Source organism: Pezoporus flaviventris, unplaced genomic scaffold (assembly GCF_033815535.1).
Source record: "Pezoporus flaviventris isolate CSIRO_AGI_PZ_B2104156 unplaced genomic scaffold, CSIRO_AGI_Pfla_v1 ptg000025l, whole genome shotgun sequence".
Lineage (NCBI taxonomy): Eukaryota > Metazoa > Chordata > Aves > Psittaciformes > Psittacidae > Pezoporus > Pezoporus flaviventris.
In genome coordinates this window covers 26,830,816-26,974,994 of record NW_026892573.1, presented here as the reverse complement: position 1 = coordinate 26,974,994, position 144,179 = coordinate 26,830,816, and the positions used below count along the sequence as shown (strand labels likewise).

Here is a 144,179-nt window from a genome sequence, read left to right as displayed (position 1 = left end):
ATGCGTTATCTGTGTGCTTTCACCTCAGAAACATCTAGGCAATGCAGAAAGGTAAGAAACTACTGATTCACTTCAGCCCCTGCTGATACAGAAGATAGCACATGTCTGCACCATCAATATGAGTATTCTTCAGCACAGAGAGACTCTAGCATCACTAATCAGCTGCTAGCATCACTCCTTGAAGGAGAGCGTTAAGGCTGAAGAAACAATGTGTTTGCATTAAGATTTTTAGAGTTGTGAGATGCTTATTTCAAGCTTTCATATTCACCTTCTCATTCTAAATCACCAAGCACACCATCAAATCAAGAAGAAAATCAGAACAGCAAAATAAACATGAATTCATGACTGCAGCAATATTTTATGTATAAGTAACCCAAATTCAGCAGAAGATAGAGAATCCTAAAGTATTGTCTTCTGCTCTACAACCTTCCTTGAAATAAGAAATCTACATAAGAGAAAGAGTTTCAGGACAATACAGGAGATGGCAATTTGCCCCAAAATAAAACAAAGAAATCATGAATACTTACTTAGGAACAAGGAGTGATTAAATGAAATCCCTTTCTTTACAAAACAGGTAGTCCAGTTATGAGGAAATATGTCTAGATTATTCTTGACTGATGAGCCAATAAAGAAATTAAAGGAAGGACACGAGAGCACTGAGTTTTTAAAGACAAAGGTCAGAACAGCTTGTGAACAAGCATGAGTTCCTAGAATCATTAAATCCACTGGAAAACAAAGAAGAAAAATCAATAATAATAATAGAGTCCAATGAACATAAAGTCTAGTATTAGAAAAAAAGTAGGGAAGTGTTATAAGAAACTGAAAAACATGAGGAAAATTACCTACCTACAGTCACTAGCAGCTTCTAGAGGATGAGAACTACCTTGTTCAAAAAAAAAACAAGCAGTAGAATGCTATCACCTAAATCACAGATGAGTGGCCTACCTTTAGCAAAGAACTTGGTAATATCAAAAAGAAAAGGTAAAGAGAAATGCAGCACAAATTGAACAAATGCACTTCTGGGCAGGAACTGAGAATATAAAAGTGAACTCAGACGGAAGAGAACAAAACAACAGAATCACAGAATAGTTTGGGTCAGAAGAGACCCTTAAAGTTAATTTTGCCCAACCACTCTGCAATAAGCAGGCATATCAACTAGAGGAGGTTGCTCACGGCCTGTCCAACCTGACCCTGAATGTTTCCAGGGGTGGATATTTAACACCTCTCTGGGCAACCTGTTCCTGCACTACCCTCATTGTGCAAAATTTCTTCCTTAGTTCTAATCTGAATCTACTTTCTTTCATTTTTTCTTAATCCATTTCTTCTTGTCCTATCACTACAGGTCCTTCTATAAAGTCTCTCTCCAGCTTTCTTTTAAGCTGCTTTAGGCACTGGGAGCTGTTCTAAGGTCTCCCTGAGCCTCCTCTTCTCCAGGCTGAAAAAGCCCAACTCTCAGCCTGTCTCCAGAGCAGAGCTGCTCCAGCCTGCTGAGCATCTTCATGGCCTCACTGCAACAGCTCCATCTTTCCTGTACTGAAGACTCCAAAGCTGCACTCAGGGTCTCATGAGAGCAGAGGGGGCAGAATCACCTCTGTTGACCTGCTGACCACTGCTGGCCACAACCTCACAAGGATATATAACTCAGCAGACCAAATTTCTTCAAGGTAATTGAAGTATGCAGGAACCAGCATTCAAACCAGCTACAAAACAAAGTTTTTCCACAGCTGATCTCACACAAGACAGAAAAGGGCTACCACTGTTAGTAAAATATCCTCGACAGTGCAGTTCCAAAAATCGATAGCACTCGTATCCACCTTCCCACAGTTAAGCTACTCAACCATTCTCTGCTACAAAGTGAGGTGCATGGGGTGAAATGCAGCAAAAATAGAAACACTGCCCAATTTCGCCAGTCTCACCTTTAGATGAGGACTGAACAGTGTTTAACACTGACACATCTCTATGCTTCCTGTGAAGCTGCTTTCTGGAGAGGACAGCAGAGATGCCACACACCACATCCCTGTTTAAGAGCTGGGTGACTGGTCTGGACTGAGTGACAGCTCTGGTCCTGGCTGAGGGATGGCCTGATTGACAAAATGCTTCCTCACAGAATGTGAAACAGCCTGGAAACAGAATACAGGAGTCAGTCATGCTGTCACTAACAAGGAAGATCCCATCTATGACCCTAACCACACCAAGACAACTGGAGGTGATGGAAAAAAGTACCTAAATGGGGATACACATTATGTCCAATGGACAAAAAAAAAATACTACAGAAATAGTTCTTAACTTTAACCAAGTTCTTTGTCTAAAAAACACCAAGAGAGAGCTCAGGGATTTTTCTATCACATTCATTATGGGGTTTTTGTCTGTTATTTCTAAGAATTAAAGCCTGTTCTTTCCTCTAGGTCAACACTGGCAAATAAAATATGTATCCAGATACTTCAGCTCTTTCTAAAGCTATTAACAACAGGCATTCAACACCACAAACATCTAAATTCCTCTCTCTCTCGTATCTTTTAAAAAGAGCTTGTGATCTAATTGATATCAGTTCTAGGAAGTAGAGAAGAAAACTTTGTGTTTTCATTGTGGTCTTTGTGAATTCATTCGCAGTAAGTGCATCATGTTGCCATGAAGATGTTTGTAAGGGCTTTTAGAGCAAGACAGGAAAGTGCATTTTAAATTGATTGCTTAAAAAGAATATCTTTAACCCTGCCCTAAGAGTGCCTTAACTGAGGCAGAAGGCCTGGATCTCATGTATGGTTCTATATGTGATTCATCAATGTCAAGCAGTGTTCTACAGTCACTGCACAGCTGAAAGGATTAACTACATAGAAGTCTCTCATATTTGGTGTTTGAATGGAAGAACGATCATCAACCAGAGTCGCCCTAACCACTCCATGGCAGACTGGGCTAACGGAAAGACAGCATCAATAAAAAGCACTTGAACAGCCACACAGTGAGGAATAGGCCTAGGCGGAACATTTCTTTTGCTGTTAACCCAGATGACCAACAAGGAGGTGCCTGTGTCAACACTGATCAGCTGCTGGACAAGTGCAGCTCATTCACACTAGAGTTATACCAAGCAGAGAGGATAATATGGCTCATATTTGCAAGCAATATTCACAGCCCCCAAATGGGAACTGGTTCAGATTCACTCTCACAGATGAAGTTCCCACTGCAGTTGATGGAAACTTTATCAGTGTAATCGTAACAATGTAATCAATTATAAATTTAGATTTCTAATCCAAGATTTCATTGGATTATTTTGGTGGTGCTTAGTTGAGAGGCTGTGGTACCCCAAGTACTTCTATGTATTTGAACAGGCCTTATTAAAAGAAACAAGAAGGGTGTCACAGTAAGCCCCATAACAGACTACTAAAATCCTATTTCAGCATCAAGGAGTGGAGTGTCCCTTCATAAAAGTACCTCATGTTCCAATAAACTGCAAAATTAGTTGGCAAATCAAATTAGAATGAGTCCTTAGATGAACAAGTAAGAACTGAATTTCATTGTGTTCCCTTCAAATCTCTGAATCTGGGTCTCCAGACCTCTGGGAAAAGTCTTTACATCACGATAAACAAGAGAGGAGGCATGAAAGAGACAAATTTGGCTCTGGATGAGACACATATCTATGATGAAAAATTTAATCCAGCCTCCTGTATGTGTAAGCAGAATTCATTTTACAGTTCTTGCTGTCCCCACAGAAAGGGCAATGTAGGGTCATATTTTATTTCATTTTTAGATTGCTGCAATAAGGATGTTTTAGTTGTGGCCATTCTCAGCAGAAACAGCTTTTTGTTGAGGCCATAATCATAGAATCATAGATTAGTCAGGGTTGGAAAGGACCTTAAGATCATCTAGTTCCAACCCCTGCCATGGGGTTGCCACTTAAATGTGTTCTGTTATTCCTCACAGTAGCCTTTCATTTCCACACCCATTAGAGCCAGAGAGTTCACAGTTCTGGAGTCCTGCGCCTCCTTCTGCTCTCCCCATTGATTTGCAGGACCAAGAAGGCATTGCACTGCCCAGGTCCAAGGCACCAGCCCCATGAGTGGTAGCAAGATAGCTCCCTTCTTCAGTGATACAAGGGAGGTAATACCCTAAGGAGCTAAGAAGAAATGAACTGCTTAACAAAATTCCCATGTGAGAAGACACCAAGTGGAAACCAGGAGTGACCTGGGGATCTTCACTCCATCCTCCATTCTGCACCACAGAGTTTGGAATCTAAGGCACCTCAGATTGCCAGCAGTGGGAACCACTTGTGTACATGCCAGTCAATCCAGCATGGATTTAACGGTATTCCCTTTAGCAACACTGTGTAGGACAAGGCAGTCTCATAACACTCGAGCAAAGTACTGCACTGCAGATAAATTTTGTCCCAGCCTGACATCCTGCTTACTATCTGATCTTCCAAAACCATAACTTCCTGAATTCCTGAACTATGAAATTTCACAATCAAGAGATTAACAACTTGTGACTGTATTTCCAGTAATAATAAAATTAATGAAAGCAAAACTGTCCATTTCTGGTTTGGGGGAGTTTCTATGGGGTTTGTTTGTTTTTTTCTATACAATCATACAGGGAAAAAAAACTTCAGTTAGACAGAAAACAGCCGATGAAATTTCTGGATTATCTGGAAGTAGGGAATCTAAACAGCATCAAATATATCATGAAGATGACTGAGCAATATACTTTTCCATGGTCCTTGTTTAGCTGTTAGCAGTTGTACAGAACATCTGGTGCTGGGAATTCATCAGCTATTCTTCATCAACATGCTTTCTAACAGACTGGTCTAGGGGTGACTGTGAATGCTGATTGGTTTTCCCCAGATTCCAGGGAAATCACAACATGTAAGTGAAATATAAAGAAGGAAGAGAAATAAGACAGGGATCTAAACAACAATAAAAAAAAAACAAACAATAAAAGGATTGCTGGAGGAAGGAAGAGCCAGGTAAAATCATAAATCAATTTGACATATTTTAATATCAGTAACCCTAACAGATATGAAAATGTGCAAACTCACTCTATTAGCTGCTTTTAGCAAATGAAATCTCCATAAAGAGCAGTATAGAAGCATTCACATTGTAGCAACCTCGGGTATGCATGTAATTTTATCTCTGCAAAACTTTCATTGCTGCAGTCTGTTCTGGCAGCTTTGCAATCAGTGTCTCTCCAAAAAGCCCAACACCATTTGCACCTCTGCAAAATATGGGTAAAAAGCAAGTGACAAATCTCATACTGGGTATGCTCGTATCCTTGAGAAATTAATTTCTTTCTATTCTACTTAAGCCTTAGAGGAGGCATCAGAGTTACCACGCTTGTGCCTACACACACTTTTGACTGGAAGAGCAGCATTACAGATTCTACAACTATTTGGCAACACTCTGCAAAATCCTAAGGATTTGGTACAAGGGGCTCCGCTCACAAGGCTCTTCGCACACGACTGATGACTGAAGAGTTCATTTCTAATCAATAATAATTTCTAGGAATTCAGTGGCCTGGTTCAATGTTCTTTCTCATAGGAATTTGCACTTTTAAGTTGAGAGTAATTTCTTTGTTTAATAATTTCTATTCCTTCATCAAGACTTCCCTCCAACTCAATAGCACTTGCACTGCCTAATATGAAAAGGCTTTTGAAAAAGCCCAGAAATGAAAGAGTAGGCACAGACCTCAAACCTGAAAATGCTCTGTAACATCAGGTCAGCTGCTGCAGTGATTTGCTCAGTCTACGCAGCAGTGTAGGAATAACAACAAAATTGCCAAAAAGAAAAACAAGCTTCAGAATGTCCAAATGTTTCTTAATAGGAGAGCTGCGAAATACTGATACTGTTAGCTTATGGAGAGCTGTGGTGCATGCAGCCTTAAATCTCTTTGTTAGCAAGAGCATCTCTCTTCTTTCTCCTGACCCTGGACCCAGTTTTCTTTTTTTGGATTCTAGTTCAAGTTATCAGCTTTCAACTCCACACACTGACAATCTACAAATATACCAGCTTTTCCACAAAAGCTTTATACTGTTCTAGGATAAACATTTTGGGGAAACATGACATGTGGGTTAACCCTTCCACTTGTAGCTGTGAAGTACTGGCTTTAGTGGTTTGTGCTGTGGTGAGTCAAAGGGCATTCTACTGACTTCTGAAGGGTTTGCAGTAAAATTGTGCAAACACAGCACATCAGCTAGAGTCAGACTTAGCCCTTTAGAGCTATCAGTGTTAGTAGATCTGGAAGAGGCCATTAGCCCACCGCAGAGCCCTGCTACAAAGGCTCAGATCAGACCGAGGTACAGCCCCAAATTAATCCCCATGTTACCTGCTGTAAGAACAATTGTTGTCCAACATCTTTGACACCTTCTTATGCTTCTGGACGCTCAATTTTAACATTGTGTGACAGACATCAGGATGACCTGCTACATCCTCCAGGGTATCATCTATTTTACAGTCAAGAAGCATTTAAAATTACTTCATTCTGTGCAGAGTCTGGTGCTCCTGTCCTTTTTCTTAACCAGAACTGTGGACTAAAACCTCATTGAAATCTTCACGGTGTTTTCTTAAGTGAACTAGAATTCCTCATTCCTACCAACAAAATCATGAGTTTATTTAATGAGTTGGCAAATCCAGTATTAATTTTATGTTGGACCAGAAGTGTTGACACAGATCCTTGTGTCAAAATTATAAATTCCAAGTAGAAATTCTGATGGCTTTGCTGTCCCTGATTTAATCATACGGCTTATGTATAGAAACAAATTGCCAGCAGACCTTTAGAACTTTAGCCTCATCCTCCCCGCTTGCTATTTTCCTCTCTACCAGTGTTCAACAGATGTATAGATTTTTCCAAAATCTATATTCTATAAACAGATTTTTTTCCTATCTGGTATTGCTCAAACATTCAACCAGAGATCTGTGACTTCTCACTGTTTCATCACTTCAACATCTTGATCTCTTTTTTCTTTTACTGCACAAAACACACAGAATGTAGAGGTTCTAATAATGTCTTTCCCCTGAAGTAGAATATTTCCTGAAATCCAACTGCCTACAACCCATTACAACAACCTGTGCCAGATTTAAGAGGTAGCTTCAGCAGACCTCTTTTGTCAGTACTTACCATAGGACTGACTCTCAAGTCATTATCCATGCTAAAATACAGATCAGTTTTTCCATGACCCAAACTTGGATTTCAGAGTAGGCCTATACCATTTTTCAATGACTACATATTCCTGGATTATGAACTTGATTTAGAGCAGTTCTGCTCTCAACACCCCTCTGCCCATATTTATTGTAGAATGCTTTTCCCAAGAGTTTCTCTTGGGGTTTGTTAGTTCCTTTTAGCATTTCAGAAACTAAATACTATTATTCCACTGCAGATCTAATGAATTCCGGCCAAATCTGTCCATTTAACCACATAGTTTTTCCAGGAAAGAGATTTTTCTTGGACATGTGTGATACGCTCTGCTAACCAGTTCTGCATTTATAACAATCCTTCTTTTATATATATATATATATTATATGTATATATACAATATGTATATATTTAAAACTACCAGCACTTAATGTTGGTGGTGTTAAAACACTTTAACTTCTTCCCTTAATTTTTACATTATGGACAATTTCCCTTATGCTTGAAGAGTTCAATAACGGTATGAACCAGGATAGAATCTTCTTTTCCCTTGACATGGAGCTGTACTTATGTCCACTTTTTACCTTCTATCACTCTCATTTTTGGAACCATAGCAAATTCCCTGCTGAGTATCACAGATTCAAGGAATCATAGAACGGTTGAGGTTGGAAAGGGACCTGTGGAGCTTATCAGGTCCAATATACCTGCTCAAGTAAGGTCACCTAGACCTGGTTGCCCAGGACTACATGCAAACAGATTCTCCAAGGATGGAGACCTCATAAAGTTTTCCAGCAGAACCATATACAGATAAACTCAAAATAGGTGTTGTGTTTCCTGCAAAGTATTAAATGTGAGGGAATCAAGGAATTTAAGCGAAACAATGATAAAACTGATATATCACCAATCACCCCACCTGGGATATCTTCCTATTAGAACAGCTGCTTCCATCAAGTGCACCAAAGCACAGTGATCAGCTGATTGATGCTAACAGTCTGCTCAAAAGGAATGACAGCTACTTCATACTTTGCTTCATACCTTCTAAACCACAGAATTTTCAGCTTCACAAGGGTATGGTGCAGCAGAACCTGACTCCAGATATATTGAATTCATAATGCAATTGATATATCATCTGAGAATGCCTGACAACCTTCTCTGAGGCATCAGATTTTGATGAAGTTCAATGACAGTTGGTTTGACTGATTAAGCACCTATGCCTGCATTTCAATTTTCCATATGCATAAATCTGGGAGCATTCCATTCTGTCAGACTAAAGGCTATCATCTACCATCCGTATCTTTTCCAGGACACCTCTTTACAAGACTGGTATGTACAGTCACTTATTTTCCACATGGCAATCCAGACAGAATGTGGTTAAACTGGACAAAGTTTAGGGAACAGGGCTAGAAAAAGACAACCAGCATTAAAAAGAAGGCAAAAAAAAAAAGAGCTGTTTTATTTAGAGAGGGAAAGTTATGTGTTGACTTTTCACATAAAAGCCATAAAAAGATAAAAGGAATAAACTCCTGTCTATGCCTACCATGAGTAAAACCAATATTAGTGTTTTAAATTACAGCAATAAAGATTTTGTTCAACATTGGAAAAGAAAAGCTTCCTGGTAATACGGACAATGAAAACCAGGAATAAGTTGTCAATCAAAGTTGGCGGAACCTCCACCACAGAAAATTTTAAGGATTTGTTGGATTGGCACCTTTCAAAAATGAAATCCATTTCATGTACACATACTTCATGTACACCTTCATCTATACTGTTGGTTCTTCAGTTGCACTCCTTTCTAACCCTATTTTCTATGATAAACTTTGTTTTAACTCAGGTTCAGGGAGGTTTTTCAGGCTGGCCTGTCTACTTGAGAAGACACTTAGACATCTGTCCATGACTTTCGATGTACTTCCAATTTAGCATTTTCAGACAACACAAAGAAGCATTTCAGTTGAAGATTCATTGTTTGATGTTTAAGTCATGGATTTTTCTATGGCTCTGAAATGCAATTGCAGCCTCTCCAATATATGCCATTTTTTCTCTCTAGACATTTCCATTGATTGGGTAAAAAAAAAAAAGATAGCTATGGAGATGCAGCTAATGACTATTTTGCTACACAGATAACAAATCTAGGAGGGGCTGTGTGATAAGTGGATTTTAGCACTCTTTATTACTGTCAGGCCACAGAATTTTGATTATGCCCATTTTATTTCTTATCTTGCTTGACAGATTTTTTTTGCTGCACAAGATTCAAATATATCTCTACTGAAAGCCTTATAAGAGACAATACTGATAGAAAATTAAATAACTGTTTATGGACTTTTCTGATATGAAAATCCCAAGCTGCCAAGATTCATATGAATCAGTTCTGGGAAAAGAGCAAGGCTGCAACAGTATTCTATTTTTCTAGTCCACTTGATGACTTACTTCATTAACAAAACAATTTGCTCTAGACCCTTGAATAATGATAGTAAAGTACAATCATCCAATGTTGTGGTTCAGCCCCAGTCACCACCTGTGCACAATGCAGTCACTTGCTCACTCCCCCCGCAGTGGGATGGGGGAGAGAATCAGAGGAGTAAAAGTGAGAAAACTCATCGGCTGAGATAGACAGTTTGATAGGTAAAGCAAAAGCCGCATGCTCAAGAAAAGCAAAGCAAAGCAAGGAATTCATTTACCACTTCCCATCTGCAGATGGGTATTCAGCCATCTCCAGGAAAGCAGGGCTCCATCACGCTTAATGGTTACTTGGGAAGACAAATACCACCACTCCAAATGTCCCCTCCTTCCTTCTTCTTCCCCAGCTTTACATGTTGGGCATGATGCCATATGGTATGGAATATCCCTGGGGTCAGCTGTCCTGGCTGTGTCACCTCCCAGCTCCTTATGCACTCCCAGCCTACTTGCTGGTAGGGTAGGGTGAGGAGCAGAAAAGGCCTTGACTGTGTGTAAGCAGTGCTCAGCAATAGCTAAAACTTTTCAGCACAAATCCAAAACATAGCCCAAATTAACTCTGTCCCAGCTCTATCAACATAAGTTGAACTCTATTTTCACTGAAGGGTAGAAAAATGCTCCCTTATAGAAGGGAAGTATTCTGCAATACCCTACATAGCTTATTAAAATGTTTCATCCTGCATACAATTTAAAAATTGTCCTAATGCTTAGCTTCTCTTTTCATCACTGGAATTCATCTGCAATTCTCTGCTCCTTATGGTATGGTGGAAGTACAGTGGAAGTTAACTTATTTAAGCGCCATTTTCCTCCCAACTCTGGGAAAATCTGCGAAACTTAATCTGAAGCCATTGAAGATCTAAGAAAAGTGTGTTAGTACAATTTTTTAACACTGAACAGTGAGCTTGGAACAACTGCTTAAGCATCTTCTATAAAAAAAACAAGATACCCACCTGAAAGTACAGAACATGAAATGCAAGTCATTTAAGACTTACTATAGATTCTGCTTCCACAAAATTCACCAGTTAGTCATAGACTGATTTTCCAGGGCAAGCAGCTCTACAGCTGTTTCCTGAATGATCAATATATTACTGTTTATGCAGTGAGTGATGAAGCTCGCCTGCCTGACAGAGCGTTATCGGCTCACCTGGAAACACATCTTCACTGCTCTCTAATGTGGAGAAGCGCCATGAACAGCAGACATCTGTGACACAAATGCAATACACATTGGTATTGCCATTATCACATCATCCCTAGTGGGTCATGTATGTCACTGGCACAGGTGACTGGAAAAAAATACTTCAGATTATGCTCTTTTCTAGTAATGCACTATTTGCTTTTCCTGGCACATTTCCCTGACTTTTGTTAGTGTAGTAATGAAATACAATTGAAGGACTGAGCCCATCTCCCTGCTTAGTCATTCCCTGTCCCCTCATAGGCATCTTTTGTCATCTCCCTTTAAAAGCCTCCAGAGAAGGAGATTATGCCCTCACTGTGGGTAGTCTCTTCCTATTTTTCATTAATGAATGAATTAACTAGACCGCCTAAGAACAACTATAGCAGGTCAATTCAAGGGTCCTTGTAGCCCAGAATTTTATCTCCAACAGCTATAAACAGATGAGTGCAATAACAGGACAAACACATAGTAGTGCTGCTTCTTCAGACTACACTCACTGGCTGCAATGAATTCTGGCTTAGGAAATCACTGAGCCAGAGTTGCTCAATGTTTTTTTCATAATACACAACCTAAAACTCACCTGCAAAGGGCAGATTTATGTGGAAGAAGGAAAATCTATACTGAAGAATTGTAGAGTCTCAGAGTTAATTCAGGATTCAGTGTTGCAATTTATATTGTAGTGAGTATCACTTGAAATGCTTCAAAGGGGTTCAATTAAGTTTCAGATTTTATATCACATTTCGCCTATATCCAACACTATCACTTGCTGACACAGCTCTTAATAGACTTAAGCAGGCTGAACTGGGCTCAGAAAATCATTCAAGTCCTGACTTTTGGAAATTGCTGCCTACAGTAAACCAAAGGACAATTCCAAGATTTTAAAATAGGATCGATCAGGCATTGGAACAGGCTTCCCAGGAAAGTGGTGGAATCACCACCCCTGGAAGTGCTCAAAAACCATGTAGATAAGACCCTCAGTGACATGGTTTAGTAGTGGCCTTGGCAGTCCTGGGTAATGGCTGGACCTTATGATCTTGAAGGTCTTTTTCAACCTGATTCATTCTATGATTTCTTTCCCTCCTCTGCTTCAAAAAGTTTCTGTTCCTTGGGTTTGTTTGTTTTTTTTTTTTCCCTAAATGATTATCTAAATCCAGTGACTTTGTTACAGGAACGTTTTCATTTTCAAGTAGGAAAAAGATTTTGTAAAACAAAGAAAATTGGAAAATTATGATAATTACAATTTCAACAAAGAAACTCTTTCAAAAATTGTAACTGTGCTTTGTCTAATCTTTTGAAAGAAAAGCATTTTAAAATCCATTTTTTCCCTCTTCCTGTCCTGCTTTCTTTCATATTTTGCTTTCTGCTTCAAACAACATACAAAGGATAAAGAAGCCAGCAGTGTTCGCCACATGTAAGATGACAAGGATTGTTAATGAAAGAAATACAGACAAACACAAGTATTAAAGATAAGAAAAAACATGTTGCTCTTATTAAAATTATTGCTCATGTGCCTTTTAAGAATCATTATTAATTAACACAGATCTCACATCCTCATTTTGCTGATGCACTTCATCACACTTGTGATCTTTATTTTGATTTGTATGATTAATCTCTGCCTCTTGTAAAGATTAACCACTTTAGATGGCTATATTCTGCAGCAAACATGAAGTTGGGAATATCTCAGATTAGGTGACACAGAAGACTAATACCTTCTCTAGCTTCAATATAGAGATTCCTCACAAGCCAAGAACAATTCTCAGATTTTCAAGCATCTCTGCAGCATACCCTTAAAGTATTAAAATGGTATCACAGAGTTTTGCTTGTTAGTTAGTGGACAGACAGCTGAAGCATCTAAGGAGATAGTAACATGAAATAGTGTCTGTTTAGTACAACTGGCCTGTTTTTAATGTACTTGGCATATTACCTTGACATGAAAAATGTTAGATGCAATGGAGATAGTGCAGATATTCATTAATTTTCAGATGGGGTCTTATGATGTCTGAAATATTTAAGTAGCAACATACTTCAGATAGGCAACTGCATAAATTACTAGTTCACTTAGACTTACAAAAGACAAATTGAAAGAAGCCCTCGAGTTCCCCTTTTTGTAAAACACCATAGTGAGTGAAACACTAGCACAGATTTGGAATGCTTTGGGCTGAAAGCTGGCAACGAAGCCAAGTTATGAGGTGTTTTCAGCAGTTATTTTAATCTTCTTTGGATGATTTCTGTTTCTTCTTCTCCTAGCATGGCTCCCCTTGCAGGGATTCCATTAAAAAATTGGAATTTTAGATTTGAGGAAAAAAATTATAAAAGGGAAAATAATGAGGAATTTTTAATTTTTATTGCTTAAAAATTTCCTGGCAAATACTTGAAGAACAAATACTGGAATGTAACTTAACTCCTTAAGACCCCTTTGTTAAGATGCAGGTGTGTTGTGCTGAAGAACTAACTTGGGAATTTTCTCTACAGAAGTAGAACATACATACAATACACCAATATCATCATGTATATATTACTTCTAAAATGTAACAAGGCCTTTGAATTACACGGGAACCTACATCAAATTAAAAACCTGGCTGAAAAGTCTCCACTGAAATCAGTGGTCTTAAAAGTGTAAAGAAACAAATACAATGTTTAACTGGAGCTATATAGAACAGCTTTTAGAATACAAACCTGCTTAGCTTTCCCATCCTGGTATACCCAGAGGCTTCGTTAGCTGTAAGATGGCATATCCGGGGGGGGGGGGGGGATCTTGCATTTTTAGGGCTGCAGAGAGGAAATAAAGGGCACATGCCTCTGCACTCTGCAAAGCTTCAGTAATGGTATTTTGATTAGAGGAAAGTTTCTTTCTAAGGAAGCTATTAACTACAGGAGTTTAAAAATGCTATTTTAAGATACAGGAGTAAAGCAGTTGCACTTCAGTGAGCATTAGCAAGTTATTTTTGGCTGCTTTTAAAGGGGTGCAGAGGGGTTAACTGGCTTCCTGAAAAAATGCAGAAGGATATGCTGACATACCTAAGTATTATTTTGAGAACCAGATATGGAAATACACATGCAGACACACAGTTTGTGGAAGTACTGTCAGCTAAACCAACAAGCATTGCAACTTCTACATTGACAAGGTGTCTAAAATCATGTAAAAACATTCAATCTTTAGAGGAGGAAAAGACAGCCTGATGACTGTGGCTTGCTTGTTTTATGTACATTGAAGGGAGAACTGGGATTCTCCTCCAAAGAAAGCTTGGGAGAGCGTTAAAGGTTGCTTCTGACCAACTCAAAGAGCAATATGAAGACAAAATCAGCTACTCCATGTGCTTTTACAAGTTTGCCATTTTGCAGCAAATACCTGGGGTGAGGACTTCTGAGCTCTGGTGACTATCAGCTTTGTCAGTCAGACTGGATGCTTTGGCATGGTCCTGTTTTCAGTCATGGATCATGTCAGACCTAGATCCATCATGTGAAAAGGGCCCAGCACAAAACAGCCCTAATAGCAGTTGTGCAAGTCCTGCTGAGTGGAGAGTGAAAGTGCAGCACATCCGGTAACTTTATGCACATGCAAGATTTCTGCACCAAGCTCTAAAAGCCCCAAAAGCTTTACTGAGAGTTTTGGCCCCTCCATCAGTTTTTCATTTCAGAAGGAGATTCAGCCAGATCCATATGCACTAAGGATACGACGCCTGCTCCTTTTGCCACATTGAGAGGGAAAAGGGCAATGTCATAGTATCATAAAATCACATAATGTTTGGGTTGGAAGGTACCTTCAAAGCTCATCTAATCCAACCCCCCTGCAATAAGCAAGGACATCTTCACCTGGATCAGGCTGCCAAGAACCACTTCCAACCTGGCTTTGAATGACTCCAGTGATGGAACATCCACCACCTCTCTGGGCAAGCTGTGCTAGTATCTTACCACCTTCACTGTAAAAAATTTCTTCCTCATGTCCAGCCTGAATCTTCCCTCTTTTAGTTTAAAACCTTGTCAGTGATGGATTATCTTTCCTGTAAGAACAGACAGACCATGACAGCATCCTTGGCACTGCAATAACAGAAAGAGCACAGAGCGTATCACACTGATACTGAAGTCCAAAAAGCATCTTTTTCTCAGGTTTATCTAAGTTTATCACTGATTCTGCTCTCTGCACTTCTATAAGCTCATTGCTTTCACAGTGGCACTGTTTTTGTATCCACTCTGTCTGATGCCATCAATCAAATGTGCACCAGAGGGGTCTTCTCATTTTTAAGTCTTTCCCTTACACACATTTTAAGTCCAGGAAGGGACAGCCAGGCCTCAGTATTCCTGTTTCAAATTATACAGCTTATTTCAAATAAGCTGCCAGTAAAGTCCTGGACATGCCCTTCAGCGACAGACATTGCTGCAGAAAGGACTGTGCCCATTCCAAAGTATGAGTGAAAACAGACCCCAGACACTTAGTCTCTCATGAACAAAATCACTGAGATTGTCTCCTGGCACTGTTGAGTCCATGTGCATAGCTGAATGCTAGAGATGCATGAGGACAGATGACGGCACTTGATTAGGTTACAGGAATGTAACTCAACCATCTAATACCAAAGCAGGCTTAAAAAATTGGAAAGCTAAAATAATGCATTTAGACTTTTTTTTTTGAGAGAAAAATGTTACAGAATGAAGGTGCTGGCTGAAATGCTCAAAGACTCAGTGAGTCAAACCTTAATTTCTATTTAGTTTTTGTAGAAATTTTGCTGAATAGTGAACAGACACTACTTTAAAGAGGTATGGAATGGCAGATGTTTAGTGTGACACACAAGGCAAAAAACCCAGAATAACAGAAGAAAACAGAAATACAAACAGGTAAATCAAGACTCTGACCCTCTTAGAGAAGCTGACTGATAGTTTACACCCCTCTTTCAGAAGGAAAAAGCTCTTTTCATTATGCATTGCAATACTTACACTTTACTGTACCTAAATTCTTACCAGCCAGTGTGCCCCACTGCGCAGAGAAGAAAAAACACTAATTAAAACCCAAACTCAGTCCAGTAAGAACTTCACTCCTGCTACCCTTTCTAAAAGGAGGGCAGTACCACATCTCTGCAAAGTTCACAAAGGACGGATATCACTACTACTATTCATTTCCGACAGCTACTGTGATGACAACTACAAATGTTCAGCAAGAAAAGGATGTTGGCAGCATGATATATTTGAAAACCTTTTTGAGATTGACCTGGCTTTCAGTTGGTGACAGCTTTAATCATAAATGGAGACTTTGTGACAGGGTCTTCAAACTTAAACTACTCATGAGACACACACATTAATCCTGGTGAGTAAAGGCCATTAGTCCTGCTCTTCAAGAAACCTATCAAATCTTATCAAAATCTTAGCTAAGAACCAACAAACAACTTAGTGAACCCTGATAATGGGAAGGATAACCACACCCGGGCTATGATTTACAGAAAAACATGTAAATTACTTAATGTAGAGGTCTAATCCCACAAAAAATCCCAGCTTCTTAGTTTGTCAAGAACAAACTGATTTCACTCCAATTATCCAATTCCACATCTGAAGTAGTATCGCTGTTACAAATGAATTGCTCATTTGTTCCTCAGTAATTTCACTTTTTGGCTCCCATCCTAACACAGAACTGCAGTTTGCAGGCTAAAAACATTGTGTATGGGAGTATCATTCTAAATGAGACAAAGTATGTCATCATTATTAAAAAGACACCTAAGAAAATGTATGCAGGCGATGTATATAGCAACATTTAAGACCTGAATTTACACTGTAGCATCAGACCATGCCATCTAAAGTTTTCTTCATACTGTCTGTGGGGTTTGGCAGCTATCCTAAATTAAGTCCTAAACAAAGAGGTGTAGCTTTACTTCCAATACAGTTTGAGATTTGTCACTTTAATAAAAGCAGGACTCAAGACTATGAACACTATTCAATACAAGACAGACATCTAACCATATAACTGACTCTTCTCAAATAAATGCTACATGATTTAGAAAGTAAGCATCATCCACCTTCACGCCCTTACTTGAAAATAATTGCAGTTCAAAGGGGTTTTATCCAAATATTACTATGCTGAAAATCATAATGAAAAGTGTTTTGAAAACATGGCATCAGAATACCCATCCAACAGAAATTTTCTATGGAAGAGACATCAAGCAGCAGTTTTGAGGACAGGTTTATCATTTCATAGTTGCCTATTAAACGTAAAGGACCAGATCCACATAAGAATGCTAGAAAAAGAAAAGTAAAAAAGGTTTTAATGCAACAGTGCTACAATTCTATTAGACATTACCAAGGTAATGTGTGAAGAAAGATGAAATTCAAGAACGCTACTGCTGCCCTAATTGTTCAATGGATAGGATACACAACTGTAAATTCCTCTAAGGAGACAAAACCAGAAGCCTCACAAACATCAGGCATTAGTCTTACTTTCAACTAAAAGGAGTTCAGGCTCTATGGGGACAAGGACAGCACATGAATACACACAGAATTTAAAGTCAAATATTGGGGGGGGGGGGGGGGGGAGCTGAATCATTTGAAAAATGATAAAACTATTGAAAGCTCTTACATATAGGGCACAATTTTTGGGCAGGAAGGGAGTTAGTTCTCATCCTCCTTCTGTGAAATTTTATGACAATGACTTTTAGAGGAGCACAAAGCAAGAGGAAGGCAATTGCCACAGCCAAGGCAGATTTTCTGACCTAAAATAGAATAGGATCTCATTTATAAAACAGAGTGATGTTTGAGTACCTGTCAACAATCTGCAGAGACAACCAAGTCACACTGACGTATGTTGCTGAATGATGGGTAGAAAGAGAAAAGGGGGAGCTTTGCTGCCTGAGTGAGGCAGTGGTGGAGATGGGATAGGGTGGACTGTGTAGTAGAAGGTGGACTGTGTAGCTGAAGGAAAGGATGCCATGCCACAGCGTAGTAGCCAGTATTCTGGTTTGCTGCTCCTTCACCTTCTGCTGAACTGTCTTATATTTCATACACAGAGGAGTCTATGGGTCATACTACCCTAGGGTATGTTATAAAACAAACACACACATTAGTGAGAAAACAGGTACAGGCAACAGAACAACATTCCTTGACTTAATGTGATTACAGTGCTCATCTCTAACCTTTCATGTCCTCCAGCCCATCGGCCTGGACCACTGCAATGCTTTCTTTATGGTATCACACACAGAAAACACTGCAGACCTTTAACAAAAATACCCTTCAAATCATTTTTGGGTGAAATTCAAGGCAGCAAATCTGATTAGCCAATCTCTTTTTCATGTAGGCTGTTGAACAGACCCTTTCAGTTATACCCATCTCATTGTCTGGCTCCTCCCTTTTTTCCAATGCATAATTCAGATATTCAATGAGATACAATTGCTAAGCTACCACTATGATTGCAGAAGCAGTCTTTTGTCTTGATCACTTCCTCCCTTTGTTCCACTGTCCTCTACTCAGTTGTAAGAGTACAAATGAGTGAAAAACCAAGACCCATTTCACTGTAGCATTTTTCATTTGAGGACTGCTTTATACTTTAATGTGAATTAAAAATTGCATTAAAATGTGTTTTATTCTATAGAATAAAATATAAATAAAGCATAAATAAAATATAAATAAGATTATCTCCCCAAATAACACAGGACATCATTTTCCAGTTGACACAGAAAGTCAAAGCCAGAGTAAAACCAGCATCTCAGATGCAGACTCACACAACTCAGAGACTGAATTTCCAAAAGTAGCTTCTCATGCCTGTCTTCAAAATCAAATGAACAACAGCAACAAAAAGATAAGGTCATTTGCTTTCTCTCAAATTGAATGCTTGCGATAACTAGCCATTTTTTAAAGTCTCAACACAGGTTTCTAATGCAGTTGTTAGGTAACACTCTCTCCCCTAAACATGCATTCCACTTGTGGCATATGAGAAGCAAGAAAAGGAAATTGGAAAGGATACTGATGGAGATGTAAAGGCAGAGGCATTTTCATGTGATCTCAGGAGTAGTACCAACATTGCTCACTGGAATATAAACAGATATCTTCTGTAATAATAATAAAAGTTCAAGATGTTTCTATTCTAAAAAACCCAAATATGCAAGATGGAATTTCCTCATGTACAACATCTGGTAAAAATAACCACTGAGCTCTTCTGTTGCCATGTAGCACAGAACACATCAAAAAGGTCCAAGAGTACGGTACTTACACGACCAGCTCCTTGAAGCAGTAGGATCAAGGCAAGGACCAACAGCCAAACTGAACTTTGCCAACGTTCCTCCTGTTAAAAGGACTGGCTGGCAAAGTGCCACATCATCCCCTTCAGCGATGACTCCACAAAACGATGAAGTATCCCAACAGCCCAGCAAAACAGCAGATAAAGAAGCTTTCAGGAGTACTTTATCTAACACAAAAAAATGTCTTCCACCCTCAACCAAAGCACTTAGCAACCTTTTGGATCTTTCATAATGTAAATATTCCATAGACAGTAGGATTGCGAATGCATTTTTAAAGAATAATATAACTCTGAGTTTGCAGCAAAGAGGACTCTGGCAAGTAATTTACAATTCCTGCACTGCCCTATAGTCTGCCCCCCCCTTCCTTAAGTAATAGCATTATAACATGTTCATTCTTTCTTGGAATCTGTCTACTGAAACTGAAGAAGTCTGTAATATAGCAGCTACTAGAGATCGGTAAATTATACAATATGTAGTCTAGAAGGGCAGGTTTTTTATTGCTCTAGTGCAATACTAAGTTGAATGAAAACAAGTTTTTTATTATGAATCATGATATTGTTTCACAGGAGTGAGGGTCAGTTTGAAATTGCCTTTTTTTTCTTTCTTTTTTATCTTTATTAAAGACATCAGGAAGTCTCAAAAGCTCTAATAAAAATGAACACTAACTTAGCTATTCAAGACTGGCCACCTGATCTTCAAGAGTGGAAAGAGAAAAGCTCAGGGTATCCACACTGGACTCAAAACATCCAGGAATTATAAGGATTCAACATCTTTTATTTCAGTGATGCACTGGCAGTTAGTATTCAAAGCAAAAGCTCTAATAGGCATGTTCTTTCACATTACCTCAACCAAAGGCAAATGATGACCTTGCCTTAGGATGTGAGTAACATTCTCTTTTTCTAAAATGAAAACAAAAATAGTATTGCCAGCTTTTCTTTCCAGACGAGAATGAACAGTAACTGCTGAAAACCTTCCTGGTCTACACATGCAAAATAAAGTAGGTCAGGAAGCAGTCAATGGTAAAGCCTTTCAGAAAAGCTACCAGCAAATGAAATATGTGGGAAGAAAAGAAGCGGGCCTGTGATTTCTCATCTGTGCAGCATTCTAAATGTGTAGGCTGCTGTTTAAGGTAGAACTGAGACAAGCGGCTACATGCCATGTCCCTTTTGAAGACCAGTCCTCAGATCCTCAGCTGAAAAACAACTTTGGGTTAAAACTTAAACAGGGAAAGTTTAGATTGGATATAAGGAATAATTTCTTAACTGTGAGGGTAGTGAGGCACTGGAATGGATTGCCCGAGGAAGTTGTGAATGCTCCATCCCTGGCAGTGTTCAAGGGCGGGTTGGACAGAGCCTTGGGTGACATGGTTTAGTGCAAGTTGTCCCTGCCCATGGCAGGGGGGCTGGAACTAGATGATCTTAAGGTCCTTTCCAACCCTAACTATTCTATGATACTTAAATAAGAAAACAGAAAAAGCTCTTCACAGAACCACGACTGCAGCCTGCTACATACCTCTTGCACTCCCCTCAGTCAGTGAGTAAGAGAGAGGGCATAAGTGCAAGGGACCCACACAAGTGGCTCTCATTTCATGCTCCCTCCTAGGCACAATAAGGTTCATACATCATCATAGGATCCTGTTAAAGAGCACACTGTCCTCCTATGAGACACTGCAGACCCTGTACTTTAATACAATTTTCCATTTGACTCCATTTCCATCAGTCTGGAGTAACTTCAAAGTGGCACTAGAGCTTGCTGAGGCAGGAGCTTCCTGATGGCCAGGGTGTCATCCTGAACAATGATGAGATTTGCCTGTAGGAAATTAGTTCTGCAGCAAGGAGAAAACCCTCCCTTTGTTCATCCCTATCACATGGTGACTGAGGAAAAAAGAAAATTATGCTACTTGGCTTGTTGCTTCCTCAGCCTACACAAGTGCAAGATTCCCCAGTCATTATCACATCCTGAATCCCCACCAATGCAAGAAGTTTCTATTTTATTTTTTTTTCCATAGAGGAAAAACACATTCCTCCTACCCTGCACCACTGTACATTACCAAGCAGTTTTGGGGAAGTTCTAGCACCATTTCTTGTCATTCATTCAGCCAGGCAACATTTTATTTTGGATTTAAACGTCTTTTGAAGGTTTTTTTTTTTTCTTTTTTCCCTGTTTTCTTCTTCTTTTAAGGATAAAAGATATTTAAAGAACCAAATAAAAATCCCATAGTCCTTTTAGATCAGTACTCTCAAGGCTGGCCAAAGTCCAATTATATTTAGAGAGCGATTTGCTACCCTTCTCATCCAGGAAATCCACAGGAACTACGCTAATATCATGAGATTTCCTCTGGAAATAAACAAACGTCATTTAGTCACCAGGCCTCATTTTGTTCAGTGCACATCTCTGTTATGTGTAGCTCCTCCCAGGCTGCCTAATCAAATTATCTATTGGAGCAGCAAGGGTATAAAGATGCTGAGGTTTTGTACGGTTCCCAAACCCTGCCAGATCAGAGAAACTCACAGCACACACAGGCAAAATAAGAACCAAATACAACAACCAAATACTCTTCTAAGGTCTCATCCCACGACAAATTTACAAAGGGTCCAGTCCAGCAGAACTCCATCTCTGCAAAATGCTGACAACCATCTCTGACTGAAGAATTTAAACATCTACTATAAAGGTGCATATGTTAAACTTCAACTTTCATGCTACTGATGGCATCAGAGTGGAAGAATGGAGGTATTTTTTTAACATTAGCATACAAGAGTGAAAGGCTGGGCTGAAACAGACAGCAACCCAGCAGGCTTCCCATAGGAGGTACACCCCAAGTAAACTGTAGTACTGGTACATCTGCCACTCAGTAGGTGTGACGGGGCATGAAAGAAGGCATAAGAAGGAAGGAAAGAATGAGATGGGGTGAAGAACGTTGAACAGAGTCTTGCATTGAGTGTATGTCTGTGTAGTTGGTAGGCTGCATGACACCAGATGCTGTAAAACTAGGACCATTGTTTTCCCTAGCTTAGGCCAATATAACTCGATTGAACGTGTCATTGTCTCTTTTCACAAGCTGAGAACCTGACCTGACCTTACCTAACCAGACCAGAAAAAGAACTGTGAGAAAAATGTAACTCTCAAAGAATTAATTCAGAGATTTAAATGTATTGCATAGGCATATTTTTGCACACACACAAATTCAGTGGGCCTGATTCCTCACTTTCCCAAATTGTAAATGTTGTATCTGCATTTATATAAAACAAGTATAAAATCAAAATCGGAAGAACCAAACCAGTGATGTTCATTTTACGGTTGTATTTCTTTCTTGATGACTTCCTTGAAAGCGAAGTGGCTCTGTCAGACCACGGTTTCTGGTCACAGAAGTTACATAAATAGGAAGAATGTGCTCGTGTTGGTGGGCAGTCTGTGGTTGCCATCTGGTGGCACAATGTGAATAGTACAGGAGAGCAAAAAAGCTCCCACCTCTCGATCATGCTTTCTTAACAGTATTTTTAAAGAACGTTCATGTATTATGCTACTTTTTTTATTCCAGGGTTCATAACATGTAGAAGATATTCCAAGATTCATTACTTATGCAAGTTATCAGAAATTTAGTTCTCCTCTTTCATCTTCCAGAAATCATCAATTCTTGTGTTCTCCTTCTCTCTCTCAGGTAACTTAACCTCTGCAGATCAGCCCCAGAAAACCTTCGAAGTAGCTGTGTGCAGAAGAGCAGGAGAATATCCTGCGGTCCTCATCCTCTGCCTAATAGCACACCAACCCTACACGACATTGCCACAACCCTACAGATATTGCCACCCCCACCACTCCTGTACCAGAACATCACTAGATCCTGTAGAATCTAGACAATAGTTAGACAATAACAGATGTTGTTGATTGGTTTTGATGTCCAGGAAGCTGATACTGAGGAGGCTAAGAGCAACAGAAGAAAACCTGAAGTACAGATAGTGAGGAACGCTAGGTGACCAAGGTGTGATGCTAGTCAGAATGCAATTCTATAGAATTTATGTAGCATAGATTGTTCACTCTCACCTTCCTATCAAAACCCTGCATAATATACAATAATATACAATAAAATACCAGTATACAAGCTTTCCATTAATTCTCTCTAGCTTCCCTATGCCTATGCTGTCTTTCAAGTACCTTTGGCTTGTTCCAACAGAAGAACAAGTCGCTATTGGCAACATTTCTTTTTTAAGCCCCCCTCTGCAGGGCTGTCTAAAGGATTCACCCTGTGGGTTCAGAATATAGAACACACTTTCTCCAAGGACTCAATGAAATGCTGTAGTAAGTCAGACTGCCTTTATTTAAGCTCTTCAGATGAAGAAGAAATGATTACACATTCCATCTGAGGCTGTCAGTCCTCCTGTAACACAAATTAATAATAGAGTATTTGAAATGTCACATATGTTCTACAGAAAACGAATGTAATTTTATTCAGATGATCGCATTTACAGGTTTGGATGCAGAATACAGCAAACTTTTGCAGCTTCTACTTAGCATCCAAGAAAGATCCAGTACATTCTCATCAACTTGTTTGGTTTAGTAGTCTTTTAGCAACAAAACCTAAAGCCTGCATCAATTTCACTGACCATCAGCAGCTGTTCAAGGGCAAGAACCTGCAAGTTAAATGATGCAACACTAAATACTTTAACGGAGCTAAAGTCTCTGTCACCAGTAGGATTCAGGCAAGACATAGCTGATCCCCATACAAACCTACTGCCATACATCCTTTCCCTTCAGTCTTCCACTATGGAAGTGCAAAAAACATGTTTGATTTACAGTTCTCACATAGTGATTGAAGCAGGTGTGAGGAGACCTTTTCATATGATATTTAGCAACGAAAATAGACCAAGACATGAACGGGACCTGCCCTCTCATGCCTGCTGTTCACGTAAGAGCAACACAAAAGCAGAGATGGCAGGACTCCTCAGAGTGACTAATTGCATTGAAGGTTGAGCGGTAGATGTAATTTTAACTGAACCACAGAGGTGTTGGAGTCATTAAGGTATATCTTAACATGAGAAGGAAAAACATTTACAACTGAAGTAATTAATCTTGTGACTGAGGGAAGAAGCGGACTTCACAGCTCCAATTTCACTCACCCTGCAATCTGCCAAACTCATTTCAATCAATTTAGTTTAGTGCTTTTCCAAGCTTCACTAGAAAGATGCATTTTGAACATAAAAACGCTCAGCAGAGGAGAGCTTTCCTTATACTGCTAGGTACGACAGCCAATGTGACTGAATTCTTTAAGGGAATTTCTTTCTTCAAACACTGTCAAATTCACTGCCTGAAAATGAGGAAACAGATGTTAGCACTTCCTTTTCACCTGAGTTTCAGAGAACTAATGACCTCTCTAGAGGGCAGGGCAGGAGAAAGCATTTTCCCCCTTACACTGCAGGACTTTCACAAGAGTTATTTTAAAGAGTTATTTCTTGCCTTGCCTTTCTTCAGCTTCTGTCTTCAATCTGAAATCTGTCCTTTGATCGTATTTTTTTCTACAGCTGCATAGCCTTTTATTGCTCTCTCAATTGCTTTTTTTATCAGGAGGTTGAGTGTACTTCAACTTGTCCTTCACATGGTGATCACACAAAGTTCAGGAGCCTGATTTACTTGTTTATCATTCCAATTTCACACCAGTGCAGTTTCTTTGTAAAGAGACTAAAGAGTAAGACTGCTGTGATTCAGGCCAACACTACAGATTTGTATGCAATACTGAAAGTCAACAAAATATTTAAGTGGCTGTTTGGGGGACAGATCATTTGAACCACAAGAATATTTTTCAAGAAAAGACAATGCTTGAAATATGCAGAGAAATGGGAAAAAAATCCTCACTGCTTTTTACTCATAGCAGAAATGCTGATACAGCAAATGGAACTCTGCATGGTAGCTTTTTTTCCTACATATACAAAGTGCATAACTTGATCTTTGTCAAAATAATTTACCTTTGCAGTAACAGCAGTTGCAAAGACCAAGAACTAGTTAGCTTGTCATCTGAAAGTCAAGTGTAGACTTAAGGAATACTCAAGGCTTTGGATTCAGGGAAGTTATTGTACTTTGCGGTCAGGACACAGGGCTGAGAAATCGGAGACCTTCCTGTCTACTGCAGTGACCTCAGATAAGTCAGAGAGACTCTGTACTCCAGATTCAGTGAGGATTAAAGTAAGTACTTTGCATAAAGCGCTTCAAACTACCCAGGAGAAACAGTGCTGTCTAAGGCCAAGTATTCTAATTTCTCTGTATAATAAAAGAAATAAAAAGAAATAAGAGCATGAAATCTCCAACCACGGAATTATCCTGAGTAGGACAAAAATTGAAACAGATATTGCAAACTTCTGGAGAAAACATTTATTTCTGACATCTGACCACAAAGAAAAAAAAAAAAAAGAAAAAAAAATCCCACTGAGAATTATTAGCCTCTCATTTCTGAGAAAATGAAATTCACAACAGGAAACTATTAAAAAAATAAGCTTCATACTTTGCATTATGATACAATCACACAACAAACACACATGTCCGTAACACTGGTGCCTATTTTTAACTTGTTTTTAAGATTTAAAGCCAGTATGTCATGTTCACTAACACAATGAAAATGGTTCCCTGCTTCTGACTACAAATACTAAATCTCTTCCAGCTGCAATAAAAGATCTTAAAGAATAAACAGCTAGAGGCAGACGAAATTGCCAAAAAGCATACAACAGTGATAACCACAGCAACAGCACTATTCTGTAAAATACAAAGAATGCATATTGGCTAACTGTGACTCACCATCAGTAAAGAGGGGTATTTAACAGACAATACAATTTAAGTCTGTGTAGGTAAGCACAGAAAAAAGTCCTTCTCATCCTTTGCTCCTGTAGCATGAAAAATCTGGGATATCAGTAGGCTTAAGAGCACTCCAAGCCAGCTATGAGGAAAGCAAAAATGGTCAGGATGCTCATCTTATGACAGCTGCAACATGACTAAATTGCAGTTTATTGAGGCAGAAAGGCACATATTTTGACATAAGCTGTGCCCTAACACCACAGAAGATTTCCATGTGTGCATCATTAATTCTTCTCCATTCTCCTTGATTTCCACACTGTCATCCCAGTCTTTGCTAGAACCATCACCAGAAGAATCTGTGCTTCCTATATGTGAAAGATCAATGACTTGGGTAGGCAAAAGCTGAAAAGAGCCACAGAAGAAGTTGTCTTTCTGTAAAAATTTGTACTCCATCCATAGGAAGATTCAAGGCAGCTCAGCCATGGTGGAGTTATTTTTGCAGTAATACATGACTTTAATGTTCTCATGGTGACAGTAACACAGGGCAGCTTGAGTTGATTTAACATTCTGCTGCCACAAAAGAGGCAAATACTCCCTGGGTCACCTTTTGCCATGTCTGCAGCTTGTCTGACTCCTCCGTGGACCAATTCAAATCCAGCAGCAAAGTGTAGTTGAGTGAAGCAAATATTCTTCTGTGCCATACTGATGAGGCCTAACGAATCAGTACATGAGCAGTCCAGTGAGCACCACATCTGGGAGAAGTGACTTGTGAAGCCAAGAGCAGGAGTAAAAGCAAAATCTCCCTCATTCAGTATGACAAGCTACTAAAACAGCACAGGCACCTCCACTTCTCTATATCCTTCTACATCTTGCAGCACTGGGGCTGTGCATTACAATTGTAACTCAGAATTAGCTCAGGTCTTTCCATGTATAGCACGTATCCTCAGAGACCTTTACACTAACTCACAGTACCTTCCTCTTCCTTCTTTCATAATGTAAAAGTTCTGAAAAGTGATTTTTTATAAGAACAAATAGGGATAGGACAAGGGGAAATCTTCAAAGATCATAGATTTAGATTAGATATAAAATAAGTTCTTTACTGTGAGGGTGGTGCAGTGGCACAGGTTGCCCAGAGAAGCTGTGGCTGCTTCTCTGGGAAGAGAAGCATCCACTTCCCATCCCTGGCAGTGCTCAAGGTCAGGTTGGACAGGGCTTGGTGCAATCTTCTCTAGTGGAAGGTGTCCCTGCCTGTGGCAGGGGGTTGGAACTGGATGACCTTTAAGGTCCCTTCCAACCCAAACCATTCTATGATCCTATGAATGTACTACCCCAAAATGCTGTACTATTTGAATAACCAGTCTCCTTTCTGTAAACAGAAGGATATTTACAAGACCGTATATTATTACAGTAATGAATACGAGTAGGTTCCTCAATGCCATTCAAGTATAGACCCTACCTAAACTAGTCACATGAAATTGGTTTCATCTGGACCTAAGGAAAACTGTATCTTGATGAATGATATGAAAGCAGATAATCCCAACCAAGACATTGCCTGAGATTTGCATCTCAAAAAAACAGTGAGTTTGTTTCTTCAGGTGGATGAATTGGGAAATAAAATAATCATACATTCCTCACAGCTCAGAGACAAGAAAAATAACTTACAAGACTTTGATTAGTAGATTTTCCACTAAAGCACAGAGAGAGAAGAAACATTCACTTTTCCTACTTTTGATTTAATGAACATTTTTTGGCTTAGTGAACTAGCTTTGCCTGCAAAGTGACCTATACAATTCTGTATAGGAACAAGCGTAACATTTTATGCATTTAGCATAACTGCAATTTGTTCTTGAATAAAGCTTTCCTATGCCCTTTGGCTACTGCTGTGTATTTAAAGGTCATAATGTCCTGTCCAAGCTGCAGGCACACTGGAAGACTATATATAAAATGTCTCAAGGCAGTAATTCAGAGCTTCTAAGTGGTGTGGGCAGGTCAATTAGTTTCAGAGTACTGAACAGCACCAAACTTTTGACAACATTCCCATCTGTTCCTTTCTGTTTTATTTTACTTGAATAAGTAGGCCATAAACCTCTGGGATTGATCACATCCCTCTGGAATATTAATTGACAGATATGCTTTTGCTCAGCACCAAGTCCCATGGTGCTGCATTAACTTAATTTCCAAGTGCTTCAAACAGAAATTAGCTGATCCAGGAGCTCTTCCAAGTTCCTATGCCCAAAGGTGCCCTGGCCATATTAATCTTTTCAGAAATGGCAGAAGACATGCCCATTCTTCAGCCCACTTAACCTAAACACCACATTGATTTCAACTTCCATTGAGGAGCAGTGGTGAAGCAGCAAACACAGGCACATTATGCCCCTTTAGGGATAGTACAGGGAAGGAAAGTAGACTGCTGGATAAGGGTACAACCTTCTACTGTGCTCATTTCCAAACTTAGGTTCCCTATATATTACAGGGAAGAGCTGGGCATTTCAGAATGGTATTAACAGCATGCAGCATGCTGATGGCAACTTGTCAGGCACCTGGGTTTGACTTGACAACGTGGCAGACTACCCCACTCAGAGTATTATTAAATAGGATAGTATAAGGCAGGAGACAGGACTAATATCACAAATATTGGCCTTTTCTATAATATATGTCTGGTCATTTGAAGATTTTTTTGTCTCATCAGATTCTGAAGCACACTACTGCTGTGTTATCGGTGCATTGCTCTTTGCACCCAGCACTTCTGCTTTCCACCTAGTGGTCTTGTACTAAGTTTTCCTAGTGCAGTGGGCTCAGAAGTCAAAGTCTAGTATCTGGAATTATATTAGACTTAGGTTTTGTCTGCATCAGCAGGAGCAGTACTGTTGAGAACAGGCTGTCCATGCTAAATGTGGAATGAGCACAACACAACTACAGACTTTACATCTTAAACATCCCTTAAACATCTCCCTAGCCAGCACCTGAGCAAGGGTTCTGAGGATAAGAACCTGTGCAGAACTCAGGAGGTGACCTCGGCATTCAAAGTTCTTCTGCTTATGGCCCTAAAGGTACATCCTCCATCTAAATGAGATGCCTGAACTGAATGGAGATGTTCTTCCCAAAACCATACAGTGGAGATTTTAGAATGTGAAAAAAGGACTCCATCGAAGACAAGTGTGTACAAAGGCACAGGACTGTCCTCAAACTGCCAGTTTGAGTCCAAAGACCTGCACTCTTTGGGGCTGTACCTCCATAAAATGCATATAAGCACAGACATGTGTGGCAGTCAACCCGCCTCCACTGGGGTATGTATTTCTCTTGTAAGTTTTTATAGCCTTTAAGAGTGCTGGGTATTAGTCTGAAACATTACATTAAATAAATCGCTTAAAATAATGGCTTTTACCTTTGTTTCCCCCTTGCGTTTGCCTGGCTGGTGCTGCCCACCATGGCATGTGCACGGTCCAAGACGGCATGGCACAGCCGCGGCAAACCAGTGTTGAAATCATCGCTTTAACTCCTCAACGCGCTTTGCAGCAAGTTAACAGCAACACGGGGTGGCAGGGCACCCAACACAAGCAGGCAGCGAGGGGCAAGGAACCAGCCCGTGCGTGTGAGGCTGATGAACTGAGGCGGGATCGCTGAAGGGCCGCTACCAACAGCGGCCGCCCCCGGGGAGGGCCGGGCCAGGCCGCGCCGTGGCGGGACTTCGGCCGGCGGGGCGGGTACTACCGGGAGCGGCGCGTCCGGAGCGGGCCGGCAGCGATGTGGACGTCGCTCGGCACCGACACGGAGCAGGCCGGCCCCAGGGCAGCCGGCGGCCGCTGCAGGGTTGTCGTGCTGGGCGCAGCGGCGGGGCTCTTCCTCATCGGGTTCCTCATCGGTACAGTGCAGACGAACCCTCCTCCGGACCGGGGTCTCTCCCGGCCATGGAAGGAGGTGGCGCGGAGCCGGGCCGAGGAAGGGCCGGGTCGGGGGAAGGAGCGGGCGGGTTGCAGCCCCCCGGGGCTTTGTGCCTGGGGTGCCCGAGGTGAGGCCGTGCTCGGCCGCCGACACCTCCCTTCCCGGCCTTCACACCAGCAATCACCGACCCCTTGTGGGGCTTCCAGCTCCTCCGCAGAAGGGGTCTGTGCCTGTTTGTCAGGTAGGAGAAGAGGCGTTATGTGGTGAAGAGGAGATCGAAGACAGGACCCTCGACCCTCCTGCTTGAAACCGCACCAGCCCAAACCAGAAAGGCCCTATATGGGGCTGGAGAAGTGGGTGAAATAACCTTCATGTCCCACCTCCTCGTCTGCCCAGCAGGCAGATCTATGGGCTGCTGCTACAAGAGATTTTCCCTCCCTGCCTCCTTTTTGGGTCACAGATGGATGAGGTTCAGTCTGGGGGAGGAAGGAAAACAAAAGAGTCACTTGTATTTTGAAATGCCCTTTGGTATGTACTTGGGGTTCATGCCATCAGCAGTGACTGAATTCCATTCTCTTGTGGAAAGAGCCTTTGCTGTGCCAGGGACCAGTGCATCAGGGGTGCCAGGTGGTTACGCTCTCTGCTCCCCACTAGTTCTCATTCACAGTCACAGCTGCTGCTGCATTTGTACTGAACGTATACAGTCTCAAAGATAAAAACAGATGCCAGAAACACTTTCTAGGTAGGTGTTCCTCATGTCACTTACTCTGGTAATGCCTGCACAGGAAGGGAAGGATTCCAGAATGAGAGCCACACAGACCAGGGAGTGAGAAGGGAGTTACAAGACATCTCTTCCTTACAAAGGGTCTCTGTGTTTCTGTGCATTTTTGTAAAACCTTATTACTGCGGTGAATGATACAGCTGACATGACCGACAGCATTATGTTCTGGTGCTAAAAGAAGATAGGTAAGTCTCCTTAGCATCTACCATAAAATAACTGATGAATAAATACAATCTAATATTTCCCTCAATATCTACCTAGGTGAGTAAGTTCTCTTACTGTGTGGGAGACTAGCACTGCCATGGGCTGTGCAGCAGGCATTAGGTTGTGTGAGCTAAGGTAAAGCCAGTTGTAAAATGCACGGTGAAAATCTTTTGGTGGTACCAAAGAGAAATGGTGTGTGTCATGGGAATATTGCTCTGATGGTTTTACTGTTGTATTTTGGTGTGTTGTACAGGCTGGTTTGCAAAACCTGCAGAAAAGAAGACCCCTGTGAGTCCTCATGAGCACATGAAGGCGGCATTTATGGCTGAAATGAAAGCTGAAAACATCAAGCAGTTTCTTTAGTAAGCAATGTGTAGACTAATCAGTGTGAAAAAGAAAACAAAGTAATTCAACCAGGAGCCAGTCCAATGCTGCCACCAGGCAGAGGATACTGTGCATGTTCTCAGCTGTAGGTTTTATGTTATGTGTCCCAGTGAGCTGTGATTGACAGTCGATCTTAGCTTCTCTCACACACAGTGTTTTTGTTGGAAACACTTGAGGAGTTGTCAGTAATCTTAGTACTTACAGTAATTAAAAATAGGCCAAGCTCTTTCTCAGCATTTGGTGAATGACTGTACATGCAGAGGTTCAGCCTCCAAAAATGTTTATCTTAACATTTGGTTTTGTGTGAAAATCACTCACTTCAAATTAAGCTGTAATTTGGGAGGGATTAAACGGAAAATAGTGGACTACACCAGTGTAAAAGAAAAGAAAATCTTACTGTTTGAACCTTTAGTTCTTCCTACAGCTTAGGCCTTAATACCTTTTTGATACTCTCCCTTCACGCTTTGTCATGCTGTGACCAAATTTATGTGTTGCCTGTCACCATTCTGACCTTGTACTCGATTTGTACTCACTTTCATGAAGAAAGATATGTTTCCAAGTTCTCTGCTTCTGCACAGTGAATAGCTAGAACAGACACAGTAGATAGCAGGTAGACATCTGATAGTACAATAGACTGGTCATAATAAATGTAACAGTCTAAAGCTTTAGAGTCTTTTTTAAGACCATGGTTTTCTCAGTATGTTTTTAATTTAATCTGCCCTATTTTAAGTATATTCTGTTTCTTTTATTGAATCCTAGAAGCAAACCTGTTAACATTTGTTCCTGAAAAGTCGAACAATTGAAGGTGACAGCATAGATAATGACTCAATTTCTGTAACTTAGAAGCTTGAACTATGAGGAAGCTGATGTGTACTATTTGCTTATTTTAGGTATCTTTTAAACAGTTGGGATTTTTTCTTTTAGGAGAGTGTAATATTTGTTAAAAACATGTATTTATTCTAGTCCATAATAGATGAGGAATTGTAGATTATTGATAGAAATGTACTTTCTGTGTAAAGAAGATGTTATCGTATCAGTTATTTTAGGAGTAATTGACAGCTTTGGGTTTGCCTTAAATCCCAGCCTGATTACTTAGCATGAAGTTGTATCTTGCTACAAAAATTACTAAAACCATTTTGGTTTATAAGATTGTAGCAATCCCACTGATTTCATTTTAAGTGCACTTGCCCCAGGCTATTGCAGATAAATGAGGTGGCAAGTACGTTCTCTTTACTACATAACAGTCATGCCCTGGACTATATGAACATTGAAAACTGAAGGCTTGGGATTTTTTTTTTTTTTTTATGGTCTTTTAACCTGTGTTTTGGCTTCTAAAAAGTTAAACATCTCTGTCAAAGGCCTGGTTTCTGCCTTCTAAACTCCCTGCTTCTATGCCAGCAGGAAGCATTGCACCTCATTTACTGTCATGCAGCCAGGTCTGTGGTAAAACGTAGCACATATTTAGTCACTGCTCAGAAATACCAGTACAGGCAGTCAACAGGTTAGAAAAGGAAATGAAGAAAAGCAATATTCAGTTAAATGGGAATATAATGCAGGGGTATATTGTGTCATAAGTCAAATTTTAATGAAAACATAAGACTTGAACATTCCTAACTCTTACAGAAATTGGCCATTGGCTCTAACAATAACACATAACTGCTCTTAGTTCAGTATGTCCTCCAGATAACGGTACTGTCGCTGTAACAGGGACTTTTAGTAGTGTTGGTACTAGATTTTGGATTATCAGAAGAACATGGTTTTATCTGGCAGCACTTGGCTGCTAAGGACTTTGGGTTTGGTTTGGAAAGGAAGCTGAGGGGTGACCTCATTGCTCTCTACAGCTTCCTTAGGAGGAAGATGCTGATCTCTTATTCGTATCCAGTAAGGGGATGCATGAGAATGGTTAAAATCTTCACTAGGGGAGGTTCAGACTAGACATTAGAAAGCATTGCTTTCGTGAGAGGGTGGTCAAACCCTGGAACAGGCTTCCTTCCCCAGGCCTGTCAGTGTTTAAGAGGCAATAGGACAATGCCCCTAAGAACATACTTTAATTTTTGGTCAGCTCTGAATTGCTCAGACAGTTGAATTAGATGATCATTGTAGGTCCCTTCCAACTGAAATTATACTATGCTTCTCTACTCTACTCCTGTTCTGTTCTGTTCCATCCCATCCAATTCATCCCATCCCTACTCCAAGCCTAGCCTACACTGTATCCTATAGTACTTTCCCAGTGCTTTGTTTGGTGGCTTTGTTCTCACTCAAACTCAAGAATTAATTTGTTTTTCCAATATTGTACGCCTTCCTTCTCAAAGATCCAATTTCCTTCATTAACACCAGCTGGTGCGACACGTCCTTCTGTGGCATGTTGATGGCAGAGTCATATGACAGGACGAGGACGTCATGATAACAGCCTTATTCAGCTGGAATTCTTGCAGCTCACATCAATACTGTGCTTTCTCAATGGTCTGGGCAATCTTTTTTTCAGACAATGGATTGCTTACTGTTTATGGTGTTTTTCACTGTTTGTTATTCATGCTGCATGACTTTTAAGTCACAAGCTGGTGAGTCTTTCTGTTCCTTCTTTCTAAGCCACTGTGAACTTTCTCTTATTTGCCAACAAGACACACTCAGAGTGAGCTTTTAAATAAATCAGTATTTGTGCCAAGATTAATTAAAATAGTGGGATCCAAGGAGAATATCCACTTCATTAAGTATCATAGAATAATAGAACACAAGTTGGAAGGGACCTCAAGGATCATCTGGTCCATCCTTTCTTGGCAAAGCATGACCTAGACTAGATGTCCCAGCACCCTGTCCAGCCAAACCTTAGAAGTGTCTGGGGTTGGGGAATCCAGCGATTCTCTGGGGAGATTATTCCGATGGCTGAAAGTTCTCATTGGGAAAAAAATTTCTTTTGCATCCAGCCAGAATTTCCCCAGGAGTAACTTGTGCCCATCATCTTTTTTTCTAGGCTGAACAAGCCCATCTCTCTCAGCCTTTCCCCATATGGCTTCCCAGTCCTTGAATCATCTTCGAGTCCCTTCTCTGGACCCTCTCCAGCCTGTCTACATCTTTTTTGGATTGCAGGGACCAAAACTGAGCACAAAAGTAGGAATCGGAGTAATGATGCACCTTTCTAAATTGAATACAAAATGATAATTATACTCAATTCTTTTATCACTTAGCAGGGAAGGTCAGTCTCATTATGCATTGCAGTGATTGGCCTAAGGTCACCCAGAAGACAAGGAATAAAGCAAGAACAAGACCCCAGCTCTGATGTCCTCACTCCGCTCTTGCTAAGCCACACTGCGAGGAAAATACAAACACCTGTGGTAGCTCAGGACAGACAGAAACGTTTTACCTCAACTTATGGATGGGACAGGCAGAAGCATTTATGCAGTCCTGATTTAGCAGAGGCACATTTGGTCATCTCTAGAGGGTTTATTTCCAGCTAGGCTAAGAGGAGTTCTGGTTATGAGCTGCAATGCCTGATCCTGACTCACTGCTTCTTTTTCTCTAGCAATTTTACACAGGTTCCTCACCTAGCAGGAACAAAGGAGAACTTTCATCTGGCACAGCAAATCCAAGCTGAGTGGAAGGAATTTGGTTTGGATTCTGTTCAGCTCATTCATTATGATGTCTTGCTCTCTTATCCTGATGACACTAAGCCCAACTACATCTCAATAATTGATGAGCATGGAAATGAGGTACAGAAAACAGCAGTATTTGCAAGTAGAGGACAAAATCACCTTCGTACGTCTGGGAAGACTGGGATGGAAAGCTATCCACTGCTCTCCTGGTGGTGGTGGTCCTGATTTGAAGTGCACAGAAATCAGGGGCTCCAGTTTGCTTTTGTATTTTTATCTTTGTTTCATAATGAACGTGCTAGAAATAGTAATAATTGCCCTGATTCATATAGCATACTGACATATAGGGATTAAAGGAGAATTATATAAGAAAATTGCTTTATATAACTCAGTTGTTTTAAAATTATTCTGTTATTTAATAAGAAGAAAGCAGCCATGGTCACCATCATTCTTTTCATTGATACATTACACAGTATTGGCAATTTTGCCGATTTCAGTTTCTTGACGATTAGAGTTTAGGCCTTGAGATGTACTATCCCAAGTAACATCAGCTCATTACACAGCAGCTCTAGTGTATGTAAAAGCTCCAGGGATGAGCAGAATACAAGTGTGTTTTACCATTATGATCTGACCTGCTCCTGTCTGCTGTGCTAAGACCAAATAAGGGAGCCTGTATTTATTTCAGGAGGATTCTGTGTGAAGAGTTAGATGGGATTTTCAGGATCATACATTGAACCTGCATACTGAAAAAGATGCCCAGTAAAGTTTTGGCCACTACTCAAAGTTCTAATGAGTTCTAGAGTCCTTTAAACTACAAATGCATGTAAAATGTGCCTGAACAGACAGTACTTCCTTTCCATGTTGCTTGGTTTACTTTGTTTTCTTCTTTCCCACTAGATTTTCAACACATCATTATCTGAGCCTACCCCTCCAGGATATGAGGCTGTTAGAGATGTGGTGCCACCCTACAGTGCATTTTCAGCCCAAGGAATGCCTGAGGTAACATAGTAGAATAGTAATAGAAACAGACAGAGAAGTAGAAGTAAGAACAGAAGCAGAGAGAAATAGAGACAGAAACAGAAATAATAGAAAAGATGGAATACCATAGTGTAGCATAGCACACAGTAGCATACAGCGATGCAGAATGATGTGAAATTCCTGGGCCTGACATATCACCAGTAGGAAAGATGTGCTACCTTTGATGTTCTTGGGAGTTTTGCAGCGGAGGAATGTTCAAATTGAGCAGTCATACATACATGTTTAATTGTTTTCTCCAGTTTGAGTCAGAACTGGATTTTATGTTTACCTTTTCCGTAAAAAATCTGGCAATAAATCTTTAATGTTGTCAGCTACTATAAGCTTATCCAGGTATTTCTGTGACTATGCATCATTGTTTCCCATCTTAGTGAACAAATACGACTGTTACGTTTACATAGTCAAATGAGCAGTCTAATTTTCAAAATGCTGCCTGCCCAGAGCTCATGCTGACAGGTGTAAACTGCACAGTGAACAGTATGCTTGAAAATGGCTTTTGCTGGTATTTCTAGCTGGTGGTAAAAGTGTTGCTGTGATCTGAGCTTAATACTAATCCTTTCTATCTTGTACAGATGGTACCACCTGATGGGCTTTCTTTTATAAAGCTGGCCTGTGTAACAGGAGTTTTTTATCCTACCATCAATTAGTGGTTTCCACTAATGTTTTGCAAGATTAGAAAAGACAGGAAAGATACTCTTGTCATCTGGTCCAATCTCTGATTTAAAGTTGGAACTGTCTTCAAAACCTGCTAACAATGTTTTTACTCGCAGAGTCCAGTATTGGAGTCCTGTATTTACTGGTTTGTTAATAAGCTATGCAAGTCCAGTAAAGGTATTCTATATTCATAGGTATCCTGTATTCATTTGCCTCATAAAGGCAGCTGGAGAACCAGGCAGGTAGTCTGTACCCTATGATATGTGAGCTTTGAGTGTTTTAAGAATTGCAGTGGGAATTTTGGAACATAATAAGTAAGTTCTGACTTTGGATTGTAACATAATATTCCCAAAGAAAGACAGAATCACTGCTTTATTTGATTTGGGGAGAGCTACATAAGTGATGGGATATGGGAAGCAATAAGTTTTAAGAAGCTGCAGCTTCCTTCTTCAGAAAATTATTTTAATTAAATATAAGAACTTTGTTTCTGAAAAAAGAAGCCAAACCAACCCCAACACCTAAAAGACAGATTGTCTTTTCAAAATGTGATGCTTGTGTTCGTCTACATTATACTTGGGCAAAAGCTTCAGGTACCTAGCTAGTGCTGTTAGCATTGACACTCTTTAGTGTTACCAGAGAGTTGTTACCCCCAAACAGTGGGCAGTTGTCTGCACCTGTACTGCAAACAGCATGTAAGCAGCTCAGCAGTGGAAACACTCAGTGTGTTCTCCCAGGCCTGTTTACACGTTTTGTGTTAAAAAACTTTCTACTAAGTACTAGAACAAAACTGTGGAGAGATATTTTTGGGACTTGCCAAGTGCAGTCATCAGTCATAGGTTCTCTTTCTGCTCATTATTTTTTTAGAAACATAGAATCATAGAATCATTAGGGTTGGAAAGGACCTTAAGATCATCTAGTTCCAACCCCCCTGCCGTGGGCAAGGACACCTTACGCTAAATCATATCACCCAAGGCCTCGTCCAACCTGGCCTTGAACACTGCCAGGGATGGAGCATTCACAACCTCCCTGAGCAACCCATTCCAGTGCCTCACCACCCTAACAGGAAAGAATTTCCTTCTTATATCCAACTTAAACTTCCCCTGTTTAAGTTTTAACCCGTTACCCCTTGTCCTGTCACTACAGTCTCTAATGGAGAGTCCCTCCCCAGCATCCCTATAGGCCCCCTTCAGATACTGGAAGGCTGCTGTGAGGTCTCCACGCCGCCTTCTCTTCTCCAGGCTGAACAGCCCCAACTTCCTCAGCCTGCCTTCATAGAGGAGGTGCTCCAGTCCCCTGATCATCCTCGTGGCCCTCCTCTGGACTTGTTCCAACAGTTCCATGTCCTTTTTATGTTGAGGACACCAGAACTGCACACAATACTCCAGGTGAGGTCTCACAAGAGCAGAGTAGAGGGGCAAGATCACCTCCTTTGACCTGCTGGTCACGCTCCTTTTGATGCAGCCCAGGGTATGGTTGGCTTTCTGGGCTGCAAGCTATTTCTGTATAAAGCCCCAAGTTCAACAAAGGGAAAAGGCTGTAGAGAAAGACTGTAGTCTCACAAGTAGGCCACCTTCCTGGAAAGTGGGAGAAATGGTCAAAGTTCTTCATACTAAGAAAGGCCAGGAAGATAGAAGGCAGCTCGCACATTTTCTGGGTGAGTGCTATGATCAGGGAGTTGAGGAAATGCAGTTCAGTGCTGCTGAACTGTTACATTTTCCTGAAGCTGCTTTTTAGAAACAAGTGAAAGTATTTTGAAGGTTTAGTGTCAGAGTGAGATAGCAACTACTTGCCTGCTAGAGTGAGACCCTGCAGAGATTTAGATGTAGTTCCCACTCATTTCTAGGTTCTCTATATGGAAGATCAAATATATCCTCCCCTGTTATACAGATAGTCAGAAAAAAGTATGTTTCTTCTGTGTGGTGTATTTTAACTAAATCCTAATAGAAGTTGGATGAGGAAAGTTAAGTTTTGAGAAGAAACTTCTTTTAACCAAAATATTTAGCAGAAAGCAAGCAAAGTAGCAAAGTCGCATTCTGTCAGACAGCAAGTAGTAGTTTGGAACATTAGCGTCATAAATAATGGTAAAATTCTGCTCTTTACGTCCTTTTTAATTGACTGCAGAAGTACTCCCATCTAGTTAATGATGGTCACAAGTCAGAGGTGTGCTTGAGATCTCTAACTATGCTAAAAGAGCCCAGATGAGACATTTGATGAATCCGCACTACATTCTCAAAGCTTGTATTATGGTAGAAAACTGTTGCAATATTCTAATGAGAAATTTATTACATTGATGTAGTTCTTAGTCCTGTTAATCAAAGTTGAAGAATTTTCAGAGTTGCTAAAATAATTTAATGAAGTAAGCCTGATTTACTATGCAATATTTCAAGTATTGCCAGAATCTTCAAATAAATACCTTTTAATGTGGTTTCAGAAATCTAGAGATCATTATGAATTATTCTGCAACACTGGGAAAAAGGCTATGAATACAGATTATATACTTTATATCAGATTTAGTTATGAGAGCTTCTGCTAAAGATCACAACAGTTCTTTTCTTAATGTGATGGCGTCTACTTAATCAAAGACATCATTTAAAAGCCCTGTGAAGTGTGAACAGGTATTCACCATAAAATGTTACTTTCATGTTAACTTGCTTTGCATGTCATTGTAGAACAAGGGCCCTGAATGTGGAAACCCTGTTGGTTGCTATTAATAGTTATAATTACCATTCTGTGGTTATAAAAGGCAAACTACTGAAATGGACATTTTTTGTATTTGTCCTAAAAATACAGCAGCCTATAAATGTAGGTATTCTGTACAAGATATTCTAAAGAAATTCTGTTAAAATGAAGGACGAAATTCCCCTTTTGCTTAATATAAATAGACGGGAAGAACTCTTGACTTTGGTCAATATTTTACTCAGAGGCAAAACTACTCTAAAAATTCAGAAAAGCCTCCCTAAGAATAGTCCTTGTTTATGAATTATTCTCTGAATAGAGAGGAACTTCTTACTAGGTGTGAAACTGTTTGCCTTATTTAAATACAGACCTCTTTATTTAATGAATTTATCCTGAGTTCTTTTTGCTTAATTTAAAAAGAAATTGCAGCTGAGCAGATTAGTGATGAAACTAGTACAGTGAAAATGATTGTACCACAGTCTTATCAGGACATAGTGCATGCTGTTTTGTGAGACCAACTGAATGTCTAGTAAGCAATTTTTATCAATATGAGAGATTAAACTTAATATTTTTTGAAATTAAATTTAGGATCTTTCTGGAGGTGTATGGTGATATGGAGAAAGGCACTAAGGAAGAGTTTCCTGTGTCCTAATTTTAGTCTAGATATCTAGTTTAGGCATCTTCCCTAAATCAGTCTTTGAGGCTTTTTATAGGCATTTACTGTAAAATAGTCTTTTACGTATAATCAATGGGAGTTATATCTAGAGGGCGTAAAATAGGTGTTTAAAACAGGTTTTGGGTGAATTCCCCTGGAAAGGGTGAGTTCTCGGAGAACTTCCCAGCTCTTCACTGGCTATAGAATGCACTACAGGACCTACTTAGACAATGCACACAACTTTAGGTAGCTGACATGAAGGAAGATGAGTCCTGCAGCAAATATTGAATAGCATGGTTCAAATACAGTAATGAAGAATATTTTATTCGTATACAAGATGTATGTATTTTCACAGTCAACCACCTTTATCTTCTGCTGTATTGAGTAAGAAGTCCTAAGAATTTCATAGGATATTGGCATCATTCAGTCTACTTATAAAATACAGTTGATATTTACTGTGGTGCTAGGGTCCAAAATACCTCCAGCTGTCTGAGACTGACTACAGCTTAGCAGACTAAGAAAAGTAAATGCCGTATTCTGAGCACTTACTCTAAGTTTCTGATTCAGAAGTCACACTTGACATTCTCCATTGTGGGCAAAGTCTGGCAGCTTTGGGTGATAGAAGTCTAACTTCATTAGAAGTCACTTGCCTACCTTTGTCTCACAATGAGAAAAGCATTTATGCTGGAACCAGTCCCAGAGCTCATTGTTCCCAGCTTGTTCTCTTACTAGATCACATGCTCCTTGTGGCAGCTCACTGGCATTCTTGTTTCAAATTCTACCTCTGTTTATCAGGGTGAGTTAGTGTATGTGAATTATGGCCGCACCGAGGACTTCTTTAAGCTACAGCGTGAAATGGGAATTAACTGTACAGGAAAGATTGTCATTGCCAGATACGGAAAGATCTTCAGAGGAAATAAGGTAATGTGTCTGTACAAAATTGTTACGTGTGCAGTCCTTCAGTCGTTTTCAGGGGACTGAAACACCTAACCTAAACCGTTCTGGAGATTTTTGTGTGAGTTTTCCTAGAGCTGTGTTCAAAGATGTTCTTTAGTAGAAGATATAAAATCTGTATTTGGTATGTATATAATACGTTTATAGGAGAAAAGTAAATAAGTTTGAAAACGAATTGTTTTATTCATGTTCATACTATAAATTCTTTCAAAATGTTACTCATGTTCTTGGGTAATATTCTAATTCTGAGCTAGTCTGTTCTTCCCTATTGGTTCAGCTGTGCTTTAAGATGCCTGAACTGTGTTTCTTTGTAATGATTTATGTACACCAGACAGAGACTATAACTATAGGGACAGTATTCTAAATTCTGTATTTTTTTATTGAATGTGCCCATCATATAAATATTTTTAAATAATGGATTTCTGTAGATACCCATGGTCTGACAGGAAAGGACATAATCATGTGCATACTTCAGGCATACACTCAAGTTATTTCTGTAGTAGGAATATAAGAAAACAGTCTATTTTAAGTGTGTTTGACTCTTGTACAAAAATTCGTTTGACCCTAATTTGGGCAGGACTGTAATGTCTATTTGTGAGTTACCAAAGGTATGAAACACTGAATCTCCTCGCTGGACTGTTATATCGTATCATAGGATCATAGAATGATTAGGGTTGGACAGGACCTTAAGATCATCTAGTTCTATCTGCCCTGCCTTGGGAAGGGATGCCTCACACTGGACCATGTTGCTGAAGGCTCTGGCCATCCTGGCCTTGAACATTGCCAGGGTTGAAGCATTTACCACTTCTTTGGGCAAACTGCTCCAGTGCCTCACCACCCTCACAGTAAAGAATTTCTTTCTTATATCCAACCTGAACTTCTGTTTAAGTTTAAAACCATTACCCCTTGTCCTATTGCTATAGTCCCCGATGAAGAGTACCTCTCTAGCATCCTTACATGCTGTGACTAATCTGTGAACTATGAAGTGCGTAACTAACTTACTGATTCACATACATACAATTTCCACCACTGAAAAGTGACATATAACTCACATTCTGTGTCAGATAATATTTTCACTAAACTATTTACTGCTCTTAAAGATACCATCTGAATGGAAAAGACTTAAAAATTGAAGAAGGTGTTGCTGTCTATGAATCTTTCCTTAAAATGAAATACAAACACCTCAGAGTTACTAATATCTAAAGGGGCAGTTGTCCTGCATTTTGGAAGCCACATGCCCTCTTTGGCACAAAGGGATGACATGTTTATTGTTGTGATAGTATTTCTAATTGTTTGTATACTGAAGAATTTGAAAGCCTGTATAAAATCTGTAGAACTGTCCTGTCATTTTCTGACTTCCTAATAGTGTGCAAGAATAGGATAGCAGATGAAGGCAAGTACTGTATTTCCTAAAAAAGCTCTGATATTTTTGGATTAAAGTACCCAAATTTAAAACTGTTGAGGATTAGTTGTCAGTCACTATACGTCACCATCACATCTAGTAGCAAAACAGATTGGAATGTGAGAATGTCATATGTTCTCTCATTCTCTACCAACTAGTATTATACAATAAAAAAGTTGCATGAGAACACTTTTAAAGATGAAAACTGTGCAAGTCAGTCCTTCTGCCATAATAAGCATAAGATGCACACTCTTTGGAGTTAGTCTTGTTCACAACCAAAGACAGTTTCAATAGTAATAATCTTCCTGTGTACTCTGTACACTGAGATACATTCAGGAGATCATTAAGGTAAATAGTGTAAATAACAAGTATGACTAACATAAAGATAAGGTTGCATCGATGTGATACAGGTTTTTTTCCATCCATGATGTGTACATCTTGATAGCCAGTTGAGTGTATTGATCTGGATGACCCAATACAAACTCAGTTTATGTAGTAATATTCTGAAGAATGTGTTCCTTGCCACTCTGGGTATCTCCTACCTATAAAACCTCTGACTTTCATATGGAACCTGATATCTGCATATGTATATTCAGGAAATTTTATGATATGAGACGGTTATGGGCCATTTACTTAGCCTAAGCACTGTAAAAGGCCCCGAGGAATGATTGTAATTTATAATAATTTCTTTTGCCCTCCCTGAACTCTGGTGTCAAGCTATAAAGGACTGAATAGGGACTGGAGATGTACTTTGCAGGTGAAGAATGCTGAATTGGCAGGTGCCAAGGGAGTTATTCTGTACTCTGACCCTGCTGACTACTGCGCCCCAGGAACAGATCCCTATCCAAATGGCTGGAACCTTCCCGGTGGAGGAGCCCAGCGTGGAAATATATTAAACCTGAATGGGGCAGGGGATCCTCTGACACCAGGTTATCCTGCAAAAGGTGAGTGATGCTAGAGAAGTCATGTTCTGACGGTCTGGTTTCAGGAAAGGGAGGAGGAAGGTAGTGGGGATTGCAAGTGTTACCCTTGCAACAAAACACATATTTTCTTGATCCTTCTGCTGCACAAAAGAGGCAGGTTTGGGCTTCACATCAGCAGGCCACTTCTGTAAATGATGCAGGAGAGAAAGTGAGGGAGATGTTAAGGAAGCCACACAGTGCAGTGCTGGGCTGCTTAACTTCACAGACATATCAAAATTAGCCCAGAGATCATGACGCAGGTATTCAACTGCTGAAGCCATAGTTCTTTACTTCTGCTTTTCATCAGTAAGTCAGCAAGGAGTCAGCTTGCACAGCCCACCAATTTGCTTTTGCAGTTCTCCTTTCTGCAGGATTTGAGCTACTTTCCCTCCACAGGAGCCCCTGCTGGCAACGCTGAGATCTTTCATGCCAGGACTCATGTCATATGGTTGCTGCTGCGGCCAGTTCTAAATGCATGACTGCAGACAGAATCGGAGAACCTTTGTTAGTGTCTCTCTGAAAACATGTTGCTAAATCATAAAGAATGAAATCACTGAAGAAATGTCAACCTGAAATTGAGGAAAGTGAGATGATTATCCCTGACTCCAGTGTTAGGACTGTGATGTGAACTGTACAGTCCTTCTGAGAGTTGTAAATATGAAAATATCTGTCTTTTGCTTTCAGAATACACCTACCGATTAGACAAAGCCAGTGGTGTAGGTCTCCCAAAAATTCCAGTTCATCCCATTGGCTATGATGATGCTGAGACACTACTGCGGTAAGTGTATGGGAATAAGAGACATGAGGAATTTTAAGGAGCTTTTTGAAAGTTGTAAGAGTACTTGAAAAGAAAGGGGAAAGACTTTGGTGCTGTGCTTCTACTGTAGCTGTTGAAATAGTATATGTTTGACATTTGGTTCTCTGTAGGAGGTAAGCATGTTGTCTGCTACTGCATATCAGGCACATGGAGAGTGATCTGGAAGGGATCATTTGTTATGTCATGACCAGTCAAGTATACTGAAGATATAAAGCGCCTCTCAGTTTGAATAAAGGCAAAAATTTTTGAGGGTGGTGTGATACCTGTTTTGTGAAAAAGACCACAAATGAAGTGTCAGTCATTTGTCCAGGGAAATACTTGCATGTTTAATGGGACAGTATCTATACTGTTCGTTAAATGAAAACATGTGCTTTCTCTCATCAGGTGTATTATGTTGCATAAGAATTAAATGATGCTAGTAAACTAATACAAGGAAACTGAGGAAACTCTGGAGTATTATAGGGGATTTAATAGACATCTGTGTTTAAGTGCATCTACTAAACTTGCAAGAAGGCAGGCTACTAGTTTTCCAGAGGACAGCGTTAAAATTCATAATAACCAATAAAATATGTTCTGTGAACAAACTAAGATGTGGTTGAGTTGGCAAGTGTATCTGTCCTGGGTTCGGCTGTAACAGTTATTTTTCTCATTCTTAGTAACAGTGCTGTGTTTTCGAGTTTAGTCTTGAGAGCAATGCTGACAACACACCAATGTTTTAGTTGTTGCTAAGTAGTGCTTATTCTTATCAAGGGCTTTTCAGTCTCATGCTCTGCCAGTGAGGAGGGGTACAAGAAGCTGGGAGGAAGCAGAGAAGGGACACCTGACCCAGACTAGCCAAAGGGGTATTCCATACCACAGCACATCATGTCCAGTGTATAAACTGGGGAGAGTTACCCGGAAGGAACAGATCAGTGCTTGGGTCAAGATGAGTGTCAGTCAGTGGGTGGGAAGCAATTCTGTTGTGCATCACTTGTCTCTCTTGGGCTTTATTGCTCTCTTTTTCCTGCTGTTGTTATTAGTTGTTGTTGTTATTGTTGTTACATGCTGAAGTGTTCTGTGGAGTAAAGCTTGACCAGAATATTCATTTACAGTAAAGGACATGCTTTCATTTATAATAAATATATTTTGCCTAATAAGAAACAGAACATCCAACATACTTTAAAATATTTTTAAACATTCCTCACAAGTTCATGTCAAAAATATAAATCCTTTAGAACAGGTGAGTAAGTACAGGAGATTGAAAGCCACTGAATTACTGCATTTCCAGTTGTGTTAAATGAGAAAAAACATCTCAATTTTGACAATGGAACAAGAAAAGGTGACTTGGACTGCTGGTATTTTTCCAGTTTCAGACATCTTTGAAACATGTCAGCTTTGTCTATGCTACCAGATTAAACAGTGCTCAGGGACAGGCACTGGACAACTGCCTGTTAAAATGGTCCAAGTTACTCCCTGCTAATTCAAATGCAAATGAAGCTCATGGCAGTAGAAAGTTCCAGGGACCATTTACAAGAGGCAGTTTGTATACAAAACCAGCAGTGTTTTCCAGGATAGCTCTAGGTTATTCCAGGCTAATCTCAGTGCCCAGTACTATTCCTCTATGTTAATTTACTAGTATTAATGTAGCTGAAAAGATAGATTATTCTCCTATGGAAGCTTGTAGCATAAGACAAGGACCATCACTGTGGACTCTGGGTGCATGGGACCTAACAAAGTGCAGCTCATGTTTCCTCATTTGTCTTTGATGTTATTGTAAGATGTCTGAAACTAATAATGATTTTTTTTTCATAATAGTAATATGGGAGGATATGCACCACCACATAGCAGCTGGAAAGGAAATCTGAATGTATCTTACAACGTTGGTCCTGGTTTCACAGCAAATTACTCTACAAGGTCAGTTTTGTTTCCTAAGGAAAGTGTGCTTGGGATCAGGAAAAACAAGTTGAGCAATAGAATTTGACCAAAGGTAGAGCAGTTGGGGTGGTTTTGTCTGATTATGTCCGATTATGACCATTTCCTACGCTGAAATGCACTCAGTGCAAAGCCTCAATAGATTGATGTCTTGATTGGATGGATATGACAGAATTACTTTAATTTTCAGCTAGGCTTGAACTAGTTTCATCTGAAAAGCCTTTGACAAACTATTTGATGAGACTGATTATTTTTTTGAGAGCTACATTTGTTTGTTGTCCTTTTAAATTCATGTGGGTCCAGCTTCTGGCCTTACCTATTGACTTACCGACATATTGCCTTATGTAAAGAGTATTAACCTAGAAGTCAAGTTTTGCAGAAAAAAAAAGCTTTACCTACAATGTCATTTTTGTATTGCTTCATATTGTTCTAAAACCAATTCAATAATTACAGTTTAGTACTAAACTCTATGTGTTTCAATATTGGCTGAGCTATTGTACTGACTTCATATGAACCGTTTGATCTTTTCCCTATGTCTTAGTTATACCACATGAAAAAACCTTTCTGAAAAATGCACAAAGACCCTTAAGGATGAATTGTTGCACCTCCAGCCGTGCTGCAGATAAGCACAGTTTCTTGATGCTACTCAGTTTGTCTGATTTTCTGCTGACTAAGGTGCCACATTAGTATTGACTGTGCTGGAGTCAGTTTTGATTTACACCAACATCTAGACGATTAGAACTATTTACCTTTATAACGTTAGATGGTTTTCATTTCTCATTCACTCTTCCACATTTAAAAACTAGCGGCCAGCAAAATATCTTTGCTTTGGAGTTCTGAGCCTGTTACCCATATAAATCTTGGCATAAGTACATAGCTTGCAAGGGCTAAATGCTGTTCTCAATTGCACAAGTATAAATCCAGAAAAAAAAAAATAGGCTGAAATGTTTTCAGATTTACTTTGGCTTAATGTAGGGTAAAATGCTCCCATTACAATTTATATTGTACACTTTTGAAAGATGTTGAGATGTTTTGTGGTCTAATCTGGTGGATTTTCTCTTTGGGTTTTTTTTTTCCTAATACACTAGGAAGGTGAAAATGCACATTCATAGCAACAATGAAGTAAGAAGGATTTACAATGTGATCGGTATCATCAGAGGCACAGTGGAACCAGGTAAAGTCATTTGTCATCAGTGTAATGTGAACGTGCGGTGACCTTTACATGCACTTTATAGTTACAAGGGAGAAATGAGGAATATAGTTTTCTCTGAAATATTGCGCTACATGATCACTGGTGTTGAAATATTTATTGCCCCAGCTTTCATATGGTTCAGGGTATGTCAGCAGTTTCACTGCAAGTGCTGATTTTAAGGGAGTCATAACCAAGACAAGTATTTGTCTTCAGGCAAGTAATTTTGCAATTGAAAGAATATTCTTAAGTGATCTTCCCTACTAACAGGGATTTTGCATTCCATTTGACGACATCATATCCACCACTATTGGCTTTTTGTCTGTCTTGCTCTCTTGTTACCAGTGGGATTTTACATTCTAAATACAGATATATAGGCATTCTAGGATGATGATAACAGGACTTCCTTGTTGCCTGAAACACAACTGTTAACCATATTATAGTCACACAGAGATCTAGTCTGATATTAATAATCACTGTCATGATTTGGACAGCCCTTTTTATGATTGACTATAGATACATTCACAGAAATTCTGCATTCTGCACCTAAATGTTGTGAGTTGGCGTGCTGTACAAATAAAATTAGTGGATCAGGTTTACCGTGAAACACACTGTTGTAAAATATAGACAGATGCTTCTATCTTCAGGGGAAAGGTGCAGTATTTCTAATAATTTACGTAATGTTATGGAATTTAAGAGTGTTTAAGTCTTGTGGAATCAAGTTACTGTGACAAATTCTTTAGCACTGCCTGAAAGTGCAGAAAAATGTCTTTGGAGATTTAAAAGGTATAATGTCTTTTGCCTTTGTATCATGTAGATTATCAACTATTAAGCTTTGCTGCCTGATACCTACATGGAAAATGAGAAATTACTTCAAATTAAAATCTCCATGGCAGGAAAAAAGGTTTTCTAAGTAAACCTCCATAATGAATTTCTCCAGACAGATATGTCATCCTTGGAGGCCACCGTGACTCATGGGTATTTGGTGGCATTGATCCTCAGAGTGGGGCAGCTGTGGTTCACGAGATTGTGAGGAGCTTTGGAAAACTCAAAAGAAAAGGTAATGTTGTGAAAGAGTAAAACACACCAAAGCCACTGCTGCTAGTAGTGCCCATTGGTTTCTCTGGGATTTAAGCATATGCTTAAATGAAATCCATGTATCTTACTGACCTCTCAAGTAAGCATGCTGCTCTGCAGCTGTTAACTAGTTCCAGTTACAGCCTTAGTATATGTGAGGTCCCTCTACTCAAGAGAAAGTACACCTACACCTAAAGGAAAACAAACGCAAAATGAGGGTACTGAAGTAAATAAGACGTTTAGGTACAAATGATTACTTAGTGCTTGAGGCTGGTCAGATTGGATGTTTCAGTGGTCCTGTACGATTGATACTGTGTTAGACTAATCAGGGCTTCATCAGGGCAACATCAAGAGCCTTCTCAGTACTTGACTGTAGTTTGGCAACAGACCCAAGAATAAATTAAGCATCAGTACAATCACAGAATCACAGAATCACAGAATGGTTTGGGTTAGAAGGGACCTTAAAGGTTATCTAGTTCCAACCCCCCACACACACAGAGGCAGGGACCCCTTCCACTAGACCAAGTTGCTCCAAGCTCTGTCCAACCTGGCCTTGAACACTGTCAGGGATGGGGCAGCCATGGCTTCTCTGGGCAACCTGTTCCAGCACCTCAGCACCCACAGAGGGAAGAATTTCTTCCAAATAGGTAATCTAAATCTACTACCTTTCAGTTTAAAGCCGTTCCACTTTGTCCTGTCCCTACATTCCCTTATCAGAAGTCCTTCTCCAGATTACTTGTCATCCCGTTTAGGCACTGGAAGCTGCTCAAAGGCAGCCTTTTCTTCTCCAGGCTGAACAACCAAAGCTCCCTCAGCCTGTCTCCAGAGCAGAGGTGCTCCAGACCTCTGAGCATCTTCATGGCCTCCTCTGGATTCACTCAAGCAGGTCCCTGTATTTCTTATGTTGGGGGCCTCAGAGCTGAAAACAGGACTGCAGGTGGGTTCTCTTGAGAGTGGAGTAGAGGGAAAGAATCACCTCCCTCAACCTGCTTCTCACACCCCTTTTGATGCAGCCCAGAGTATGGTTGGCTTTCTGGTTTGCACAGAAAGAGCTGTGCAAACATAGTAGGATTTAATGGTTAAAAATATTTCATGCCTAGTTACATTAGAATAGGAACAAATGTCAACTGTACCGAGTTTCTGCTGCTGTCACAGCACATGCTGTCTCCCTGTATGACATCCCATGGAAAGCAGCTCTGACATAACTCAAATGCAGTGCTTGGAGCTTTCTTTGCTTACCCATTGCACTTAAAACCTATTGACATTTCGTTTTCTTTCCATTCTCCCCTGATTATTGAATATCAGGGGTGTCAGGGGAAACTGATAAAAGGACAGCAAAAGATGAAAGGGTTCCAGCAGCCTCAGGGAAAACTTTGGGCAGAGATATAGAGGTAGGCAGTTCCATTTGGCCTGGGTTTAAACCAAATGGAGAACTTCAAGTGAAAGATCTTTGTTTTGGAGCCAAAGTTACAGGGAATTCCTTAGCTTTTGAAGTATGGCATTAGGGAGACAGAAATTCAGTAATAGATACGAAGACATGCCAAACACTTTCCTGTCAAGTTAGACACCGGTATACGATGTGTACTAAATTGAAAGGAGCGAAAAGAATGGAAAAGCTTTCTTTCAAGAATTTGTGGACAAGCACAATATTTTTCCTTGTTCAGAGGTTTAAATTTTAGAACATTTTCTTGCAGTTACAACTGAGGGAAGAGAAAGAATACATTATTTGGCACAATACTGAAGCAGAAGTAAGATTGCTAAAATATCAGAAAACAATTATAAGATTAGGTTAGTGAACAAGTTGGTGTTAAAATTCTTTAAACACACTTCTTTCCCCACAGATCAGGGTAAAATACGAGCCCCCCAAAATTGCCTTTGTTTTCAGGTTAGTTACCATATAACAAGCAGTCTTTATTTCTGTAATACGATTTTCATGGTCTTTTATTGCAGGGTGGAGGCCAAGGAGAACCGTGATATTTGCAAGCTGGGATGCGGAGGAATTTGGCTTGTTTGGATCAACAGAATGGGCTGAGGTAAACCAAAAGTGTGCAAAGAGGAATATGCACAGTGTCAGATGTTGGAGAAATCTGTACTAGAAAGCAGTTCTTCTACCCTCCTTCCTTCCTTCCCTCTCCTTTTGTCTCTCTGTCTCTAAGTCTTAAGTTTCATTTTCAACTAAGAATATATGGCTCCTTGCAGTATATTGTGTCTTTCCCTGACGTAGCTGTTACTTCTGTGGATAGGAAAATTATGCTGAGGAAAAAAAGCTCGTCAGCATTTTCTTCTTCTTTTCCTTCTCATAGGAGAATGCCAAAGTATTGCAAGCACGGGGAGTGGCTTATATCAATGCAGATTCCTCCATTGAAGGTACCTAGTTTTTAGTTGTCTTCTGCAGGAATAGTGATGGTATGTACAGATGACTGGGAGGCATTTTAGCCTGGAGATAGATCCAGAAGAGCTTTAATGTGATAATACTTTTGCATTAGTTTGGGAGTAGATATGGCAGGAAACTGTGACCCAGGACCATAAAGTACCCTTGAGATATTCCTGTCACTTCAGGGAGGAAGTCCATTACAGTAGCTACACTATTTGGGAAGCCATGGGAAGGGACAAGAAGTGTTGTACCCCTGTTCAGCAGTTCTGTGGCAACTCTTCAGAGTCAGCTTCTCATAATGTGTGTAATAAACATAGGGATGAAGGAAAGCTCTCAAGATTTGTTTCAAAAGCCGGGCTGTAATTCGTCCTAACCAATACAAATGTATTGAGAAGATCACAGGAGAACTCTTCTACAGGTAGAATCAGCTTGTTCCTTGTAGGGAATGTAGCTCTCTAGTCCCTTTCTTGTTAACAAATAATGGCACAAGGTTTCAGCTGAGTAGAACTTGCTTCAAACCCCCTGCTATTGGCAGGATCACCTTCTACTAGCCAGATTTCTCAAAGCCCTGTCCAACCTGGCCTTGAACAATTCCAGGGAATAAACAAATATATTTGAATACATGTATATCCCTTTGAACAGAAATGTCTTCAAATAAATAGTTTTTCCTGTTTTTCAGGAAACTACACACTGCGAGTGGATTGCACACCGCTGATGTACAGACTGGTGTACAGTCTGACTAAAGAGGTAATACCATTTGTAAGTTTTAGCCAGCAGTTTCTGTGCTCACTTTCTGCTGGGGCTCTGCGTATAACATGATGTCAGATGTTTCTTTCTTTTCTGACTGCAGCATCCTTTTCAAGTCAATAATCAAGTAACAGGAGCTTTTTCCCAGGAGTGGCAAAGGGATTTCAAGCTTATACCCCTACATTATTCAGGATTAGGTGATTTTTCCGCTCCCCCTGTGAAAGTATTCCTTATAAGAACAAAAGAATGAAAGAAAGTCATGAGCTAGAGGGCAGAAACAAACCTAAACCTGGCTGCTCAGTTCAACTACTTGGGTGCCCATGGTAGGGCAAGACTCTGACTCCCTTTAGGCAGGGGAAGATTTAAGCTTGCTCTAGTGTTGGTTTTAGCATGTTGTGACAGTTTTGCTCAGTGTGCTCAGGTTCATTGTACACTGTTCAACATTCACTGGCTCTGACCATGATGCTCCCACGCATACTTTTGTGTTAAACAAACTTAAAAGGTAGGGACTTTTCTCAGGAAATAGCTTCACCATCTTATGTGTCAGATGTTCCTTGCTTTGAGAGTGTCTTACAGCACCAAGGCTTTTTATCCTTTTTTTTCTTCTGTTCATTCTGTATTAAAGAATGAACATTTAATTAGTCTTCTTTGTGTATATTTTATATATATATAATGTACCTTCAACTACTGTATAAGTTATATGAATCTAATATATCTGTCTTCATCTGCTGTATATATTCAGTCATTTGTCTTTTCCAGGATTGATAATTTGTTATCTTCTGGAAGGTGGCATTAGACTGGTACAAAAGTAAAGGAAATGTCCTAATTCAGTATAATCATTTTCTGGCAACTGACAGACAAGAAATTGACTTTGTAAAAATTATTAAATACAAAATATAAAAGAGAAATATTTCTGTCCTGAACTGCAGAAGAGCTGATCGCCTGCAGTTCCCATGCTGAGTGCAGGTGTTCAGAAGAGTCACAAAATCAGGTCAGCAGAGTCTCAGTTTGGACACCAAAAGCCATCCTTAAAATGTTGACCTAAATACTAGTAAACACAGTTGTGTAACCCTTTCTGGAGCTGGGAAGCAGCAACAAAGGCTGATGAATGCATTTTGGTAGCTGATGTCTGAAGAGAATTCTGATCAGGAAGCAGGTCCTATGTCATCACATCCAAAATTAATCTGTGGCAAAAAGACTTAACACTATTAACTCTGTACTATGAACAATTAACTTCATGACCAAAACCCCAAATGTGTTAGTTTTATTTTGATTCCTATTGTGGAATTCTTAGATAGTAGGTAGAGATATTAATGGTAGAATAGATATTAATAAACTTTAATGGATTATAGATAATAGATATTAATAAACTTTAATGGATTGTAGATAATTAAACTTTAGCAGCCCACTTTTATAAATACCCACAGTGTTTAAGCTGCTCAGTAATCTGCAAAGTAGTCAGAGTGATAGGAATGAACTTTAGGATGATCATTATTTGTATACCTCTGTAGCAGCTATGATGCCATAAACACCCAGTACACTTTACCATTCTAGGATTACTCCTGCATCCATGAAAATAATTTTTGTGAACTACAACAAAGTAGGAATAGTTTTGAATTAAGCCAAGACAAAACTGAAATTTCCTGCCAAGGTGAACGAAAGTTTTGGTTTTGTGAGGGATTTCTGTGTTGAATATTGAAATTAAATTGCTTAAAGTCTCATAAATAATCAGATTACAGATACTGACTCTAAATGTTTTACTTTCACTGTGTTTTCTTCCATCTGAAATGTCCTATTTTCAGCATGATATGCATTTTCAGCATGATATGCATATTAAAACGGAAGTGCAGAAATGTTGAAGGACTTAAGACCATGACCTAATCATTGCCCTAAGCCATAGGTTTTATGTGATGACAGCTTGTATATTTGTTTCTTGGTAACATATAAAATTGTACCCTTTGTCTTTTTTTACCACATGTTTTATCTAGATACCAAGTCCCGATGAGGGGTTTGAAGGAAAATCTCTTTATGAGAGCTGGTATAAAAGAAATCCATCAAGAGAATACAAGGAGGTCCCCAGGTCAGTGGCAAAAGAATATACCAGAAGTCATAGCTTGTAGAGTTGGGTTTTATAGAAACATCCACTTGAAAGACTGAGCACCTGAAAGAAATGGTGTGATTGTCAGCTGGTATAAATTTCAGAGTTTTATTGATTGTAGCTGATATACTTGTACAACAGGTTTGTGAACCTTTGTAGCATTACTGTTTTGTATAAGAAAAGTGTTCCTGTGGTTTGCAGACATTTAGACAAATAAGGGTAGTACACAAAAGCCAGCAGCAGGAGCACAAGATGCTGGCACAGCAGCTTTTCTTTGCACTTAATTCCAGTCTCCTGGAAGGCTGCTGAGTTTGGGTGGCTGGGGACCACGCCAGGCAAGAATTTACAACACTGTCTTTCAAATTTACCAGAGTTTCTCTATGGAATCTCAAAGACTGATTGTATTCCATGGAGCCATGCTGATACTGTTGTGAACTCTCTGAGCTGGGAGTTCGGGAAAATGGAAGTCAGCTCAATGATTCAACGCAGTGAGCTAAATTCTCCTCTTGAGAGTTTGATTTCTCTGCACCTGAGAGTGATGACTCTGCATCTCTGAGGATGCAGTTGATGAGGTGCATATAACATAGGGGGGGGTCACAGGCAATTACTGATATATTGACAGAAAGAGTGTACTAGGAAAGACTGCATAATGGCTGCCACTGTAGGATAAATAATTGCCACAGTACTTGGAAGCAAGCTAAGATTATACTTTAAGTATTGTCACTCAAGGCATTTTCCTCTTTCTTGTTAACAGAATAAATAAACTGGGTTCTGGCAATGACTTTGAAGTCTTCTTTCAACGTCTGGGCATCGCTTCAGGCAGAGCACGTTACAGTAAAAATTGGGTAAGTCAGTGTCTTTGTAATGTTGTCTCCCTGTTACTGCCTGAATAATATCACCTGTAACTGAGCCACTTAGACTGCCAGCTTTTTGGAATAGTTCAGTTTAGTGTGTGAGAGTGGAGTCCCAGTTCATTACGAGAACTTCATGTGCTTCTGCAACACAAATATTGGATGAATAGGAATGGTCAGCATGGTGTCAGTCAGAGAGAACGACCTTTCCTCAGGGTAAACGGATATGCTCAAAATTACCCGTGGTTGATGAAGGCTTAGGAGTGACTTATGATGACTTTTGACTGATTTGTAATTACTTATGAAGCTTTGTATTCAAATGATTCATGTTTTATGTAAAAATATGGATTTGACTCTGGAACATACTGTGAGATTAGACAACTGAGAAATGTTCAACGAGCATTCTGTGCAATGTGGCCTTTTCCTTTGGAAAACCAGGACAATGCCTTTTCAGTGCCTTCCACAGCTGCATAATGGTTTTGTTTGGCTTTGTTTGTTTCAGAATGTAGAAAAATACAGCAGCTACCCAGTTTACCACAGTGTCTATGAAACCTATGAAATTGTGGAAAGGTTTTATGATCCCACTTTCAAGAATCATCTGACAGTCGCACAGGTACGGGGAGGGCTAGTGTTCGAACTGGCCAACTCCGCTGTTCTTCCTTTCGACTGCAGAGATTATGCAACAGCTCTGAGCAACTATGCTCACATCATCTATAATTTATCAAGGAATCATGAAGAGGAACTGACAACATACAACGTATCCTTTGGTATGCATAGTCTTTCTTCACACTCCTCCCCTGTTAATTCTAGCAATGCCTTATGTTAATCTCTGTTTTAGTCATGATTTGGTATTTACCTTGTGCTGTATGGACAGTAAATAAAACAAGAGCCTCGCCTCTCCTGTTGAGACCATGCCACTGTCAAGTAGAGCTATCACTTACAGTCTCATGTTCATTGATCTGTGCATGGTTGACTGGTGTTGGCAACAAGATATGTTTGTCTGTGTCCCTAAAAAAAAATCACACTGCTTTGCAGTTTATGGTGTTGGATAATTGTCTGACACTGATTGTAGGATCATAGGATATTTCATAGAATCATAGAATAGTTAGGGTTGGAAAGGACCTTAATATCATCTAGTTCCAACCCCCCTGCCATGGGCAGGGACACCTGGCACTAAACCATGTCACCCGACTCTGTCCAACCTGACCTTGAACACCGCCAGGGATGGAGCATTCACAACATCCTTGGGCAACCCATTCCAGTGCCTCACCACCCTCATAGTAAAGAACTTCCTTATATCTAACCTAAACTTCCCCTGTGTAAATTAGAAGGAACTTCCCCTGTTTCAGGTTAGGTGGAACATCAGGAGGTCTCTAGGTCAACCTGCCCAAAGCTGGGTCAGCTCCAAGGCCATACCAGTTTGCTCAGAGCTTTATCCCATCTGGTCTTGAAAGCCACGAAGGACAGACACTACAGAACCCCACTGAACCACAATGCTTGATTGTCCTCAGGGTAAAAAGATTCTCCTTATATCCAGCAGAACTTGTCTTGTTTCAATTTATAGATATATGATGGCAAGTGTAAGCACCATGAGAAGTTTGCCTCGAGGCTTGGTAAAGAAGGAATGGTTCATTTCTATGCCATAATGGAGATCTTGTGCTGGCAGGTGAAATTTTATTTTATATTACAGGCATTCACAAGATGCCTCCTGCCTGAGAAGCTTTTATTTTATTGGCAGCATTATATAGCATTCAGTTTAGGACTTGGCTGCTAATGACCAATATCAAGAACATGTGCACACACACATACATACGCATATACTCTCTGTCTCAAAACTCAGTGTGTGTGGAAAGACATACAAGTAAAACACAGGTTGTTGGGATTTATAAAATCCTGAACCTACCTGAACAGCCAGGTTCTGGAAATCATCATATAGTTTTTGATATTTCTGTGCCATCTTCAAGTAGCAAATGATAATATTCACAAAAATACTGTTTTCTATTGTCTCCAAGGCACAGAATTACATCATTTTTAATGTAAGAATATAGGGTCATCCGACTTTCATCCAGTAAGAATTGACAGCTCACAATCACAGTGAAAGATAAACCTGTAATTTGAAAAATGTGATTTGTTTCATGATTCCTTCAGTATTTGAAGTTAAATACTTCCTTCTTGCTCCCTCCAGATGCCCTCTTTTCAGCTGTGAAGAATTTTACTGAAGTTGCTGCTAGCTTTCATGAGAGACTGCAACAAATAGATAGCAATAAGTAAGTTTAACTCTTTTAATTCCAGTCACATATTCCACGTAGTCTTCTGGGCTCAGAGGACATAGTCTTCACTTGCATTTAGTGCCCTGAATAACCTTGGTGACAAGTAACTGTCAGTCATTCGTTTCATTGGAAGTCCTTATGGACTCTTGTCTTTAAGGATGTGGTTACTCTAGGAAGAAAAGTGTAGAAATGTTGAATTAGTGGACACCAGAGACACTGCAGAGCCTGGGAGTCCACCCATGTTAGCTTTGAAAAGTATCCAAGCTAATTAGTGGCAATTCTTGAAGGGTTTGACTTGAGGAGCAGTGCAGGATGATACATGGATGTGACTAGAATGCTGGTTAGCATGAGCAGAGCCAGCTCAGGTGTATCACTCCCTCTAAGTAGAGACATGTCCTAAGATTTTGTCACTACATTATCGTTAAGGAACAAATGTTGACTCATGGTCTGTCTTTGACAGCAGTCTAGTTGTCAAGATACTGCTACCACTTAATGAAAGGAAAAAATCAGCTGTACCGTTATTGTATTTGTGCCAAGATTTTGGATAAGCTTTCAAGAAATTCTATGCACCTCCTATGCCAAAAGGCCTAATTTGACTTAATTCTTATTCTTGGTAGGCCGTGCCCAGATGACAAGCCAAACTTCCTTTTGTTTATACATAGGTGTATGATATCCTGCTTGGGAAGAATCTAACTTAGCCATATGCTTACCCTTATGGAAGAGTAAGTGAGAATAAAAGCCATCCTTTTAAGGGCAGCAATTTTCAGGACAAATAAACAATCAATAATTTCATATGTAAAATATGACATTTATGACATACAACATGTATGTAATATTTTCAGAATGGTTTCATTGATGGATGGCCTAAATTTAAGCTTTAATTCAACCAACCAGTTTTAGTTTCTTTTTACACCAATGTAAACTTGAAACAGTTTCATTGTCAGTAGTTGAATTACTCCTAAGATTACTGTGATATAAATTTTACCTATTCTTTTATTGGTGTATGCCTTTGAAGACTACAGTAAGTTCCTTTGTATAGAAATTACCAAACCCACATAAATTCAGTATAATCTTAACAGTTCTTTTATTTGTTAAGCATCAGAGCTATTCAGAGCACACAAACACAGACAGTCTCTGCTCTAGGGAATTAAAAATCTATCATCAGAAAAACACAGTTCTTGGATGGCTCAAAAGATGATTCTAACATGACAAGGTTCCTGTTTCGCAGATGTTGTGGCTTTACATAAAAATAAATGTGATTTCATTGAAGTAATTTGCAGCTGGCTGGCTTTGTGGAAAATAGGGTTTTTAGAAAACTGTTTTACAGAAGAAGGGAATGGTCTGCCTAAGCATCGTAGTGAAAAGAAGATAAGGAATAGATGCAGCATGAGAGAAAACACCTGAAAGTCTCTGTCTTCTTTGACACTATTCCTTGGTCTTTAAAAACACCTTTAAGAAACTGTCAGGTTATGAGGCAGATTGTCTCATAGTAGAGATCAGCATAATTCTGTTGTGTAAGTTAGCTGATATGGGTTGTCTTTTGTGGGCTACACTTGAACATTTTGTATCTGGTGTCCTTCATAAATCCAGAGCTGTGTACACTGGGGCACAGGATGAGAATGGGCCAAACACTCTATAGCTAACAGAGTCCCGTTTTCTTTTTAGCCCACTTGCTGTCAGATCACTGAATGATCAGCTCATGCTTCTAGAAAGGGCTTTCATCGATCCTCTTGGATTACCTGGCAGGCCATTCTATAGGTAAGAAAGGCTTGGTTTTCACTTTCTGCCTGGAGTACCCTATGAGAATTCCTTTAAGATTTGCAGGTCTCTAAATGGAATTGTAATGATTCTATTCAACATGGTAAAAGTAAACAGGATAAATAAGATTGAAAAGGGAAGACATTAGGGAAAACTTCCAGAAGATACACTATACAGAAGGAGGACAAGTCTTGTTGGAAGCCTATTCAGATCCATAAACCTACTCCCATTGATTTCATTGGGCTTATAAACAGACCTAAAAGTTTGGCCCTTGACTCAATTCAAGTAATTTCAGTGGTAAATGATCTTAGGAAATTATTATTATTTGAAAGTGACATAGGGTATAATTGGAGTATCTACAATTTGATTGGTTATAACACAGCAGTCATGCTAGCAAATACAGTGTAGTGGGCTGTACTTCAACAGCAATGAATTCAGTAGTCCTCTCATCCAGTTCAAGAAGTAAATCTTGTTGGAGAGGCAGAATAGTAAAGTGTAGCTTTTCAATCCTTCTGCATAATGCAGAACAATAATCTTTCCACTGAAAAATGTTGAAGGAGAGCTTAAGATCTACAGATCTCTCAGTATCTACAGTATCTACCTTTCATAGATTGTGATTAAAAATTGGTTGAGAACAGTCTCTGGTTAAAGCATCAACTTTCCTGCTTCAAATTATGTTTGTTTATATTGGAGATTGTGTATATCTATGAGAAAAAGAAGCTGGCTTTTTTTATCTCTCATCTAAAATAAGGGACAAGGAAATACTTTGGTCAACTTCATCTTCAGTCATCATAGCTATAAAGTTTGAGAATTCACATGGAATAACATAGCTTATGTTACTTTCTTGCTTTGTAGATTATAGGTACTATTGCTGCAATGGTTTTATTTATTTACATCTTCAGTGACAAGAATTTAACAGGTTATATATAAACAGATTTGTTTTATCCAGAAAATAATGTTTTATTTTCCTAATGCAGAATATTGTTCTCTTTTTCCCCTTGAATTCTCTACAGACATATTATCTTTGCTCCGAGCAGCCATAACAAGTATGCAGGAGAATCATTCCCAGGGATCTATGATGCCATGTTTGATATTGAAAGCAAAGCGGATCAGCATGAGGCCTGGGAAGAAGTTAAGAGGCAGATTTCCATTGCAGCCTTCACTGTACAGGCAGCAGCAGAAACACTGAAAGAAGTAGGATAAATATCAACAGCATTATCGTCAGTGAGGACTACATTTGACAGTCTGCAGAAGCCTTAAAAACAGAGCATTTAAAAACACTAGGAGGATTATTACAAAGAACACAAAATCCAAAAAGACCTTGTTCTTTGCACATAATATACACAAGCGGAATGCATTTAGCAATGCTAACAAGGTAATGTACTCCACTCAGAAAGCTCAGGCTGAAGATATTTCCTGAAGTGAGAGTGAAAAGCTGTGATGTTTTCTCTCAGCTTCATATTTTAAGAATTGCCAACCACTGGATTTATTTTCAGAGCTTTGAATTTTGCTAGCTTGATTACTCTAGCAGTCTTCATCAGGAAGCCAAAAGTCATTTCATGTTTCTGTCATTGTCTAGTTTTATTTGTTTTTTTATTATTTACCTTGGGGTTACATAATTATACTCCAGCATAGCCCTTTCAGCTCTCCTTTTACACAAGGGTTCATGTATGAAGATTAGAAAACTGTCACATACCATGTGCTGGATGTATAATATTATACCAAATTTTGGGCAGCCAGCCCAGAATACTCATCCATGACGTTCTTCTCTTCACATGCTGAGTCTCACAGCTTTTTGCAAATAAAATTAAGCAAGAAGCCTTCTAGTCACTGGAGTGAAAACAAGGTAATCCATCTTGTCAGATATATAATCATCTCGCAAAGCATGTCTTCTGAGATGAAGACCTACTTTTATTCTTTCATCCAAAATCTACCCCTGCTATGACTTATCCATAACAAGGTATTTTTAATATGAAGAAAATTAGGAGGAAAAAAAAGTCCTCCATCCTTAGTTTCAAATTAACCAAACTATTGCCATTTTTGTACAGTCTCTATTTCTGATATTGCTGTGCAGCTTACTCTTATGACAGCTGAAAAGACTACAATGAGACAACTGAGATCAGACTGAGAAGTCTCAGAAAATGAGATCCTGTCATTTGATGCTCCACCACTGGAGGACTACTAACATCTTGTACAGAAATACTTCATGTGATTTGATCTGCCATTTTAGCTGAGGCCTCCACCATGTCTTAGAAGACTGTCGCATGAACTGATGGTTTTCGGTGTCATAGTAGATTCTTTTTCTTTTCCTTAAAACATCATTCATAAGTATTTCAACTCTTCACATTAAAACCCTTTAGGCAAGTTAACTATTAAATAACTCATTATTTTACTTAAATGCTGGTCTTTCTCATAAAATAATCCAGTTTACCAGATTATGGAAAATGCTCTTATACCCAAAGTTATTGCCCAGTTATTTTCCCATTTTTATGACAGTGATTGGGGTAAAACCACAGAGATGTCTCCTCCCTAATCTAGTTGTGCTAATGTGAAACATTGCTGTTTCTAACTGTTTTAGTGCTGCTGGCTGCTCCACTGTTTCTTTTGCCAGTGGAGGATTCAGTATGATGGTCTATAATCCACCTCTTGCAAAATTAGTTGTTTCAGTTAAGTTTCATTAGGGCCCTTTTTGCAATAGCTAGCAGATAATACACAAATACAGATAGTTACACTCTGAAACGACAGCAACATCCATTAAAAAAAATAAATTGTGGATTAAAAGAACCCCAACAACTACCACTGCAGGGAATAGGATATAGGAACAGAAATTCTGCCTCTCCTATTGACTGTTCCCCTGCACACAAAAGATATAAGTTAGAGTGGTCCAGAGAGAGGAAGCACCCATAAGGCTGGTTGTAACACCATGTTTTATGTGACATTTAGGTAAGGTGGGGTTCAAACTGTCCACTTCTTGCCTCCATATTTGGGTCTGCTTTGTGAATCATCTTTGTTCAGTGCAAACCACAACTTGTAGCAGTTGAATTTTTAAAGCAAATGGAGCTTTGCTTACTTTTTTAATGGAAGAGTATTTTTAGATGAACTTCAGCGCAGCTATTTCCCAAACCTACTTGTTTCCCCACTCACTTGTCAGCATGAAACTTTTCTCATCTCCATTCTGAGGAGCCTAATACTTGATGCTGACCTCTTGAGACAGCCACTGTGATTCTTATCCTTAGCTCTTCCAGCATCATCTTCGGTGTTCCTAGCCCCACTGCAGAAAGCCACCACTATTTACAACTTTGTTATGACAAACCAGCACTTGTTCTGCTTTTCCTCAGTATGGGCTGCAACTTCTGCCTGCTCAACGGCTTCTTCAAGAGTCTTCTAAGACATCTTTGCAGTCTTATCTGGGACTTGCAGAGAGGGGAAGATGGACAGCGGGGTAGTAAGCATCATAGGTATTCCATGATAAGCTGTCAGCGCTTTTAAGTATGTTCCTTGGAATCCTTTGTTCTTGTGAGGAAGGAGCACCGGTGTCAGGTTCTGCAAGCCCTAATTTAGACGTGGCAGCATCTAGCATTTAGGAACATTATGGCCTGTTCTGAAGTTCTTGATCAGTTTTTAAATTTAAAATAGAGATGCTTTTTAGTCTTCAAGATGCTTTTAGTCAAGATGCTTTTAATCTTCCCTTCTGTGGAAGTTCTGGTAAGAACATTCTTCTCCCTGAATCATTTTTTATTGTCAGTATTCTATGGAATCTAGATATAGCTGTTGCAGCCTTCAGTTCCTCAAAGACTATTCCAGGCAGAAGTGGCTGGTGTCATTACTGGACAGCAAGGGGCAAAGCCTGTGTTGCTGATTTGATTTGTAGTTAGCTGTCCAAGCCATATGTCAAAATATATTCATGGATGCATGTGCAACTGTCCATTTCCTGTATGTGTCACTAGGATTATGAGTTCTAAACATAAAGCAAAAGATGAAAGAGTAGTTGGATATGCTCTGAGAAATGTCATTTCACCTGACTCATCTACTAGGATGATACAAAGAAGCAAGGGTCATATTTCACATTTATGAACATCAAGCTGATTGACATGTGCCAGCAGATGAAGACATCTAGTTCCTACCAGACAAGTGGAAAACAATGGTTAAACAAATAATATGAGTTAAGAGCCCTGTCTGTTAATATATTCTGGCAAACTTTGTACTGCACTGGGAAACATTTCCAGTCCATTGTTTTTTAGAGCTCAAAAAACTGTCTGAAGCAGCCACATGAGCAAGGACGTATATGCTATGAAGCTGTTTACTAAGGAAAGACAATGAGAAGCCAGATACAGGAATAACTACTTTTTAAGTATCTGTATATTTTGTTAGATTGGCCAGGGTATCCCACAAGCATAGCTATTACCCAACTAAGCTCTGAGTGCGAAATCCTTTTCTATACAAGAAGTCAAGATAAGGTTTGTGCGCCAATTCTTCTTCAGTGAAGTAGAATATAAAAGTTGCTTGTTGGTTTTTTTTTTTCCTAGATGTCTACATTAAGCTGAAATCCACAGTAAAAAATGCTAAGTGCTATTGATTGAATTAGCTGTTTTGGCTCTCAAGCTTTGACATTATTCCACAGCAACTGCAAAACAAAGACTGTTGAATTAAGTAAAAGAATAAAGTCAGTTGTTAACAGGAACAAAACCTAAAATCAGCTATGTTGTACTTACAGTTTATTGTTCATCTAACGTGAGCCAGTTGTGCATGTAACTACAGATGCTTCCAGCTAGAGATTGCCATTAGCAGAGTTGTTTACTGTAATCAACTTTCAGTTCTTTTATTTTCTAAATATTCTGTAATTAATGTTTGGAACAACTACGATCCTGATACCAGACAGATCCTTGCAAACACTCATTTGGCTTTCATGGTTATTGCAGACAAACTTGCCGAGTCATTGATTTATATATGGCAGTAGATGGCTTAATTATAAGACAAGAGCTTTTGAAGTATTTAGTAGGCAGAGGAAGGAGCCAGGGAACCTAGCTGGGCATTGCGGCATTGTTGAGAGCATCCTTTGCAATTTGATCAATTACATTAAAGAATCTAGAGGGCAAATGTAAAAGGTATTGTTTGAAGAAGGGACTTCATGATACATGATCTCAAATTGGGTGCTGTCAAAATTTGCCAAAGAACTCCTCACAATGACCATCCAATGCACTAAGAGTCTAAATCAAATGGAATTAAACATTTCCATATGTGGAAAAGGTAGAAACTATGCTTGTATTAAAATGAATCCTTGCTTTTGTAAAGCCAGCAATGTCGATGTTACTTTGGTTGAATCGTCTGCTGATAAGTCCAGAGGAGGATGACACAGATGCTCAAAGGGCTGGAGTGTCTCTCCTATGAAGACAGTCTGAGAGAGTTGGGCTTGTTCAGCCTGGAGAAGAGAAGACTCCAAGAAGACCTTAGAGCAGCTTCCAGTGCCTAAAGGGAGCTACAGGAAGCTTGAGAGGGGTTTTATACAAGGGCTTGTAGGGATAGGATAAGGAGGAATGGCTTTAGGCATTAAGATTAGATATTAGGAAGAAATTCTTCACTATGAGGTGGTGAGGCACTGGCACAGATTGCCCAGAGAAGCTGTGGCTGCCCAATGCCTGACATCGTTCAAGGCCAGGTTGGACATGGCTGTGAGCAACCTGCTCTAGTGGAAGGTGTCCCTGCCCGTGGCAGGGGGTTGGAACCAGATGAGCTTTAAGGTCCCTTCCAGCCCAAACCATTCTATGATTCTGTGACCTGGTGGCATAATTTCTAAAGTAAAGATGCTGTCGACACAGATCTTACTTCAAGTGCTGGTTTAGCTGCCACAGAGCAATCACTGGTAGTCAAGATCTTTGAGATGTTCTCTTCTCTGTTTGTGTGAGCAGTTTTAAATGTGCTGCTGGATAGGCAATACCGTGGTGGAGCGGAACAGCCAACTTCCATAGCTGGAGTCAGAGAAAATTCTATTCTTTCCTTGACAGACAGCAGCTCCCTGGGGCAGGGATTATAATGAATGGAAGCATATCACACAATTACAGGATCACAGGGTTGGAGGAGAATTGGGCAGGTCTCTATTCTAAACTCCTCTCAAAGCAGGGTGAGCTGCAAGGTCAGAACAGGTTGGACAGAGCTTTATTGAGTACAGTCTTGAAAATCTCCAAGGATGGAGACCGCATAACCTCCCTGCAACATATTCTAGTGCTTCACTGCCCTTCTGATGGAAAAGCTTTTCCTTATATCCAGACAGAACCTCTTTGTTATTTCAGTTTATGATTGTTGTTTCTCATCCTCCTGTCATGTGCCACTGAAGAGGCTGGCTCTGTCTTCTTGAGAAACTTCCTGTGCATGCTGGAAGGTATCATTTGGTTTATGTTCCATGCACAGCCCTTTACTCTCTCTGCCCCACTGAGTACATTCCTCCTGTAGGAGAAAGGGTCAAAGTTTGCAAGCTGAACTTGCCAGCTGCCAGCAGTGTAAACTTTCTTTTAGCTGGAATCTGATCATGGACTTCTGAAGTTCAAGATAACAGAGACACTGACTCAAAGCATCAAAATACACTACCCTCTTAATCTGGTAGTCAGATAGCTGCTGAGGCTGTGAGTTCTGAGGGACTGTGCAACTGGCAGAGTCAGGAGGAAACCACTGATTTGCAATTGTGTTTGAGCATTCCCAGTTACCATTTCTCCTCCAAGAGCTGCTTTTACCACAAACTAAACCCCTCTGAACTCTCCAGCCACAAGTTCACCCTTCAGTCAAACAGCAGGTCAAGCAGCACGACAGTGGCATATCTTTCTTACAGCAGATATTAACCTTTGGGGAATGGTTGATGAGCAGCTACAACCTACAATTTACAAACCCTGGCATTTTTGTGTATATTGTATATTTTTATATATTGTTGGTATTGCCAATTGGCTGCATAGCATAACTATGCATTCAGCACAGAAACGCAAGCTTGTTTTGCATTGAACATATGCATCCTTGCCATTTTTGAAGCTTTTCTAGTCTATGAGGGATATCTATAGAAATATATATATATATGGTGGGTTTTATCTAAGTAGAATATATAGCAAGTTCTGCTAGCTTCAGCTGAACTTCACTCTTGTTTTCACTCTCAACACAAGCAATTCTCACCCCTCCTGAGCTCAATATGAGGCCCATGCAGTAACTGTTTTCTTGCTAGTTTTAAAAATTTGAAGAAGTACTGTCTATTTAATGGTAAGCACTATTAGGTGCTATTAAGTAATTATTAATATCAATCAATATTAATTAATTTATATTAAGTAATAATATTAAGAAGAAGTATTGTGTATTGTATGGTTTGTTTTGGTTTAGACCTTTTTTTGCAGTTTTGTCACCTGGTCTAAGGTAAGAAGTCCCTTTTCTAAGTAGACTTATAGGGTTTTTTTTTTTGCATAGTTTTTGTGACTAAGGATTGGTTTTATCTCTCATCAGCCTCAAGTCTTAACTTTGATTAAACTTAGACTAAAATGGGCATTTTCAATATTGGAGGAAATACCCAGCTATTATCAGAGAAGCAGTCATGGCAGTATCTCACTGGTAATATCTTAGTTCTTGCAGGAAAAGCTCCATGTAAATCAATAAGGTGACAAATGGATGTTGCTTTAATTTGGCTGGGAAGCAACTCAAAGAGAGATGAGTCTTATGAGAGACTGATTGTCTTAACAGCTCTGAGCTCTCTCCATGGCTGCTGAGATGTTCAATAACAGCTGAGAGTGAGATGAGGTTTGTCTTGGAGCAGCTTTTTCCACCTCCTCACAGATGTGATTTGCATTCCAGGCATGCTGTACTTCAGATCTCACAGTGTCAGGCTCATTTGGCTCTTGCTCCAGCTATTCCAAGGAGCATTTGTCAGACATGATACTGCAACTTTGGCTTTGTGATTTAGTAATGCGGCCATGTCCCAGGACTCAGGAAACCGTGAACATGCAGGATAGATACAGCATTCCTTATGATGCATATATTGTAAGTGTTAGAACCAGCAAAGGGCAGAAATAAAGGGGGTACAAAAACAAAAAAAGAAGGGAAAAAGAAACAAATGTTAAAGAGGACCCCATCTTCCAGCCCAGGCACTGAGGGATGTGGAAGCTGGTATAGAGGAGGCACTGTCACCAAGTCAAAACTTACATTTTGCCTGGGTGAGTGGTATTTGTATAGCCTTTATATGCTGTTTTTCTCCTTTCTCCACAAGAACTATGTCGATGAGATAGCTCAGGGATAATCTGGAACATATCAGCAGGGAATTTTAAAAATTTATGTATAAAATAAATATGATCCAACAAAAATTCTTGTGTAGTAATGTCACTCCTTACACTGGCCTCCAGAGTGTAGCAAGCTGATTCATAGAATAGAACACAATAATTTGGGTTGAAGGGCACCACCAAAGGTCATACAGTCAAACCTCCCCTGCACTGGTCAGGGACATCTTCAACTAATCTGGTTGCTCAGAGCCATGCCCAGCCTGGCGTTGAGTGTCTCCAGGGATGGGGCATCCACCACCTCCATGGGCAACCTGTGCCAGTGGTTTACCACCCTCATTATGAAATATCTCTACCTTGTATCGTCTGAATCTACCTTCTTTTAGTTTAAAACCATTACCTCTTGTCTTACTGCAGCAGGGCCTACTAAAAAGTCTACCCCTTTAGGTACTGAAAGCTGCTCTAAGGTCTCCCCAGAGACCTCCTCTTCCCCTTCCTCTTCCTCTTCCCCTTCCTCTTCCTCTTCCTCTTCCTCTTCCTCTTCCTCTTCCTCTTCTCCAGATGAACAAGACCAGCTCTCTCAGCCTGTCTTCATAGGAGAGCTTCTCCAGCCCTCTAATCATCTTTGTGGCCTCTTCTGGACTCACTTCAACACATCCATGGAAGAAGCACTAAGTAGTCCCTTATTAAGCTAAAAGAGAAGAATAAATGTTTCAAGAATTTAGGACTGGAAAGAATACAGGAATTCCAATTTATGAAAACACAAGGCTTCACAATGTGGCTTTATTCAACACTGGAGTAGGACTATAGCCATTTGTGAGAAGGAGACCAACCTGCTTTAAAACAGTAGCAGAGTTGCTAGGTAATCTGATCAAGCAATACATAGGTGAAGTTCATTGCTTTTATATGCTTGATGAAGAGCATGGACTTGAATATGACAGGATGAGTCTGCAGAACTGATTTATGAAGACTGTCACTTTCTTTCCCAGTGAATAATTCACTTGTTTATAAGCCCCCAAAATCAGCCCAGATCAGCCAGTAACTTGAGCACCTCAACCTAGTTAGAATAAGTGTCTTTTTACAGGGACTTCACTTTCTGATTGTAATGTTTTAACTCTGTGGCTCTTCCAAATAGCAGACTTCTCTGCCATTGGTATCAAACTCCCACTCTTGCTCTGGTGCGTGTGAGCCACCAGACAGCCAAGGAAACACGAAGAAACTGCTTCAACATTGCCATCAATGCATGGATCAGTCCAGGGCACCCCAGATCTCTGTTCTTTTTCACACACTCAGTGCTGCCAGCTCCAAACTTTACAAAAATGATAGTTATTGTCATCAGCCTAAGACAGGATCCAAAAGCACAAAATTAAGAATAGGTCTGGCACCAGAGCAGGGCAGGCCTGGTATAAACGCTTTCCTGTGTTGGTTTGCTTTGGCTAGAGGTCTTGGGCACTCCACAAGCTCACAAATGGCACTGGGTATTCATCTGTTAGGAACCGAACACTCTCTGCAGAATAATTCACGTGTTTAAAGTTAGGTGCTTAGTGCACTTTAGATATCCTATGGTGTCTGTCCTCATCACAGGAGCCCTCCTATATATTGCAGCTCTGTGGCAGAGGAGTCAGGAGTGAAGTAAAGCTGGAGAAAAAAGGGTGAGGTGTAGGAGAAGATGTTTTAATTTTTGTCTTTGTTTCTCGCTACCCAAGTCTGTTTTAATTTGTAATAAATTAAACTATTTTCCCCTAATTATAGTCTGGTTTGCCTATGATGGTGGTTGGCAAGTGATGTCCCTGCCTTTACCTCAATCCATGAGCTTTTTCATCTTATTTCCTGCCTCTGTCCCGTCGTGGAGTGCATGTGATTCAAGGCATACTGTGTGTTGTACTTGCATTTAAATGGAATATAATATGCTCCACCAATGGTCCATGCACGAATTGTAAGAACATGCCAGAGCTAATAACTGGTAGTACTAAGACTGTATTTTAAGTGGTAAAAGGCTCTTGGTTGCTGCTGTTGTTCAACCTCAGCACCGTGGATGCCCTTATCACTTTAAAAAACCACAGGCACAGAAATAAACCTATTTCATACTTTCTCACTGTTGCTATTCTTACCTTCTTCCTCCACTGATGTTATCATCATGTGAGGTCTAATTTAGATAGCAATCTCCAAAAGCCCTGTCACTTTACCGTCTATTATATGCCAGTCCTACACCTGTAGTGCTATATAAATGTTAATAATACATCAATATGCTCATTCTTTAGGAGGTCTGTAGGTGGAATTCCATCTGGTTTGTAGATGTCAAGTGAGTTGTTGGTGTGAAAAGTCCTTGCTGTTCAGAATTTGTGATGGCTTATGAGCAGCTGGGAAATGACAGAAACTGGACGTATTTATCATCTGAATGTGGACATCCAGCTGTATGCTTAAGACTCTGGCTGTGACTGGTGCTGAGCACCCAAGTGGTGTAGTTCTTCGCTAGTCTCTAAAAAGCCCTTACTGAAGTAATTAGGACACCAGCAGGGAGTGATGTGCAGGGCTGAGCTAAACTTGTACAAAGTACAATGATTCTATGAAAATATCTTGACTCTTCCCTGGGCTGCACTTGTGCCCTTTGCTATGAGATACTGATAGATTTAGCTGAATTAGACTAGGAAAACGTGATCCTAAGAACCTTGTAATACAAAGCATAAAAGGCTGGAGAATACAGGATAAAATCTTGCAGCTTTTCCCATCTGTAAATTGAATATGTCTGAAATTGTCCTCATTTCCTAATCCAAATTGTATTCTGAGCTGCACTACGTATTCATCACTTGCCAAGGATTAATGTAACCATGGATTACAAAGGGGAGCAATTCAGTGCTTCCTTGGTAAAGAGAAAAAAAGTTTTCTATTCCTCCGTTTAATTTCCTGGCTGCTTTCACTGGAACAAATACTGATTGTCATTAAGCCTGCAACAGGAACTTTCAAAACCAGAAAATCTTGATAATAGGAATTAGCCTTTAAAATAGTACTTTTGCATTGCTTGCTGCACAGTCTAGATGCATATCAGATACACAGACACACACAAGCTCTCTTGTGGGGCAAGACTAAGAAACTCAAGTGTTTCTTGCACTCAGAAACACCATAACATCATCATTCAATGATTTAGGCAGGTTAGGCAGAACGAGAGCTGAGAAACACAGAAGCCTGGGGCAGCCTTGGGGCTGAGGGCAGGAAGAGGAGGAGGAAAAGGAGGAGGAGGAAGGCTGCTGCTTGCCTGCCCTCCTCTCAGCCTGCAAAGCAGCGGTCCACCGGAGCCCATATGCCCAGAAGCAAGGCATGGACCCTATGCACATGGCTCAGCTGCCCTGGGCTGCTGGGCTGTTTCTTGCTGGGGTTTCTTGCGGGTGAGTACAAAGACATAGGGGCTCAGCCTGCAGCCATTGCCCTCTAATAGATACTTACATGCAACGTGATTAACCTCTGTCAGGGAGCTTTTACTGCTTGTTAGGGATGTTGTAAAATACTCATCATGCTGTTTTCTAAGAGGTAATCCTCTCGAGCAGTTTGGGCTTTAGGAGTGAGGAGTATACTGGCTGTGTGCTTCAGCCCAAGACGAAGCCTGGTAAACTGACAACTTCCCATAATGGGCAGTCAGACATTCAAAGAGGAGATTGATGGAAGAATTTGAGGCTTGTGTGACAGCAAAACTTCCAGGGTTTTCTTTTTAAATTTGTATTTCCTGTTTTTCTACTGAAGATCTATTTAAATGCTCTTATTCTGTTGCTATTTTAGCAGCAGAAGAGGAGGAGTTTTGACTGACAGCCAAGAGCGGAGTTGCTGAAGCTGTCACCATGTACAATGAACTTTACTAGCACATTAGACTCTTTTCTGCAGTCACTTTCAGCATCTGATTTTAAGTCTGCATCTGTCCTTTTTAAACTTGTGTTGTAGCACACACCTAAGGCTAAAGCATGAAATAAAAATCCATAAGGTCTAATAAGTATAAAAAAAAACATTAGTTTGACTTAGTAGGTCCCTGAGCTGCAAATTTCTGATGCTTGTGCTATTCTTATACATTTCCCTGAACATCATCTTCTAGCCAAGCTGCAAAACAGGATACTAAGCGAGATGGACCTTTGGTCTGATCCAGTATCACTGCTATGTTCAGAGTGTTGCTACAATTGCATTTAAGCCTAACGGGTAATACCTGTTGTGCACACTTGGGTTTATGATGATGATTTTTCCAGTTTGAGATTTTCTAGCTATAAGAATAACTTGATTTGTTCGGTTTTCTTAAAAGAGAAATTAATAAGTTGAGATACTCTCTCCTTTAAGATCTAGGGCTACTGAAAAATGATTAACTTCTTAAAAACGACCTGGGTCACAGTTAACTTTATTCCTCTAATTATTAAATAGACTAACCCCACCTTTCCTCAAACCTGTAACTGTTATAATGCTGTCAGATGGCTGTTGAGTCCTAGACACATATTTTTATACATATGTATATATTTAAAGATGGGAATTTCATTATGAGTGCCAGGAGTTCAGTCCTCACACTATGAGCAGTTAACTGAGAATCTGTATAGTTTAGAATTAATGACAGATTAATCTGCCTTAAAAAGGGAACACATTTACCAGAGATACAGGGTGTGCTCTTTTAATTAGGTCACTGTTCTTGCAATTCCATCAATGAAGTGTGTTTTGCTTTTCTGCTTCACTTCTCTGTTTGAGCCAGCAAACACTGGCAGAGGGTGCTCTAAGCCCTGTGCATACGGAGACTGTTCAGTACTTCAGGTAGCACATGGACTCAGCTACATGAGGGCTGGGGGTTCTTGCTAAGCAGGAAGCTTTTCAAATGTGTTTCAGGATGGTTCACAAAACCAACAGAAAAAAGCCCCAACTCTTCAGATGCCCATCAAAACATGAGAAAGAAGCTTGTGGCTGAAATGAAAGTAGAAAACATCAAGCAATTCCTTCGGTAAGCCCTGTGCGCCTTGAGTTTTGAATAGCTTTAGCAGTCACAAAAGCCAGAAAGTGATAGTATCAGCTCCAAGGAAGAGCCTCTGAAAGCAGAGTGCTTTGGAAGTATTTGGTTTGTACAGAATGTCTGGGGAAAGGAGAAGTGACAGACTTACAACCCTTTTGCTCCCCCCATTTTTGAAGGTACCTTGTTGTACTGTTCACTGTTCTCCCCTCGAGCTGCACAACTGCCAGTGCTTATCTTCTGTTTTTACTGTTTTTCCATAGTCTTGATTTAATGCAGTACATGTCTGGTTTTAACCCACAAGTGTCTGAAGCTTTAACATGAGATAATTACTTTCTCTCAGACTGAGGTGATTTTACTGTATTTGGGGAACACTGTTTCCTATTAATACATTTGATTGATAGTCTCTCCAGTATCACCCTAAATCTTAAGTTTGAGCAGCTAAGTCTAAGTAGAAAATTACTATATTAGATATGAAGCATAAAAATTGTTTCAAAGTTTGCATGGAGCTGAGTTGGAGGTATGCATACACCTAATAATTCTTTTAGCGTGTCCATATTGGATGATGTGCTGTAATTGGGTGCTCAAGATCCCAGTATACCCTGTCTTCTACAGAGGGAAAAACATATTCACACAAAAAGTAAGCAAATGCAATCTCTGGTGAGTAATATATTGGTATGCAGCATGTAAGTCAGCAGCTGTATCATAAACATCACAGAATTTACTGACAAATTTGATTGATGTCCATTTAGTCTAAACCCAGAAGGTTTAATTTCTAACAGCAATTAACTTTTCAACTCTATAAGCCTTATTTTGTATTTGTTGCTCTCAGTAGGTTGGAGAATTATGTTTGAGTGACAGTCTAGGCAACATAGAGATTGATGACAGCATGAAATAGCTCTGCAATTATGCTAAAGTTTCTTGGCCATAGGGTATTAATGCTATCTGGTGTTTCTGCTTGCTTTGACACTGGGCCAAATGCTTCATATTCTGGAATTTTTATCCTAAATTCAAATAAAAAGCAGGAATTGCAGAAAAATTATATTAATACATTATCAAAAAATTTTTTTTAAAAGCACAAAAAATGAACTTGAAGTATTTTGATCCATATTCTTAGTTTTTCAGGTTACTAAATCTGCTTTTATCAAGTGAGGAAAACAAATTATGAGTCTCGGATAATGCAGACACATTGGCGTTAGCATTGAATCATAGGTTGGGAAAGGATGAAACTGTTTGGAAGTGAAAAATGGAACAAAGGGATCATGTGGTGTTCAGCATATTTTTCCTGATGCATATGTAGTATTTAAACTGGAGTACTTCAGGAATTAAAAGGTGCTTAAAATATTCTAGTGACTTGAAGTGCAAAAAGTAGACAAGCAATGAGCTTTGGCAAGGACATAACTGCAGAGATTAAAGAGAGAGAAAGACAACAGCAGAGCAGAAGGTGGTGGTCTGCTTAGAGAATCTAGATGCACTCAAATGCAGGGGACGGGGGGAAAAGACCTGGGTGTCTGGTCCAAGACTGCTGTGTGTGAGAGGTTCTGGTGATTAAAGAGATCCCCGGTAGCTGAGAAAGGCTCATGTTGTGCTCCTCTTTCAGCAAGGCAAGAAAGACAACCTGGGGCTGGTCAGCTTCTTTTCAGTCCCTGGAGGGGTGACCAAACATCCTTCTGGAATCTGTTTCCAATGCATGAAAGACACAAGGATAGTTAGGAACAGGCAGCACTTATTTGCTATTTGTTTATGTGATCAGCATGATCAGCTGTAAGGAAATGTCTGGCCATATGGATGAGCGGAGACCTTGCAGTGGCTGTGGCATCCTGAGCTGGATCAAGGCTTTGGACATGTCTCTTGCAACATTCTCATTTGGAAGCTGAGGAAGTGCAAACTGAAGAACAAGCTGCTACATAGGTTGAAAATAGATAGGTTGAGGTACTAATCATGGTATTTGGTACCATGTACTTAATGATGGTACCAAGGTAATTAATGATAGCTAACATCCCTGGGGCATCCATTAGCAAGTAGCCTGATGGAAATTCAAAGGTGATGCTTAGTACCTGGCTGACTGATGGGTGTTCATTACAACTCCTGTGCAGTGAGCGAAACAGATTGCAGACAGATTTCTGTCGGGCAGCCCAGAGGCGCTGAGTATTGTTTCTGACTATTTGTCACCATCATGTGTTATAGCTGATCTGGATGTAAACGTTGTTGAGAAGGCTTTTATTAGTTAGGCTTTTGGTTGAGATGGAAAAAAAGAACAAATCTGTGGAGGTAATTTGACATAATAATTTTCAAGTTAAACTTATTAGTGCATGTTATGCCAGCAATGTACAATCATGTTATCCCATACCCGACTTATTTGGAAGGCTCCTTTCTGAATATTTAGCTTTCCTGTATCTTTTTCTGCTCCTTGCATACTGTTCATATTCTTTGCTGACTGTCCTTGACACTGATTTTCAATGCTTGTGTGGATGTGGTTATTTCTGTTACGCAGAGAAGGCTTCATCTGACTTACCTGAAGGCCTCAGGGATAAACCTATGCTCTGACTACATTTTGTGCTGATGTTAATGCAGACTCTGATAAACAATCATGTTCTACAGCTCAGACTTCAACTAGGAGACCTTAACTGTTTATTCATGTGGCTTGAAGATAAGCTTTATGCATGGTGATCACAGTTCACTATTGTGCCTCTTTGCATTTGCTGCTTACTAGCAATTTTCTGTTTTATTCTAGCTCCTTTACCAAGCTGCCTCACCTCGCAGGAACCGAACAGAATCTTCTTCTTGCCAAACAAATTCAAGGCCAGTGGAAAGAATTTGGCCTGGATTCAGCAGAACTCGTTCATTATGATGTGCTTCTTTCATACCCAAATGAAAGCCAGCCAAACTACATCTCAGTAATTGATGATCAAGGGAATGAGGTGATGTTTTTAATGATTGAACTATATTTATAAGACTTCTTTAAAGAAACAGTGTCCTCTTCTCCCAGGTACTCATTCCAGCATGTGCTTTATAGTATGATAATAATATAATATGACAAAAAATCCAGTGCAAAGGAAACTCATATGTAGAAATGGTTTTCCAGATCGTGCAGCAGGACAGCAAAGTGGCTGAAGTCTCAGTGCTGAAGTTAGAGAGTGGATGTGCAATTAACACCAATAAACCATAAGGTGCAAAAATGTCCACACTAGTTCAGCATAAGCATACTTCTAGGCCAATATCCTGTTTCTATACACAGACTTAAGTGGATGCATAGGCAAGTTTAAGAACAAGAAAATGCATTTAAGGCATGCAATTCTTCCAGCGTGGGGCTGTTTTCTGCTCAGGGGTTCTCTGAGCCTGATGCAATTAGTCTCTCATTAGACCTGTTTTCCAAGTGTTTAATCAGTTAGTATCCCTTGTTAGACCTCTCTTCCAAGTACATATCCAAACCCTGCTTGAACAATTCTTGCTTCCACTGCATGCTGAGGTAAGGAATCTTACATTTTATACACAAAATACATTTTTTTAATTTATATTTTTATATTACTTTTTATTTATTACAAAATATACATTTTAGTGCAATAATATAAAGATACTATCCATTGTACAAAGTACTGCCTTGTTCCATTTGCTCTGAACCTGATCCTTCTGGCTTCCTAAAGTATCTCCTAAGTTCATGTTGGAAGCAATAACAAACAGCCAGTCCTATAGTCACCCTCTCCATTTTGTACACACAAGGAATACAGCAGATGTAAAATCTGACAAGGATCCTGAGCAAGGAGAGGAGATGGACTGCTAGAGAAGCATCATGGCTCATAGGTAGGGGTGAAGAGCCCTGGCTGTAACTAAGGAATGGTCCCGCTTGGGTGTGATGTGAATTTAAAGGGTGAAATAATAGAGAAGTTCCTCCAGGATAACAGTCTCTCAGCTATAATCTCACAAGGTGACAAAGAATGGACATGAACCTCGAGGCAGCAAGGCATGTTACAACGAATAGTAAGAAAAGGCAGCACATTTAACAGAAGCGTAACTAGCAAAGAGGTGAATAGTAATAATGATGAGAGTAATCACAAAATATATCATGAAGGCATGGATGAGCTAAGTGTCATTTTCTTGTCACCACCTCTTGGCAGTTTCCAGCTGCCTCTTTGCTTAGGTTCAGGCAGTGACTGATGAGCATCTTCTGACAAGTGATCTATCCCCCTGTATTCATATTTGCATTCTGTTATGAAAGTTCAGCTATGTATCCCTACCTGGTTTTATGTTTGAACTTAGGTGTGCTAGCTGGATTTGTGTTTTTTGTGAGCGATTTATGGCAACTAGCATGCCATTTGCAATAACCAAGCTTAGTGTACAAACTTGTGCCTGGAGGTAGAGTGTTTGACCAAAGACTTCCATTCTTTATTGATAGGTTTTCAATACATCATTGTTTGAACCACCTCCACATGGGTATGAAAATGTTACTGATATACTACCACCATATAATGCTTTTTCAGCACAAGGAATGCCAGAGGTAAGAAAAAAAGCTATGTAAGAGTATTACCGGTTGAAGTATTTTGTGAAATGCTGGGATAGGTGGCTCCAACTTCTCAAGATGTTTGTTGTAGTTTTAATTAGCCATTAGTATAAGAGAACACTTCAGGACAGCTAGGGCACATATTGTGCTAAGGTTAGAAGTATCCTATTACTAAAAAAAGCTTTCTCAAATTGCTAGAACTCTGAATCACAAAGGTGAAAAGCTTTTATCTTTATAGAAAATGTTGGATACATCTCAGATTGCTCCACATTACTCAATGATACGTAGAGGACTTGGGAAAGTCTTGCATAGAAATAGAAACATATAAATCCATTTGGAAGATATTTTGGATTAAATGAATGTCTTCAAAGGCTACAGAAGTCCCTCACTTAATCAGATAATTCATTATGGAGGAACCTGTCAGGGACAGAATTGCATAAATGAATAAAATTATATAATAGTGTTTGTGTACGCAAAGAATGCCACTATTTTTTCACAGCCCAGAAGTTTGTCAGTTTAGCAAAGTACATTGGTTTAGTTTCCAGCCTCATTTTATAGAGCTGCTGTGAAATACAGGTTAATATAGAAAAGTGAGGAGTTGGAGCCAAAGTTTCCTATAGATTACAGGTATCTTTTGCTATTGTTTTTATGGGCATTAGATCTCATTTATCGAAATGTAAAAAAGCCACCAAAACCCCCACTATATGGTACCTAGTAGATAAAAGTGTATTCCTGAAAACAGATATTTTGTCTGTTGAATGACCAGTTGTCATGCAACTGCTTTCCTTTCCTGTGCAGGCAGATCTGGTTTATGTGAATTATGGTCGTACTGAAGACTTTTTTAAGCTGGAGCGTGAAATGGGAATTAACTGTACAGGAAAGATTGTCATTGCCAGATACGGGAAGATCTTCAGAGGGAACAAAGTAAGGGTTGTGCTTTATTTTTCCCTCTCTGGGTCAGACACTGCTCATGGTAGAGCCGGTGGGAGTTAATGGGAGCTCTAAGTTGGAACACAGGAGCAGAAGGAAGCCTGCAATGCACCCATCATGACTGCATTCTAAGAATAACTTCCAACACAATAAAAGCAGCTGAATGTATTAATCTCCTGTGACTGAGATGACTGCAAACTCCTTAGGCAGATCTTGCAAGAGATTAGTTTAGGGAACTAAGTAAGTAAAGTAGTGTACAGAGCCAAGGCTTTGAATACTTTTCATCCATAGAACTGCAGTATTTTGAAGAAATAAGTGTTTGTCAAGGAGTCAGATGCACAGAGATTAAATAACTAATTCTTCCAACTTCAGATGACAACTCTGACACAACTGCTGACAGTGGGACAGTGGGGATAGTGGTCAGGTTTTGTGCCCCAGTTTATGTCCTGTGCTTAATTTTATAGCCTGGAGCTGTGACTGAAGATGTGACACAAATAACGAAATACTGTGTTTTGTTCTTCTGATGGGTCTGTGCTCATTTTCACTCTTCCACATATACAACTTGTAAAGCTACATCCCCATGGGAATAAATTGGCACATTCGGATTTATTACTGCATTAAAAGGAAATAATTTCACAGGTTAAAAATGCCATATTAGCAGGAGCCCAAGGGGTCATACTTTATTCAGACCCTGCTGACTACTGTGCCCCAGGAGTAGAGGCTTATCCAGATGGCTGGAACCTTCCAGGTGGAGGAGCCCAGCGTGGGAATGTGTTAAACCTGAATGGAGCTGGGGACCCTTTAACACCAGGTTATCCTGCAAAAGGTGAGTGAAAGATCTGTACCCTGGGCCACCACTTTATAAACTGGTGCTGAAAGTTATTGTGGCACAAGAAATTCAGCTATTTTCATAACCATGTCATTTCAACTGGTTGCTTTTGAGTTAGGCAGGAAAAGTAAGTTTTAAAGAAAATCTCTTTGTATGATCCAAGCCTTGTAACTTGTAGAAAAGCAGGACATGTGGGTTTATAGACTGAAGTAACAGAAAATGGCTGAGAATTTATAGCCATTTTTAAATATCTGTATTTCTCAAGAGGATTCATTTAAACTATATTACAGTCTACCATCAAAGAAGAGTAATAGCTTTGCTTGGAGGTATGTTTCCTTGATGATCCTAAATTCCAAGCAGGAAAACAGTTTGAAATCTTCTTTACAGGGAGTATTATTCCTGTGGTAAAAATAACAGTAGCCTGGAGTCTTTCAAATCTTGGCATCATGTGCTTCTTTTCTCCTTGTAGGCATCCTGAATTCAGGCTGAACTAAGATGCCCACCAGTCCTGCCTGCTGATGGGATGGGAATACAGGGGTGCTTCTGGAAAGCTCAATGGCTCCTGTGACCATTGTTTAAACCCATTAGCCCCTTGTCTATCAATACAGTCCCTAATGAAGAGTCCCTCTCCAGCATCCCTATAGGCCCCTTCAGATACTGGAAGGCTGCTATGAGGTCTCCACGCAGCCTTCTCTTCTCCAGGCTGAACAACTTTCTCAGCCTATCTTCATATGGGAGGTGTTCCAGTCCCCTGATCATCCTCGTGGCCCTCCTCTAATAATATGTAATAATATGGATGGACAGCAAATCTAACCTTGCATGAAATGTGGGATTTCTGTTACACAGTTGTGCAGGTGCCCTATTGGTTTTGTGGTTTTGTCATTGCATTTTCGTTTCCTAGAGGCAATATCTAAGCAATTATGTAGGACTTAAAAGAAAAATTGATGTATGCTTGTGGCTACTGTGTGGCTGCACTGTTCAAAAGTATTTCCAGTATGGTGAAAGTTGCTGAGAATGCTGTAAAATTAACATTGTGTTCTGGTTTCTCAGAGTACGCTTTCAGGTCTGAAGTTAATGAAGGTGTAGGGATCCCCAAAATCCCAGTTCATCCCATTGGGTATCACGATGCAGAAGTATTATTACGGTGAGTATACATCAGTCCTCCTTACTAGAAGTCAGTATTCACAAATGCACAGCAGTTTTTTTTCTTTTTTAATGCTAAGGCAGTAAAATCTGTGCTGTTACTTTATTTCATGTTCTTTTGTAGTAGTGTGTGTTTCAGGGAATGTGGGAAATTCAGAGTAATCTGTTTCTGGCATAATGCTTTTAGCAATTTTATAAACATACCTTGGTTTAGGTGCAGTAATCATTAAGGAAATAGAAGGTTTTAGCCTCCTGGTCAGCTATAATTCTCTTGTTTTTCACTTAACAGTGCAATGGGAGGACCTGCAGCTCCCGACAGCAGCTGGAAAGGAAGTCTCAATGTGCCTTATAACATAGGTCCAGGATTTGCAGGCAACTCCTCTACACGGTCTGGTTTAACACTTGCCTATTTATAAAGTATTGCAAGAGAAATCTCAATGAGAAAAAGACTGTGAAACAATACATCTGGAGATATTCTGGAGAAATTTATTTCTTTCTGAGTGTGCAAGACTTGGTTATTAGAATTTGAAAATAAGTTATCAAAACTATAGTTTTGCTCAGTGTCCACAGTGTCAATGGATAAAGAGATTCAGAGTGTACAGGTCCAACCCAGTCTTTCCAACTTTAACCCTTACTTTAAAGTTTCAGGCGTTGTTTCACTGGTCCTGTTTGAAATGGCTATATAGCAGTAAGTAGACTCTTTTTTCAATACTGTTGTATTAACCCAAAACATCCTCCTTACTTCGAGTTTCCTTTTCTGATTCTGGTGCCCAAGATGACAGTAGGACAGCCAGCTTGTACCAGTCCAACAGGGAAGGACTGACAATGCAGTAATCTATGTGTGTTCCCTTGTCCACTGGAAGTCTCCCAGGATTTCTGTGAACTTAGAGCTGTGAAGTGTGGCAATGATCTGGGAGTCCATCAACTGTTACCCAAAGCTGGTAGGCCCCGTGATTGACAGACCTGAACAATAACAAGACAGAAGATCCCAACGTACATATATCTGACTATTTTGTTTGGGAGGAGCTGGCATTTGACCAGCAATACAATATTTGCAGTTTACATTTTTTCAGCTTTAACAGAGAAATGGAAGTGTCCAGGTCTCCAATACTAATGGAGTCACTTCCTACTGGACCAAACTATCTAACAATTGCATTTGGTGAAGGAAGATTTGACTGGCTACCAGGGACTGTCAATAGCATTCTTCCTTGCTTATAACTGATAAGATGTAATAGATAAAGCTGAAGATCTCTTTTCATAGAATCACAGAATGGTTTGGGATGGAAGGGGCCTAAAAGATTATCCAGTTCCAACCCCTCTGCCATGGGCAGGGACACCTTCTGCTAGACCAGGTTGCTCAAAGCCCCGTCCAACTTGGCTTTGACTTTTCTATTAATTTTTCACATAAAAATGCTTCTAATTTATGTGAGATAATATTCTATGAGGAGTTATGAGGAGTCATAGTGGACCAGAATGAACAATGTGTAAATATGGTGTATCATTATCACTACTACACCTCCTGTAAAACAAGACTATGACTGAATATATGATTTTATAAAGACTTAATTGATCATTATTCTTTTATGCTCTGCTTTAACACTAAAATGGGTAAAGTAGGAATAAATAAATAAGCATAAGAAAGCTTATTAGACATAAAGTGCTGTTTGGAATGGCTTGAAGAGCAACAGTGAAAAAAGAAACAATATGATTCATCTACAAAACATACACATGGGAAACATTTTTGAATGTTCTTTTTAACATCTTTAACTTGATAGGGTAACAGTTCTTGTAAATATGGGCTAATCCTACATACGCTTCTTTCTCAGAGTATCTCCATAACAAAATGAACCTTTTGAGCCTAGGTAGAAAGTCACTTGCACATGGGAAGTATGCAAGTGTATGCATGATCAAAGCATTGGTGTCAGTTATTTCCTGGGCAAAGATCCAGTAGCTGTCCTGAAGTAGGGTTTGATTTTGACAGCTATGCAGATTTGCTGTTGAAAAGATGTCAAATTTTAAACTCTTGGGGTTTTGCCAGACACAAAACAAGCATTGTTTGATGCTTTGTTTCTAATATAGGTTAAGAGGGGCTGAATACTAGTACTATGATTATTATTACGTCTCCTAATAACTGAATTTCCTTCCTTTTTATTAAGTTTCACAAGTGGATTTTACTGGGGGGAAGGGATGGAGGATTGACGATTTTTACTAGATCTGAAGTCCTCAACAGACATTTCAATTCATTTCTGGATGAGTGTTTCCAATGACCTTCTTTCAGGATTCCATCTTATTACAAAAAATTGTGCTAGAAGACTAAAGTGTATTCTTTATAAAAATACGCATCCATAATTATAATTTTAGTAAAAATATATATGTATTTTTAATCATTGTATATGCTTTTCAGTTTACTCCTCTAATACACTATTATCAATTGACTTCCCTAAATAACAATTCAGTGAATGCTGTAAATATTTGGAAGTTTATAGATTGGCCCACTTCATAGGGCAATTTCTAAGGCAACTTTCTGTGAGCAGGTTAACCTGATGTGAAAAATGGGGCACTGATTCAGCATGACAGGTTAGATTAGTGCTAAACAAACACGCAAAGCAAAACAGAAGCAGAAGATTTCTGGCTTACACATCATTATTAACATTGACTTTTTATTGCCTTCTCAGTCAGAAATGGTTACTCCATCCTGCTTTTCATTTCAGAAAAGTCAGGATGCACGTTCATACAAACAATAAAATAACACGGATTTACAATGTCATTGGCATCCTCAGAGGAGCTGTGGAGCCAGGTGAGTATTGGGTGCTTGGTGATTTTAACTGCTTCTTCATGTTGTGTTATGTGAAGTCGTTCCCATGTTGCAAGAAACTTCAAGTGTTTTAGATAGACAGATAATATGGAATCTGAAAACCCTTTAGTAGTTGTCCTGTCCCTCCCATCACACTGTTTTTTATTGGCATTCCCAAGAATATATTTGAATGGGAATGCCAGAATGATAGATACCAGAGAATTGTTTATACTGCCTGTCATTTTACATTAGGTTTCCCATTGCAATAGTCATACATTTTGCCTTTGCAAAAATTAACACAAAATTAAAAGTACAGAAAACTAGTGATGATTTGGGACCTCAACATAATTGTTGATACCTAGTAGTAGTTTATATACATGAAAGACTTTTAAGTGGAAGTGTATGTATAAAGTATTTCTTGTCTTCATTTCTATACTTCAGTAGAATAAGTGAATGTTTGCAGATTACCTTAAAAATAAATCTGCAGCACTGGCACCAGTCTTCTTGTTTTGTCTGACAAGTAGGGATGCAATTAAAGAAAATACAGGTAGCCTAAATGCATCACAGAATCGCAGAATCATTAGGGTTGGAAGGGACCTCTGGAGATCATCCAGTCCAATGCCCCTGCCAAGGCAGGGCTACTTAGAGCAGGTTACACAGCAATGTGTCTAGGCAGATTTTGGAACGTGTCCAGAGTGGGAGACTCCACAACCCCCCTGGGCAACCTGTTCCAGTGCTCTGCCAACCTCAGCATAAAGAAGTTCTTCCTCATGTTGAGGTGAAACTTGTTATGTTTTAGTTTATGGCCATTGCTTCTCATCCTGTTGCTGGGCACCACTGAAAAGAGTCTGGCACCAGCCTCCTGGCACCCACCTTTGAGATATTTATGTGCATTAATGTGATCCCCTCTCACTCTTCTCTTTTCTAGGCTAAACGGGATTGATATTGTGTGTTTGTCTCCAGACAGATATATTATTTTAGGAGGTCATAGAGACGCTTGGGTATTTGGTGGTATTGATCCAACCACGGGTGCAGCTGTTCTGCAAGAGATTGTACGGAGCTTTGGTAAAATGAAGATGGAAGGTAACTTAAAATTACTTAAAATGATCAATATGGAAACCAGCAGCTTTGAGGAACTGTGTTGAATGTCCCCATCAGCAGTTGTGTTGATTTAACTTTTCACCTCCACAGAAAGTTGTATTTCTTATTATGAAAGATGCAAATTCATTGAAGAAGTGCATATGTAGCCTTGCATCTTAGTTGGCTGAATTTATTGCCTAGTGTCTCTCATTGGTGTAACAATACGCTCTTAGCTGTGTGGAATGAAAATACTGCATTAAGAAGAAATGCCTCTGCAATAATATGCTCCTCTAAGGAGTTCGGGGGGATTTTTTGCTATACCGTTAAGTGCTATTTGTGAAGTGATTTCAATTACCTGTGGTGATCTTTCAGTAGACTTTCTAACTTCAAATTGAACTTCGAACTTTCATGTTTAATTATGTGATTGAAGGTTGGCGACCTAAGCGAACCATTATTTTTGCAAGCTGGGATGCAGAAGAATTTGGATTATTGGGATCCACAGAATGGGCTGAGGTAAATGGAAAAAAATAGTGTAAAGAAAGTAAAACTTTAAAGCCTGTTGCAGGCAGCTGCAATACCCAGTGACATATATTCCTAGACTGCAACCAATAGCTTCACAGTAAAGTTGGAGAACGACAGACTCCTTCAGGGGCTGTGTGGCTCTCATGTATTTATACAAATTACCCACTTAATGTCTTACAACATAAGTGCACTAACTCTTCTAAGGTTTAAAAATCTACTTTGATTCCAAGCTAATGTCCTTCAGTGGTCCCTGTGTGGAAATCTAGCTGTTCATTTAACAGAACAGTGACACTTTATATAGCCTAAATTGATTTACTTTCTAACTTCCTGTTTGAGAAATAGCTTAGTTTCTATAAACTAAGGTCCATGTACCTGTGATCCATGAGCACACCAAGACCATTGTGTGGAAGCTAATCCTCCCAGGCAAATGAAGCAGTGGGTAAATCTATGAGTGAATAGTTCCATATTCCCGTGAAACTTCCAGTATCATAGAGTGTCAGGGGAAGGACAATAGATTAATCCTCTAGTGAGATCCCTAACTATACTCCTGCCTGATAGAAGGGTGCTGGAAAATTCAGAAATAAGGTTCTGAATGTTTTTCTCTTCCTTTCCCTGTTGGGCATGTTCAGTTTTTAACCCTGTAAGTGGATTTGTTCAGCCCAAGTAAGAAATATAGTTCTTATAAGTGTTTTCATTGCTTTGTCTGTAAAATCCAAATTAGAAATGCAGCAGGCAGAAAATTGCCCAATGAAACACATTTCTACTGAACTATGGTAGTAGTACTGGCTGGTTTAACAGAAATGTATCATCTTGATGTTCTGTTAGAATTTTATTTACATGGTTACATTTAGGTAAGTGGATAGAAATTTCAAAATCTATCAAATAAAGTATTTGTATCTTTTGGCTTTAGTTTATTGTCATGCATTTCAGTAAAGCACAAAATTACATAGCAAAATTGCAGGTGTCAGAGGAGGCAGCAAAACCAGAAATATGCTTCCAAGCACCAAAGGGATTCCATCATTCTTCTGTAAACAAAACTGAGATTTCTATTGCTTTGGATTTGCACTAATTTTCTCTCTACATTACTTGGCTTCCAGCTGCAATAGACTCTCTGCACCTTACTGATGGTTTTGGGGACATTAGATGAAGAAAGCACAATCTCAATTATCTTTAAAGTCATTTGCTGAGAGATTTTAAAGAGTTGACATTAAAGTTTCATCCCATCTGAACTCCACTGGTAACAAAAGTATACTGTATAGAAAGCTTTATTTGTGCTTTCTTTAACTATGTGTCTGTGCACATATTCAGATGCTGTCAAGAAAAAAAACACCTATTTGTTTTGACTATGAGGAATGTGAAACAAGATCAATTTTTGTTGAGCAAGTCATGAATAAATTAGGAGTTCTTTTGATGTTTCATTTCTTCACATATTGCTACTGGTGTTCTGTAGTTTTTTGCTTAATAATTTAACATCTAGTAATCTATCATTCATTATTTCATGAAATAGCAGCTGTAATAGATTAGAAAGCCATAACCACAAATCATATTTGAACCTAAATGGTTTTATATTGTTGTTTTCTTGCTTTATCTTCCTTCTCTTTTACACCTAGATTAGATTCAGTTTCTCTAGAGACAGTCCTCAGGGTTTAGATTCATGTTTTCCTGTAACGCTGCCAGTAAATCTTGAGGAAAATTAACTCATGAGATTCACCATCTTCTGTGTAAGAAAAAGACTGCAACTGTGGCAACATCCTTTTGTTACATAGGCAATCTGCATTGCTCATAAATGAAGGCATTTCTTTAGTTGCAAATAAGCATTTGCCTATTTGCAAGGCCTTATGTATGCACATACAGGCTTGCTCCCTCCCTTCATAATCTTTTTGCAGAATCTCCTCTACCATTTGTTTTAAGCATATTAATTTCACCATGAAGTTATCAATTACCAGTTCAATTTTTAGTTCACATGACTTAGAGATGATTAGTTGGGTTATAAGTTGAATGAATCAAGTAATAATTACTAACCTAATTAGAATATCCATCACAAAGCCAAGACTTAGTTACTACCACTTACTGATTAGACTATTAATTTCAAATATAATTACCAGTTTGCAAAAAAATTCAACAAGTGTGTGCATATATTTAGCATGAAAGCAATGCTTGGTTGACTCAAACCAGTCAAATTCTCTTTAATAGGAAATGTCAGTGCCTTGACTTATCCCTTTTTGAAACGGAAGGGTGTAGAAATGACGGCAACACTCGGTTTATCATCAGTGTTAAAACTGAGTTCGCTGCTGAGTGCTCACATGAGTAATTATGGGTTCAAAGCATGGAGGAATTCTAGCTGACCTCATGGTCATACATTACATGTTCAAAAAAGCAATGCAGAGATAAAACACATGTATAACCTTAATTTACCCTGTTACAATTCTGTTCAGTAGTTTTCCTGTTCCACCTTGCTCCTGTGTGATGCATCCTACATTTTGTGGGTGTTTTCCACAGCAAATTGTGCAGGAATGAATTTCGTATGCCCAGATCATGGACCCATCCTCAAATGTTAAAATAATTAGCAAGGTACACAGTGCTACTTATCCTGATGGGGCTCTTAAAAGTAATGTTGTAAAACCCAGTGTGCTTAACATGCTCTTGACTAAATTTCACTAGTTGCAAGTAGTAATTACGCTTTTACAACCCCAGGAAAATGTCAGAGTCCTCCAAGAACGAGCAGTCGCTTACATCAACTCGGATTCCTCTATAGAAGGTGGGTCTTTAATTTTTAAACTCACTTTACTTCACAGATGCCAATGTTAATAGTTTGCTGTGTATTATTTATTGCACCCAGAGCTGTCAAACATGACAGATAATGTAATGTTCAGGGTAAGTGCAGCAAATCCAGAGTTAAGTGGAGAAAGGGAATAAATGCTCATGTTGCTTGCTTTTGCACATAGCATCATCCATGAGCTACAGCTCATGTGTCTGGAGTCCAGAATGTTTCATCTGGAAGAGTTTAGTATTCTGTTCTAATGAACTGAGCAGTCTGAATGTTGAACTCTCTCGTAACTGCATTAGCTTTAATTTACAATTACAGTTTTAATATATGACAGGCTGCTCCTTGTTCTGCTTGCAGCTCCAGCTTCTTTCCCTGTGGAATTATATTTGGGACAATACCTTATTATGATTTTAGGACAAATTGTTTCGAGTCCTTAGGGTTACATTTTGTGGCAGTGGAACCCATTTTGGCACTTTGGGCCAGTGTGATCACCTTTGTTCATTGTTATGAGGAGGGTGACCATGAAGGGAGTTACATATGTATTATGGCAGGACTCTTCTTGAAAAATAAGTGTTGAAGAGTGTTTCACAAAAAAATCTGAACCACCATCATCCAATTTACTATGATCTTCAGATTATGAGATGAATCTGTCATACAGGAACACTGCTTAGAAACCTGACTTTGAATTTGGGGCACAAAACTAAGACCTAAATCACAAAATCCTTCTTACGTTATACTGAGCTTTATTACAGAAGGACTTCATTTACTGCTGTCTGTGCTGAAATAATAGTAGAGTCCTGTGAAGCAGTCCTTCCTCATAACCTCAGTTATTTAGGGCATTGCCCTTCCCATGTTAAACCCAACTGATTTGGGCTCACTGTGTGTGACTGAAATGGGTATTGACAGGCATATTTAAGAACTCTTTTTATTCTTGTCAGCTGAAAATTTTGTTTCTCACAAAAGGATTGTAAAGAAAGAAAAGCCAAACCCAGTTTCTCAGTTGGAATTGGGATACAGGGAGGGTAAAGGCAGTTCCTTCAATTATGCAGCCTACATACTGTGTAAAAAGTAGAGCAGAATTTCACGCCTAGAAGATCTCACGAACGAAATAATAGCTTTACACTGCTTCATATTCTCTGCATGGATTGTAACACGTATACTTTAGTTGGTTTGCAGCCAACGTGCTGCTGTCTTAACAACTTTCTTCTAAATCTTGATTATTCAAACATGTCTCTTGCTTTATGCATTAAAGAAAATATGAAAGTAAAACCACTGGAAAAGAAATATGTAATAAGGAAAAGAAGACCATACTCAGTGTACTGTTTTAAGTATCTTGCACATCTTTCACCCGATTGGGCATTAAAATCCTCCGTAAAGCCATAGCATCCGTGTACTCTGCTGATTATTTTGTTTACCATTGTACATTCTCCACAGCGCTTTATATGCCACGTTTTGACCAGCAAATTATTCACTGTCTTTTAAAAATGGAAAACAGAATAGTGCGTCATACTTTTGAGCATTTTTGTGACTCTAATTTCCAGTTCTCAAATATAGACTGTCCTTGGAAACATCATTAACGTTATCTGGTATTTTTTCCATCATAATGGGGTTTTCTGTAATAGTAAGTGCAGTCCTTTTGTGAGTACACGCTGCGCAGAGGATGACCCAAATATCTAAAGCTCTGTCAATAGCCTAACTATGTCATCTGAGAGCTTATGTTTTATTATGTCCCAGCTTTCTCGTCCCTCTCCTTCTCTTTGTTGTTGTCTGTATCTGAGGGCAGAGGTGTTTGCCTAACTGCTACCTGGTGGTTGTAGTACATAGACAAGATGCTTTACACTCCTGCCTGCCTCAAAAGTGGCCATAGTTTCTTCTGATGGGGCTCTTGTTGCTGTAACTGACAGCTTCCGCCTGAGATACGTATGTAGTTCAACATAGCCTGCAGGCAATGTGGAAACCTTATGGGTGTAAAGCATAGCAGCCACATCATGGAGGTAAAAGGGGGGGTTTAGGAGACAGTAGGTGAAAACATTACTCTTCATCTTTGCTGCCTCCTGTTTGGGTGAGACTGAGTTATGAAATATAAAATGCCAAATGTCTTGCAAGTCTCTTGCTCAAAAGACAGCCCGTCTTTCAGATACAGGCTACAAAAACATTGAATGAATACTCTTTAGGATAAAAGAAGAAGCAGCTGCATTGAAAGACTTCTTAAAACGTCTTCCAGGGAATACGCCTTTCCTCCTGCACAGCTCCTCAATGCACTGAGTTTATTTTTAACATCCTCCAAAAAGTTACCATTGCCTTCTGTTTAACACAGGCTTCAGGGAGTGTGTGAGTGACAAGGGCCTGTAGCTAATGACGGATAGTTAGGCATAATTTACAACTGTGGAAATGATTAGTTTCATTACAGTGTATGTGCCGTAACGGGTGCATCATTGTCATGGCATAGCAGTAGCTTATACAATATGACCATATAGCCTTTTTCTGTGTATATTCTGAGGCAAAAAACTAAATTCTTGCTTTGGAGTCAAGAAGTTTGTCTAAGAAGGGACTGCAAAGTTTAATCCGTTAAGAAGATAATGCCTGTGGTATGTGAAGGCAAATTTCCACATCTTTCTTTCATTTTCAGGTAACTACACACTAAGAGTTGACTGCACCCCTCTTCTCTACAAACTGGTGTATGATCTGACAAAAGAGGTACAGAATCAGTGTGTCTAGTATTTGTGATTTTCTAAGAATGTAAAAGTGGAAGTTTACTGGATAAAATCAGGTTATTAAATAATATTGGATTTATCTTATTGCTATGCTGGAAGAATCCTGATCCCACCAAAATCTGTGGCAAAACATTCCCCATCAGTAGTACACAGTCCAGGCTCACAGTTCCTCAGTATTAGAAAGGTTGAAGTGTGTTACTGACTTCAGTGGAATGTTGTTTGCAATATATAGTAATAATAATAATAATGAAAACAAGATAATAAAAAGCAAGATCACTTCTCTGAAGTGATAAGCATTCAAGTAAATAAATTACATTTTAATTTTCCCTTTCATGTGCCAAAGAGCATCTATTCATTTCCACAGTGGCAAGCTACCATTTTTCATCCTGTCTGTTCCCCCTGAGATTCCTTCATATCTTACTGAGACCCTGAAACCCTGTGATAAATACTGAGGGATTGAGTGGGGTTTGCAACAGGCCAGATGTATGGATTTGCGTGATTTCATGCAGTCTGATCATGTCTCCTTTGCTTTCACCTCTCTGGATAAATTATCATGAGGCTGAAAGATTGTGATCCATTAAAGCATGACTCTTCATCGGCCATGTGAGGAGTTAACCAGGTTAAGCACCTAGCATGAGCCTCTGTCACTATCCTCAGATCTGGAATCATCTTGATGAACAGAAGGCATCTCTGTCTGACTTAAAAGCAGTCATAGAAACAAATATCATTAGGATGAGAACTTTTTGACCAAATGTGGTTCTCTACTCTTGTACAGAGAATCATAGAATAGTTAGGGCTGAAAAGGACCTTCAGATCATCCGGTTCCAACCTCCCTGCCATGGGCAGGGACACCTCACACTAAACCATGTCACACAAGCTCTGTCCAACCTGGTCTTGAACACCACCAGGGATGGAGCATTCACAACCTCCCTGGGCAACCCATTCCAGTGCCTCACCACCCTCACAGTAAAGAACTTCTTCCTTATATCCAATATAAACTTCTCCTGTTTAAGTTTGAACCCATTACCCCTTGTCCTATCACTACAGTCCCTAATGAACATACAGAATTCTCAAACTATTTTCCCCTGATATTAAGGGAGCCCAGGTGATTTGTTCCCACATAGAAGTATGCACTGTAATGGCACTTGGTAGGATGACTCCAGCTACTAGTCTCCCATCCCAGTAGAAGCATTGATCCTGAGTTATATTCCAATACATTGCACTTTAACACTGGAAATGCCATGGTTTGAATCTAGGGAATTTTATCTATGCTATTCCCATGTTTTTCTTTTCTTTCCCATATTTTTTTTTCCTTATTGAGTCTATTTTACTCTTTCTTCCCTGGGTGGGAAGAAGCCATGCTTCTTCAAACATTAGCTGTGACAGTTGGCACACTGAAGGGCATTCTGTTTCACCTATAAACATTTCCATATCCCCAGTGATGTACAGCCCTAGATATAATAATTAACTTTTTGTCTGCAACAAGCTAATTACTCATGGGTATGTTTTTGTGCAAAAGACAAAGCGAAAAAGTGCTCTGGGCTAAAAATAACATCTCAGAAAACTATTTAACTATTGCTGGGTTCAAGTAGAAAGCCTCCATTAAAGTACCATTCTAACTGCTTGAGAATGGCTTTTGGGGAACTTTTCCTATTGAGTGCTATTTAAGCTTTTAACAGTAGAAGTATAATATAAACAATAGAAAACCTGACAGCTATTCCATAATTCCATGCTGTCTCCCTGCTGAAAAGCTCCCAGAATTACATTATATTCATCCATATTCATAGCTGCATTTATAAAGGGGATTATTTTATGGCAGTGAGCTGTCAGTGACCATTTCTTAAAGCCGTCTGAGTCTTGTCAGTTTGTTACAGACAAAATCCACAACTTCTTTTCTATTATTCTACAGAGCAGGATTCTGTAACAGCATTCTGATTCTCTGCTGGTCTCTGTTTTATGTACACAGACAAACCTTTACAGTGATTCAACACTGTAGTTTTCATTTCTGAGCTATCTTTCATTAACCAGTGTTGATGTGCCACCAGGGACCTCCAGTGACCCATAAATCACAGGCTGTGAACCTTTTGTTTGAGTTTTTCTGTAAGATTATTCACAGAGATCATTGGCATTTTTCTAAGGAAAAAGATGTTTTGATGGATCCTTGGACAGAAGTCAGGGATACCAAAGGGTGTTTGCTGAAGGACCACTTATAGCCAGGACACCATTTTTGCTGTCATAGAAGCATACATACAAATGACTGAAAAATGTGACACATCTTTTACTTGGCTTCCTGCTTCTAGCATCACAGAATAAAATTCATTTAAGGGTTTAAACACCTTTATTCTCCAGGTCCCTAAAAATTCCAGTGGATAGGATTAGGAAAAGAGGGAATGAAGCTAAAGCTAGAAGAGGGGAGATCTGTTTTACAGAGGGTTCTGCTTCATTTTCTTTCTCCTTTTCCCCCCGACCTTTCACTTGCATTTAAATAGCCTCTTACAAAGATAACCAAGGACTACAGTCTGTACCTTTGGTCTTTTCCACTAATCTGAAAAAAGCCCCTAATTTCTCTAAGGGCTAAAGGGACTAAAGCAGAGTGATTATATTCTTAGTTTTGCTATTTCAGCTGCAGTGCACTTGATTTTGGATGACATTGGGAAGCTGGACATACACGTATCAAAGCCTCAGTTCATTAAGTCTTTGCATATCCTGGTTGTTAGTTCCTTCCATAGGAATAATGAGAGGTCCTGTGCATCTCACAAGTCATTGTTAAGTCTTGGAAACAGCACAAATGGGATTAAAATGGTCTATGATGTGCTTTGCGTCAGGCTTTTGCATAGGACTGAGTTTCATTCATGAAGCCCACTATGTGAGATGCTTTTCATGGTTGGGATCCCTAAATGTATGTAATAAATGTAAATAGTGTGTGTGTACTTCCCTGCATGCAGCAATGTAAAGGTCTCCTTTGATAGAGTTGAGTTACAGGTACTTCCAATGAGACTGTATTTTCCTTTCCAGATTTTAAGCCCTGATGAGGGTTATGAAAATAAGTCTCTTTATGAGAGCTGGCTTGAGAAAGACCCTGCAAGTGAGAATAATAGCTATCCCAGGTAAGTTGTTAATCTTTCTTGTCTTTCCCAATATTTTCATCTTACCATAGCATGGCTACTCGCCAGAATTTTTCAAGATGTGCTATTGATGACAGCAATACAAAACCTTTTAGCACAAGGTGACTTTCTAGCAATATCTTTTAAAGTAAAATAAAATCAAATTTTATGACTTTGTTAAAATGAGAGTGACATCTATGCTTGCTGGAAAATAAAACCTCACTCTTTTTTAAAGGCTTTTTATTAGCAGAACAGCAATTTGGAAAGCAATCAAAAAAGAGCAGGGCAAAGAGAGAATTCAAAATGCAGTTTAGTCGCGCTATTAGGTGAGATAATATCAAAATTGTTAGGATAAGCAAATGCTCAGTTGAAAGATACTGCCTAGAGTGGTAATTACTTGTTCTTTGTTTATGCAAGATAAATGTAATATATTACAAATCCATATCCGAGGGTATTAAAACTTCATATTTGAAGGTATTAAAACTCCAAACCACTCTGAGCCTGTGACTCAGGGCTAAATCCTATTCACAATGTGTCATTACTCATGGAAGGCAAACAGAACTGCCCCGTTGTGGGATTTGACCAAAATGTTCTGCATGTATTACCCTACCCTTCAGACCCTGTTGAGTGTCTAGATTCATTAGACTCACTGAGGTTTCTTCCTTTTGAAAAAGCTACCAGATCTGATCTTTCTCAGTTGATACAAATAGCTCCTTGCAGAAATTTATACTGACTGAAGAATTCCAGCTGGAATAGAAGAAACTTGTTTCTTTTTTAGCTGAGAAACACCGATTACGCACCAGGCCAGACATCCAAACCTAAAGCTTAATATAAAGTTTAAATAAATATTTGAACATACTTAGAATATCACATCCGTCTCTTTTCTTTCCCTCTGTTTTGCCTCCCTTACCCAGCAGATGGCAATATCTACTTGTAAGTAAGAAATGCTAATTGTCTGCAGTGGAAATTACTTCTCAGGCTTTGACTCTACTGTGGAATATCCTAAGTATATAAACACATCTGTCTTTACATATATTGCTGCCCAATTCATATTAGTTTGGAAATAGATGATTATTGTTTTAAGATTGCAGAAACATACCTGATACAATTTTATGTCTCTTGTGCATAATACGTACAGGGTTTTTTTAAGTGTGCTCAATGTCATAATGGGGATTGCTACCTTTAAAAGATCTTCCTAGCAATATTGGATACTGAATTAGTGCGGTGGAGTAAAATCAGGTAGAGCCATTAAGCGTGCCACTCATCTAGTCTCTGATCCTACAAGTGTCTCTAATGCACCCTCCAGAAGAACTGACCTCAGTTTCTGTCAAAGATCTGCATTTTGCATAAATTGCTACCATAGCAAACAGGAAATGCTCTCAAAAAGATGTTGCCTTTTCTATACGTAGAATAAACAAACTGGGATCAGGCAGTGATTTCGAAGCTTACTTTCAGCGACTGGGAATTGCAGCAGGCAGAGTCCGTTATACCAAGAACAGGGTAAGTCTTCCAGACTGCTTGAAGTTCATAGTGCTGAGCAGTCATCTTTTAAAAGCATTTGTTCATGATTAATGCAAAAGCTTCAAAGAATCTTTCTTAGACTGGTTTGTATGTCAGTTTTGTTCCTTAATTTAGCAAGAAACCTAAATGTTTGGAGAATGAAACATGTTATAGTAATGTGTCTATTCTATAGGCTGTCAAGGGCACAGAAGGGTATTTATAGAATCTGAGGTGAAGTGTATATTTATTTTCACCTTGCTATTAGTAGGGCCCTTAATATACAAATATGCCCAGACTGTGTTCAGAAATAGCTACACGAGATAAAAAAGGGCCATGATGGGGGACTTCTGCTACCCAAAACTGTTCTCACTCTTACTGAAAGCAATCTTTGCACAATGGAACTGAAGGCAGGCCTGTGTAGATAGGGAGAAAGTGGCCAGCTCTCTTCACCTTGTGTAACAGTCCATGGATTCGTGTTGATTTAGTTTCTTAAAATGAGTGCACCAAAATGGAAGGATAATAAATTGTGGTTTGTAGCAAATAGCTTTTTTTCATTTGGAATCTGTGTAAAACATCATAGTTAAGTGATCAATACATCCCTTAACTGCAGTTAGAATACAGGGCACTGACAAATTTGCTTGCTCTTTTCCAGAAAGCAGACAAATTCAGCAATTACCCTGTTTATCACACAGTGTACGAGACCTTCGAGTTAGTGGAAAAGTTTTATGACCCCACCTTCAAGAAACACCTAACAATTGCCCAGCTACGAGGCAAACTGGTTTATGAACTGGCAGATTCCCAGGTCATTCCATTTGACTGCAGAGATTATGGAGAAGCCTTAAGAGAGTATAGCAATAGAATTTATAAATTGGCCAAGAAACATGAAGAACAGCTGAAGCTTTACAAAGTGTCATTTGGTGAGTAATAGCCATAAAGCTATTTCTTAAGTGTGTTAATTAAAATCATGTAGGGACACGTTGTATCTGTTACAGCTGTGAAACTGAATTCTTTACTTTCCTGTTTTAATTCTGCCATCATATTAAAGAGCCTCTTTTTTCTTTTTTTTCCTAAATAAAACATGGGTTTGACACATTATTGTCTCGATGAGAGGTTTATAACAGTTTTTATATTATTAATTATGGGCATTATGACAGTGCTCATGAGAAATCATAGACCTCAAATGCAGAACAAAGATACATCAGCCTGCTTCTCACTTTTTTGCTCAAGAAGACAAAGGTTTATGGCAACTGCCTGGAACTTGAGAGAAACAGGTTCCCATTCCTCCTCAGCCAAAGACTCCATCTGACCCTGGGAAACTTGCTTTCCATCTGTCTCAGTGCCTGCCTACCACTTTTAGGCCACAAAACCACTTCTCTAACTCTTCTGCAGAAATACCTCCATTTGTTGAGCCCTTGAGCACATTGCAATGAAGCATATAAACCAGGTCTGAAGCAGCAGAGTGCTCTGGATCCCAGGCTAGGATAGCCTCCACCACCACCATCTTCATCTCCCTCTTTCTCTTCTTACCTCATTCACTCTTTGTGCTTCTGTACCAAGGAAGATTTTTTCAGGTGGTCCCAAGTGACTCGCTATCCAATGGGCCCATGGTTTAGAGATATAAACTGCCTTTGAGAGACGCAGAACTTCTTTGAGGTTGTGTGAAACATTAACTCATCTTGGATCCTCATTTGGGAAAAATTAATAATTACATTTAAAACTTCATATAATGGCTTAGGGGAAAAAAAATTGTGACTAATTTGAAAAGACACCCATTTTTGTACGAAAGCCACTTGAGACAGAAGAAGCCTTGTGTGATGGATCGTCTGCTCTGAGACATCGCATGACAGATTTATTTCAATCCTTGTGAGGAAATATCAAAATTGGAATTAATTTTTGCAGCAGTAGAACATCTACCAAAATTTTTGTTAAATCACTTATTTTCCTTGAGTTTCTGTCTCGTTTCGGATTAGAAGTTGCTCAAACTACTTTCTGACCAACACAACAACATTTGTTCCTAGATTCCAGAAGCAATCATCTTCTTTTTAACCACTTAAACCTCTCCTTAATAACTTTATACTTGTGTCAGTTTGACCAGGTTTTTTGCAAGTTTTTTCAATCTTTTCTTCATTTTCAGTTTTTTCTCTAATGCCTGATCAGTTTTAAATTATTTCTTGAATAAAACTATAATTTATGATTCTTGCTTATTCTATCAATCACACCAGGGTATATTCAAATACATTGGCAGATTTTGCAATACAGTGTAAATTAAAACTAATTTAACTCAGCAGTTTCATAGTTGCCTTGTGACAACACTGAAGGTCAGAAAAGTGTTAATTAAGCCGAATAAATCACATAATTGCCCTTCATAATAATAGATTAAGATTCTGTTTGCTTTTGGATTCCCATTTCAGCTGTTCCTTTGCAAAAATGAAGGTTGAAAACCTTCTTTTCATGAAATATGCACTTGCAGTCATATGCTATCGCATATTTTCTAACATAACCAACACTGACAACACTGAATAGTGATCATGGGCAAAAATTCTCTTATATATTTTCAGATGATCTTTCTTTTTTTCCTCTTAAATCCCCTCCTACTGCTTCTGAAATATAATCCACTGCCATGATATAGCCATGATGTCAGCAGGGTAGAACTCTGTCCTCCGGCACACTGGAAACTATTGCCTTGGCCGTGGGCAAGTGTAAATTCTCACCCTCACAAGGTGACATAGGTCTGTCTATTCTGCAGTCCATAAAGGGGTTGCATACATAAAATCTGTGCCTATAATTGTGTAAACTAAAGAAAAATGTTAATACAAGAACAAACAAGTGTAGGCTGGTAATGAATAAATAGGTTTCCTAGAAATAGAAGAGCAAATGAGACTGCAGAACAGCTTTCAAGAGGAGTCTTGGGAACAGAAAGCCTATCACACCAAATAGTGTGATAAATCTGGCTACAGAAGGCCTGGCACACTAAAATAGTGTGATAAATTTATAAACATTAAAGGGCCAGACTTGTCAACAGGGGACTGGATTTAGCAGATGACCTAAACACATGCCCCTATTCCAGTATAATCAAAGAGAGGATACTGAAACTTGTGGGCAAAAGGTATAAGTTGTAAACATTGCTTCTTTGTAATTGAGTTGATTTTTGGTAAGGCCAGAAGTTGTCCTCATAATACTCACCTTATTACTTATTCTACAGAAATTAGTTATATAAATTGATAGTTTTGCCAGGTTTGTATCTAACAGACCCTTTCACAACTGTTGTTGTTAAAAGAAAGGCCTGCTACTTCTTTGGTGAAGTTATTCCACATGGCTTGGATGTACTGCCAAGGACAGAGCTGGAAAAAGCACTAACTCACCTGCACATAGCCAGGCATAACAGGCAAAATTCCAGGGTCTGAGCAGCAGCACTGTGCGGGGACCATGGGGGATCATGGCAGAGACACAGCTGGTACTGTAACTCTAGTGCCCGCATGGAGAAATCACAGGCCTTGGATACTTTAATCTACCGTGTCTATCACTGTGTTCCATGAGTTGAGTCTTTACACTTCACCCAATACTATTCAATATCCATATCGCACTCTTCTGTTATGATATGAATAGGACATAATGTTCCAAGAGGGAAGTCCTGCCATTCTTCCACAGCCTGCTAGCAGAGACAGTATTTTTGATGTAAGTCAGGCTATTTATACCTGAACGATGCAGTGCATCCCTTTGTTAAAAAGGAAACTGCAGAGTTCTCCATTTGCAACACCAGCCCATTGTCTCCTTGCCAGGCAGAGGGAAGATGTGTACCTTTGAAAGCTTTATCAAGCATTCTGCTTTGTAGTTGACCTTGTTGCGCAAGGTCTATTACTGCAAGTAGTGCAGCTCTTTAAAGTCTCCACTAGTGAAACAAATGAATGATGGAAAGATAACAAAATTAATGCAATTGTATCAGCAAAACAAATGTATTTTTTCTCCCACTGGGTAACTGAAAGGTGTATTGGGCTCAGTAGATACTCTGAAGTTGTTCACAAAGTCCTTCCTTTTTTAGATCCTCTTTTTTCTGCTGTGGTCAACTTCTCAAAGGCTGCTGATGAATTTCACAGGAGACTTGAACAAGTTGACAAGAAAGAGTAAGTTTGAAAAAAACATGGTTTATATATAAATATATAAAATGTTTTATATATAAATATTTCAATATAGAGATATCTGCCTTAGGTACCCAGGGTGGCAGTTCTTTCTTTCCAATAACTATACAGGGAGTCTCTCCGATTAGTATAAAATGGAGCTCTTTAACTCCAAGAAAGGCAGTATGTGCTAAGATGAATTCTGCTTGCTGTGATGAATAGTATCAGCTGTAGAGCTTATTACTAGCATCACCTTGTCATGAAAATGATTGCAATACATGCAAAAGGCAGGTAGCAGTGTAAGGTAAAAGTTGGACTTTTCACCTCATGTTCAGTGCAAATGAAGTCATGTTTCCTCACTGTGTGAAACCTCTGTCTCCATTTCCCGCAGTCCAGTCACAGTGCGAATCATGAACGATCAGCTGATGTTTATAGAAAGAGCTTTCATCGATCCTCTTGGATTACCAGGAAGGAAGTTTTACAGGTGAGGAATGAGGTTTCTTGCCCAGCTGCCTAAGGCACTGTGGTTTTGAAAGTGAACATCACACTAACCGATGCATCAGCTGAACTGCTCTTCATATAGGCCTCACATAGGAATTACAGCTTAACTGATGGGTTTAGATAATATCCAGTGTGTAGATGGCTTTGTTTATAACATCTGAGGAGAATTCCTTGGCTGCACCAGTCTCGTGGTGCCTAATTCCTCTCCTGGGGTCTGGCACTAAGTTTTTATTCACCATCCTACTCTGTGACTTTTCCTTGCAGCTGTGTAGCACTACTTCTGTTACCACTTGCTCTTTTAAAGCTGTACTAAGTGAGGATTGAGTGGAGAATCAACTGTACTGAAAAGAAAGGAGAAAAGAGGGTGGAGTAAAAGGGAGAAGAGGATGAGAACAGATGTGTAATGAAAATCAGGAGAAGTCCAGAAGAGAGGGTTTGGAGAGAGACCTTTGAACACAGGATAGATGAAATCCCATGAGCTGTGCTGTAGAGTCCCAGCTGCCCCAGCTTTGGCTGCTTCTGTAGATACAGCTATTAGCTTAAATAATTATTAGTTATTCTTGAAGTTTTCTCTCTACAAGCACATGGGCCCATACATTTTATAGTGCACCACCATACATTTTATAGTGCATTTATTAATAACACTTGGCAACAAGCTAACTGCCAGTGTCAGGTGTGTGACTGCCTCACTTTACTCTCAGCATCCCCATCTACTAATGACTGGCTGTATCTAAGTCACTGATTGATGGCTTTCACACCAAGCCAGAGAAGTCCCTCAGGCAGGTAGAATTTGAGAATCACTCTTCCATCCTCTTAGGATAAACTGTCATTCACGCTTCTGGAAGAATGAAATGGTTGTTTCCTACAGTTCTTCTTGTTGGGTATTAGGTATCACTTAGAGCTGTCAGGACTTTTTAACTTGTTTTTTTACTGGCTTGCATTTATTGATGTAGTTTTAGTGCTTATTTTGATTTGGGAAGCCTCTCACGAGCTACAGATGTGCTTTGATACTTCCTATGAACAAAATCAATTTAAAAGCAGATCAACAACTATTCATTATTTAAGGAAAAAATCCCACCAACAAATGAAATTGATTCTTTTGCTCAGTTCTGCCCCAATACGATCACTTCTCCTCTGAAGAATTCATGCTTTTCTCAAGAATTATCCAGTAGATTTTTTTCCCCTCCTTTTACATTCCTTTCCCAGACCTTCTGCTTCCACCTGTCCTTTTATACACAGCAAGATGTCCTGTGTATTTGGTAAGTTCTGATTTTGACGAGGTTCACAGCTGCTTTATGTAGCGTACAACAGTTCCCTACAATGATCACACACACCATTAATGGTTACTTTAATTATTTAGTATAGTCCTATTTTCCTCTTTCCCCTCCCCAGGCATGTCATCTTTGCTCCAAGCAGCCACAACAAGTACGCTGGAGAGTCCTTCCCAGGGATCTATGATGCCCTGTTTGATATTGAAAGCAAAGCGGATCAGCGTGAAGCCTGGGAAGAAGTTAAGAGGCAGATTTCCATTGCAGCCTTCACTGTGCAGGCAGCAGCAGGGACACTGAAAGAAGTAGCATAGGATGATGGCTTCGATAAGCTCAAACAGCCAAGTCACAAGTGCAGCTTATTGAGCCTGCTGCAGTGACCCAGTCTCTTCTGACTGCCTGCTGTACTGGAGTTCCCAACCTTCGGAATGTGTGAGAGTGTACTGGTGGGGTGAGCAGGAGCTTTGCATATCAAGGAACTCCCGAGTTAGAAGATTCTGCTTCCCTGATACTGACAATGCTCTTGCTTTAAGAACAGTCCTAGGTGGAGGCAAATTTGGGGGTAGGGGAAGGAAGAATTAGTTCCCAATTAGAGTTTCCTGAAAGATCTGCCAATTTTGAGGACCCTTTAGTTTAGATGTACAATTAGGAACCCCATTATTTGCCAAGCTGCCTGTAAATCTTGCCCATAGCAGTGATCAACAGCACACATATAGAATTCTACGATTCTTTATCAAGATTAAAAAATACAACACTGCTCTGCACCTGCATTTTTCTTGTTGGGGTAATTACTTTTATAACACAGGACACCAAAGGCACCTCTGTATTTCAGAATGTATTCTGCAGGGCTGGTGAACACTCATTTCAATGATTTGCTTTCTTCTCCCACAAAAGCAGTACCAGCCATTCTTGATAATGAGAGGAAACAGCAGCTTAGATGCAGAAATCCAACAGCAATTCCTCAGGGATTCAGTGTCCATCCCTCTCAAAGTCACTGTGCCTCCCTCCTCTACTGGCACTTTGGAAAATAAAGACTCTGTGGGATAACCAGACATTGACCTCCCAGCTCCTTTTGGCACTTTCATTAGACCCAAACCCATTATGGCAGCTTTTGTTCCTATATTTTCCTGGAAAATCATCTTTCATTAACTGTCTTCTTCCAGTTGAGGGAGCTGGAGGGCATTGGCACTATTGGCAAGGGGCTTGAGGTTATTCTGCTTTTAAATAAGACCTGAAGGAAGTTTCGCATCAGGAGCTGCTTTTGCGTTCAAAGAGAAACTGAAATGCATGAGAAAGGTCACTGTACAAGACTGTTTAATTTGTAGAAAAAACAATTCTTGCTTCATTTGCCCTTTAAATGTACTTCTCGTCTACATGCTCTATGAGTAATAAAAGCGCTAGAATTTTATCTCATCATGTTCCAGTTTGTGGGAGTTGATGATAGCCCATTTCTTCTCTTACGTAAAATATTCCACGTTTTTTCTCACAACCATAAAGTTGCACCAGGTTGTGGGAATAAAATCCTTTTTGTTTTATGGGGAACAGAACAGAAGTGGTACTAAAAGAAAGACAGAATTAGAGAAACAGGACAATTAGTAGGCTACAGAAGGAGTTGTTCTCATCTCAGGCACCTTCCATTCAGGCATTACTGTAGTTCAGTCCTTCAGGAAGTCATTTTGGGGTATATGCCACCAAGAGGCTTTCATTAGCATCACTTCCGTTAAGCCTTCTGAAAGATGAAGGACTTGTGTACCTGTGGATGTTCTGCTCATAGCTTATTGTTAAATTGCTTTTCACAAATCAAGACTTAGGCACATGAGGAGGAAATTCCTCTCCCAAAGTCCAAGATTTACTCTCCTGTTGGAGAAAGGAGTGCCTGACCAACCTCATCAGCATGCACAAGACACAAGTAGTCAGCGCTAAGAACACCAGAACCATGACTACATAGAATCATAGAATCACAGAATAGTTTGGGTTGGAAGGGACCTCCAAAGCTCATCAAGTCCAACTCCCCGCAATGAGCAGGGACATCTTCAGCTAGATCAGGTTGCCCAGCCTGGCCTTGAATCCCTCTAGGGATGGTGCCTCCACCACCTCTCTGGGCAACCTGTGCCAGTGTTTTGCCACCCTCATTGTAAAGAATTTCTTCTTTATGGCTGTTATTTTCTTGACTTCTACGTGATGAGGCCACTCGCTGTTATTGAGTTGTTCACCTCCACATCTGTAGCTTAAGGTGCTGCTGAAGGATGTGATACCTTGTGAACAGTGACTGGTACATTACTCCACCGTTTCTCCTTCCCTTCTGAATCACCCATTTTTCCTGCTCCTTTGTAGCTTTATGTTAACTGCAATGGGCAGTAACTGAATGTGTCTCCAAGGAAGGGTTGGGATATCTCCATGGTGGAAAAAAGCCACTAGTGCCTCTTATGAACAGCAGCTAGCTTTGGATCTGTTGGTGGTTGCTGCCATTGGATCATCAGACAGCAAGGCAAAAAGGGATTTCCATATAAAAAGGAAGTATCTGTTGAAGAGTGATTCCTGCTTAATTTACAGAAATGTCTTTAATAACACAAACCAGTTAATAAATGCTTCACCAGTAAACATACCTTTTCAGTGGTAGCTAACCTTTGAAGTTCTGTGCCATGCAAAAGAACATATTCTCTGTTCTTGTTTCCAGGTGCAGTTCAAGGATGTAAGAATAAATTACAGCTCACATCAGGCTGAATGCACAGCTGGCAGTGATTGCTTTGATCCTTTTCTCAACTTAATTGCTAGCTTTATATGAATGTAGGATCCATCATGACCTGATAGGCCCTGGGAAGTATACAAAATAGCTTAAGTCTATTTCCATTCCTGTCTATAAAGTTCTATTGCAGGAAAGGGATAATCCAAACCCTTATGAATAGGAAAACCAAACCACTTATAAATGCTTTATACAAATTGAATTCCATAAAGTCCCATATTCTTGGTATGGAAAGGATCGGTTACTCAGAGCTGAGATTGCCTCCCCTGCTTCAGCCAACAGTATCTCCTTTTCTGTAGGTGGGCAACCAGGCAACTGCTGCCATCCCACAGCCCAAAGGCTGCTTTATTTGTGTAGCTCATAATTTCAAAGAGTGGGGGGATTTTTCAGGCTCTCCTTATGCTCTGTCCTTTCCCAATTCCATCTGCACAGTTCACTCAGCCTGGCTGAAGCTATCTGTGAATCGTAGAGCAGTGAGAAACAAACCCTTCATAGAATCATAGAATGGCTTGGCTTGGAAAGGACCTTAAGATCATCCCGCTCCCATGGGCAGGGACACCTTCCACTAGAGCAGGTTGCTCCAAGCCCTGTCCAACCTGGCCTTGAACACTGCCAGGGATTGGGTATGTTCAAGGCCAGGCTGGAGCTGGAAAACTCTTTGGCAAAATTAAACTGAGTAAAGTTAAACATCACTTGGATATTTGCTGATTGTCTCTTTAGAAAATCAGTTTTAAAGGGACAGTGCCAGGAGGTTATTTTGGAATATATATATGTGGTTGAAATACCTTTGGTTTGCCTTTGGAAAGGAAGCCGGAACACTTGGTCAATTTAGTGATGGCTGGAAAATGGGGATAACCTACATGTTCCATTCTACAGTGAGTAAGTGATTAACACAATCCAGTTACAACACTCATATATTTGTGCAAAATTAGCAGTAATTTAGAATAGTAATTCTGCTGTGGTTTTCAGTGAATGAATGAATGAATCAATCAATCAATCACAATAGAACCACCTCAAAATTGCTCTGCAGATCTTAAGCTTAATAAAAACTAAATCAAAACCTTTCAAGATTAAATGTTTGGGATTAAGTGATGCCAGTGCTTCTCTCATCACCCTGTAATTTAGCCCTTCTCAAAGCTGACTCATGCATCAAGGGACTGCCTTTGAGTAGTGATGAAATTAAAACTTCCTTATCCCTGTATCCTGATGACTGAAGTACAAGTAACCAGCTGAAGAAGCTTCATAAATCTCCTCAGTAACTACACAGTTCAGGTGTGAGAACAGGGCATTTAGATTTGTCTGGTGTTATAGTTCTGCCAAAGCAAATTGTTGAGTATAGGTTCGGCTGATCTAAGCCTGTATTCTTTTACAACAGTGAAAAAACACAGTGTGTAACTCAGTGTATCTATTAAGGAAAAGACATTGCAAGAGAAAGGTCCTAAAGTCAATCAGCCCATTAAGCAGATGATCACAGTCAGCACTGGTGCTATATGATGACTTTTCCACAGACCCAATTTCTATTGTTCTGTCCTTCTTCTAAAGCGTTTGACACTGTCCCACACGACATCCTTGTCTATAAATTGGAGAGACATCAATTTGATGGATGGACCACTCGGTGGATAAAGAACTGGCTGGATGGCCGCACGCAAAGAGTTGTGGTCAATGGCTCAATGTCCGGCTGGAGACCAGTAACGAGTGGTATCCCTCAGGGATCGGTGTTGGGACTGGTCTTGTTCAACATCTTTGTTGCAGACAGGGACAGTGGGATTGAGTGCGCCCTCAGCAAGTTTGCTGGTGAGACCAAGCTGTGTGGTTCGGTTGATACCCTGGAGGGAAGGAATGCCATGCAGAGGGACTTTGACACACTTGTGAGGTGGGCTGATGCCAACCTCATGAAGTTTAACCATGCCAAGTGCAAGGTCCTACACCTGGGTCAGAGCAATCCCAGGCACAGCTACAGGTTGGGCAGAGAAGAGATTCAGAGCAGCCCTGCGGAGAAGGACTTGGGGGTGTTGGTTGATGAGAAAATGAACATGAGCCGGCTTCAGTGTGCGCTTGCAGCCCAGAAAGCCAACCGTGTCCTGGGCTGCATCAAAAGGAGCGTGACCAGCAGGTCGAAGGAGGTGATCCTGCCCCTCTGCTCTGCTCTTGTGAGACCTCACTTGGAGCATTGTGTGCAGTTCTGGTGTCCTCAACATAAAAAGGACATGGAACTGTTGGAACAAGTCCAGAGGAGGCCACGAGGATGATCAGGGGACTGGAGCACCTCCTGTATGAAGACCGGCTGAGAAAGCTGGGGCTGTTCAGCCTGGAGAAGAGAAGGCTGCGTGGAGACCTCATAGCAGCCTTCCAGTATCTGAAGGGGGCCTATAGGGATGCTGGGGAGGGACTCTTCATTAGGGACTGTAGTGATAGGACAAGGGGTAACGGGTTAAAACTTAAACAGTTTAGATTGGCTATAAGGAGGAAATTCTTTCCTGTGAGGGTGGTGAGGCACTGGAATGGGTTTCCCAGGGAGGTTGTGAATGCTCCATCCCTGGCAGTGTTCAAGGCCAGGTTGGACGAGGCCTTGGGTAACATGATTTAGTGTGAGGTGTCCCTGCCCATGGCAGGGGGGTTGGAACTGGATGATCTTAAGGTCCTTTCCAACCCTAACCTATGATTCTATGATTCTACTATAGCTAACCTGTAAAATAATCTCTACATGCTCATAAGGGCCAAGAGAATGTGAACTCTATGGGCTACATAGTATTTTGCAACAGAAGAGGACCTGACAACCTGGTTATCAGCCCCCCCGACCCCAAACCAAATGGAGGAGCTATTGCTGTTCCTGGCCATGCTGCTTAATAAAATATCAGGCAGCAGGTTTAAAACAAAGGGATTACTCACTGTACATGTCATTATATGGTGAACCTCATTGCTACAGGAGATTGTGAAAGGTACAGCAGGTTAAAAACGGATCAGATGCATGCAAGGACTGCTCATGTCTGACAATGCAACTTTTCATTCAGAAGGCTCTAAAGCACTTGGAAATTAAAGCATATGGAGGCATGAAGGGATTAAAACATACCTGCTTCATTCCTTGCACTTCTCATGGAGAGATTATTGGGAAAGACAGTACTTTGCACTCATTGTGGTGCATCCACTGAATAAACAGCCTCTTAAGTGCTGGTCCTCTATTCATATGCACTGCCTTGAAACCCAAGAAAATTAATACCTTCAAAAGGTGCTCCTCCTCAAACCAAAATAACGATTAAATACATCAATCATGGCACTTATTTAATGAAACAAAGCAAACAACAAAATAGCTTGAAAGCAGAAGTAGTTTGTCCTCCAGTGGTGTCATTCAGAAGGTTAGAGGTGCTGTGCAGCGTGTGCACAGAAAGAGCTACTGCAGTGACCCCAAAAAACTCCTGAGGAAAACAGCAGCAGGATGAGATTAAGGAAGATACTAAAAGTCACTGAGGGCTTTCTGCACCTCCCAGGCAATGCTGTAGAGACTCTCATGGAGGCAGAGCTGGAATCTACAGGAGACAGGGCATCAAAAGCAGCCGGGGACCTCCCTTCTGCAGCTGGTAGGAATAGCATATACTCCTCATGGCCTGTTCTTTCTCTTCCTTACTCTAAATTCCTCTGTTTTCAGTCATGGCGTTCTAGCATACAGTTACGAGCGCCATTAAGAGAGCTGAATGATGGTGAAGGTCATGGACTTCCCTATGGCAAAGCAGAGAAGACAACACTAATTATATGAAATACAGAAATCTTGCTTTCTGCTCTGCTGTTCTCTTCCGAGCCGAAGCAAAGCGTTCCTCGGTTCCTCACTGAGCAACACCTGCTATACAGAAACTGTCCCTAGAGAAACCAGCAGGAGCTGAATTTAGTGAGCAGCCTTTTCTAAGGCAAAAGACTCTTCCCATTACACCACTGAGACTAAAAGTAGCTCTGGTAAAACAATAGTGGCTACTGCTTAACCCTGTAGTTCAACTGCAGGTCTATGGTGTATCAGTTGAGCCCTCAGTCAAATGCTGCTGTTACTTCTCAATTGTTAATTCTCTCACTCAGCGTCAGCAGGAGAACTTAGAAAGCCCCAGTGTTTTGGGAACTCTGTCCCACGGCTTCCCTCTGTACTTGCTTGGACCAGTCATCATCTGTGAAGTCAAGGCAGCTTCGGTTGGTGTCAGCAGTTTTTGTCCTGATGGATTAAGCATCTTCTTCATTCAAGAAAATCTATGAGCTATTCTGCAACCCAACTCATGAGGCATATCCATCTTCTGGATGAGGTTGGGGAGCTCAAAGAACAGAGGAGAAGGAGCAGGACTGGTTTGTTAGGCACCTCATGCATGAGGGGCTGGACCTGGTTGAAGTAAGCTGCAAACACGTCACAACCTTCTATGAAGGGAAAGAACAGGAGAGGCGATAATGGGAAAAGCATGTCAGAGGAGGGTACCGATCAGATAAGAATAGACTTGCTGTGTTTACATGGCACCTTCCCCAGATGTGCTTTGCTATCTTTGCTGACGCATTCCTGATGCTGCCACCCACACTACATCCAACCTCGGCTCTATTTTTAGAAGGAAACCCAAGCCAGTTGCTGGACACAGCGACTGTTGTGACAACATACCCTTACTTAACCCAGGGGCAGCAGGATACCACAGCTGGGGAAGCACAGATTGCTGTGAACACCGAGCACTGAAACGTTCAGTTCCCTCTGAGATCACTCATCCATGTTTCCTTACTCTGCCCACCAAAACCTGCTCTGGTACCTTCTGCTTTCATAAGCCCCATCTTCATCCCACAGCACACATCATCTTGGAACCTTGCCCTGCAGAACTGTGGGCACTTGCTTAGTGCTGCCCATTGCCACAGCAGAGAGTAAAGCACAAACATCCCACCTGCCTTATTGCAGGCAGAAATAAACACGCTTGGTAAGCAAAGGCGAGTTCATTGTTGGTATACTTGAAGTCTTACCTGTGTGATCAAAGAATGTTTAGTCTCTATTTATTACAGAAAAAAAGAAGAAAACTGTTGTTATTATATAAAACTATACAGAAACAAAGGGAGAACAAGTGAGGCAACAGCCAATTGGTCATGAGAGAACTTGCAACAGCCAAACAAGCTAAAACAAAGCTCCAGGCAGGCAAAGAGAAGTTCAGACAACACCAGCCTGGCACATCCTGAGACCCTGCAGGGCTGGAGCAAAGCTGGTGCCCTGCTACCCGCTGTGGCAATGCTGCATTTATTGAACTGCCAGCAGAGACTGATGCTTGGGATATCCCCAGTGGTTATGGACAGCTACTTACGTATGGTTGTATACATACTTAGTATGCATGGTGTAGGACTTAGTACGCAGTCCTGGCAAAGCAGAGATTGATGAAACAGACCTGGCTTTTCTTTCATTCTCAAGCCATCCCAGATCACATAATTCAGCCTTATTGGACTTGGGTTTTGCAAATATCAATCATTCTTGTCACCTGCAGTCTGACAGATGATAACCTGCCTGAGAACTAGATACTGATGCAGGGTTCAGTGTGTAACTGCAGAACTCAGCATTTCCTTGCAGGCAGTATTACACTGCGGTTTGTCCTCAAATGTGATCACCAGAATATGGAGATGATCTGGCAAAATCTGTCAGCTCTTTGAGGGCTACTGCTCGTTCTGCAGACAAACGCACTTACAATTTCAGTGAAGAATACTTACAGTGTGTGGGGGACATGGCAATGTTCAACACTGCAGACTGCAATTATACCCTTGACAAGTTACGTTTACTCAAGTACCCCATGGGACAGTTCAAGATTAAACATACGTGCATTATACGATAAAACTGTGAAATGCAAAACCTCATTAGCTTTATAAAGGGCTGGAGCACCTCTCTGATGAAGATGGGCTGAGAGAGTTGGGATTGTTCAGCCTGGGGAAGAGAAGATGCTGGGGAGACCTCTGAGCAGCTTCCAGTGTATAAAAGAGCTGACAAGAAAGCTGTAGAGGGGCTTTTACGAGGGCATGTAGACATAGGACAAGGGGGAACGGCTTTACATTGAAGGAAGGGAGATTTAGATTAGATATTGGGAAGAAATACTTCCCTGTGAGAGTGCTGAGGCGCTGGCACAGGGTGCCCAGAGAAGCTGTGGCTAAGCCCCATCCCTGGCAGTGTTCAAGGCCAGGTTGGACACAGGGGCTTGGAGCAACCTGGTCTAGTGGAAAGTGTGGCAGGGGGTTGGAACTGGATGAGCTTTAAGGTCCTTCCAACCCAAAACATTCTGTGATTCCATGACTGAGGTTTTTGGCTACTTTTCAGTGTATAACAGTCTCAAGCTGCAGTCTTCAGGGAACATGCATCATAGAATCATAGAATCATTAGGGTTGGAAAGGACCTTAAGATCATCTAGTTCCAACAATATAATTGTTCAAGAATAAATGCAGCAAACTTGTCTGTGTTCCAAAGTAAAACGTTGAGGAGAAGTAACAACAGAAATGCTGAACAGCGCCTGTGTTCACACAGCAACAAGGTGAACCTTCATACAGATAAGGGAGAAAATGATCATTGACTGTGATTTGAAGTTTTCATACTTTGGCTCATGGATGCTGTTAGAGCTGCTGCTTTGTGTCAACCTTCACTCTTAGCAGGTTTTCTATAAACCATTCATTTTTTCTATACCCACAGGAAAACTCTTCTCATAAAAATTTATTTGCAACTACATTTTAATACCCTCCACTCATTTTACCATCTTCTTCGCCGCTGCTCTTTATACACTTGGCAAGCATAAGGATCCCCGCAGTTATAAATCCATGTAAGTAAAAACTTAGCGTAACAGAAGTGCTGCCAGGCTTCCAATTTGCAGAGCTACAATAGAAGAGTAATTGTGAACTGGATGCTATAGCTGTAGGTTTTCTTCATGAGCAGACACTCCAGATGTTAACTGCTTTCACAGATGAAGGCAGAACATTTAAAGTTTGGGTTAGTGTTTATGTACACAATATAGCTTGATTACAAAGCGTTCCCTTGGAAAAAATGAAGTCCCTTAGGGTTTAGAAGCGTGCAGCATCAACTCTGCCTTGTGTACATAGGCTTGATTTTCAATTAAGGAACAACAAATTAGGTTAAGTGCATTAAGCCAGAAGCACATGAGGTTAGTTTTCTCCCAAGCACTGAATACAGCAGCAGTACCTCAGCATCAGTATTTATCACGAAATTAAAACACATTTCAGAGAACAAGGTTTCTGCACTGGTTCAGCGCTGGTTGTAAGCTCTGCCTACAGCTAGCCCTGAACGACTTCTGTTGCAGCGCAGCTTTTATTAATGTTTAACAAGGGATTCCTTCTTTCAAACACTTGTTTCCTGAAGGTAAAAACAATTATCTGATTCAAGAGGATACTTCCTAATCAGAGAGAAGAGAGACCAGCTGCAGGAAGACCAGCATGCTTTCTGGACAGCCAGGATCAGTCATCATACAGACTGCTCAATTTAAACACATCGGCGCATTTCATGTATCACCAGGTTAGGGGTACCTGCTCCTGCAGCCCCTTTCCTTCTGGGCTCACAGGACTACAAATGCATTACCAGACACTGGTCATGTAGAGTAGTTCATTCCAACACTGCATCAGGTAAACATTGACTTTATGAACATGGGTTCAGATCTGTGTTCCTTAAGTGCAAACTCTTAAGGACCATACTCTCAAGGCCACCCACCCTCCTTACGGCCAACGTCCTACCTACCCAACCTTCGTTCTTCTGCAGACAACCCTTCCTTCTGCAAACTCAGAGAAACTGAATTTGCTTAACAAACATTTCACACTGTAACTAGATTAATCTGTAACAATCACAACAGTAATCTTGGTTATGTTTGGTTAAAACAGGTACCCAAACTGTGAGAAAACACGAAGTTTTTATTACCACAGAGAGCTCTTCCCTGTGAGGGTGCTGAGGCGCTGGCACAGGGTACCCAAAGAAGCTGTGGCTGCCCCATCCCTGGCAGTGTTCAAGACAAGGCTGGACAGGGCTTGGAGCAAGCTGCTCTAGTGGAAGGTGTCCCTGCCTGTGGCAGACAGCTGGAACTGGGCAAGCTTTTAGGTCCCTTCCAACCCAAGCCAGTCCACTATTAAATAATTCTATAGATGTCAAGCACCAAAACGCAAATCCCTTTTCTCGAGGGAAGGCCAGAGGTCTGACACGTATCTTCTTCCTTTGTCCAAGAAAATACAAAAAAGGCATCAGCACCATAGTACCTTCAGCCCAAACATTGTATTTGGAATTATTCCAGTTCCACTAAGTTTGCAAATGCTAAAAATTCTTGGACAGACCAATTCCTGGGAATGAGACAGGCGCCCTCTGAGCAGCCACACTTACTCAAACTGCTGCATGTAAGTATCTTGACTGGGCTGTGGTGGGAGGAAGCAACAAAGAAAACAAGAAAGGGGTGAAGAAGAAACCCTGAGCCACAGTCTCCTAAGACACAAGCTGACCTGTTGAAAACACCCACTTACATTTCACTTCACCAACGATGCTGTAAACCCAAAAGGAAGCTCTCTCCCATAACAAAAGAAGTCAACACCCCTTCCTCCCCAGGTGCAACCAGTATGTAATAAGAATTTTATTGAATACAGTTAGAAAAAAATACTAGAGCATAAAGACATTAATTTCTGCAGGTAAGTTTTATGAATGTGCAGAATCAAACAACCATGCAAAAAGACATCTTCCCCCTCCAACTGTAATTCAGGACTCTTGTAATGGCAATATTATTACCACCTTAAAACAGTGTTCCAGACACATAATGCATTCCTTTAAAAAGGATTTTGTTCCTGAACGCAGATGAAAAAGAATTTAGTAGCAATTGGGCAAGACCAATGATTAACAGGTACAGTATTTAGCCAATACTCATGCCATGTGTAAAGAGTGCAAGCAAAAAATGCATCATTACGTAGAATAAGTAATTCTTTTGTTCAAGGCAAAATTCCTAGTAAAACTAATCCCCAAACTATTGAAATGGTGACTTGATAATGTACGTGTTCCAGAAGATCATCCCGTGGAAGATTTGTTTCGTCAAGTTACACCAGTGCCATGTAAAACATAAGAGTCAGAGTAGGTGGAAAGCGAAGTGCTCAATAGTATATTAACATTAAATTCCAGCTCCTCCAAGAAACATTTCAGGTATCAGATGTAATGCTAGGTAGGAACATGGGCTTATACATGAGGGAAAAGATTAAGATTTCTCATGCAATTTGTCATATTAAAAAGGGATTGTGGAGGAAAGGTTTTATCTGCCATTTGAAGAGTCAGTTCTGAGACCTGCAATACACTGTCTACATGTGTAACATGTAAACTCACACTGAAATGCACCACAGCATTTAAAGGCTCATTCATTATAAAAGTATACTTTACCACCTTGTTAAATACAGCGTAACTTCTGAAAACTTGAATAAAAGGGTACATTTAACAGCAAGTATTCCAGTACATACCTGTTTGCAATTTCATTTCACTCTTATTAGACAGGTGAAAGCCTGTACGATCAAAAAATCAGCTTTCAAGCCTTGCTTCTGGGACAGTCCTGTGATTATTTTGGTTTCACCTTCTCTCCACATTTACTACTAAAAGCTACAGCCAAAGCAATAACCTGTTGAAGTGTCAGCTACCCCTACTCTTGTTGAGGTGCCACTACATGAAATACTGGGACCAAACACTGTATGTTGAAACCTGTTCTGAGCACTGCTCAGAACATTCAACTTGGGTAACTGATGCAGCTTTTGCAGCTTGATGATGAAGACACAGTTATAAGCTGCTAAGAATTAATGCAGTTAAACAAAAGATTTGTGGCAGTCTACATCATCTGAGAGTTTATAATTTTGGGAAACATCACAGGCCATTGAAAACTAGACGGTTACTTGCAAAACCTGTACCTTCCTGCCTCATCAAAGCTGGGGATCTTCTGTATGCTTGCTTACTTTTTTGAACAGGAGAAATTTAAAAGGGGATTTATTGGTACGGATACAAGAAGTCATTATGGAACTCTGGAAGCATCTTTAAGTTTGAGCTGAGAGTATGAACAACAGCAAAAGAGTAGGAGGAATGAATAAAAAGCAAAAGCAAAGACCATTATTACAGGAGCATTCTTCTACTTCCAGACAAGCTGACTCAGCTACCAGCAGTCTGAAAGAGCCCATCAAACTGTTAGGGGACCCCAAAGTTTCAGCAGAAGAGGCCATTCATCCACATTGCTCTCTGTTTAGCATCTCGTATACTAAGGGAGAACACAACTTGCTAGAAATACCATTTTTCCCCCAAATCCCATTTCCATTGTAGCTCTTTAAACCATACTTTACATAATGTAAACCTACTGCATGTGTGGATGCAAATAAATTGAAAATATGTTAAAAATGTAGAAAACATTTATATAGGGTATTTATATATCCATATGGCTAGACACACATTTGAACTTGCTTGTTAAGTAAGATCTTTATCCTGGCATTTGAACACTGCTCATTTTGCTGTCCAAGTTCAGAGTTCTGCATACAAAACCACAGATGGCATGCTAGTAGCTACAGCTATCTAGAACATTTCACTGAATAGCACTGAAGTGACTATTCTCAATATCACACCAATGTAAGCTCTGCTTGTCAGTTCAGAGCACATCAGGGAACAGCGGTTCAACTTTTAGAGGACCTTTTGCAGGCATAGTTTTTTGTGAGCTTGCACTCCATCACTTCACAGCACTGATTTGACAGTGACAAATTTATATACAGGGAAAAAAAAAAAAAAAGAAGGCATTATTAGAGGTTAATAGAACCTTTTAAGCAGAACTTAGAGCTAGAGCATTTAATAAGGGCCCAAGGAAGTAAGTAACCACAGTCTGTCCAAGACTGTGAGGAAGCAGTATCTTGAAATGAAGGTAAAGAAGCACCAATGCAAATTCCATATACACAGCACTAGCCTGACTTTCTTGGTGCCTGGGGATGGTTTCTTTGGTAATGTATTTCCTACTACATTAAGCATGAAGTAGGACTTCAAGTACTGCTAAAGACAGAGCTCTGAGCTCATGTCAAATTATACCTGTTGGAGAACAGTTAAGGTTCTTCGAAATCCATATTTAACTTCAGAATGACTTGACTTTGTCCTGTGCCCCTCTTGTAATTATCCCAGGTCCATCAAGGTAGGCAGATGAGCATCTGCACATTTCTAAGTCCACAGGACAGCTTGTTTACAAATACAAGTTTTGGCACAATAAATCATGATGTACAAGCTTCCACTTGCATTAATCTGCCCCATTCCTGGAAGTGCTCAAGACCAGGTTAGATCAGGCTTTCAGCAACCTGGTCTAGTGGAAGGTGTCACTGCCTATGGCAGAGGGTTTGACACTGGATTAGCTTTAAGGCCCATTCTAACCCAAACCATTCTATGATAATATGATTCTATGATTTTGCATGACTTTATATACAAAATACTGGTTTTTGTTCAGTTGTAACATAAAATTAAGAAACTATTTGAAGCAAAAAGAGAAAGCAAGTTCACTGCATGTGCTGCTGCTTGGGTAAAAGTCTCATCTTTATCCTGTTTTCAGCCACAAAATGTTACTGATGCAGAACTCCAAATAAATATAAGGTCTTAATATTATATTCCAGTGTTTTGCTTATGCTGCTCCTAAGAAATAATATTTAACATATTTCAATTCAAAGGTGCAATTATGATTTGAGATAGACTTTTAAAGCTTGCCTTTTGTTTCTCCTAAGATTTATCCTGTAGATAGTTTTTTAGATTACCATCCTCAGACACAAGTGCTATGCCTATCTACATGGAACTGGCTTCTACTACACATATCCACCTACTTTGAGAAAAAGACTCAATTTCAAGTATTGCAGAATTGGACAAAATATACCCTGTCAAATATATACAGCACCCTGGTAATTTCACAATAGTCTGCTGTTTGTATAGTCTCCACAGATGAGATGCTAAGTTATTCAGCCGTTTCACTGTCCATTTATTTTTTTTATTTCAATCTGACCTCCTGCTTTTATACATGAAAGACTGCAAGAGTCGGCAGTACTGAAATCCTTCACAAAACACTGTTTATTCCATCCCTCCACAGCAAACTGGTATTGAAACAAACCTTAGTTTCAGAAGACAGAAACGTAAGCCTGTGTTTTTTGATATTTATATGTCTTTTTATTCCAGATGTAGAACTGCATGCTAATCATTTACTGAACTCAGATTTTTGTATCTGTATTACTGTATGCTTCATACTGAACAGTATCTGAACCTAACATGTGCCACCCAACAGATCCAGTCTAAACTGAATACTTGAAAATTCAGCACTCACAGTGGACAGAAATCACATCTATTTGGATAGTCAGTACATGGTAGGTAAGGTTATAAGCAAAGGGCAACAGCTCTTTTTACTCTAGATCTCCATGGAGACACTTCAACTAGCATAAATATACTCATGGAAGCACGAGCAGAAATAGCTATTACCCTTCAAGCTTACACCCCCATTTACTGTACATCAAATTTCTTTGTATAATGGAACATACGATCAAGTATAAAAAAAATGACTCTATATAAAAGTTAAAATATTTGATTACAGTAGCAAGTCACCACTTCATAATGGGAAATAACTTGTCTCTTGGAATCATTATTGATCTGAACTCTCTTTTTGTTGTTGTGTGTTGGATACCGGTAATTCAAGACTTGCCCATAACAGGGGCTCTGCTTTTCTCATAGTGAGCTCGATCTTTGTAGCCGTCATGTTCACATAACTTCTCTTTACATCAATTACCTAGAACAGAAAACATATTTCAATCTTCAATTTAAGAAAACAGGCTGCTAGATACTTGCAAATTAAGTTTTTGGGAATTTATCGCTAAATTTCAGCTGATGTTTAGGTAGACAGAGTTCCCTCTTGTTATTTAGGGAAGTCATCCCTCTCCCATTCCCAAGCTACGAACATATATATATATGCCCACACGTATGAACACATACACTGGTCTAACACATACATAAGCCTACAGATATATAGTGCCAAAGGTTTTCTGTACCACCACTGTAATGGAAGTTGTGATCAGGAAGGACCTCAGGGGGTTACCTTCAGCTCAAAGCAGTGTCAACTATACTGTCACACCTGATCACCTGGGGCATGAAACTCAGATTTAAATGTAATTAATGAATGCAAGTAACTGAATTTCTTTCAGTATGCAGAGTAATGAGGCAAATCAAACTGTTCTGAAAGAGAGCAAGCTGAGGTTTGTGTTTTGCTGTTTTTTTTAAAAAATAGAAAAATTATCCTTATACTTACTCCCCATAGTTTCACACTGCGATGAAATTCCTTATCTCCTTCAAATACAATATGGATATTTAACTTAATAGGAAAACAAGAGAAAATTTTGTCAGGCTAATAAAACATTTGACACATCAAGCATGTTTAATCAAAATATATTACATTAGAACACAGACCCTACAATAAGCGAAGTGATCAAACTGTCCCTCAGAAGTGAAAACCCATTCTAACCGTTACTGACACAGTACTGTTTCCAACAGTGGCCATATATACATCCTGGAAACTGTGTCATTTTCTCCAAATGCACGATTAAGAAATCAGTGAAGCATTTTAACAGCTGCTTAATATTAGCAGCTGAGAAGCTGCACACCGTGAAGAGCACTATTAAATTACAATAAGCCAAATACAATTTAATTATGAATCTATAATTCTTTACACATATGGTGATGCAAATCCATCACATGTGGGTTTTAATTGCAGAAGTCAAATTAAAGAGTTTGGTTTTGGTTTTTTTTTTTACATATTATATTGCATCTTAAACAAAGACCATTAAATCACACATGTCTAAACAGAAGGGAAAACTCCAAGCTATACATACTTGAACAAAAACAAATGCTAAGAAAAAGCCGTCACTCAAGTAAGATTCTTATGCTCCTTCTGCCTTGTACATAAAAGTAGAAGCCAGATTTTCCTAACTTCAAGCTGCTGTAAGAATTAAAAAAGAGTTACTTCTTAAGGTAAATGCTCACCATTGTGCTATTTGCTTCAACGAAGCTCAGATCAGGAACAGAGTTTTTAGCGTACACAGAAATAGTCACTTCTCCTCCAGTCTGGTGCCAGTCATGCCTGCATGGAACTACTTTCTTACCCTATGTAACAGAACAGGTACAGAAAGAAAAAACTTGAAACTGCATTCAGGAGTATTTTTACAAGATTAATTCAGGGTAAAAGCCCAGGACTATCTGAACAGCCAGAAACCACAGCTAATAAAGAGCTGTAATTCATGTTCGCAGAAGACTGCAAGACTCCGCTTACATCTCTTTTCACTAAATATTTTAGCTATTGGTTTCTGACAAACCTTGGAAGTGAGAAAACCAATGCTCATGACAGAGACAATAATAAGAAACCAGGGCATTCTGACAGGGAAACAAAAAAAGCCCAAACAACAAAACTGTTATTTGTTGGATTAACTTCCTTCCCAAGACTACAGCTATCCAGCAGGTTGCAGAAAGGAACTGAACAAAGAAACAAGCATGCCAGCCATGACTTCAAGAAACTTCCAAATTACTGCAAAAAAGTACTGAATGTTACCTTCTGTTCTCTGATGCAGGAAAAATAAATGACAAAAAAAACAAAATGACAAGAAAAATGTAAAGTACCCCTCCCTCCATTAGCCAGAAGACTATTATCTCAATATGCACGTATTTAATACACAGTTTCTTAAAATCTGGGTAAAATCTTTGCAAGAACACTCTTCTGCTTCAGGCTCACACCTTCAGTTTTGTTCATAATCCCTCATTTCTGTATTAGGAAATAATTCTTAACCATAAACATAAAACTTGAAAGGAAGCAGCAGTTCCATGACTTAAAGGAAATAAAGGACTTGTGAAGTAATTGCTTCAGAATGAGGTAATAGAATCACCACTTTCTATCATACATCTTTATTTTCTTCTGTTAAATCACAGAACCATAGAACGGTAGCAATACCTAACCCATTTTGTCTCGGCAACAGACAATATATTCATATCAAGAACTTTGTGCTGTGTTCATTCCATTATTACATTCTATAACATTCTCTAAGAATTTTTTTAAACCTTGAATGGAAATTTTTTCACCCTGTTATTCTGCAGTTTGCTCCCAACATTGCACTGAAATACCTAATAACTAAAAAGATGCTCTCTGTATTTGTTAAACTGGTAGCCAAATCAAAATGCTTAACTAGACCAGAAAAAAAATATTCAGATGTGTAAACAAAACTGAAACTAGACAGAAGGAGACCCTTCCATTTCTCTATTGTCATGCTGTGCATATCATCCTCAGTGTTATTATTTTAGAAGTAGTGATCTGTAACAGCTTAACTACAGTAACAATTCAAGGTACTAACTACAGTCCAGTATTCAAACTTCAGAATGGCTAGCTACAGGCAATGCTAATGCTACTCACCTCATCCTTTTTAGTCCATACATGTGTTCCTGTTGTGCAGCCTTCTTGAGCTAAAAATGTATTGAAGTCAGATGTTTTTCTTTTACAGCAGCTCCAATACTTCATCCTTGAAAATGTGCAAAGTAATTAACAAACAATATTTAGGACACTATTCACTGTGAATACTTAGGATCTTTCCTTTATGCATTGACTGAAGAAGAAATACAAAATGAAAACAAGGCAACATCTACAAAAAAAGAAGTACAAAATAACAAAAATAACAAAAAAAAAAAAGAAAAAATTAGAGTTAACTGAATACTAACCCTTCATGGAATATAGGTACACCAGAATGGTATATACATACTTCTTCTGTGCTCTCTGGTCCTTGGTACGTCTAGCAAAAGAAAGCATTGAAGTATATTACTGTTACAGGATATGGACCAAAGGCAAAACCAAAACACAACTCAAACAGAAACACTGAACAAAGGACTACAAAGCTTTTGAATAAATAATCTAGACCTAATGGCTTGCCCTAGCTTTTCAAAGTAACCATTCAACCTTCATTCACAGAAGGTTCCCTGGCACACCTAACAAGCTGGATGACATTCCTTCCCTCCAGCGTATCAACCGAACCACACAGCTTGGTCTCACCAGCAAACTTGCTGAGGGCGCACTCAATCCCACTGTCCATGTCAGCGACGAAGATGTTGAACAAGACCGGTCCCAACACCCATCCCTGAGGGACACCACTCGTTACTGGTCTCCAGCCGGACACTGAGCCATTGACCACAACTCTTTGTGTGCGGCCATCCAGCCAGCTCTTTATCCACCGAGTGGTCCATCCATCAAATTGTTGTCTCTCCAATTTAGAGAGAAGGATGTCGTGTGGGACAGTGTCAAAGGCTTTGCACAAGTCCAGGTAGATGACATCAACTGCTCTACCCCTGTCCATCAGTTCTGTAGCCCCATCATAGAAGGCTACCAGATTGGTCAGGCAGGATTTCCCCTTAGTGAAGCCATGCTGGCTGTCACCAAGCACCTTGTTGTTTTCCATGTGCCTTAGCATGCTTTCCAGGAGAATCTGCTCTAAGATTTTGCTAGGCACAGAGGTGAGACTGACTGGTCTGTAATTCCCCGGGTCATCCATTTTCCCCTTCTTGAAAATGGGGGTTATATTTCCCGTTTTCCAGTCATTGGGAACTTCACCTGACTGCCATGATTTCTCAAATATGACGGCCAGCAGTTTAGCAACTTCATTTGCCAGCTCCTTCAGGACCCACCGATGGATTTCATCGGGTCCCATGGACTTATGCACATTCAGGTTCTTAAGAGAGTCTTGAACCTGATCCTCTACTACAGTGGGCCTAGCGTCTTCATTCTCACAGTCCCTGAATCTGCCTTCGAAGGCTTGAGTGGTGTGGTCAGACCATTTGCCAGTGAAGACAAAGGCAAAGAAGTCATTAAGAACCTCAGCCTTCTCCAAATCCAGGGTAGGCAGTTCTCCTGATAGCTTCCAGAGGGGGCCTATGCTGTCCCTAATCTGTCTTTTATTCACTACGTACCTATAGAATCCCCATATAATACCTACAGAATATCAAGAGCAATTCAAGTGTTATAAGGTATGTCTCATCAATATTAAACATTTAAAGCTGAAAAATGTCAGTATCATGGGAATGGCAAGCTCACTCATTCAGGTGAGTTCACGTCAGGCTTCAGAGTCATTTTAAGTAATCTCTCAGAGCAATTTCAGTGCAGAGCAGTCCACATCTGTCCATACTAAATCACATTATCAAATGTGCATTTGTTAAGCCTGACGGACTTTGTGCCTTTTCCAAATCAATTTGTAGCACACAGGAAAAAACACACCCAAGAAAGAAAACCAAAACTGCATACTCAATAGTTTAGCAGCTGGGTTTAAAAGTGGAACTGGACCACTTACTTTTGAACAGCCTGCGTTTTTACATGCCGTCCCAATCTTGATTTCATCATTGTCTTCCTCTGTAAACAGAGTCATAGAAAATAGCAACTGAATTGTATAATGTACTGAATATCTTGCATTGTTAAGAATTAAAACCAGCTAAGGAGTAAACCAGAAAAAAAAATCCCTTCTTAACCTGTCTATTTTCTGCCTGGCACTGAAGTCTGCCAGAAAGGTAAAAAGAAACAAATTCCAGAAGCATTCTAAAACCTGTATTACCTATGCAAAAAGAAACAGGGGAAACAGGTGAGGGAGAACCAACTAGCCTTCATAGAAACGTCACCCGTTTATGAAAGGCTTTATATGACATTGTGTTTGCAGTAAAATAGGATTAAAGTTCATTTCTTGGGAATGTTTTCAGTCATATATTCAGAAATAGATGTCACCACATCCATTTAACCCAGAAATCTTCCAAAACAGGTAGTTGAAATAATTTTAACAGCAACATATTGCTCCTAACACTCAAGTCTCCACACTGTTTACGTTTAAACTTTGATCATCATTCCCTGGGCTGGAAGGTTATTTCCCAGATTAAGAACATAATTACATAGAATTATCACTTAAGAAACAACAACAAAAATATAGCATTTACTATATGCTATATATCACATACGAACTTAATCTCAGTATACCCTTACCTTTTTTCTCTTCGTTTTCTGAAGACAGCTTCAGTTTATCTAGCGCTTGCTTCAAGGAAGCTGACACTTTCAGCTGTAAATTTGTCATTGGCTCATCTGGGCTAAAAAATGTCCATGTACTTATGTCAGCTTCATACAAAATCATTTACAAAACACAACATAGTAGTAAATGTTCATCTTGCTGTAAGGCTCTTCCTTTCTAACCACAAAGAAACAATCTAGCTTTACAAATGCCAACTCTTACTGCTTATAGAAAAATACAGTAGAAATTTAGAAGGGAGTCTTGTCATTCAACAGGAAATTCTATGTAATCTACAGCAATAAAAACAGATTAAAGAATGTAAATACAAGCACCTTGAAGTTATTTTTATAACTGTTTTATTTCCTGTGAAGCTAAATGCTGCGAGATCCAGTACTATCTTGTCCTAACCTGAACTTTTATTTCATTTTGAAGCTTAAGGCAACATCATCACTGCTACCGAACACAAACTTTCGGAGGTTTTGTACTATGTAAAATGTGAGACACTATAGGAATAGCCCAATGAGCTTTAACTTGGCTAACTGACCACAAATTTGGCAAAACTTGGTTTCATATACTCCACCTTGGCCTTTTAATTGTTTCCAATGGTTTTGGTGCCTGAATTATGTGTTCTTGAAATCTGGGTTTCAGTTCAGCTAGTTCCTTTCGTTCAGAGGTAGTTTTGACTTCTGGTTTAACAGGCTCAGGAGGCTTCTCACTGTTATGGAGACCCTTTGTACAGCCCTATGGAGGAAAGCATATGTTTATATATACACAGAGTGTAGTTTGTGTGCAGAAATAAAAGCTATCAAAACCTGCAGCAGGTTTTTTTGATTTATTTTGTCAGCTCCATCGTTAACTCACCATCCTTTAACCTACTCAAAACACTGGCTACAAAAGAAATCCTACAGCTCAAGTGGAAAGTATCTTCATTTGGACATGCATTAAAGAAAAAAGCATATTTTCCATAATCAAGCAAAGAACAAAAGAATTGACCTTCTTTCATTAACATGCATCTATATAGGTTCTAATAGAACTTATTACCACCATTAAGGCCTGTAAATGAGACTCAGATTCAACATTATATCAAGAAAAATAGTGCATGCAAGATTTCAGAATTTTAACAAAATTATGCCACCTCTCATCAATATTATGTCATTTGACAAGTATAAAAATGGTAAATAATCAGGAGTACATACCACAATGCTTAGGAAGTCAGAAAAGTCTGTTGTTCTTCTCTTGCAACATGACCAACCCTATAAACATTTTGGTACGAAAACAAAACAAGCATGACTACCTTACTTGGCAACAGCTTATAAAAAGCAAAAGACTAACTGTATTCTTTTACAAGATGTCGTACATCATGATTAGAGATTTTCTTTTTCCTTTCTTTGGACAATATTATCATCATCTGCATTTTTAAAAGCCAGAGAAAAGTGCAACAGCTGCCATTTCTAGTTTTCCTCAGAAAATTTGGTAAATGTGAGCCGGTATTTGTGTGACAAGTTTGGTGCCAACTCTGTATGGCAGAAAAAGAAATTTTACTCTATCTTATAAAGTAACATGTAAGCGAAACAAAGAAATATTACACCCACGACTAGGCTTACCTGTGGCAGAGCATACATGCCCCCATCCTAAAACAGTAAGAATATTTTTCCTTCCTTGAGCACTAGTCAAGTCTTCCAACTGCTTACTTCCTCATCACAAAGCTGGATATCTGCATTGCATAGCCATCTATTCAACCACATCAACCAAGAATATTTTATTATATAAACCAGAAATGCAGTTTTAGAGAAAATTATCTTGCCACTCCGAAAAATGTACCTTGGAGGTCAAGGAACCTTATTAAAGACAACAGTTTGACTAATAAATGCACCACTGCTTGGAGAGCTTAACAGACGCAATGGGGTTTGGTAAGTGGTTCTACAACACCTTCAAAATATATCAACTTCCACAAGTGAGGAGACAAAAGGTTCACCCTGCCTTTTCAGACTGTCTACAATTTATAGCAGGAAGAAAAGCACTCAAAATATGATAATTTTATGATCAGGCCAAGACATACGATAAAGAGAGGGCTAAAAGTAGCACTTGCTTTAAAAATGGCGTGTGTAAGTGTGAGTAAAGACAAGCTCTTGAAGCAACTGTGTAATTTATGTCATTATAATTAGGTAGAAGTTTTATGTACTGTTTTATGAGTACAACTATATTTTTGTCCAGAACAAACTCCATAGTCTAAGTAACTGTATCATATTTGATCTAACAGCATCCTTTCCAATTTGTCAGTGGCACACAACCGCCTATTCCAGAGTTACATACTGCAGAAAGAGCAGAGTTTACAGGAAAAAAGCTTCCCAGCACAGATGCACAAGCTTCCTTGGGCCTCAAAGACATCCCATTATAAGAAAGGGATGAGCTGCACTGCCAGTAGAAGCAGTTCCTAAGTACCAAGAAAAAATGCTGGCCCCACAGCTCAGATTAACAGCAGCCTGGTTTCCTAAAATAGGCTGGTTAGGCTGCAGCTGTATTAATACAGTAAACAGTGCCAGACTCCATTTCTGGGCACCAGATTTCTGACCATACACATCTGAAGTGTTAGAATGATTTCCAGTACTGTTTTGGCAGTTATGTCTAAATAGCTCCATGTAGGTACTTGGGATGCATTCAGTAGATCTTGGAGGAAAACAGTTTAATGTCATGAACACAGGCTCTGCAGTTGGCCTAAGCACTAGAGACCAGTCACAGGTACATTTAATTCACTACTGAAAATGTGGCCCAAGAATCCTGGATAGCTGCATCAGAGCCGTGGGCAATCAGTCCCAACCTAACATTCTTACTTGACTGATTAAGAGAACACAAATGTTCTTCACAGTAGGCAAATGTCACATAAACCTTAACTGAAAGAGGGCAGATTTAGATCAGATACAAGTAAGATCTTTACTGTGAGGGTGGCGAGACATTGGCACAGGTTGCCCAGAATATCTGTAGATGTCACGTCCCTGGCAGTGTTCAAGGCCAGGTGGGATGGGGCTTTGAGCAACCTGGCCTACTGGAAAGTGTCCCTGCCCATGGCAGGAGGTTGGAACCAGAGGAGCTTTAAGGTCCCTTCCAACACAAACCATTCTGTGATCCTATGATTAGTGCTCCAGCCACATAAGACCACGAGCAGCTGGTCTGAACTCCAAACAGACTAATTAACTGAAAGAGTATGACACCTCTCAATGCCTCCAAAGACCTGTTCAGAGAATCCACCTAAACTATTGAGACACCTGATGTCAGTCAACAGAAAACGTGTCATACAGACTTGCAAGGCATTCAGATCCTGAGTACAGCTTTTAATGTCTTCTTCAGGGCTGCGTAAGTGTGCTTTTCTAACTTCATGGGGTTGCTCAAACATGATAGGATGAACATCAGTTCCTCACTTCATGCTCATCAAACATGAATATCAGTTTCTGAAACACTGGAATACTTGGAATTAAAAAGGACACAAGCATACTGTTTTACACATATATGACAAAAAAAGATTTAGACAAATACTTGCAGGCTTACTTTGAGAGCATCATGAAAGACTGGCACACCTGGATGGTATGTGCAGGATCCTAGAACGAAATTGCTATTATTAATATTCAGGCATACCACGAATCTTTATTCATCCCATCACAAACTCAACAAAAATTTCACACTGCAATTCCCATATGCCACAAGCTGTCCCACTTCCCCAAGTACACATAATTATTAAAGAATACACAGACTCCACAGAACAAGCGCTCTGAGTGTGTTAAACCTAAATAATCAAGATTTTTTTTCTTTTGTACTATACAACACAAAACAGAAGGCAGGCATCTAAGACAAAATTCTATTTCAACATGGAGCAAATAAACTTTCTGTGGACCATCCCTTGCCTCCGTCAACAATCAGTTCTTACTGGCCATTCAGTGGAAGTAAAATTGGCCCTGTGGCCATCTGAAAGACATAAAATACCAGTTTACCACCAAATACATCTATTTGCACCTGATCAACGGTTTCTATCCAGAAGCACTGTTAAAAACAGCTCTTGACACAAATCCATCATTTTATCCATGATAAGGAGCTTGTTCTTTTTTCACTGTCTGTAGTATCCTAGGTCACTTTAGGACATGAAGCCAAATGCTGATCTTCCACATACACAATTTAGACATGTCAATACTAATAATTAGTAGGTTCTGTAGAAACACCACACTGAAACATAGCTTCCATTAATGGAACTGCTTATGTTGCAACTATTCTTTGTTTTTTTACTTCAGGTCTTTTTTTCAAAGGCAATATAATTGCTCCGATATAACTTCTCTTTGACATATACTGCACGGATAATATTTTAATGACCTGACTCTAAAGTGATGGGAAATATCTGTTGTCTTTTTAGGCAGTAAAGCAAAATTTTTCTTGTTAGAAACAGTTAAAAGCAACAGAAATAGTAACAGTTTTTATAATAAGCATCCATAAACCGGAGTGAAAAATAAAATAATACACATAATAGGAAGCAAAAGATAAAAGTGTTAAGCAATTTTAGTAGTAATTTGCCTACAGATATTAAATGGCAAAGAAAAAACAACCAAGTTTTGCAGTTTTCTTTTCATAAAAGTGTACATTTTTAAGAAATTTTGCTTAGTTTAATTTCCTTTGATTTTACATTCCCTGCTTAACCCTAAGGTACTAGGTCTGACAGGCATCAGTTCCCACCTTAACTCAAAAGGTGGGTATTTTGAGACATCCATGAACTTTTACCAATTCCTTTAGCTTCAGGACACAAAGCTAATGTTGGTAAACCTCACAGGAATATAAAACAAGATGTGGCTATTTTGTAAAAAGAGCCCGCAACTTCACTTCTAAACTAAATTAAAACAAAAATAGAGGTTATTTTGCAAAATATAAAACCATGTCATCACAAGAATCATGGTGGTAAAACATCCCATCGACCCTGAAGTTTAGGGATGCTGAAAGTTATAATCACTTTACTTCTGTAGGAAATTTAAACCTGGTTCTCCGAAGTTATCTGGGAATAACTACATTTACATTCAGAACTGGTTAGGCTAGGGAACAGTAATTCCAATAAGTGTCCAGTTACTCACCAGAATAAACTTCTCAAGAAGCTGTTTCTCCCAAGCCAAGCAACAGAGCTAGCAGAGGGGCAGGCCAACCACATCAGCCCACTACAACTTGGTCACAAACACAGGAATACAGGGCGAAGAACTGTTGTTTTAATAACAACACTGGTCACGAAGTCCCAGTGCGAATTTGTAATACAAAACTCACTATCTACTTTGTCTTTTGGAGCAAAGGGATGCAGGTCATAGAAGTGATCACTAAATGGAATCACTCCACAACTGCGATTTTCAGCTGCCTGCTTTTCAAGTTACTAACATTAGTGAGTCTTACTCAAAATGCTGCCCCTCTCTTTGGCAATACTTAGCTCAGAAAAAGAAATACACTTTATGCCATGTTTCTTAATCACAGAACTCACATACATGCTAGAACATGTTAGCCTACTTCTAATCTTTCGGGTCTCTGCAAATAAGGCTAATGCAAAGAGGACATTCTAGCAATGCAGCCAAAAGAGTTGCTTTACTAATCACTTGAGAGCAAGCCTACCGAAAACTCAGATCACCCCTTCTGCAACCTCTGTGGAATTATGAAAACTAAAATAACAGCACTGTGAAAACTCTGCACAGGCTATTGGGAGACAGGCTTATAATGCTGTCTTTACATTAAGGTCACTGCATGCAAATGGAAAGAACATATAAAGAGGAGAAAAAAAATGTTTGATCTTTTTTTACCTCCCTTCCCCCCACCCCCATATTAAATATAAGAAGTTCTTCCCTGCGAGGGCGCTGAAGCGCTGGCACAGGTTACCCAGAGAAGCTGTGGCTGCCCCATCCACGGCAGGGTTCAAGGCCGAGCTGGACAGGGCTTGGGGCAACCTGGTCTACTGGAAGGTGTCCCTGCCAGTGGCAGGGGGGTGGAACTGGATGAGCTTTAAGGTCCATTCCGACCCAAACCATTCTATGCTTCACCAGGTGTTTGATTCACAGTACACATAGGGGAAGCACTGCAAGAGCTCACAGCACTTGGGAAAGCAGACATACACATATCGTAAGACACATTTAATTACCAGTTTCTAGTCCACATACTACAACTAAAACAACAGGCGCTGATAACTGCTATGTATGCAACGCCCTCAGAAGAAACACGTCTGTTCCTCAAGGCATCCAGTTTCTACCTTTAGAACAGATGACAGTAACGTACGGAGCAGGTCCTTATTACCTCCTTCGCTCATTCTGCTGTGAAAACTTTTGTTATTACACAAGAACCCCGCAGTCAGGCCGACCGCCAGCTCCACGTTTCCGCACCGACGGGACACTTTCGTGCCCGGGCAGGATCCGCTGTGCAGGGGCCGCAAAGCCTGTAACAGAGCAGCCCGCAGCATCGCTTCACCACACCGGACCGCTCCTCCACCCCTAAAGACACTGAGACCACCACACAAAAACAGGAGCTTCTCAGGGAGAAGTAAGTCGAGGCCAGACCGGTGCCGTAAGAGATGGGGACCGCGGGAGGGACACGGACACACCACACAGCCTGCAGGCCAGGGCTGCCCCTGCCCCTCAGTGCTGCTGTCCGTCCCTCAGAGACCTCAATGACAGCTCCCAGCGCCGCACCGCGACGTGGCTCCACCGGCCGGGGAGGACACCGGGCGCGGGTGCCTCAGGTCGCCCCTCATACCTCCCGTGCAGAGCTCTCGTAACCCCTCTGAGATGCCGCCCCTCACACCCCCAGGCCGAAAGCTGTTTGCGGAGCACTTAAGGATGTACCCCGCGCTCCCCCTTCCCCTCTGCCGCCGCTCTCACCTTCCGTGTTGGTTTCGGGGTCGAAGCGCTGGCCGCAGCCCCGGTTGTAGCACAGCAACGACATGGCGGCGGGGCGGCCGGCAAGCCGCCCGTAACAACGGGGACTAAGGAGGCTGCAGGAGGGCAGCACCCGGGGGTGGGCCGGCCCCTCAGCGGAAAGAGTCGGCCGGAGCCTTCCGGAAGCTTCACGAAGCTTCGGGGTAAGGGGAGAGCGGCAGCGCGGGCGGCTGGAGCGAGAGGAGGAGAAGGAGGGGGATGAGGAGCCGCGGCACGGAGCGCATGCGCGGGAGGGAAAGGAGTGCGGCGCATGCGCGGTGGGACGGGATTATGCGGGACGGTGGGGAAAGGGTGGTGGTTGGGAGGGAGTTGTGCATGGTCGGGTAGGTTGTGTGGCCCCAGGTCCCGTGGCAAGGCAGGTTCCGAGCTCGGAGGAACTCCCTGGGGAGCCTTTCAGCTGCAGCAGGAGGGGGCTGATTGCCGCCGGCACCAGCAGTGATCCCCGGACACGGGGGCCTGTTGTGATGGGCCGGGCCGGCCTCCCCCTCAGGGTCTCATCCGGTGGCTGGGCCAGGGAGGAGCTGAGGGAGGCTGGGCACTGCTGGCTACAGCTTGCTGGGCTGTGGAAGCGCTGTGCTCTTCGGTTTGGGGTCATCAGGAGCCGGCGAGCCCGCCCGCCTTTCGCTGGTGCTGGGCTGGTGCGGGGGTGCTTAGCCTTCGGCCGGTTTCCGACTTTTTGTGGGGAATGTAGGTTGTCTAAATCAGTTAAAGAAATACGTGGCTAAATAAAAAGAGGGTAATTAAAAACTCGATGCTTACATTCTGAATATCAATGGTACATGTGAGTGTAATTTAACCCCCCCTTTTGCATATGTATTAAAAGAGTTGTCTCGTTCTCACAGAAGCAAAGTTACTAACGTTACAAATGACTCTGAAAAAGATCATGTTTCAATGTTCACACAGTTCCCTTGAGGTTGCCCTGGGTGCTCCTGTCAGCTGACCAGCTTACGTGTCCTCTGTAGTGTGCCAGCTTCTTTGATGTCTCATAATGGGTTGTACGTAATAATTACGGTGATCTATGTTTCTGCAGGCAAATACAAATTGATTTCAGCTAATTAAGTGTCTACCGCACAATTTTTAAACTAGGAGTGCTGAAGTGTTCATATGACATATGACAAATCCTGAAGCACTTGTGCATAGAATGAGAAGGTTAACTGATCTCTACAAGTGTTTCTTTAAAGGATATTTAAGGATGCAAAAAGGGTAATTGCATACTGTTTCCAACAGTCTTCTGCAGACTTACAAGTTTATGTGAGATATGCTTCACTTGCTTCATTATTTATATACCTTACGTAAAGACACAGGTTTAGTTGAGCTATCAAATACTAAGTTCTTGCTTCTGATCTGAATCTCCCTCTGGGGCCTGGGGCCTGTGGTAAGACTGGGAGAATAAGCTGCTCAGTTTCAAGTAGAAAAAAACACACTGTTTTGCTGCTTGCCAGGAGTGGTTTAATGTATAAATGCATGTTGTGATAACAAGAAAGAAAGGGAAGTAGTAAAATTGTTCTCCTTTTTATTTAGAAAACATTTCTGTTTGTGGATGTCTTATGAAGCAAGAAGATTAATGGAAATATTGCATAATTCAAAGTAGTTGTATTCACATTGTTACCATAGTGCGAAGACTTGTTCCTAAAACAAGAAAGTCACTTACTTGCTGTCAAGTGAAAATGACAGATAAGAATAGAAGTCTGATTTATATCTATAAAATAAGTTAAGTGCTATTCCTGGGACTGTGGTTGCATTTCATCTGTAGTGAGCAAGCATGCTTCCATTTTAGAAGGAGCCAGCCATTTTTGGCTTTGTGGAATGCAAACAAGTTGCACTTCTGCAGAGGCAGCATCAATTTCTGTTTTAATAATATTATATGTAAAATTAAAACCTCTTTATTTTACCAGCATGATACTTATGGGCTTAAAAAGTAGCATTCCTATGACCTTAGTGGACAGTTGGTTCAAACACAGTGAAAACTTTTGGGGAGAAAATATTAAAAACCATATAGTTTCCCAAAAGTGTCATGTGGTGCTGTTCCATACCTAGTTGCTATCTCACTGATACAGAGACATGCCTTTAGATCTTCCAGAAACCAATCCATCATGCAGGTATGTGTTTCATAGTTCAAAATTATGTAGTTTATCACATTAAAGGAAACCTGAAAACTCAATTTGTTACTAATTTTAACATACAGTCAGTTACCTGAAATTTACCAAGCTGTATCTGTCATCTTTGTAGGTGATGTTAAGTGGAATGAGGATTTTGTTTTGCAGAACAGTGTACAAGCAAATGGTAGTTTGTAATTGAGGCTTTTGAAATCACATCTATTCTGCATGCAAAAAGCACTACAGTACACAAGAGTCATCTCACAGCAGTCTGCAGAGCTTCAAAAGGCAGTTCCTTCCTGATAGGCAGGTGTAAGACATTTCCAACTGAGTTTTGAAAATGTGGGGAGTGCCTTGTTCAAATAAGAGGTAATCAGCTTCTTGTGTGCATAATAGGTATTTAAGCCTCATATTCCTGTATGTTTTGTGTAGAGACCTCTCTTTTTAACTGGGATTCACAATGATAAGGAACAACTATCTAATGGTTGATCACTGGATGTTAGGTTACTACTTACTTAATTTTGGATGAGTTTTGTTGTTCATTTTCAATTTTAAAGTCTTATAGAATGTTAGACAGACTTTTATGGTGTCTTTAAGAACTGGATCTTGTCTTTAGTGTTCTGAGATAATCTTATCTGAGAAATAATAAAAGATTTATGTGTAACTTTTTTATTAGTATTTTTATGGAAGCATAGAATGGTTTGGGTTGGAAGAGACCTTAAGATCATCCACTTCCAACCCCCTGCCACGGGCAGGGACACCTTCCAGTAGACCAGTTTGTTCCAAGGTCCATCCAACCCAGCCTTGAGCACTGCCATGGATGGGGCAGCCACAGCTTCTCTAAGCACCTTGTGCCAGTGCCTCAGCGCCTTCATAATAAATAATTTTATTTACACATGTTCTATTTTTCTCACATTAGAAAAGGAATGCACTTAGAAAAGGAATGGAAGTAGTGTTCTACAACAGATAGACATAAGCAGGAGAATGTATTGCTGCTCTGGACATGTATGTTTGCTTTTGGATACACTGAGTGAGTTTGTGGGAAATAATCTGGCAGTGCCAGTCATACTGATGGTAAGAACACGGGCTTTTTCCTGATCATAGGTGATTACAAAAGGTCAGAAATATTCTGATCAAGAGAATTTTGAAGTAATTCTAGAGAAGGTTAAGCCTTGATCATGGTTTGTATAATTCCATGGGAAACTGCTATTTTTAATAGAAGGTCACTGGGCCTAGCAGAAATGCATAGGGGAAATCAGTGGCTGGAAAGGGAAGCTGCGCATCTGCAGTCCAGAAATTGAACAATCATAGAATAGTTAGGGTTGGAAAGGACCTTAAGATCATCTAGTTCCAACCCCCCTGCCATGGGCAGGGACACCTCACACTAAATCATGCCACGCAAGGCTCTGTCCAACCTGGCCTTGAACACCGCCAGGGATGGAGCATTCATAGCTTCCCTGGGCAACCCATTCCAGTGTCTCACCACCCTTACAGGAAAGAATTTCTTCCTTATATCCAGTCTAAACTTCCCCTGTTTAAGTTTTAACCCATTACCCCTTGTCCTGTCACTACAGTCCCCAATGAAGAGTCCCCACCCCGGCATCCTTATAGGCCCCCTTCAGATACTGTAAGGCTGCTATAAGGTCTCCACACAGCCTTCTCTCCTCCAGGCTGAACAGCCCCAACTTTCTCAGCCTATCTTCATACAGGAGGTGCTCCAGTCCCCTGATCATCCTTGTGGCCTCCTCTGGGCTTGTTCCAACAGTTCCATGCCTTTTTATGTTGAGGACACCAGAACTGCACACAGTACTCCTAGAGAGGTCAGATCTGCTTTCTTAATTGTAGTGATGATTTATGGAATTACTGTTCCATTGCTGGAAGTTTTAAAATGATGATTGGTTTTGTATGGTATCTGTAGGCCTTACGTGTTCATCTGTGTATACATGTATACGTATGTGGATATATATAGACATACGTATATATAAAACATTGTCTTTCAAGCACAGACAATATATCTGAAGCAGGAATCGCACCAGGAAATTCCTGTGTCTTGTTATTCTTGGGGTCAAATTAGATGATCAGACAGTGAAAATGAGTTTCTCTTGTGGTGAATTAGCTCAATTTCTTTTCTCAAGGAAAATCCTTTTTAATTTGAGATTCATTACCCGCAGTCTGGACCAGAAGATTGAGGTGTCACAGCAACACATTCACTGTGTCAGTATTTTTGTTCTCTTTCGAACTCCTCTCTGCTTTCCCCAGAGTGCTAGTTGGACAGATTGGGATAGTACAACCAGGAATGTGTGTTGCCTTCTAATGCACAGAGCTGCTGTCAGTCCTGTGGTCTTGAGAACCCATGGTAAATGTTTGCTTATTACACCTGGAGATGATCACGATCATGTGAAGCTGTCTCATTCTCTACAGCTGTGTACTGTGAGATAATTATGCATTGTGTTATCATTAACATTTATGTACCTAAAAACAATAGATCAGTACTTCAAAGACTTGTTATGGAGGTTTTCAGTTCAAGGCACTCTGTACTATGTAGGAAGCCTTTACCCAGAACTGTATTTGCTGCTTTGGACCAAATAGGTAGGTGAAATAAGCAGATTGTGATGTTGAAGTGTGACAAAGGATAGATTGCATGGCAATTCTTTGTCACAAACAGCTTTAGGCAGGCAGAAGCAGTGTCTTTGTTGTGTTTTAACCTTGAAAATATATTATCAGACTTGGAATGTCTAAGTAATGTTATTTTCTATTGGCTCTCACAGCTGAGTAGCATGTCAGTGCACCCTTCAGTGCTTTCTGTGTGAGCCATCCTAGATTTCTACCAGTCAAAAGTCATCCCATCTTGTGCATGGTTCATGGAACTTAGACGTGAGATAGTCATGAATTTCTGAGCATTTGAAATAGTAAGGTTTCATTGTAAACCCAGAATCTGTAAAGAAACAGCATGTTTCAGTTCACTTCTCAAACTGCAGGATCTGCTGGTTTGCTTAGCAGTTTGTTTGGTGAAGAGCCTTTCATCGCCATGCCTGCAAACCAGGACATTGTTCATGCAGAACTGCTAGTCCTGGGATTGCAAGAAGATCCCCAAACTAAACCAGTTTTGAATCAAATTGTCAGAGGGTGGAGAGAAGTCAAGACTGTAACTCCAGACTAGGGCTGTGGTGCCTGTTGCACTGGAATGTGATGGCTTCTCATCAGTGGCAAAGGAGATTCTGGGCTCCCTCAACTTGCTTGAAACAGGCAGGGAGTCTTGAAATGTAAAGGAATTCTGGAAACTCATTGAGAGTCAGGGCAGGTGGCTCTGTTTCAGATGTGAAAATATCTTACTGTGAATTAAACAAATCCTTCCTTTAGGAAGCTTAGTGGAGGTTTAAAATACAAATGTAAATCTCTGTAAAGCTAAGATAGTAGAAAGCCTCCAGAGTTCGCAAGAACCAGTGCAGTTCAACAGAATATGCCCGGATTTGATGGGCAGAACATCTTAAACCCTCACATCTCATGGTTAAGCAGAAAACCTGGCTTTTTAGGAGAGAATTTTCTCTCCCCCTCCTGCAATTGCTATTCCTAACATTTTTCAAATGCCACTTTTTCCCAGGAGGTAAGAGATTAAACAGCACCCACTTCTGATAATCCACCTGAGTGCTTGCTGCTAAAACATGGCCTGAATTTGAATAGATGCTTCATTAGGGCTTGCCACCTGCCTTTGGCTTGCTGTGTGATGGTAAGAATTCATTTTTAAAGCAGAATTTCCAAAGGTGTTATCTAAGTAACCTAGGTGCCTGCGTTTCATTTTGAGGGAGGCTTATATCACTTATGGCTGGATTCTCAAGGGGCCTTTGAAACCTAGAAAACATTGTAAGTTTTTAAGCAGTTTCCAGAAGTCTGCTTTCAGGTCCTGCTGAAGGAGGCTGGAAATGTCGTTACTGAGTTCAATAGGATATGGGTTAAGTCCAAATAATACGCTGATGCCTCCTCATTTAACTTTTTCTATGCCTTTAACCTAGCTGCTGAGAGTAAAATGTCTTTGATGCAATCTGTACAGCCATTCTGCTGTGGTATTTTGTAATAACTTGCAGTGATGCATGTATTATAATGATCTTTTTCATCCTTCCTGCAGCTCCACAGAATCTGTGAATAACTAAATAAATAATAGATAAAACTGAATAAATAATAAATGCTATGATGAAGTTTAAAAAATTTCAGCTCCTTAGATGAGAGAAAATAGATAATTCATGTAGGTACATAGAGTGCACTAATTCTGTGACTCAAAGCAATTTGAAAATAAATTTGGTGGATTACATGAATACTAGTGGGAGCCGAAGAAACACAGGTATAGATTGGGTACTTGAAAGTTACATATAGTAACATGTTCACTTTAATTTGCTGTATATTTTCACGGAGTGTTTGAGCTTCCATTTGCCCCATCGTCAGCTTTTTGCTCTTTTTGTTTTATCCTGGAGGGGACTAACACAACAAAATCTGGTTTTGTGCATGGTGAGGGGGAGTTCTCACCACCTGTTTCAGCAGCAGAAGGGACTTGTATTAGAAGAAATGACCTGGTCTTACTTATGGAAACTAACGATGACCTTTATTTTACTCCTGTTCTCTTTGCTCCTGCGATTACTGCCACTTACTCCATATTGCCAAACTCATTCAAGGTGCTCTTCTGGACAATTCCCCACATCAGACCTTGAGTTAAAAATAAGGATATTTAAAATGTTTAAATACAAAGTTCTTTATCATAATGTTTCTGAACCTTTAATCCTGCAGCTTCAGGCTTTTCTTGAGCTGAAGTCTGGGTAGTTACTTAAGAGATAGAGAAAGAAACACTGTTTTTGTAATGTAACTCCAGAAGTTTTAAGAATTATTTGTGGCAACAGAAGAAGAGGGCAAACCAGAGCAAACAAGGCTGTGATCTGGTTATGCTCTTTTTTCAGTCAATTTACTGCAAGCAAGTAAAAGCATCAATTCAGCGTGCAGATTGTCTTTGCTTCTGGTACTGTGAAGTTAGTGGGACTAAATCAGACATGCAATGAGAGAAGCGTGCAAAAGACTTTTCAAGGCTGCACCTTTTGTGAGTTATAGTGGTGTAAACAATGGATTTTTCTGTTCATTGATAACTAAATGAAATAAGTTGGATTGAACCACGACACTTTTTTTTTTGAGGGGGATGGATAAGAAGTGGAAAAATAAAACTTAGTTTTATGTCAAGAAGTTTATTTTTGGTTATGATAAATTTAAAAATTACAAAAGAATGATTTTCAAATCCTTGAACAAAAATCAAATATTTGGGTTTGGAATTTGTGTATTTTTATGAGAAAGGTTTTCAAAATGAAGGTATCACTTTTTTGTCTGTTTTACTTATTTCTGCATAAAAGAAAATGGGTCAGCATCTTGCGAAGAGTGCAGACTGAAGAGCAGCAAACACGTTACGGTATCGGTGTACACTGGTGAAGTAAGTGCTGTGTATTTCTGTCAGCCAGAAGGTGGTAGCAGAATTCTCCTGTAACAGCTCTGAATTGTGTTCCAGCAGGCATTCTCAATACAAAGTGATACTGAAATGTAGTTCAGAAAACATATTTTTTTGAGTAGCAAGAACAAATAGCATTGACATTTCTTTTTATTTGGCAGCATCTTTGAGTAGAAAAGTGTCTGCACTTACGCCTGAGATGTCATGCATTGGGAATGCGTGTGGGATCTGTTACTTGGGTTTTGTCTCTGGTTTTTTGCAATTGTAATTATGGTTTTTACAGACTTTTTAATGCCAAAGGGAGCCATTTATGGGCTGAAATGACAAGAGATTTGTTTTTCTCATAGCATCGCAAGACTGGAAGATGTCAGTACCATGAGAAGACCAGATAACACATTATTTCCATCCAGAGGAATTCTGTCATTTTTCACAGATACGAACACAAATGCAGAAAACATTACCCTTCGTCTGGGTCTGGTGCAGCACCCCAGTTGTACTCTTAACAAGTGTAACAACTTGAAGATGCAAGGGGATAAGGTTTATTACTCTGTTCTATTGTTTTGTGATGGACTTGTGATACTCAGGTGACCCACTGATAAGTCAGTTCACTCTGCAAATAGCTGTTCCTGTTTCAGCAGAGTCACTCTTCACTGCTGCAAGAAATGTGTGATAAACTCAGGCTCTGGAGCACAGCCCATCCCTCATTTTCTCTGAACCATTGTATCACAGCTCTGATGGTAGTATGTACTCCTCTGCAGACTTCTTTAAGAAATTGTTCTGTATCTTAGAGATAGTTTCTATGGTAACTGTGATTGTGTGTGTGTTTTTTTAAACTTCATGGATAGTTTGGAAGTAAAGGGAGAAGCGTTTTGATGTGACTTTAGGAAGAGTCAACAAAATAAGGTAGGAAAATAAAGCATTCTGTGCTTGATCTATTTACCAGTAAGCTGAAACAGCAGTTCAAGACTGCATTAGTCTCACTGCCTGGCTTATAAGGTGAGCAGGCTGGAGCTGCTGGAACTACACTGGAAAGCAATAATAAAAAAAGGAAGAGCCACATCACAGTGAAAGATAGCAGGAAATATAAATAATGGGTAGATACAGATACCAGTACAAATATAGAATATAGATGCTAGAATGCAGATATTGAAAGCATGGTTAAGACCCATTATGTATGTACTATGTGGAAAACGTGCCAAGATATTGAGATAAACACAAGTTCAGATATGGAGAAGATTCAGGCTGGAGAGGGTTCAGTGAAGAGCCACAAAGATGATACAAGGACTGGAAAGCTGTGTGAGGAAAGGCTGAGAGAGCCGGGCTTGTTCAGCCTTGAGAAAAGAAGGGTCAGGAGACCTTATGACCATGTTCCAGTATTTAAAGGGTGGCTACAAAGAAGAGAAAGACTCCCTTTTTGAAAGAGTCACATGGAAAAGAGGAGGGGTGATGGACATAAGTTACTCCTGGTGATTCTGACTGGACAGAAGTGGAAAAATTTTCCAAATGAGAACAGTCAGCCATTGGAATAATCTCCCCAGGGAAGTGATGCATTCCCCAACATTGGGCACTGTTGAGATTTGGCTGGACAAGGTGCTGGGACATCTAGACTAGGTCATGCTTTGCCTAGAAAGGATGGACCAGGTGATCCTTGAGGTCCCTTCCAACCTGATACTCTGTTTTGCACATATGCAGGGAAATCATATTCACAGTTAATGTGTCTTTTAGGCATAAGTATAGGTGTTGCAAAGATGCCAGAGGTAAAATTGATAATGAATGACATTGTAAAACCTGGGCATTTGAAAAGTCCCAGAGTAGTTTTGCCAACAGCCCTGTTTTCTGTTGAGGCAGAAGCTAGGAGACGGTTAACCAAAAATGAACTTAGTTAACGAAGATACCAATGTTTATACAATAAGTGACTGTATTTAGAGGTAAAAATACTTACCAGTTCTCTGTTTTTAACTGTTTTATCTCAAAAGAAGCAGTCAAAATATTTATTTTTGGGAACCAAAACAAAGATATGAAATCAAAGAGAACTGATGAAGTAAAAGTTAGTGGAGTGCTCTGGTATTTTGTCAGTACTGTTACAAAAAATACATTAACTGTCTGTTTCATTGCAATATAGGGGAGAAAAAGACTGCATTGTTCAAAAATGCTCTGTACATATGGAGTTCATTTCAGCATAGTACTGAAGTCCATTGACTACACTTTCAAATGCACAGGGTACAAAAGAATAATTTCTAGATAAGCACAAGTGAATATTTAGAAATAATATCTAATTCCTTTATCTCCAAGTCTATGAGAAGATGTAATGAAATCCAAAGATGTTCCCATCTGCTTTAAATTGATATTGGCATCTCCTTTGAGATTATTGGATGTTATTTTATCTTCATATAACGATGAATTACCATTTGCTGAAAAATGGAGGTTCTTTTAAGATGCCTTATGCTGGGCACCAAATTAATTGGGGTATCTGAACTCTATTAGTCATCTGAAACAACTTGGTCTCTATTTCCTGTTCTTACTGACTTATTAGTGTGGTTGTGGCAGGAGAGTAAGAGGGCAGAGAAGAAAATGTCAGTGTAGTTATTTGTGGGTAATGCTTCCATTTGGAGAGAAATGAGCACCACTGTCTTTGTGAAGAGGCTGGAGCATGCAAACCTTCTGAAGAGCCACTTTAATAGAATCGAAGAGAAAACCCTGTTGCGGTAAGGAGCATTCTGAAGAGTGTCCTGTGCTGACCCCTTTGAAATTTTCCATTGCTGGCAGCGAGAGACCAAGTAAGGAATGAGGAGGCCTAACTGCTGCTTGTCCTCCACGCTGCTGTTATTCCCCTTTATCCTGTTGTGCTGGTGGAAGTGAAATCTCTAGCCTGTGCCTGTTTAACTGTAAACAAATGGATGTGTCAGTCAGTGAGAAACTTTAAAAAGGAGGAAAGCTGTGCAATTGATCATATATAACCAGTGTGAGAAACTAAGCACTGAAACGGCTGACACTGATCTTCTTGTCAGGCATGAGTAATTAGAAGTAGGACCAGCAAAACCAGGGCACTTGTAATTTAAGCTGCCTGCCTGGACTCAGAATTCTCCAAAGCAGGATGTAAACAGACCTGTGACCAGATGTTTAAGCCTAAAGCTATAATAAAAACAGTGAGTTATTGCATAAAGTATAGGAGCAGGCAATCAGTTATTAGAGGTCTAAAACCAAAGTATTAATATATTATTGTGTAATAGAAGCTGGAGAACCTTCTCTTTAGGCACTCGTGGTTGGAGAATAGGTCCTGGGGGTTGCAAGTGAATTTGTGCTGGCAGTAGAAGACATCAGAGGCTTTGGAACAGCTCTTCTGAGTGGGTGCTCAGCTGGAGAATAAGTGATTCGATGTCCAAGTCTGCCTTAGAATGGTCTCAGCACAATAGATCAAGCCCTAAACAAGAGCAGTGCCCTATAGGAATATATAGTGTCAGATATGTTTGTGAGCAATGGGCATGTGTAAGCTACATAGCGCAGTCCGAGCACATAGCACCTGCCTGAGGATGGGTCTAGAAGGGCTGACACGCTGAATGTAAAAGGTGAAGACATTACACAAGATTAGATTGACAATAGATTTTCTTAAGTTTGAGTTTAGTGAAATAGCCTGTTTTTTTTTTTTTCCCCCATATTGTTGCTCAGATGTCTACAGTTAATGGCAGTTTCCTTTCTATGTCATTTGCTTTTATTGCAGTGTGCCATAATATGTTTAACATCCCCATAGAAAACTACAGCAGTGAGCAAAATATTTATCTGAACACTACAGCCTGTTTCTGAGCTTAAGGTGATGAGATGTGTATTTTCCTTACAAACTTCTAGGAATTTGAGTTACTATTCCACACTGGAAAAACAATCTCATCAGTAAGAGCTGTGAGATTGCCCTGTTTTCACAGTTATGTGAATGCCACTCTTCCTGAAGTAATAATCACTTGTTAACCTTACATTTGCTGCTCTTTCAGATTTCACAGCCAGAACTGACACTGCTGACAGCTTGATAAACTGTTTGCCACTTACGATGGCTTTGCCTCTTCCAGGAACACTCTTTTCTGTGTATACTCACTTTGAAGAACCACTCTGACTTTAAGCTGAAGGTTCTGTGCAAACCAGGCAGCCTTTGCTGCTGCAAAATTACCAAGGGGAAAAAAATGTGAGATTTTGGCTCAAGAGAATGCTCCCTGCAGTAAAGGTCTATGTGGAAGGACAGGTCTGCTGCACTAATACCATGGGTGCCTCTTGCTGTGGATCCTAAATTCACATATGGGTTTTGGCAGTAAGACGATGCAGTTGAAGATGTATTTTGAAGGCTGTATCTTTGCGTTTCATTTCGTGGTCTGCTTCGAAAATTTGCTGTTTTGCTTTTTAGATAACAAATTTACCAACAGGTGGTGCTGCTGCTGCACTAAATCCCATGTGTTAGTCTTGATTTGAGAAAGAAATGCTGGCACTTGTATTTCAACATCCCAGCGATTCCTTGGGCTCCAAAGAAAAATATTATGAAATATTACTCGGGTATAATTTTTTCCATGTATTACTGGTAAGATATTTACAATAACGAATCAGGATCTTTTATTATAATGATGTTGTTGTGCTTGTATATAGCACCTCTCAAAACAATTGGACTCGTCCCACATGGGACTATCTCTTTTCTTGCCATAGCCTCTTGTAATATGTAATGAACATTTTCTTAATACTCACTGAAGTAAATAACTATTTCCATACATAATGCTTGGAACGGAGAGACAGAAAAATGGGTTGTCTGAGTCATGTGGGAAGTCTCCATCAAGGCAAGGAATTAAACGCAGGTAACCTGTGTCATACCTAATTTACTTGCTGTTGGTCAGGCACTTCCTCCTTAGAGAATAACTTGGGAAAGGATACCTGTCCTGTCTGGCAGTGACAGATACCTCAGCATAACATCAGAGTGAACAGGAATGTGGTTATGCTGCCTCTCTCCTCTTTTCCAGGCGCAATGAGGCATAGCTATTTTATTACGTTTGTTGTCATTAGTCAGGGCTACTGCTTGTTTGTCTGAGGCTACCAACAAACACAATGTGATTCATGCAGAACTGCTCGAGGGATGGCTTGACTCCAAAAGCACAGTTTAGCCTTTATTTGGCAGTTGTTTGCTTAATGCAGAAAAATGTGTATGAAAGCTATGAAAAATGAATCTGTGCTGTAACACACAGCTTGTAAAATCCACTTGATTTATCCCACAGAAGATATTACAGTACAAAGGAATAATGAACACAATGCCTGCCTTCATTTGCTTTTATTTTTTGGTTATGCTGTCATCTTCCATATTATTGCAACGGATTCTGGCCTACATGGAGTCATCATAACTAATAAAATGTCCTTGTAATGAAAGATTATCTGTGATGCTGAGCTTTGGAAAGGATTTTTTTTTTAATCTAATGGTAGCATATGTGGAATTTGCATTCCCTTGTATGATTACTCTGATTTAATCCTGAACTGTATGGGAGAGATGCAGTGGGACGGGGTAGTAGAGCATTTGAAGAGGCACTGTTACCACTCCATAAGTAGGGCATCGACTGTAAGTACTGTTGTAGGCTGATAATTGTCCTTTGTTCTGTGGGTAATATAAAGTAATGGTTTCCTTCTCAGTGCCTCTGAATCTCTTCAGATCTTCAGGCCATTTCCTTGGGGTTCTTCTTGGCTTTGAAGAAGGTTATCAGAGGAAGGCAAGCTGGCTGTTTAAATGTGATATACATGGACTGGCATTTCCAATAAAAATATATATATATTAGGGTTTTAAAATGTAGGAAAGTTTGAATATCGTTGATCTGAATGGTGCTCCCTGCAGAAACTGGAAGTACAGGGGTGAGTAACACGAATGTGAAAGTACAGAAACAAAAGAGCTTCATGCTGGGAAGGAAGCCCAGATTCCCTGACCCAGCTGAAGAAGGCTAAGAAGACAATTGCCTGGAAACAATTGGATTCATCTCCATTAGCATTTTAATTTGCATCGAGAATACACTTTTGAAGAGAATCTCCTCCCTATACCCAGTTTCTCTGCTTTGGTGGTGCAGAGTGGTCTCAGAGCACCTGAACTAGAGCCACCTCAACAGAAACCAGGCTGGAAGAGGCACTCCATCAGCACCCATTTTAGTTCAAAGGGAGCATGTAGGAGGCAGAGCTGGATTAGATGTAGCCTGAAGGGAACCCCCTGAAATGCCTGAAATGCATCAGATTCTCATTGACAGGGCTTTTGGTCTGTGGATCCATTCCCGGTGGTCACCACTACCTGCTCATAGATACAGCTTAGTATGCAATGGGGTTCCACTGCTGACCATGGTACGGCTGTGGACCAGTCTTGATGTGGAGATGTGTGACAGCCTAAATGCTTTCGAAGTAGCCTTCTCTGAAACAGGTTGGCTCTAAGAGGTGTTTCTGTTATAGGTAAGACCTGGGTAGGCACTAATTAATCCTATTATTGCTGGAGATAGAAGAGCACTGTGCTAAACTGAGCTCCAGCCAACCACGGTGGCCAACATGTAGTGAGTAGGCCCTTGCATTGACATAAAGGATGGCTGAAGGACCAGGGCCCAACTGGCTGACCAGCAAGAGAGCAAAGGTCTCAAGAAACTTGAGGAGTATGGCCTTCTCCCTGCTGCAGCCCCAGTTATGCATTATTGTTCTCTCAAAACGTGCATACTGTCTTGCCCAAATGTTTTAGTTGTTAAAATGTGCAGGTCCTGCTAAACTCAAGTTGGTTTAGCTCTCCTACATAGTGTGAATAATTCTCTTCATTCCTTGATATTGCTTTCTTCAGGGTATGTAAACTGTTTTATCATCTCCCTTTAGGCTCCTTTTATCTGACAGTATATATTAGACTTCTGTTTTCTCTGTTTTTATGTCACAGTCTCCAATCTTGCTTTGTTTTATGTGCCTCTGTCTTTAAATACGTGGGATAAGCTAGCATGAAGAACAGAAAATTTTGAATAATTCTTGGTAGATCATTACTGCATCATATGAAGTTCCTCAGCATTCAACTTGGTCTGTTTTAAAGACACCTGCTGTTCCAGTTTCTTTTACATCCTCAGCTCTGTTAAATTATATATCTAACAAACAGAGGGTTTTTCATGGGCTTTTTTGTTTGTTTGTTTTTATTTCAAGCGAGATGTGCAGAAAATGTGTTCATTTAAATAAGAAGTTGAAATTGTCTCAAATGTTTTGTTTTGTTTTGCTTTGACTTGGTATTTGTTCTCTTTTGCTTACAAGGAAAGTCTGCAAAGTCTGCAAGTCCTGCCGCAGTACTGGTATGAATACCTTTGCACTTGGGCATAATCTCATTGGTATCACCAGGACATTTTACTGGCATTAAGGTGCACCAATCTAAATCCAATTTAGGGATTAAGACGTGAGTATGACAGCACATGAACCAAAAGAAAATCCTTAGCTAAGGAAGGGATGCATGGTTGGAGGTTGAGAGGGAGAAGGCAGATGTGGAAATGAGACATTCACAGGATTTGGAGAGGTCGCGAAGCCTCTCCGTCCAGAGGTTCCAAGACCAGAGTGGCCTTGCCCAACCTGGTGTAACCTCATAGCTGACCCTGCTTTGGGCAGAAGGCTGGACTAGAGACCTCCTGAGGTCCTGTCCAACCTGAATTTCCCTATGATCCTATGAAAAAGAATAGCTACAGATCTATATGGTGATGTATGGGAAAATAGTAATAGCCCACAGGAGTAAATCAGTGTTTACTGAGCTTCCTTCATAGTCAACATTACATTACAAGATCAGCATTGGTGAAGTTTGTACAACCTCATGAAAGAACAGATTTTCCTTTCTTCTAACAGATAGGATCAACCAGTTGCTCCCATATATTTTGCTTCACATCTTCAAATGACAGAATCAAATTTACAAATGTCTATAGATGTTTATGGTTGAAAATAGAGCCTGATTTTGGAACCATAGCACATTTTATAGGTCGCTTGCTGAAGCAGATATTCTTTTATGTGACAATTTGAATCAGTCCCCTGAATCAGTGAAGGGACTGGAGACATAAAACGTAACAGGGCATAGACTCCCTACTAAAGAATCTTCTAGTCTGCTTTAAAATTGTATAGCATTTTATAATCCTGTAGCAAATTCTATAGCACCTTTCTGTAATGGTGTGGATTGCTTACTTACAGAGAATAACCTTATGACCTGAATCATCAAAACTACTGTTTTTTTTGGACATCTTCCATCTAAGTATTAATTTAGTCCAAGCCTGCTTGGCATATAAAGTTGGAAGAGATGGTAACACTAGACAGCACAGAACAGACTCATGAGATAATTCTTGCTTTATATCAAGGAGGGGGTTAAATATATTATGCCATGGTAGAATGAGCTGAAGGATGTTGATGTATTTGGGTTGAAGCCACTGAAAAAATAAATTTAAATAAGCAGAAATAAGGCACAGATTTATCATAGAGAAAAATTTTGTATGTAAACGTGTGGTATCCACAAGGGTTTCCATAGAGGAAAACTGGCTGAAGAAACCACTTCTTGTCTTGTGCTTTGGTCTGCAGTTCACTCCGCTCTATTTCGCGGTGCAGTCAGATGTGTTGATTCTTCTAGCCCGTTTCCTCTAGCCCATGGGTTGATTCCTGTAGCCACAGGGTAGCTGCCCATTTTCCTTCTTTTCTCCTTCCCTCTTCCCCTTCTCCCACTCAATTTTATTTTCCTTCCTTCCTGTCTTTCTGCCTTTTTCTCTCCCTTCACCTTCTCCTTCCCCTCTGTCTCATGTATCTGTAGAATAACAACCTACAGACATGACTTTCCCAAACATCCAGTATATTGCTGCTATATTAATACAGAAGGAAAGGGAACAAGCCATAAAATCATTGACGGATCAAGAAAAAAACCTGTTATGTATCACATGGGAGCACAGTACTCAGAATAACATGGGGGTTTTATTTCTAAGGAAGAATTGTAATCGTGTGTAAATTAAAGACAGGAGTAACAGAAGAATGGAGGCCCAGGCTGCCATATGAATAATACTTCTTTAGCTCTGAGCAATGAATGTAAGAGTTTGTCAGATGGCTCATGCAGCCACCCCTGTACCGGTCATATAGGAAACCATATCCAGTTCCAGACATTTAAAATGTCCATTTGGGGCTTTCGGCTCAGGAAATATTCCTGACGACCTGACACATTGGTGAAAGGTACGTCAGAAAACTGAACACAGGCAACATTGTTGAGTCCACCTGGATGAGTGTAGGAGATGTAGCTCCTCACCTTTCACAGACGAGTCAACTGAGAATATAACGTCTCATGTTCTTCAAATTATGTGAAGAATTAGTAATTGTCTTATGGCTAGAAACCATGGCAGGGCTTTCTGTTTTCTTTTCATGTATGGTGCTGAAAGTAATTGAGCAATGAAAAATCCTGTTTAGGACTGCAATAACAATTAATCAAAATTGAGCATGTTATAAAATATGGCTTGGATGCTCATCCGATGCAAATCAGCTTTTGTTTGAAATCAATAGAGCTGTGGCAATTTATGGCAGCAAAGGGCTTCGCTCTTTTTCTTTTGAATGAATAATATACCCATGTATTCATTTTTCTTTCTTACACTAAGTGCCAGTTTTCAACCTGTTCATTTGTATAAAGCTGTGGAACACAGTTGTAATCCACCCAGTCTACCATAATTCAGTGCTTTCTAGAACAGGGTTTATCATTGTCCATTTTTCTTTTCACTGTCACCCAGGTGAAGTAATGTAATTGTGCATTTAGTCACGCTGCTAGCCTGAAATTAAAAGTTAAACAAGACTGCAATCTTTTCTTATCTATGCTTCCAAAGTCTGGCGTAATGTAAAGTCTTGTGTGTTACAGTAGTGTAAAATAATTCCTGCCCTTGGATACTTACTGACATGAAAGAAAACAGTGGATGAGGAGCTGGTTTTTGACAGAG

General features: G+C 40.0%; 3 protein-coding genes and 1 long non-coding RNA gene across 7 annotated transcripts; 2 read left to right on the top strand and 2 right to left on the bottom strand.

Moving 5' to 3' along the window:
- Window positions 1–29,359: 29,359 nt before the first annotated feature.
- Window positions 29,360–59,805, top strand: LOC133271639 (putative N-acetylated-alpha-linked acidic dipeptidase). Of its 2 annotated transcripts, XM_061457921.1 has the most exons (19): window positions 29,362–29,581; window positions 30,840–30,948; window positions 34,491–34,677; window positions 35,455–35,556; window positions 40,373–40,498; window positions 42,691–42,877; window positions 43,580–43,673; window positions 45,507–45,605; window positions 46,712–46,797; window positions 47,753–47,872; window positions 49,840–49,922; window positions 50,193–50,256; window positions 50,943–51,010; window positions 52,999–53,090; window positions 53,863–53,953; window positions 54,462–54,726; window positions 56,145–56,226; window positions 57,895–57,987; window positions 59,001–59,805. In XM_061457921.1, the coding sequence occupies exons 1-19, from the start codon at window positions 29,464–29,466 to the stop codon at window positions 59,188–59,190; spliced, it is 2,256 nt and encodes a 751-aa protein (XP_061313905.1). In that variant the 5' UTR covers window positions 29,362–29,463; the 3' UTR covers window positions 59,191–59,805. The 2 variants fall into 2 exon arrangements, 1 of the variants encoding a protein (XP_061313905.1); XR_009744208.1 differs by lacking the exon at window positions 59,001–59,805 and having other exon boundaries at window positions 29,360–29,581; window positions 54,462–54,572.
- A 9,420-nt stretch (window positions 59,806–69,225) lies between these two features.
- LOC133271636 (N-acetylated-alpha-linked acidic dipeptidase 2-like) lies at window positions 69,226–99,720 on the top strand. Of its 2 annotated transcripts, XM_061457919.1 has the most exons (20): window positions 69,226–69,607; window positions 71,070–71,181; window positions 73,922–74,108; window positions 75,581–75,682; window positions 76,484–76,609; window positions 77,255–77,441; window positions 78,495–78,588; window positions 78,877–78,975; window positions 81,299–81,384; window positions 82,345–82,464; window positions 82,892–82,974; window positions 85,678–85,741; window positions 88,380–88,447; window positions 91,480–91,571; window positions 92,978–93,068; window positions 93,721–93,985; window positions 97,108–97,189; window positions 97,575–97,667; window positions 98,891–98,943; window positions 99,077–99,720. In XM_061457919.1, exons 1-20 carry the CDS (start codon window positions 69,523–69,525, stop codon window positions 99,250–99,252), a joined length of 2,265 nt encoding a protein of 754 aa, XP_061313903.1. In that variant the 5' UTR covers window positions 69,226–69,522; the 3' UTR covers window positions 99,253–99,720. The 2 variants fall into 2 exon arrangements, with proteins under 2 accessions (XP_061313903.1, XP_061313904.1); XM_061457920.1 differs by lacking the exon at window positions 98,891–98,943 and having other exon boundaries at window positions 69,310–69,607.
- A 2,871-nt stretch (window positions 99,721–102,591) lies between these two features.
- On the bottom strand, window positions 102,592–105,763 carry LOC133271638 (uncharacterized). The gene is made up of 2 exons (XR_009744207.1): window positions 104,352–105,763; window positions 102,592–103,212 (listed from the first exon to the last, which is right to left on the bottom strand). It is a non-coding gene; the product is annotated as an uncharacterized LOC133271638 (long non-coding RNA).
- Window positions 105,764–113,730: 7,967 nt separating this feature from the next.
- On the bottom strand, window positions 113,731–126,771 carry CHORDC1 (cysteine and histidine rich domain containing 1). Of its 2 annotated transcripts, XM_061457922.1 has the most exons (11): window positions 126,610–126,770; window positions 123,278–123,327; window positions 120,931–120,987; window positions 120,315–120,475; window positions 119,713–119,813; window positions 119,036–119,094; window positions 117,420–117,490; window positions 117,118–117,223; window positions 115,704–115,823; window positions 114,973–115,035; window positions 113,731–114,456 (listed from the first exon to the last, which is right to left on the bottom strand). In XM_061457922.1, the coding sequence occupies exons 1-11, from the start codon at window positions 126,671–126,673 to the stop codon at window positions 114,313–114,315; spliced, it is 996 nt and encodes a 331-aa protein (XP_061313906.1). In that variant the 5' UTR covers window positions 126,674–126,770; the 3' UTR covers window positions 113,731–114,312. The 2 variants fall into 2 exon arrangements, with proteins under 2 accessions (XP_061313906.1, XP_061313908.1); XM_061457924.1 differs by lacking the exon at window positions 120,931–120,987 and having other exon boundaries at window positions 126,610–126,771.
- Between the last annotated feature and the right edge of the window lie 17,408 nt (window positions 126,772–144,179).

Excerpts from the sequence above, each read along its gene's own strand:
- LOC133271639 (XM_061457921.1), top strand. The coding sequence starts at position 29,464 with ATGTGGACGTCGCTCGGCACCGACACGGAGCAGGCCGGCCCCAGGGCA. Across the intron at positions 29,582-30,839 it reads CCTCATCGGGTTCCTCATCG|GCTGGTTTGCAAAACCTGCA; the intron begins GTACAGTGCAGA and ends TGTGTTGTACAG. Across the intron at positions 45,606-46,711 it reads ACAGCAAATTACTCTACAAG|GAAGGTGAAAATGCACATTC; the intron begins GTCAGTTTTGTT and ends CTAATACACTAG.
- LOC133271636 (XM_061457919.1), top strand. The coding sequence starts at position 69,523 with ATGCCCAGAAGCAAGGCATGGACCCTATGCACATGGCTCAGCTGCCCT. Across the intron at positions 76,610-77,254 it reads AGATCTTCAGAGGGAACAAA|GTTAAAAATGCCATATTAGC; the intron begins GTAAGGGTTGTG and ends ATAATTTCACAG. Across the intron at positions 91,572-92,977 it reads GAGAATAATAGCTATCCCAG|AATAAACAAACTGGGATCAG; the intron begins GTAAGTTGTTAA and ends TTCTATACGTAG.
- CHORDC1 (XM_061457922.1), bottom strand. The coding sequence starts at position 126,673 with ATGTCGTTGCTGTGCTACAACCGGGGCTGCGGCCAGCGCTTCGACCCC. Across the intron at positions 119,095-119,712 it reads AGAAAACGAAGAGAAAAAAG|AGGAAGACAATGATGAAATC; the intron begins GTAAGGGTATAC and ends CTCTGTTTACAG. Across the intron at positions 114,457-114,972 it reads GCAGTGTGAAACTATGGGGA|GTAATTGATGTAAAGAGAAG; the intron begins GTAAGTATAAGG and ends TTTCTGTTCTAG.